The sequence below is a fragment of the Lampris incognitus genome, chromosome 11 (assembly GCF_029633865.1).
Source record: "Lampris incognitus isolate fLamInc1 chromosome 11, fLamInc1.hap2, whole genome shotgun sequence".
NCBI classification, from domain to species: Eukaryota; Metazoa; Chordata; class Actinopteri; order Lampriformes; family Lampridae; genus Lampris; species Lampris incognitus.
In genome coordinates this window covers 28,927,604-29,071,782 of record NC_079221.1, presented here as the reverse complement: position 1 = coordinate 29,071,782, position 144,179 = coordinate 28,927,604, and the positions used below count along the sequence as shown (strand labels likewise).

The 144,179-nt window shown below is 44.3% G+C and overlaps 3 protein-coding genes and 1 long non-coding RNA gene across 10 annotated transcripts in view; 3 read left to right on the top strand and 1 right to left on the bottom strand.

Annotated features, from left to right (window-relative positions):
* LOC130120757 (mitogen-activated protein kinase kinase kinase kinase 4-like) overlaps positions 1 to 28,452 on the top strand; it is a 157,328-nt gene extending 128,876 nt beyond the window's left edge. For all 3 annotated transcript variants that reach the window (XM_056289475.1, XM_056289474.1, XM_056289476.1), the window contains 14 exons: positions 124 to 293; positions 1,345 to 1,442; positions 2,313 to 2,491; positions 3,025 to 3,142; positions 3,955 to 4,320; positions 6,530 to 6,647; positions 8,570 to 8,737; positions 12,211 to 12,354; positions 18,095 to 18,229; positions 20,113 to 20,213; positions 21,373 to 21,522; positions 22,228 to 22,387; positions 24,095 to 24,234; positions 26,947 to 28,452. In XM_056289475.1, coding sequence (XP_056145450.1) covers positions 124 to 293; positions 1,345 to 1,442; positions 2,313 to 2,491; positions 3,025 to 3,142; positions 3,955 to 4,320; positions 6,530 to 6,647; positions 8,570 to 8,737; positions 12,211 to 12,354; positions 18,095 to 18,229; positions 20,113 to 20,213; positions 21,373 to 21,522; positions 22,228 to 22,387; positions 24,095 to 24,234; positions 26,947 to 27,030 — 2,131 coding nt within the window. In that variant the 3' untranslated portion in view covers positions 27,031 to 28,452. The remainder of the gene's footprint in view (positions 1 to 123; positions 294 to 1,344; positions 1,443 to 2,312; positions 2,492 to 3,024; positions 3,143 to 3,954; positions 4,321 to 6,529; positions 6,648 to 8,569; positions 8,738 to 12,210; positions 12,355 to 18,094; positions 18,230 to 20,112; positions 20,214 to 21,372; positions 21,523 to 22,227; positions 22,388 to 24,094; positions 24,235 to 26,946) is intronic.
* A 13,068-nt stretch (positions 28,453 to 41,520) lies between these two features.
* On the top strand, positions 41,521 to 51,848 carry LOC130120980 (interleukin-1 receptor type 2). 2 transcript variants are annotated; one of them, XM_056289807.1, is made up of 10 exons: positions 41,521 to 41,616; positions 44,775 to 44,865; positions 45,215 to 45,473; positions 45,988 to 46,159; positions 46,408 to 46,582; positions 47,822 to 47,914; positions 48,744 to 48,809; positions 48,931 to 49,066; positions 49,977 to 50,122; positions 50,694 to 51,848. In XM_056289807.1, exons 1-10 carry the CDS (start codon positions 41,614 to 41,616, stop codon positions 50,831 to 50,833), a joined length of 1,281 nt encoding a protein of 426 aa, XP_056145782.1. In that variant the 5' UTR covers positions 41,521 to 41,613; the 3' UTR covers positions 50,834 to 51,848. The 2 variants fall into 2 exon arrangements, with proteins under 2 accessions (XP_056145782.1, XP_056145783.1); XM_056289808.1 differs by lacking the exon at positions 44,775 to 44,865 and having other exon boundaries at positions 41,527 to 41,616.
* A 326-nt stretch (positions 51,849 to 52,174) lies between these two features.
* Positions 52,175 to 138,816, top strand: LOC130121054 (interleukin-1 receptor type 1-like). 4 transcript variants are annotated; one of them, XM_056289891.1, is made up of 13 exons: positions 52,175 to 52,397; positions 97,917 to 97,991; positions 110,218 to 110,292; positions 114,641 to 114,893; positions 115,629 to 115,821; positions 116,646 to 116,817; positions 125,786 to 125,848; positions 126,169 to 126,301; positions 128,099 to 128,253; positions 128,704 to 128,847; positions 134,351 to 134,518; positions 135,398 to 135,852; positions 137,122 to 138,816. In XM_056289891.1, the coding sequence occupies exons 3-13, from the start codon at positions 110,220 to 110,222 to the stop codon at positions 137,401 to 137,403; spliced, it is 2,091 nt and encodes a 696-aa protein (XP_056145866.1). In that variant the 5' UTR covers positions 52,175 to 52,397; positions 97,917 to 97,991; positions 110,218 to 110,219; the 3' UTR covers positions 137,404 to 138,816. The 4 variants fall into 4 exon arrangements, with proteins under 4 accessions (XP_056145866.1, XP_056145867.1, XP_056145868.1 ...); XM_056289892.1 differs by lacking the exon at positions 97,917 to 97,991; XM_056289893.1 differs by lacking the exons at positions 52,175 to 52,397; positions 97,917 to 97,991 and adding an exon at positions 109,766 to 109,784.
* On the bottom strand, positions 93,080 to 102,297 carry LOC130121055 (uncharacterized). Its single transcript, XR_008811019.1, has 3 exons — positions 102,261 to 102,297; positions 95,008 to 95,140; positions 93,080 to 93,174 (listed from the first exon to the last, which is right to left on the bottom strand). It is a non-coding gene; the product is annotated as an uncharacterized LOC130121055 (long non-coding RNA).
* Positions 138,817 to 144,179: the final 5,363 nt, after the last annotated feature.

The window sequence follows — 144,179 nt, the reverse complement described above, 5'->3', positions numbered from 1 at the left end:
CGCCATCTTGCCGTATCTGCCTTTCTTTCTCTAGCACTCCTGTGATCATTTCCCTCCTTGACTCTCGTTATTCTTCTGTTTTCTTTCCTCTCTCCCCCCCCCCCCTCCCGTTCCCCGGTGCAGTGCAGCAGAGCCTCGTCTGCTGTGGGAGCGGGTGGAGAAACTGGTTCCCAGGCCCAGTCCCGGTGGTAGCACCAGTGGGAGCGGAGGGTCCAGCTCCTCCAGCAGTTCCAGTAACTCCAGCTCCCAGCCTGGCTCCCACTGTGGCTCTGGGGAGAGGTTCAGGGCCCGCTGTGAGTCCAGGGCAGCATCATACACGTGCGCACACACACACATATATATTTATACGTACATGCATGCATACATAAACGTGGGGACAGACAAAATAATGTTCACACAAAAACCTACATACTTAGGTATACAGCCCAGGCAGATGGTGCATTAAGCCCAGGCGCGGATCTACGGGATGGCAAGGGGTGGCAGCTGTCACCTCTGGGACACAGTCTTGCCACCCCTGTTGCCACCCCATTTATAAATCAGATATGTTTTTAAAGTATATTTTATGTACATGCATGGCGAAGGTCAATGAGACCCGCACCAAACTCATCTCAAACAGAAGTCGCCGATTTAGAATCCCCCTCCCCCTCACAGGCGCGGATCTATGGGGTGGCAAAGGGTGGCAGCTGCCACCTCTGGGACACAGTCTTGTCACCCCTTTGCCACCCCAGGAAAAAATCTCTAGATCCGCCACTGATTAAGACAGACAGATATGTATACTTGTTAGCTTTTGAATGTACACACACACACAGATTAGTATAAACGTATAGGCACCAATGGTGTGTGAACCATAAAACAGATGTGAGTGCAGACACAACATGAGCTTGCACATAAATACAAACTCTCATGTATGCATAAATTGGTGCAAATAGAGACTCACTGTGCATAAATGTATACATACATACTGGAAATGACAACACAGCACATACATAAATGCGCACCCAAATTAACACACAAAGACATAGGCATACATACAACTTTCAGTGCATATGAATAACAGTAGCTAAACAAATATGCACACCCACAGGCCCATTTGACACCTGCACATAGTTAAGGCACACATTTCAGCCCAAATAATCTTCACTGACACAGCACACTTATGCTACGTGTTCATAAACATCAGTGAATGTGTGACACCAATTTACATGTACCTGTATGCATATTTTAGATAAACAGACCTGTATGCACAGACAGTCGTCTGTATTTTGATCCTGATTATTCTAAAATAATTTAGTATTACTCTTGACAGTCGTTTAACCCATTTACCACACTGTGCCCCTCCAACAGCCTCATCCAAATCTGAGGGCTCGCCCCTCCAACGGCCGGAGAATGCTGGGAAAAAAGCAGAGGAAAGGAGGGACTTGGTCAGGCCTAACAGACCGGCGGTGAGAGCTTGAGTTGATGCTGACTAGCTAGTAGTCTACTAGCTGTAGCAGAGCTAGCTCCTGTACAATAGATGGTTGACGATGTTCTGTGTGTTGTTGGGGAAATGCTGGATGGCTAACAATTACACGCTGTGTTGCTCTGCAAAACAAGTGCTGTGGGGTTCCTTTGAAATTGAAATGATTATTTCTGAGTGATGAATTTGTATGTCCTGACAAAGATTTTTCTCGGTGTGTGCGTGTGTATGTGTGTGTCTTGATAATAAATAATGGGCTTGCTTTGATGGCGTCTTGTGATCTACTCATCATGCCATCCAATAGGGCGACGTGGTAAGCCTTTGTAAAAAGATGTCTTTCTTTGGTCTGTGCTGACTGGCTGAAAGGTTCCTCACTAACAGCTTGCTTTCTTTTGACTGGTTCCTTGGCCTCTGTGGCGGCCGTCTTGACTCATGCCCTTACTAAACCCAATAAAAGATGTTTCTTTCTCTCCTAATTTTCTGTAATGCTGTGGTCATGATTCAGTATCAGCTCATTAACCCTACCTAGCGTGGAGACACATCAGTCTGAATGGTGGCAGCGACCCTCATCTCTCTCAGCACCTCATCCTATGGCTTTGCTACTGACATGCTGGCTTCTCATTGGCTGGCATACTTGTTAAATTTCACTTCCTCTCTAGCAGCTCCTGCTTCCTGTTCATGGTCTCTTGCTCTTAAAATGGATATTAACAGATATTGAATAAGTATTTTTGCTCTGTGATGTTCTCTGCTGCACAATAAAATGCCCAACTTGTGATGGACAGAAATCAAGGCTGGAAAAACAAAAGTCCAAAGCAGCCTTTGACCATTGTTTGATTTATCACCTTTTGACCTGTAGGACCTGACTGCCCTTGCAAAGGAGCTGCGTGCAGTGGAGGACGTGCGCCCCCCTCACAAGGTGACTGATTACTCCTCCTCCAGCGAGGAGTCGGGGACCACTGATGAAGATGATGATGAGGAGGTAGACCAGGAGGGAGGAGAGGAGTCCACCTCAGGTCCAGAGGACTCCAGAGCTGTGTATGATCAGATTTACCCTTTGACCTTTACATTGGCTAATCAACATTCCAATACAGATTGCTTTGTGAGGAGAGGGTACACAATTGTATGAAATTAAAAATGGAAAATTGTGAATATATATTTAATATAATATATATATATTATATATATATAATACTGTGATGGACTGGCAGCCTGTCCAGGGTGTCTCCCCGCCTGCTGCCCAATGACTGCTGGGATGGGCTCCAGCGACCCTGAGAGCAGGATAAGTAGTTTGGATAATGGATGGATATAATATATTTTATTTATATATATATATAATATTTAAACATTTACATTTTATACATGTAGATATGTCTGACCTTTCAGGATATAAATTATGCAATTATCCCAGTAAACATTTAATTTCCTTCATTATTGTACTCCTTAGTTGTTTTGTTTTTTTTCTTGGATATCCAGTAAAACTATTCGGTTAGTGCATCATTTTCTGCATCACAACCAAAATATAATTTCATGGAAAAAGAAATATTCTGTCTTTCTCCTCTCTCCCCCAGCTCTTCCAGGCTGAGTAACGGGGAGACTGAGTCAGTTAAAACCATGATAGTTCATGATGATGGGGAGAGCGATGCGGCCTCCACGCCTTGCAAAGATGGCACACTCATCGTAAGACAGGTACCGGAAAATAGAAGAAAAAAACGACACAAATAGTCATTTTCCAATCACATGCATCAGTCACATATATTATCATTTCAGTTTTCCTGTTGAAGTTAATTGTTTGTTCATACCCCTATTGTTTTATCACTTTGTCGTTTTGTGTGATTTTGTGTTTGACCATGCTCTGTTCTTGATAAGTGCTCTTTATCACCATTTGGAGTGTAGGTGGAGATAGGCTTTGGGATTTACAGTGGATGGGTGTCTATAATCAACAATGGGGTGCAGTAATCATTAGATCATATTGATATATTGTAGTTAATCCCTTTCCTGCGAGAACAAGCACCACACTAAATGGACTTGTGCAATGTCGAAATTGTGACATCAACTGCGATACATGAAAACTTGATGCTTTGGATTCACTTATATTTCATGCAGTGAAAGAGTTGTTAGTTCTTTTCACCCTTTAAGAATCACACTTCACAGCTAAAAGCTTTTTCCACTACATTAGTTTTAGCGTTTTAGACCTGTCATTTATGAGCTAACTCTCAGATATGGAAATCAAATACATATATGCAAGACGTGACACAATTTTATCATACGCTAAGAATTAGAATTATGTCAGTTATTTTCCTGCGTGGCACATTTAATGCTGAAAACCAAAACAAATGTCATCTCAATGACCTTCCTACTTGTACTAACATAGTGTTTCTTTCTACCTGTAGAGTAGCCACTGTAGTCTGCCCTTTACTCTAGTTAACACATTCCCTTCCCCTGAACTTGTAAGGAACGCATCTAGACCCAAAGTCGTCTACCCCTCTTTCTACTTCCAGAGTGCAGGTGACAACAAAAAGCGCCCCCTCCCAAGCCCGGGCCAAGGCCAGAGCCCAGTCCTGCTCACAGGCTTTGCCCCAAGCCCAGGCTCGGTCACAGGCTCAGGGCTAGGCCACCACACCCCTAGCCCCCACCATCACCACCACTTTCACAACCAACACCACCAGTCCCCACACTCCGCCGGGGGTCCGCACCAGGAGCGCAATGGCTTTGCAGGCCGCATCCACCTCCTCCCAGACCTGATCCAGCAGAGCCACCATTCCTCCCCCTCCTCCTCTGCCTCCACCTCCCCCTCCTCCAGCCTGGCCAGCCCTTCCTCCATGTCCCCCCAGAGCCCCCTGGACAAGCTCAGCATCCTCATGGAGGTACGTCCCACCCCTGCATCAGGACTCCCAACAGCTGTAAATCTCCCTTCTTAAAAGAACCAGTCTGGAAAGAAGGGGGCTACTGAGGAGAGGTCAAGTACTGACTATCATGATGGCCAGTCTGAATGTGGGGTCAAGAGATTATGATTTAATGAGGTCCAAACAAGATATTTAGTTAGAGCTATAGTTTTAATAATTCCCTTTATAATACTGGGTTGAATTCAGACCAACTGATTGATTAGTAAAGGACAAGTAGAGATTATTGAATGTTATAATTTTACAGTCACTAAACGACAACAAAAACATCTAAGATAAAAATAAAGTGGAGTGCAAACATGCTTGTAGCAATTCAGTTGAAACAAAATGCGAGTAAAATTTTGATTTATAATAAATATTACAGAATTATATAGATATTATTAAAGTAGTATACAATAAACATACTAATCTTCTCATGGAATTCCCATGCTTTGTAAATGGCCTTGTGGCTGTTTATAATGTCCGATTTAAAGACCGGATATGTGCAATTATATGTAGTACAGCTTGTAAATATCAACATGCTCACACACAAATTTGCATTTACAGCTGTTCACTTTACCTTCACTTACCTGTATACTCAACCTGTATGTTCTTCTCACTTTAACCTCTTCAGGAGTGATACCTAAACTTATCCTTTTCTCAACTCTCCCATTTGGGGACTGCATCGTAGTGCAGCAGGTGGGATTTGTTGGAGTACTAGTGGGGGGAGGAGGAATTAGTGTCATACCCACACTTCTGACTGGCCTTTTTGATAGTCTTCCTCCTGTATTCATTGTATTGACCAGGACTGGTTGGTGTGCCCTCTGCTGGTAAGCAATGGTAGCCATGGCCCCACCTCGTTTTTTTTTTTGTTCTCTACTGACAAGTTTCCTGTAGAGAAATGGTGGTGGAAAGATGTTTTTTGGGAGGCTTTTGGAAGTCCATTGGAAGGCAGTAATTTGTTGGGTTTTCTCTCATCAGTAGTCTTTCAAGTTTGTTTGATGCCTTCTGTACAACCACAGCTTTGTAGGTGCTGGCAGAGTGCAGGAGTCCAAGAAGAAGTATTTTTTCTGTACACTTAGGTCATTACTTAGTGCAGTGAAACCTGATGAGAGAAGGATGCAAAACTCGTTTCTTGCCCCAAGGGTTTTATTTGCTATAAAATAATAATAATTAAAAAGGCAATTTCAGACAAGATGGTTTAATGTACTAGTCAAAACATACTTCATGGAGCATTTCAAGTGTTTTTTATTTCATTGTTAATACAAGAATTTTTGTTTAGCAGGGATTTAAAGTGACGGTAATATACACACAGTGTAATTTGGTAATTGTCTCCTCAAATTTGTCTCAGCGATGCACACATACATACGCACTCGTCACCAGAGGGGTCAGAGGTCGGTGTGAGCCAGGAAACGTGGTTTTAGAGTCTTGCTCAGGGCCACAAGAACATCAGCTCTGTGTGGAAATTGAACCAGTGATCTTTACAGGCATGGGGAGCAGTGAAATATGTACTGCATAAATTAGCTGTTTTAAGGAAAGGAATGGCATAATCAAAAGGCTTCAGTGACTTTAGGGTCACAGTCGGACCTCTCTGGCACCGTCTTACAGGGTTTTATTTTCTAAACAGAACTTTGAGGCTTGTTGTGATTTTTGAAGCATTTTCCCCCAGGCATATAAATCTCATTTTCTCCTCACCCTGTGTTCAACTAAAGACTCGCATACACCAGACAACATTTTACAGCGAAGGGGGCAGATAGAAGCAGTGTGGCAAGTATATTTCTAATGGAAAGACACACCCGTTGACCCATTTTTGTTCATTTTTTTTCTTTCTTTTTTTTTTTTGGACAAAAACCGTTTGTCTTTCCCACCACCATGAGCCCCTTGTTTTTGCCTGTTCTACTTTACCTTCGGTGTAATCCCCCCTCCTGTCACTGAATGCCCATTATGTTTGCATGCCTCACAAATACAGTGTATACCTCAGTGCTTGAAATGAGACTTAATTGTGTTCTTGGTCATTGGTGTACACATATTGAAGAACTTGTGGGTTGTTTTGCTTTTCGATTGCATAGGTTTTTTTTAAGCATGAAACATGATCACTTGTCGTTGGATAGAAAAGAGACTGAGCATTGTGCCAAGTCTCTGTTCCCATTAATGCTCATTTTTGCCCTCTGTCCCCACCTCTGCACCCCAACAGAGCCAGTCCAGCAGTAGCACCATGCAGAAACACAAGTCTTCTTCCTCCTTCACTCCATTCATCGATCCGCGCCTCCTTCAAGTCTCTCCATCCACTGGTAGCGCCCTTAACAACGTCGGTAAGTCCTGTCCCCCCAACCCAACTCCACCTTGGTGGCCCACTGGGGAAGGGGGCTCTTTGAGGTCACGGATTGGCGAGGCCCACAGAAGAGATGGACAGTGGCTATGTTTTTAAGACTTTGATTCATGGGATCTCAGCAACATCGAGAAGGCAAAGGAGTGGGAAGAACACAAAGTAATGTTTGCCTTTTCTTGGCCTGTCTTGGGTCATACGACTTATTTCCACATGTTGACGAGCAAAAAGAGTTTCTTATCATGTTCAGGGGCCCCTTCCCCATCTCAAGCTGAAGGATTTTCAGTTCCCACCGATAACCCTGAGCTCTATCTCACCAAGCATAGGGAGGCTGGTATATACCTAAGTCATAACTTCGACTGATGCGCCTACTCTGACCACCATTATAATTAACACTGTTACTTTATCTCCCTTGTCTGCTAAATGCAGGATATAGGGATTGTATTCCACTGCTTACTGGAAAAGACCTGATGGGAATGTTTTCACAAGGTCTGAAGCCAAACCAAGCTGATAAGTACAGCCAGCCAAAGGGCTGCTGAAAGGGAGGTAGAGAGGAGTGGCACTTGCAGTGATCTCCTCGTCCTCACCGACGTCACAGAGCTCATTATTTACCTGGCTTTCCTATGTGTGTTTACAAAACAAAAGTGCACGCTTTTTTATCAGTGCTTTTTTTACGTAACCCCATCGCCCAGAGGAAGGCTAACCAGCCCCCTAGCCACAGCTTCACCTGATTAGCTTAGTAACTAAGCATAAAATACTGGAAGCCATAGCTCATAATCCTCTTCCTGTAAATGGTAATTAGTAAATGGACTGCATTTATGTCGCACTTTTCTAGTCTACCGACCGCTCAAAGTGCTTTACAGTATATGCCTCAAATTCACCCGTTCACACACACACGCTACACTGATGGTGGAGGCTGCCATGCAAGGCGCCAACCTGCTCATCAGGAGCAGTTAGGGGTTCACGGTGTTGCTCAAGGACACTTCGACATGCTCTCTGGAGGAGCCAGGGATCGAATCAGTGACCTTCTGATTACTGGACGACCCGCTGTACCTCCTGAGCCATGCCGCACTGTCCAGGCCAGACCATGTCCAGGCCATGTGAAACTATTAAATCATAGTTCTCGCTTTGGGTCCCCAGATTCTCATATGAGATGATTTTTGTTGTGGGATTTAATTCCAGAGCTGCTTTATTGTTATGGTAGGCTAAGAATGAAGATGGAAGTTTTGATCAGAATAATCAATCCAGATTTCTATACCTTTTTTATATTTCAAAAGATTTGTATTACCTTGTTGATATTTTGTACACTAATTGTTTTAGTTTCTTGAATGTAAAACAACAGTGAAATCAAAGTTATTCTTTGGAACATTCTCAACGACCCCTAGTGGTCCCTTTAGGTAACCCACTGCTCTACATTGTCCGCTATGACTTTTCTATGCCCCATATAATTTGAGAGAAAACTGTTCCAAATCCATGCCACTAAATTTATAAGAGTGCACCCTTAGCACCAGCTATCCATAGATGGTTGGTAAAACAGCCAGCCATCAAGCACAGCCCTATGTCCACTCTATTCCCTGCAGACACACACAAACACACAAAAAAACAAACCACAAACTCACATTTATTGTATCAAGTGTCAGTCATCCTCAATTGCCCTAAATTGGATTTAAAAAAAAATATTTTCAGAACGTCATTTTACTTCTTTCAAATTTTGTTCTTTTGACTTTTATTCTTTTTTTTCTGCCTTTCTGTGCTGGTCTATCTCTTACCTGCCCACGATTAACATATTTCAAAACAAGGAAACACACTCCCAACACTAACATTGATCCTTAACTTTTGACCCCTGTCCATTGAATTCTACATCCTATGCCCATGCCCCTACCTAAGCCCTGCCCTTTGACCTTTTAGGCTACAGCAATGACGCTCGGCTTGCTGAGGCGTTGAGGGCTGACCCTTCTCGGAAGGGCTCAGTGGTGAACGTCAACCCAGTCAACACACGCCCACAGAGTGACACGCCAGAGATCCGCAAGTACAAGAAGAGGTTCAACTCCGAGATCTTGTGCGCCGCCCTCTGGGGTAAGCAGAAACTTGCAATGTTTTGATGAGACGGCCCGGGACTGCTGAGTTCTGCAAATGTGCAAGTACTCTGCTCTGGAGGAAAAACAGAAAATGGCACTCAGACCTGTATTAACAACACAGTCCTGACACGCACCCATTCCAAATTTTATTTTCAGTGTAGTTCACAGTGTTTAATAATTATTTTCCTAGGATGAAAAATGGTTATAACAGATGTCACAGATAAACCTGCACACTTGCCAGATTATCGGCCTTTCCCTGGGTTTCTTTCTGTGCTTGTTAAAACATACACATTAGTGCTGGGTGATATTACAATTTACAATTTCATTTAGCAGACGCTTTTATCCAAAGCAACGTACATCTGAGAGTTAATACAACACAATGTATGAATATATATATATATAAAATATGATAATGGAAAATATTACCACGATAATCATAGGGAATTTTGCATATTATGAATATATGTCATATCTGCTTCCATATGCACAAATACCACGCTTAAGAATCACGCTGAGCAGGGCGTCCAGGTAGCATAGCGGTTTATTTCGTTGCCTACCAACATGGGGAAGGCGGTTTGAATCCCCGTGTTACCCCTGGCTTGGTCAGGCGTCCCTATAGACACAGTTGGCTGTGTCAGCGAGTGGGAAGCCGGATGTGGTTATGTGTCCTGGTCGCTGCACTAGCGCGTCCTCTGGTCGGTCGGGGCACCTGTTCGGGGGGGAGGGGGACTGGGGGGAATAGCGTGAGCCTCCCACGCGCTATGTCCCCCTGGTGAAACTCCTCACTGTCAGGTGAAAAGAAGCAGCTGGCGACGCCACATGTATTGGAGGAGGCATGTGGTAGTCTGCAGCCTTCCCCGGATCGACAGAGAGGATGGAGCAGTATGGGATGGCTGGGAAGAGGGGTAATTGGCCAAGTACAATTGGGGAGAAAAAGGGAGGGGGGGGGGGGGAATGCCAAAAAAAAAAAAAAAGAATCACTGAGGTTCATCGCATTGAATTGTGTATGATAGTGTAAAGTAACATATCAAACCAAAACTAGTTTTCAAAAAATACTCCCTCAAACATTTTGTGAGAAATTTTAATGTGTAGAGTCACGTTATCATCCGTTTAGACAGTGAAATTGTGCATCATGATAGGACAATATCTGAATTTCCGATAACACCACTGAAAGAAGATAGGTGATGATACTGAATCTTTGCCTGGCCCTAAAATACATACAGGCAGGGAAGTTAATGACACACAGGTGTTCCTTGTTCCCCAGACAGCAAACTGCTGATTCTTCCGAGTTACACCCCATCTGCCAAACAGCCTTTGTACAAAGAGTTCCCTATGTTTTTATATCTTCATAGCCCTGTTTAACCATTGTGGTGCATGCCGATCACCCGCACCTGCTAGTCTAATAATTTGCTTCAACAAGGGAAATGTAGGCTGATGATATCTTCAGCCTCATCTTATCTGCCTCGCCTCCTACTGACAGCCAATCATCTGTGAGCATTTATTACATCCTGCCGATCGCAGAGCCACCATTGGTGCTGCAGCTGCGAGCTTATATTGCCCTCTGCTTGACAGCAGTCTGAATCACAGTCACCCCTGCTGTTCACTTGTTGAGTTGCATATCAGTGACAAACAACTGTCATCCATAAGCATTCGTTCCTGTTAGCCACGCATTCAAATCATATTCGTGAAATTAACGACATCACAGCTATTCACAGTTACTCCCTGTCCATCTCTGTTTTGTACATTTTTCCTATAAAATCCCAATAGCTATTATTAACACTTTAAAGCCATTGAATACTTAACATGACTGTTGATTTATGGCATTGTAAAACTATTAGTACTTTGAATCCTCCATTACTATTGCACACTTTTTTTTATTTTTTTTTGTGTATCCCCCCCCCCCCTTTTCTCCCCAATTGTATCCGGCCAATTACCCCACTCTTCCGAGCCGCCCCGATCTCTGCTTCACCCCCTCTGCCGATCTGGGGAGGGGAGTGAGGAGTTTCACCAGGGGGACGTAGTGTGAGAGGATCATGCTATTCCCCTCAGTTACCCCTCCCCCCCCGAACAGGCGCCCTGACTGACCAGAGGGCGCTCTAGTGCAGCGACCAGGACACATACCCACATCCGGCTTCCCACCCGGTGACACAGCCAATTGTGTCTGTAGGGACACCTGACCAAGCCAGAGGTAACACGGGGATTCAAACAGGCGATGCCCATGTTGGTAGGCAACAGAATAGACCGCTATGCTACCCAGACGCGACACACAAATATATGTTAATTGCTGGCTCTCTTGTAATTCGCTTTGGTTAAAAGTTTCTATAAGATCAGAAAATCTAAAAATTGTTAAAAAAAAAAAAGCAAGAAAAGAAAAAACGGAGGGATCTGATTTGCTCTTCTGCACTGATCAAATGTAGAAAGTAGGAATGATGGGGCGTTCGGGTAGTGTAGTGGTCTATATCCTTGCCTACCACCACGGGGATCGCCAGTTCAAATCCCCATGTTACCTCTGGCTTGTTCGGGCGTCATCCCTACAGACACAATTGGCCGTGTCTGCAGGTGGGAAGCCAGATGTGGGTGTGTCCTGGTCACTGCACTAGCGCCTCCTCTCGTCGGTCAGGGGCGCCTGTTTGGGGAGGAGGGGGAACTGGAGGGAATAGAATGCCTCCCACACGCTACGTCCTCCTGGTGAAACTCCTCACTGTCAGGTGAAAAGAAGTGGCTGGTGACTCCACACGTATTGAAGGAGGCATGTGGTAGTCTCCAGCCCTCCCCGGATCGGCAGAGGGGGTGGAGCAGCAACTGGGATGGCTCGGAAGAGTGGGTGTAATTGGCCAAGTACAACTGGAAGAAAAAGGGGGGGAAAATCCCCCCCTCCCAAAAAAAGGCAGGAATGATGAAAATGAGAACATCTGTTGGAAGAGACAGATGTTGCGTTGGTTGTAGATCAAGGGTTAGACGATGAATTAATTTTCAAAAGCAGGTGACTGTATCACATAACATTGAATGCAATAGTATTTAAGAAAAAAGTTAAATGAAAGCCCGACTCAAAGATCACAATTAGAATTGGTTTTGACATGATATGACATGTTGGTATTGTTTGTTCTTAATGTTTTTATTGACTATGTACTAATGTTAAGAATGGTGTCGTTCACTGTCAGTCATGTGATATGTTCAGCGTCAGTTTGTGTCTACGACTGTCTTCACCACCTGGTGGCAACAAAGTCATTATCTGTCTTGTCAATATAATCTGCCATCATATTGTAATTTGTGGATTTGTGGGGCCCAATCATGCACAGTAGCATGATTGGGCCCCCACTCGGCCCCAAACATAAAGAATAAGATAAACATATTTATATACATTGGATTGACTTGAGTATCTTTGTGTACCTTCTGGATATGACAGATGGTTGGCAGATGAAGTGTAATAGTAATTGTATCTGTGTGTGTGTGTGTGTGTGTGTGTTATAGGGGTGAACTTGCTGGTAGGCACAGAGAGCGGTCTAATGCTGTTGGATCGGAGTGGCCAGGGAAAGGTTTACCCACTGATCAGCCGACGACGCTTCCAACAGATGGATGTTCTGGAGGGCCTTAACGTACTGGTCACCATATCAGGTACACACACATTAGAATAAACACACAAAAATACATTCATACACTGAAACCACACAGAACGTACCCCATGACATAAAAGATCACAGACATGCAAACAGCAGATTATGTGGCAATTGTCTCCTCAGTGCAGATCCTTTCATACATGCAAGAAAACACAACTTTTTTTTGAGGGGGGGGGCTGTTATGTACAATGATGCCCACAGGAAGCTGTGTTACCTCTGACTACTTAATTTCAGGCCACTTCTCTATTCTCGGTGCAGAGAAAGACAGTTTCATTTCTCTTTTTGACTGTTTATTAGTCGTGTAAAAGTGTCACTTTGCGATGTATAGAGCCGACACATTCTGTCCATAAGACAAGAAGAGGAGGAGGGGGAGACTGTGGGAATCTGCATTGCATTGTTTTTCTGTATATTACACCCACACTCTTGCAACTAAACACACAGATGTAGTATCCCACATTTTTTAAGAATTAGCGTGTGTGCGCCGGTGCTCACTTCTCTTTCACAACTACAGACAGAAACACACACACACGCACACACACACACACACACCCGGTCCTTTTCTGTTGTCATGTTGTGCCGTCATAAGTGTCCCAATAGTCTGAGTAGCAAAACGGATGTTGGGTAAATTGCCACTGAGTGACACCAGGGTACTACAGTATGTAGTATCAATGTGGAAAAAGCTTTCCATGATGGAAGTTACAGCATACGTGATTCAGCCACAAACCACATTAAGATTTATTTTTCTCATACATGGTTGTAGTGACACGTTACACACGGACGTCATGGAAAAGTTGCATAAAGGTCGGAACATTCTGCAGTGTGAATGCACGTAAATGTCTCTGCAACACTTTGCAGAGGCGTTGCAGATACAGAGCCTTGCAAAAGTATTCAAAGGTATTCCCCTCCAAAGTTTTCAGGTTTGTCTGAACTACATATGATACATTTAGATTTTGGTCTGTGTAATATATTTTTTAGGGGGGGGATTTCCCCCCCTTTTTCCCCTGAATTATACCTGGTCAACTACCCCACTCTTCCTAGCTGTCCTGGTTGCTGCTCCACCCCCTCTGCCGATCCAGGGAGGGCTGCAGACTACCACATGCTTCCTCCGATACATATGGAGTCGCCAGCCGCTTCTTTTCACCTGACAGTGAGGAGTTTCGCCAGGGGGACGTAGCACGTGGGAGGATCATGCTATTCCCCTCAGTCCCCCCTCCACCCTGAACAGGTGCCCCGACTGACCAGAGGAGGCACTAGTGCAGTGACCCGGACATATACCCGCATCCGGCTTCCCACCCACAGACACGGCCAATTGTGTCTGTAGGGATGCCCGACCAAGCCGGAGGTAACACGGGGATTCGAACTGTTGATCCCTGTGTTGGTAGGCAAGGGAATAGACCACTATGCTACCCAGATGCCCCCGTAATATTGTATATCATTGGTCAGACTATGAATCTGAAGGAAAGGGGTGAAAATTAATTCCAAAGTTTAATTACAGAAAGTTACAGAAAAAGTAATAGACATGTACAAATTAGGAAGAGGCTTCAAAATAATATCCAAGTGTTGGGCTATATCAGTGAGCACTGTTGGATCAATAGTGAGGAAATAGAAAGTGCATTATGCCAACCAGACGTTGCGTAGACAAGGCCATCCCATAAAACTCAGCATCCAAGCAAGAGGGAGACTTGTGAGGGAAACCACAGAGGCTAACAATAGCTTTGAAGGAGCTAAAGAGTTCAGTGGCTGAGGGTGGAGTGAAGGTGCATCACTCAACCGTACATCAAGAGCTCTGCATAAAACTGGCCTATATGGGAAGGGTTTGCTAGAAAGAAGCCATTACTCAAGAAAAAGAAAAAAAAATCAAAGCACATCTGGAGTTTGCCAGAAAGCATAAGAGTGACCTAGCAAAGATGTAGGACAAGGTTTTGTGGTCAGATGAGATCAAGATGGAGCTTTTTGGCAAAATTCAAAGCACTATATGTGGTGCAAACCTAACACTGTCCATGCCTCAGCAAACACCATCACTACAGTGTAGTATAGTGGTGGCAGCTTCAGGCTGTGGAGATGCTTTTCTTCAGGAGGAACTGGGCATTTGGTTGGAATTAAATGAAGGATTGATGGAGCAAAATACAGGGAGATATTGCAAGACAACATGCTTCCGTTCGCTAAAAAACTGAAGCCTGGGAGAAACTTCAACTTTCAGCAGGACAATGATCCTAAGCACGAGGCCAAAGCAACACAGGAGTGGTTAAGCAAAAAGGTGATAGTCCTACAATGGCTAAGTCAAAATCCAGATCTTAATCTTACTGAAAATCTCTGGCACCGTTTGAAAATTGCAGTCCACAAGTGTCATCCAACCAACCTGGACAACCTGGAGCAAATCTGCAAGGGAGCATGGGGGAAAAATCACTCCCAAGCAGTGCAAAACTGGTACATACATACCCCCAAAGACTCAAAGTTGTTACTGCAGCAAAATGTGGTTCTACCAAGTATTAATATGAAGGGGTTGAATACGTATACAGTGCAAGTTTGTTTTCAGTCATCATTGTTTCGATGGACTGCCGAAGAAGAAGTTTGTTTTAAATTTTCTTTAAAAGATCTGCTGAAAAATTACTTTGAAAAATTACTGTTAGAGCATATGGGTTTGCAATACAAATACTGACTGGAAAACTATGTGCAAGTATCAAAAGTAATCGAGACAAAACTGACAGCTTTCAAGGGGGTTGAATACTTTTGCAAGGCACTATATTCTGGGACTTGGGACTGTTTTATTCTTTTCTTTATTTTCATTATTTCCATTTCTTTGTTTATTCCTTTGCAATTTGGTTTTGTAAACCAACACAGCCGTCTTTGGTACACTCGAGGGCTACATGCACGTTAATTACAGATTTTTGCACATCAATATGTGTCAATATGTCGTACTTCCTCGCAAATGTGCCTAAATTTAGCTTCAGCCATTGTGCTCGAAACCAGACAATGCTGTGGATCTTGTGAAAGTTGAGAGTTATTTGCTCCAGGGAAAGTACCCAGTCATCGTTTTTATCCTGTCATTACGGTTTACAGTGGTAGTAACGGAAAGTCTTCTTTAATGCATATTTTGCTCCATCTATTCTGCATCAACACGTTGTTCTTGATGTTATACAGTCAAGTTTAATTTGTGTTAAGTTAAATTTAACTCCAACATCTCTAATCTAACAGCTTCTGAGATTGTTACTTCAGCTTCAGCTCCTAAAAAGTTCAGCAAAGACTCATCTTTTAAAAAAATTTCCTGGTCGGTGTCCGGGTAGCGTAGCGGTCTATTCCCTTGCCTACCAACACAGGGATTGCCGGTTTGAATCCCCGTGTTACCTCTGGCTTGGTCGGGCGCCCCTACAGACACAATTGGCTGTGTCTGCAGGTGGGAAGCCGGATGTGAGTATGTGTCCTGGTCGCTGCACTAGCGCCTCCTCTGGTCGGTCGGGGTTGGGGCACCTGTTCAGGGGACGAGGGGGAACTGGGGAGAATAGCGTGATCCTCCCACATGCTACGTCCCCCTGGTGAAACTCCTCGCTATCAGATGAAAAGAAGCGGCTGGTGACTCCACATGTATTGGAGGAGGTATGTGGTAGTCTACAGCCCTCGCCGGATCGGCAGGGGGGTGGAGCAATTGGCCGGGTACAGTTGGGGAGAACAAGGGGGGGGGGGATCCACACACACAAAAAAAAACAATTTTGCTGGCTGGGTAAAAGGCAAACACCATTTAGTTAGCATGCAATGAAAACTAGGATTGTCACAGTGTACATTGTGTCCATTTTGCATAGGCATTTCTGCAACGGTCGCACATGCATAAGTTACACGTTGTTCACTTTCCCTCCACATGAGTCACGTACGCAATCCTAAACTGCCCCAACCATTTTACAACATTCTCAATAGACAGGATGAAGGATTACTCCATGTATTTTTTTCTTCTTCTTTTACTGTCAAAATCACTTCTCTGGGCAATGATGGATGAGGTGAAGAGCTGAACACAGTAATTTATAATGGAAAAACTTGCCTGTTTTAATGTCTGCTTGGAGCTCCAGCGTTTCGCACATTCTTTGCAAGTGCATACACAAACTGACAATATCAAATGTTTGCAGGGAGGGGTTTGAGGCATGTGCAAGCATAAAACTTACCATAAACACAGATTGTAATTATATTGCATCTCCTGTTTACTTTGGTTTGAATTTAGCAGAAGTTGGGAGGAAATGTATGAATTAATTCCTCAAGATTTAAAGATCCAAAGAGGTTTATTTGTCATATACTTCACGTACAAGTACAGTGAGCAGTGAAATGCTCATTGGCAACTCCAAAATTGTGTAACAAAAAAAAAAAAATTTTTTTTTGAAAGTTGAAAATACAGGCATGTACAGAAGGTATACTCTGATAAATGTCTATATACAAATTGTGCAAATAATGTACTCAATATAACTCAAACTTAGACAAGAAACACACCAAACTGATTGATCCTGCTTTCTTGTTTCAGATTTTTGTCTGAGTTAAAGATTTGCTCAAAAAATATATGTTTAGTATAACCATGTGCAATAATAATGTGTAATGATGCTATTCTATAAGAGGTTCATCAGGGACTTGTCTGAGAACCAAGGGTTTCTGAATCCAAAAGTCCCCAAGGGGCTTGTAGAAAAACGTTCTCTTCTGTCCATGGGACCATCAGAAAACTTCAGGAACCCAGGGGCGCCCCAGTGTTTCACCTGGTAGAGTGGTACCACATAAGGCTGGGAGTCCTTACCACAGCGACCTGGGTTCGAATCCAGCTCAGGCCCTTTGCTGCACATCATCCCCTCTTCCCTGACTTTCCTCTATCTCTCTACTATCGCTGTCCAATAAAGGTGGAAAATGCCAAAGAGAACTTCAGAAACCTTTTTTGATGAACCCCCTAAAGGAATCTTTTGAGGTTCCCACTATGACCAAAATAATCCAAAGAACCCCTGGAGGTTCCTCAAGTCCTTACTTTAATTTCTAGAGCACGGGTGACTTTTAAAGTTGTATTGTTTGCCAATTGTGTATTTTGTACATGGGGAATTTGACCTGGTGAGATTTTCCCAAAAAAAGGAAACGGACCTCAAGGGTCATAGTGCAGCATTCTCATACTGAGAGACAAAGGGCCTCCAGTCCACATATCTAGGATGGTTAAGTGGACAAGAGAGTAAAAGCATTGAGGCAATCAGCATCTTTGTACAGAGTGCAAAAAAACCCAAACAAAACAAACCCACAGGACAGAACATTTGCACAACAAAAAATTTAAACAAGCAAATCTGAACAGTAGGTCTCTTTTATACAGTGCTCACCCACTGAGTATTGCATTTTTAAGACACTGCACTGGTATATTAACATTAACACAAAATTGAGTACTGACCATAGTGGATGGTTTAAATAAGTGCAGTATGAAATGAAGTATAGAATATACTACACTGTTGAGAATAGTATTGTTAGAGCATTTATCCACACTAATGTACACAGAATGTAGTGGGGGAGTGAACAGTTATAGTGGAGCCCCTGTACCCTGCATACTTAATTTGCACATTGTTAATAATCATATTGCACTGGTGAGAGACATTCTCTGACTTGCCCCATGCCCTGCAGCTCATTCTACATATCTAACCATATTGTTACTGTCCTTCGCACCCTCTCCCTCTTTTTACCGCCCTTTATTCTCTTTTTAACCTCCTTCCCCCCCCCGCTCTGTCACTCCACCATTGCAGGTAAAAAGAACAAGCTGCGGGTCTACTACTTGTCCTGGCTGAGGAACAAAATCCTTCACAACGACCCTGAGGTGGAGAAGAAACAGGGATGGACCACTGTAGGAGATCTGGAGGGTTGCGTTCACTACAAAGTCGGTATGTAACGTCCCCCAACGTGTGATGACACATTCTTTGTACTGTCAGAGTTACGTGGAGGGTTGTGTCTCCTATGTCATTGGTGGATATAACTGCCTCTGGACTTGTGTGATATTTACCAGGTTTATGGAAGGTAGTCCAGAAGGGTGAATAAGTGGCTTCATGATCTGTAGCTTATTGGTTCAAATGATCAATGGACTGAAAAGTTAGTGTGGAATAGGTATGTCCATTTAATTTTTTTTCTTTCATTTTGTCAAATTAACACACAATGTTTTGTGGGGCTCAACATGACTCGCAAGCCAGATGATATAAAGTCCAGGAGATTTCTGGTTTGTGAGGTTAGTGCTCAACTGCTTCATTTCAGGAGACTTAATTTGTTCCATTGATATGACATCTGTGGCAAAATAAAATGTATGTGAGTTGGCTGATGTAAGCTTAAATGAAACACTCTTAAGTCCAAATAAACTAAAGAAGCATAAAATTACGATAAATGAACAAAAGATCACATCTGTGTGTTTAGGTGTCACCATTAGCCCTGTGGCTGCGAAGCCCGACTTTGATTTTTTTTTATTTTGATTTCGAGGTACTCTGTTAATCCCACAACACTGGTATAATTTGTTTAATTGGTTAAGCTTGACGTACATATTTAGAATATGGGATGAATATGTGATTCGTGGGCATCTGTAACAGGGGGGAAAACAAATGAGAAATCCTTCCCGAGCAAGCATTGTTGGAGTGCCCTGAGCACACTTACTGTATACTTCTTCAGCAACACTCACAGCTTCTTGTTTGGTCAAGCTTCATTCAAAGTCACACCTTGAGGTGCGCGGTGGAAACCACTGACTGGGGTAATGTTAGGTCAGCAACATCCTAAAGAGACATGTAACAACAGTGTCCCTTCTATAAAACACGGTCAAATCGGTGATGGTTGTACCACTGCAAAAGACCCACATTTCCTGCTTGGAGTTTCCTGTGTTGGTCAGAGCTGTCAGTCACAAAGTCTATTTCCTGTCCAGGAATTTGATCCACGTTCATTGACTGATGAAAAGATTTTGTCTGTAAAAGTAGCAGTGTTGCCAGCTTGACAGACGTCTGTGGAAAGTACAGAAGTTTGCAAAGACTTTTTACTGCCCGTTAAGATGTATTCAAAAGTTTTGAGGGCATCGTTGGTGTCATATTTCTCCAAAATCACCCCTCTGACACTGCCCTGTTGACGCATTGGATTTTACTCAGCAAGGTCCTGTAACATTGAGTAATGTTATGTTTTTTTTCTTTTTCTTACCAAAACTACAGTAAAGACGCAATTGGCAGATATTTATAGGAGCTATGTGGATCTTCCAAACTGATCTCCTCGATAACCATCCCTTTCCATTGACCATTTACACTCATGTTACTCATTACAAGTTATGTGGACACGTCAAAGAAATCTGGATGATAATGAAAGCAGAAAAATCAATACTTTGCAGTCAGTTATGAATACTCAACTCATCATACACACATACGACAGTGTTGTCCTACTTGCGCAACCAGGATGTGGGGCCAAAATGCACAGTCCCAAATTGTACAATCTACATCGATAACCCTCTGAAAAGGGATTATGGGGTGTTTGTCAATGTATTTCGTTTACCACCATATTGGTAGGTGCGTGCCGAAATTCACCCAGCCACTTCAACCATTTTGCTCCAGCCAACTGGTTTCCTCTGATAAATAGACGTTCCAAGACTTGGTTACTTGGCCTACCAAAGTAATTGGTAGGTTTGACAAATTTGCCAGTCGCATACAGTATTTACTCACATTTTAGCTGTTTGCAATTTGCAACTCTTATGCTAATAAAGTCTTATTACGAGTTTCTCTTGTGTCCGCTTTCTCTTTCTGCTCCCTAGTGAAATATGAGAGGATCAAATTTTTGGTTTTGGCGCTGAAAAATTCAGTGGAGGTCTACGCTTGGGCACCAAAGCCCTACCATAAGTTCATGGCCTTCAAGGTGAGTACTAAAACGTAAGAGGTTAAGTCTTGATGCACGCTCAATAATCCAGGTAAGGAAATCACAGAAATTTGGATCAGTTCATCTGGACATAACGTTTATTGGGAGAAACATTTCATCACTCATCTAAGTGACCTCTTCAGTCTCAACTGACTGCAGGTATCCCCCCCCCCCCCCTTATAAACAATACAGCATAATGACCGAACATAACTATCAGTTTCATGTGCAAATTGCCGTGACCATTAACTAGAGTTACAGTGACCATGTGTACCATTCACAGAGGATTGGGGAATAGTTGCAATCACAGCATTGTAAGTTGGTGACAGATGTATTCTTAGCCCCCCCTCGGTTCAGGGATGGTCCTTCCCTCTTCACATAGATGGCCTCTTTGACTTCCTGTTCAAACCAGCGTTCCTCCCTATCAAGGATGTGCACATCCTCGTCTTTTTTAAATGCGTGGCCACTGGCCTGTAGATGGGTGTCGACTTCGGAGTCCTGGCCTGATGTGTTAGCTTTCCTGTGTTGTGCCATCGTCTTGGTCAGTGTCTGTTTGGTTTCTCCGATGTACAAGTCACGGCAATCCTCTCGGTACTTAACAGCGTACACTATATTGCTCTTGTTTGTGCCAGGGGACCCGATCCTTGACTTGAACCAATTTCTGGTGCCACGTGTTTTGGGGTTTGAAAGCAACCGAGACGCTGTGTTTGGAAAATATGCGTCTCAACTTTTCCTCATCAGAATTTGCTAGTTGGTGCACAGGGACCTAGTATCCAAAGGAGTTGAATAAGTGCAACTGGACTTGGTATAAACTTGGCCATATACCAAGTCCAGTTGCACTTGATTCAACTCCTTTGGATAACCATGACCTGGATGAATGAGAACATTCACAGACAGGGACCTAGTAGCTAACTCCAGAAAAAAGAAGACGATTTGTTTACCGTATGGGTGATTATTGAATGACTAATTCACATTTGTGAAAAGTTGAATGAGCCCCCTTGATTCACATGCTCTGAGGCATTGAGCTGTAATCCTCTGTTTTTTGTCTTTCTGTCTTATTGATAGCGTGTCCTCCTGTGTGTTTTCTTCTACAGCCTCCAAATAAATGTATATCTTTTGTCTTCATCTTTCTTCCGCTGTTGTCTTAACTAATCTGATTTAGTCGTTTGGTGACCTGGTGCACAAGCCCCTACTGGTTGACCTAACTGTGGAAGAGGGCCAGAGGTTAAAGGTCATCTATGGATCCTGTTCAGGCTTCCATGCCGTGGACGTAGACTCAGGGGCTGTCTATGACATCTACCTGCCTACGCATGTAAGAACACACACAGAAATACACTTTGTTGCTGACATGTATTTACGTCACACGAAAGAGTGGCGTCTGGATTTTTTTTTTTGTTTGTTTTGTTTTTTTTTACGTCATCTGAAATCTACTTGAAAGAACACAACTTCCATTTCCTGTGTAGCTCAGTGGCTGGATGCAGCACTAACACTGCCAGAGTTGTTATAATGATGGTAAACTAAAGAAAAGTTAAACAGTGCTTTGCAGGAAGTAATCCAATTAAATGTACCACCGACTAAATGAGTGAAGAAAATAATTGGCAAATTACATAAATATATGGCTGCCAACAAATGTAAACAAAAAAAGGAGATGTTTACTGTAAATCTTAAAAAAAGGAAGTATGTTTCTTGGTAAATTATTCTAAACAACCCTTGGCTAACAAAAGGTGAACATTTTTTATCTGGATCTATACATACAGAACTCTGTGCTGATGAGTGACTCTTGGTGACACTTGTGCATTATAACATATCATGAATTTAGGTCCTGCCATTAATACCCATCGAATTTGAGGATTTTGACACTGATAAACATTTCATTTAACCAGCAGGTTGTAAAAGATAAAAATGAATGCTCTGAATCTTTGACCATCATTTTAGCCACAATTGCTCTTTGTGATGGAAATACTATATAACATTGTGGTGGGGAAAAAAAGGCTGTCTCTTGTGAACTCTCTTTTAGATCCAGACCAGTATCCAGTCCCACGCCATCATCATCCTGCCCAACACAGACGGCATTGAGCTCCTGGTGTGCTACGAAGATGAGGGTGTGTACGTCAACACCTATGGACGCATCACCAAAGACGTGGTGCTGCAGTGGGGGGAGATGCCCACCTCAGTGGGTAAGTGTTCATTTGTGCCCACGTGTGTGTGTTTATGTAACAGTGCATATGCACATATCCTTATCTCACACATATCACATATGTGTATCTCATGATTACAGATGTATGTGAGCACAGGCACATGTGGGTGGTATCTGTACACATACTATGTCTGGGGGGAAAAATCGATTCAGTTACAAATCACAATTCTTGATGATGGCAATTCTTAGATTGCCTTGCTGATCAAAAACCGTTTTTTTTTTCTAAATGTTTTTCAAAAAAATGTAAAAAATAAATAAATAGGGGATTTTTGGTAATTTACCTTTTGGAAAAACGTTGGTAATAACAATTGAAATTTACCGAGGGCTTCCTTATAGTTTTGCATGCTATGTCCATGAACTCCCTTAGTGACACAGAGAAATAAACATGGCTGAACACGCATGTCCGCAGGTGCATGCAACACCGTCGCGTTTTAAATCCAAAGTGTGGAATCACTTAAGAGTCGACAGAGTTGACGGGAAGCTTGATCTTAATATGTCTGTATGCGAAGTCTGCCATGGAAAAGTAAAATACTGCAATAATACAACCAATATTCATGCGCATCTTGCTCGACACCACCCAGAGTTGAGCTCGAACAAAGCTGAACCTGCAGCTAAATCGAGCCAACAAACGCTGGTGGATACTCTAAACAAACTTCCCATTAATTGTGAGGGTGAAACATATCAGTAGGTCCATAGCACATTTCTTTGCAAGGACCTTCGTCCGTAGTGTTGTATACATTGTTCATATAGTTTGTTTACAGCAGAAGCTATGTCGCACATTTTCACTTCAAAGTTCATAATATTACTAAAAATGCGGCCTGTCCAGGGTGTCTCCCCGCCTGCTGCCCAATGACGGCTGGGATAGGCTCCAGCATGCCCGCGACCGCAGTTTCCATTAGCCAGTAAATACCGGTTTTTGACCAGTAAAATTTATGAAAAACCGGAAAAATAAAAACTTGCCGGTCAAAATGTCCAGTAGGCATGCACATAAAAAAACGTAGCCTAGATATAACGTTGGCTATCCCTCACCTTAACGTTTCTGTTTAGACAGTGAGACAGCCCATTAACAGCCTGCAGTGCTCTTTTCCACCATAGGGGTCCGCTCTTTAATTGCGCGATACTACCACCTTATTCCTGGCCAAACAATGGGCGTCGCGCTGTCCAGTTTTCTACTTCAGCCTGAAGCTGCTTTACACTCATGGCCTATTGTATTTCTGCTGCTCAGAGGCAACTGCACTGATAACTTGTCTGATAGCAAGCGTGTAAACAAGTCGCACATGTACAGCCACGAGACCAGATACTGTGCATAAAGTTCACGCAACACAACAAGCAAAGGCAAACACACGTAAATGCACGCACATTCACATACCCATAAAGTATGACAGTCATATGAGACCCGAGCTTCAAATGTTTTACAGCAGCAAGGCAAACGCAAAACGCATACACACAAACCCACTTTGGACATTTGGGCTGCATGTCATTCAGTCAAACTAATGAATATAGCTTGGCTAATATTAATTGGTCACTGCTCCTTCTGTCTCCATTCCTTCCATGTTTTGCTTTCTTGCTTTGTCTTACACATTATCTCTCCCTTCTCTCCTCTCATTTTGTCCTACTCATCTTTCTTCTTCTTTTTCTTTCCTTTCGTCCTCTCCCTTCCTTCTCCAACCCCCCCCCCCCCCAACAGCTTATATCCGTTCCAACCAGATCATGGGCTGGGGAGAAAAGGCCATAGAGATCCGTTCGGTAGAGACCGGCCACCTGGACGGAGTCTTCATGCACAAGAGGGCTCAGAGACTCAAATTCCTTTGTGAGAGAAACGACAAGGTGAGGCCTCTATCCGTTATTGATCCGTATCTGTGTGTGTCTACTGATGCATGTATGCAAATGCATGCAAAAAAGACGCACTCATTTGTTCCCCTTCCATTACCTAAAACACATAGTACTGCATATTACAGTGGTAAAATGCATGTGTGTGTGTGTGTGTGTGTGTGTGTGTACATACTTGGCGAACATGGTGACATATTAATATGCGCACAGTTGCAATGACACACACAGCAGTTTGGGAGGCCTGCTGATCTCATCTGCTAGTGATTCCACTACAATGAGAAATCATTGTGCCTTGCCAAGAAAACACTTAACATAGTTTTTAGATGAGAAGCAATCATCACAAGAGAGGCCATCTAAGCTACTTAGATGGCCATTCATAAGTGTTTGATGGAGACTACTACTACTTCTTTCAGCTGCTCCCGTTAGGGGTCACCACAGCGGGTCATCCGTTTCCATCTCTTTCCTGTCCTCTGCATCTTCCTATGTCATGCCAGCCACCTGCATGTCCTCCCTCACCACATCCATAAACCTCCTCTTTGGCCTTCCTCTTTTCCTCTTCCCTGGCAGCTCCATATTCAGCATCCTTCTCCCAACATACCCAGCATCTGTCCTCCACACATGTCTAAGCCATCTCAGTCTTGCCTCTCTTGCTTTGTCTCCAAACCGTCCAACCTGAGCTGTCCCTCTAATATACTCATTCCTTAGCTTGTCCTTCTTCGTCACTCCCAATGAATAATCTTAGCATCTTCAACTCTGCCACCTCCAGCCCCGCCTCCTGTCTTTTCGTCAGTGCCACTGTCTCCAAACCATATAACATAGCTGTTCTCACAACCATCTTGTAAACCTTCCCTTTAACTCTTGCTGATACCCTTCTGTCCAACCTCTCATACAACTCGCCATACACCTTTTCGTTTGCCTTACCCACCATTCTCTCTGCTTTGGTGGAGTAATCATCCAAAATGGTAATCATGTCATAAATGTGTATTATTTATATATTTTTTTCAAAAACAAAATATAAAGGAATCAACAACAAAAGCAAAACTTTTGAAAAAGATTGGTATAATAGATAAATCAGTATAAATCATGATGAATAGAGAAAATTTGAATGGATATATGACAAGGAAACAAGGATCAGAGTAATAAAAGTCAAAACTTAAAAAGCAGCTTTTGAGATGTGCTATTAAAGATCAGGCCAACTGTGCCAGCTTCAGATTCCCAGGCGAGTCATCCCTATGCCTATAATGGCAAAAGCAAGGTTGCACGCTGGTTCTTAAGGGGTGACTGCTATCTAAACCAGTTTCTTTTCCTGGGTTTTTGTGCTCCAAAGGCAATAGACGTAACATTTAGTTTGCAGAGTGGTAAATGGTGGTGGGGAACATTGACACATTATCATCATGTTCTCCCCAACATAACAGTGAGGATCAATGGTATGCTGGGTAATTCATCTTTGCCCTTTTTACAGCATAATTTAAAGGCTCAATCAGCAAAAATACATTTTCTTGGTTCTGTCAGGGATAGAAATGCGCTGCAGTCTCAAGTATTGCTGTCACTCCTTCAACATGGAGGTGCGTCTTTTGTTCTGTAACAGGATGTGCACGCATCTTTCGTTCTGTAACCGGCCAAAAATGTTCCAGCAGCTAGATCCCTATTTTCTTTCATCAAAGTGACTGTAATTTCTCTTGTCTTATGAGAGGCCAAGTGGGGTCATCTGAACTGCACTTGTCAGAAGTGATGTTGCTGGCTCTCCATCCATCCATTCATTATCCAAACCGCTTATCCTGCTCAGGGTCACGAGAATGCTGGAGCCTATCCCAGCCGTCATTGGGCGGCAGGCGGGGAGACACCCTGGAAAGGCCGCCAGTCCATCACAGGGCCGACACACACACATATTCACACCTAGGAACAATGTAGTCGATTTAGGGGCAATTTAGTAGCTCTCTCTGTAGTTCCTAAATGCTTTTACGCTGTACATTCAAGAAACAAAATGGGCATCACATGGAGTGTAACTTATGGTAATATACTTCCTTTTTGTAGTTGTTAATGGAAAAAAATACAAAAACCCCTGATTAGTTTTGAAACAGATTGCCTTTTTAATCTTTATCTGACTTTCCGTGAGACTGACATTTTCTCCTTTGCCTCAAATCGTTTCTGAGAAGAAATTTAAGAGGCAAAAGATGCCTTTATTTTTCTATGATTCATCTTCACCGCATATTAGTATAGCACTGTAAATTGGTTGAAGAAGACGTTCAAAATGGTCAGCAAATGGGATGATTTCACATTTCACTTGGTGTACATCTGTTTCTACGTGAACATGGGCCTGTTTTTTCTGTCTATACGCCTGTCTATCTGCAATGCCGTGTGGAACTGTTTGCGTGTGTGTGTGTGTGTGTGTGTGTGTGAGCGTGTGTGTGTGTGTGTGTCTGTCTGTCTCTTTGCCCATTATAATAGACATGTGTCTGTGTTTATACTTGTCACACTGGCGCAAAGGAAGACAGACAATTCCCCTAGCCATGTGGATCGGTCTCTGTGTTTCTCTCTGTCACTGTTATAATACACGTCTCTTTCTGTGTGTGCCTCTGTGCACTTATCTGTCTGCATTTCCCTCATTCTCTGTCTGTCTGTCTGTCTGTCTGTCTGTCTGTCTGTCTCTCTCTCTCTCTCTCTCTCTCTCTCTCTCTCTCTCTCTCTCTCTCTCTCTCTCTCTCTCAGGTGTTCTTTGCCTCGGTGCGGTCCGGAGGCTCAAGCCAGGTCTACTTTATGACCCTTGGGCGTACCAACCTGCTCAGCTGGTAGAGGTGGCCCCCTCACCCTTGCTCCCTCGCTAACACTGGACCCCCTACCCCCTCACTCACCGTCGACGTCTTGTCAGCGATTCAGCCCGGGGACAACCCCAACCTAAAAAATAAAAAAAGGAAAACCAACTCTCAGAGCAGCGAGGCTATGGTGACGACGACGACGACGACAACAACAGCAGACAAATACGCAGCAACTTCTGCCCCGTTGATACAACCCCCTCGTGCTAACTGGGCCGTCTTTCACACGACCTTGGCCACTTGAGTCACGTAGTAGTTACCCCTTCTGGCCATGAAATGCCAGTTCTGACGAAATGCATACATGATTAAATTTAAGATTAACTGATGATGAGAGTAAGTAAAACTAATTCTAGTGTGAAAAATAAATGTGGATAGAAGAGGGAAGGGAAAAACGGTTTGTTGTTCCCCCCTCTGTTTTTTTTTTCCCTCTCGTTTTGTTTTCTTGGTGTTTGTCGGATGGTCCTGGGGTGTGAAGGCGTAAGGCCATCGCCCTGCGGATACATTTCCCCTCGTGGACGCATCGCTTTTTTGCTCCTGGGCTGGCCAATGGGCTTGGGGTCTTCTCGCTACTACTAATACTTCTACTACGACGACGACTTTCTGCAACTCTGCATCTATTAAGAGCCCTGACCCTGACCACCTCAACACTTCCCCTTGCCCCTCTTGCTATAGTGGGCTCGTGGGCAATGGAATCCATGGTATTAACACTTACAGTAGTGTATGTGAACATCTGTTTGGTTGATTTCCTGGTTAGAGGTTGAAGCTGTCAGTCAGAGAGAAAGAGGCGGGACATTGGGGAGCATGTGAGCCAGTGGATTGGCTTTGGGCTCGGTGCTGTCATGGCGACAGTGAGTGGGAGGGGCCTTTCTAGGTTTTGCCGTAAGTCTGGTAGTTTCTTGACAGGACTCTACATGTGTGTGTGTTGTTGAGTATTGTGTTGTTGGGACAGGTGCTTTAAAAAGGAGGACTATTGTGAGTGAGAAAGAGATGTTCAACCAGATGGATTTTGAAATAGTATTTTTTGGAATTATTATTATTATTATTCCCTAAAGATAAATGTAACTATGTGGAGTTCAACATGTCTTTTACCTTGTTTTTAAAGATTTACACACATTTCACATGGTCCACAGTTTGCTTGCTTTTACTCAGAACCCACAGAACTGTGAAAGGCTTTCGAAGATACCCAGTGATGTGGGCATGGTCCAAAAATATGGTGTCTATGTACAGTGTAATAAAAATTCCATTTAATCTCATGGGTAGCGTCAGCAGTGATGTTTGTCTTCCCCCTGGTCAAACATGGCAACCTGGACCTGGTTGGGGTAAACCAACAAACTCCCTAAAGCTCAACGAACTAGTACTGCTGTGAATAGTCCAATATATTACAGAAAAAAAGAATAAGAAAATGGAGGGACAAAGTACAGGTGTGTGTGTGTGTGTGTGTGTGTGTGTGTGTGTGTGTGTGTGTGTGTGTGTGTGTGTGTGTGTGTGTGTGTGTGGTTATAAATGGGTTAAGAGACAGAAGGAAAAAAGGTGGTATGCATCAGCAATGTACGTTTTAGGGGGCAGAAAGGTTAGGCTACACATGGTCAGCAATTTTTTCGTCATTAGTCTACAGAAAGCAAAATTAAAGGTGGACCCCCCCTTCTATTTCGTTATTTTCTTTTGTTCCATAATATGAATGCAATGCACTAAGTGTCAAGAATGTAGAAAGACATATACTCTGTGGTGGTGCAAGGCATGAGGTAATTTCTTTTAGCTGTGTCTTGTCAGAAGTGATCAGTTTTAGATGTTTCAATTTCAAGTTAACGCGGCTGAAAACCTGCAACAGCGAAGCCTCAGTGCGGATGGGTTTTTTGGGATTCTCCACTTGTTTTAACAAACTCGTACACAGTCATGAGCGGGGTCCCCCCCCACCCCACAGAAAACGCCATTGTGAGAGGTTTTCGTCAGAGCCAGAGAGGAAACGTCTGTATAATCTGAGAGAGTGGATCACAGTTTGTTAGTAAACCTGATAACACATTTCCGCCTGGCGGGGAGAAACGGAACGCGTTGTGATGATGATGTTTGGCGCTTCGAAACGGAAGAGCAAAACACTGAGCAAAAACTAATTTGTTTTCACCATTTAGCTACCGGTTGTTTCCGTGAAGACGACGGAAACCCACTTTTTTTGGGAAGGAATCTTTTGGGGGTTTTTTTTTCCTTTCTTATCCTTCCGCAGTTTACGTAGTCTGAGTATGTGAACGGCTAGTAACCGTCAGCATCCCTTAGGCGTAGGCCCTCGCACACGCCTCTGAGTTCCCTGGAAGGCCGTGCTGGGGGTGATGCACTCATCTCCTCAGCAACACACAGACTGGGGGGAATCCCCCCCCCAAAAAAACACGACTTTTACGTTTTATCCCCTCCCCCAACATAACAGGTCATGTACAGGTATGTTTAGTCCCGTGAAATGGCCGCTGTCACTCATTTTTTCACAAAACTTTATTTTGATGTGAATGAAAACCCCGTCAGACAAAGTGGACCCCAATGCTTGTGGGCTTGAGGTCTTGATGCTTCAGCGCCCCGCCTTTTCTCCCTTCACTGCAAATCCAGTGTATTGCTTGTTTTTAACAAGGCCTTTTTCTGGTGATTTCACCAAAAATCACCTTGTTATTAGGATTGGGGGTGGGGGGTGGAGGGGACTTTAATTCTTGTTAAATGGTCGCTTGCTGAATTAACATTGGAGAAAGTGCCAAGAGGGCGACTGTTAGAGCGTGTAAATCTAATGACAATGAAAACCACTACTTGGATTTTTTATTTTTTTTTATTTTTTACATTTCACTTGAAGCGTTGTGTATTCCCTGAGTTGTGCTAGCTGAGAAGCTTTACATTAGTTTGTTGTTTCTGTAAGCCTGTGTACTCGTAACTATACGGCTGCAGTGGTTTAAAATTATAACGCTTCCCCTTAGGTGGAAAAAATGTTTACAGAGGCTATGTTTTTGTTACACTCGTGTGCATCACAATATTTATGTTTTGCTCCTGCATCTTGTTTTTTTTTTTAGCTCATTTTGTAATGGATGTTAACCCCCCCTCAAAATAACCTACTCACAGAACAAAGTACACACATGTCGGTTATTTCGGGTAGTTACAAAACGCTGCTTCAACATGGAAACGTTGCAGTTACGTTCCCTTCAGGCTCGGACGTCAGGCGACATGTTTTCCTCTGCTGTTTCTGCCATGCTACTCTTAACTTATGTCCTCTTCTGTGTATGACAGGAAGTCCTGTATTTTCCTGAAGGTTTTTTTTTCTTTCTTTGAATAAACTGTAAAAGTAATTTAAAGAATAAGACTGCCCTCTGTCTGTGCACCGGCTCATTCTGCTTACCTGTCCCTTCGTGACACACAACCAACTGGCTTTACTGGTTGTGTGTGGACTTTTGACCCTAAACGTGTGTTCAAAATATATCAAAAGGTGATTTACACAGGGCATACCAACGTTATGCAAGTACTGGTAGCAAATGTTACAATGTATGCAACTTTATTTGAACACGTCTCTTCATACTTTGGTTTTCAACACATTCTTACTTTGTGTTTACTGCCAACAGGACTAAGTGGGGGGGGGGGTTTGAAGTGGTACAACCTGTTGTCGAAATTCCCTTCCCAGAGCCATTTAAGTGAAAGCGTTTGTTTTCCCAAATAAATGTGGCTCTTCTGATGTTCAACTCTAGATATTATTTTTTAGAAGAAAAGAAAGGTCAAATTCCAGCTGTGCTGAGTCGATCATTCAGCTGAAATGAGTCACCTCCACACCCATCACACCCGTATACAGAAGAAGAGTGCTGCTGAATGCGGCAGAGCTTTGGCCAAACCTTCTACACAACACAGATGGGTTCTTCTCTTCCACTGCTCTCTTTCTCTGTTAAGCAATGTTTTGTTATGAAATTGCCCAGCTCTGTTTCTTGAGGTGGTCATGTGTGTGCATGCATGTGTGTGTGGGTGGATAGGGGGAGGGGGGGTCACATCCATCAGTCCTGCTGTGATTGTTTCTGGGCTCCCATATCCTAAAAAAGGAAGTTGTGAAAAATCTTAGCCATCTGTGGCACGTGGCTGATTTTTAATTTATTCTAGTGTTTGAGTTCCTCTGTGTATCTTTAGCTTGATTTGCATTACCCATCAAGGGAAATGAATCCCATCTTGCATAAACTCCACTACTGCATCTTGAGTTTTAATATCTGGTCTTACTTTTGAGAGCTCTGTCTCTCACATCCATTCCTTCATGTGTTTCTCATTTCGTTGTGGATTTAAACAGTCAAGTCGTTTTAAGCCACCAGGCTCCCATCCCACCCTGCAGGCCCTACTGTGTTCAGACGTTAAGGTAGTTCCTTCAGCACATCTCCCCTTCCTTCAATCAGTACCCATACCAAATGCCAGTATTTCAGATGCCTGATTTATCTTAGCTAGGTGGAAAGTATATACGTATATACACTACCGTTCAAAAGTTTGGGATCACCCAAACAATTTCGTGTTTTCCATGAAAAGTCACACTTATTCACCACCATATGTTGTGAAATGAATAGAAAATAGAGTCAAGACATTGACAAGGTTAGAAATAATGATTTGTATTTGAAATAAGATTTTTTTTTACATCAAACTTTGCTTTCGTCAAAGAATCCTCCATTTGCAGCAATTACAGCATTGCAGACCTTTGGCATTCTAGCTGTTAATTTGTTGAGGTAATCTGGAGAAATTGCACCCCACGCTTCCAGAAGCAGCTCCCACAAGTTGGATTGGTTGGATGGGCACTTCTTTGAGCAGATTGAGTTTCTGGAGCATCACATTTGTGGGGTCAATTAAACGCTCAAAATGGCCAGAAAAAGAGAACTTTCATCTGAAACTCGACAGTCTATTCTTGTTCTTAGAAATGAAGGCTATTCCATGCGAGAAATTGCTAAGAAATTGAAGATTTCCTACACCGATGTGTACTACTCCCTTCAGAGGACAGCACAAACAGGCTCTAACAGGTACTATTTAATGAAGATGCCAGTTGGGGACCTGTGAGGCGTCTGTTTCTCAAACTAGAGACTCTAATGTACTTATCTTCTTGCTCAGTTGTGCAACGCGGCCTCCCACTTCTTTTTCTACTCTGGTTAGAGCCTGTTTGTGCTGTCCTCTGAAGGGAGTAGTACACACCGGTGTAGGAAATCTTCAATTTCTTAGCAATTTCTCGCATGGAATAGCCTTCATTTCTAAGAACAAGAATAGACTGTCGAGTTTCAGATGAAAGTTCTCTTTTTCTGGCCATTTTGAGCGTTTAATTGACCCCACAAATGTGATGCTCCAGAAACTCAATCTGCTCAAAGAAGTGCCCATCCAACCAATCCAACTTGTGGGAGCTGCTTCTGGAAGCGTGGGGTGCAATTTCTCCAGATTACCTCAACAAATTAACAGCTAGAATGCCAAAGGTCTGCAATGCTGTAATTGCTGCAAATGGAGGATTCTTTGACGAAAGCAAAGTTTGATGTAAAAAAATCTTATTTCAAATACAAATCATTATTTCTAACCTTGTCAATGTCTTGACTCTATTTTCTATTCATTTCACAACATATGGTGGTGAATAAGTGTGACTTTTCATGGAAAACACAAAATTGTTTGGGTGATCCCAAACTTTTGAACGGTAGTGTATGTGTGAAACAATCCCGTGGATTAAAGACCTCTATTCAGAGATATTTTCTCATTGGGAGATCAGAGAGGATAAACAAACCCTATTTGGAGAATTCCCAGACCATGCAACAGTTTCATCCACTTCCTCAACAGCCAGTCGTTAGCCTGCAAATGAACTGTACATAGGCTGTCTCATATCGAAAGCACTGCAGCAGCTATTGTGATTTGCAACAACACCGTTTAGTTCACAAGCATCTTGATTATCATTTTCACTCTATTCCCTTATTTATATATATATATATATATATATAATTACATGACAGATTTTTGTAAATGTTTTGCCATGTGTTGTTGGAGGTATGTCATTTCAGGTTATTACAAATGCACTGGCCCAGTGAGGAGGCACTATTATATTACCGGCAAACCCTGGACTTGAGCTTGTTCAGTGTGAGCTCTAACAGTGATGTTTCTCATGTTCCCACCTGAATAAATGTCAGATTTCAGCAATTTTGGTTTTTTTTGTGTGTGTGTGTTTTTGTTTTTGTTTGGGGGGGGGTCTGTCTTTGGGTAAAGGTCATCTGAGAACTTTCTGGGTAAGTACATCTGAAAAGAAAAATAAACGCACTGCAAAATTACCCAGTTACTTACTCATCGAGGTATCGAGGTTTGGTTTGACCATACGTTTACATTTTGTAGGCATTTAGTTTTCGCTCCTCTCCAGGGAAACCCACAAGGAGCACAAGTGCCAAGTAGAATAGAATTGAATTCCCAGGTCACCAACATCTGAAAGGACCAATAGTATGTTGGTCAAAGGTCACGGCAACAGAGCCTTGACAAGAATTCTGGGAACCTAAAATGAGGAAGGTGCCGAGAGGGAAAATTAGTGATGAGGAGAGAGTTGGATTGGGGGATTTTGTTTCCCAGAAATAAGATTGAAAAAGTGGAAGAGGAAAACTTTTTAGAGGAACGTGATTCAGCGGTGAAAGGGTGATGAAGACTTCGTTTCCCTGACTGGGAAGGTCTGAAGGTAATTTCTCCTTTAGGTAGGAGGGAGGTAGAGGTGACGCAACCAGGCCACTGGTGGGAAGCTAGTGCCAAATGTCCGGTGGTGGCAGCAAATAGACCATCCAGTCATCTTCAAACATTGTAATAAGGTATTTTGTTTTCTTATTATCCCACATTATGCATATGGTACAGACACACTTAATTACAGGGGTTAGTGTGTAGGGCTGGTGCTTGTATTTGGTGAGGAGGTCATTGAGTACTTCAAGGAGTGCAGTTTCAGTGCTGTGGAGAGGGCGAAAACCAGGCTGGAGGGGTTCAAGTAGGTTGTTGGAGTGTAGGTAGGTTTGGAGTTGTGTGACAACAATGCGTTCCAGGGTTTTCGAGAGGAAGGGGAGTTGGAGATTGGCCGGTAGTGTTTGAGGCAGGATGGATCAAGACCGGGTTTCTTGAGAATTGGGGTGACAGCAGCAGTTTTGTAGGCAGAGGGGACAATTCCATGGGACAGTGAGGAACTGAAAAAAATCCTCACTGTCCCTCACAAACATTGAACTGTTCCTCACCAAAATTCCTCACTGTCCCTCACAAACATTGAATTGTTTGCTGAGGTCGTTTGAGTAGTTCAAAAGTAAATGGCGGTTGTTGTCAGGTCTCAGGACTTACCACAAGTCGGTTTATACGGAAGTTAGCCCGCTACAACCACATCCATGGCTACAATGGTCACAGTTCTTTGCAATAGCAGCGGTTCAAATAAAAATGGCCACCGCTCTGACCACACGGCTATGTTGATTCGAAGGAAAGAGACTATGAGAGACTAATAAATTTTCCCTTATTGGAAATGAGGAGTGCATGGATAGCAGCTATTCTTTTCAGGGTAGGCAACTATGCAGTGCAATGCTCGCTTGTTTATTCATGTACCAGCTCTGAAATGTAGAGCAGTCCAAAGGCCTCTGCAATCAACTCAAAACACACAAATATATGTGTGGCGAGAGAGAGAGATTAGTTGATTTAGCACAAATTTACCTTTTTGATGTTCCTTTTTGGCCAGATGAGCCACTCGAGCCAACTCAAACCACAACCTCTGTCCAGAAGAGGGCCTCACTGACTATTCAGGTATTTGGACCCCAAAATGTTCAGTGTTTCTCACGTATCTGGGTTACTGCTATCAGAAGGGTGTTAAATCTCATTAGGTACGTCTGTATTGGAAACTGCCTTGTCATCACACTAACACAGTGATTGTGTCATACCAGCTGACTAATACAAACTGCACAGTGGTGAATAGCGTAGTTTCTGTGAAGAGTCAGAAGACTGAAAAACTTGTCAGACTGTTACTGAATGATTTATTCTTTATTTCTCCCAAATTATGGGTAAACCAGTTACACAAGCTGTTTCTAAGAATTTCCCCAACTGGCAGTCATACGCTTTTGCCCATTTCCACCGGGCAGCTTCCCAGTAGTTCACATTCCTACAGTGTCAACCATATAGTAACTGTATTTAAGCATTTTGGGGGATTAAGGGCTCTGCGGTATAAATACAAGGATTAGTCCTTTTCGGGGGAAAGGCTTCCATCACAACAGAAATATAACAATATGAATACAATGCCAAAATAAAACACGTTTCATCATTCGAACTACCTGTCATTCAACAAAAGATGCCAGGATAGATTAATTAATTAATTTTGAATGATGACACTTCTGCAGCACTTTTCTATTCATAGGACACAATTGCTTCACAATAAAATGACAATAATATGGGTGGCCCCCAGCGGGAATCAAACCCTTAACCCCGGCGGTAAAAGTGCTGTATGCTGCCACAACACCAGGCATTTCGCCGATTGGTTAACTGTGGTCCTGTGAAGTTAAATCTATTTGGTTGGTAAAACCTCAGCAGAGAGAGGGGAAGGGCTCTGTGGCTTTGCCCAAGGACACTACAATAGCCAAAGCTGGCAAAGGGGAGAGCACCCCTCAGTTGATTCAGTCTAAAATGACTCCATGGCTGGCCGCTATGTATTGCGCTCACGTGTTTTTGGGATTAGGAAATCTCATTTAGCACACACTTATCCAAAGTGACTTATAGGAGAGTCAGCAATAAGCAGATATATTTGTGTCTCAACCTACAGACATCTTAGAGCCCTGAATACTATTCATATCATAGCCAAGCGGACATGTCCTGCCAAGTACTGCGCAGAATAGGCAGATCACAGATCCCCATCAATAACGCCAGTAATAAGAGGGTTAAATCAACTTGGCTGGACGATGCCACAGATCAATTGAAAAGAAGTCATGCTAAGAGGCTATCTATGGGGGGGGGGGGAAGCTAGCCTGGAAAGGAGTTTAGAGGCATCTCTTGTACGAAGTGAGCGTGTAGCTCTCGTGATAGGGGAGAGTCCATTCCACCTACCTTACAGCTTGTGTTTAGACGTCCTCCTTTCACAATGATGGGTCATTGCAGAGGGGTTTGTCGTGGGCCACCCACCAAGTCCAACGTTTCTGTCCTTTGGAAACTGGCGTGGCTAACATTCTTATTTCAGAGTCAATTCTAAGTCACACTTTAGTCTTGGAGGGCTTTACAGTCACATTGAATTTTATGTACTAATGTATGACACCGTCTATCCTTAAACCCCAATTTCTGAGGAAGGGAAACCCCCACGAGGGAAAAAAATGGGGAAAGCCTCAAAAGGACCTTCAAAGGGTGGATCCGTCCTCCAGGAGGTAGCTGAGGAGAGTCTCGGATATGAACTGGTAACCTTTCAATGACAAGTCTACTTTACCAATCTTTGTTCTCTGGTCACTGCACAGGCATGGTGAGTGCGTTAACCAGGTTGCCGTGACGATATATCCGGTATGTATATAGATGTCCGGTATGTGGGGAGTTCTGGGATTGTCAGTAAAAAAATGTTGAGCTGAAACATGGTGTCAGAAGCGGTTTAGCGACCAAATAAACTAATAAATCCACGCATGGCGAATAATAGCATGCAAGGGCATGCAAATGTCCGGGGATTTAGCAAAGAAATTGGGAAGTTTTTCGAGCAGAATTCGAGGATTTTTTTGCTAGCAACGGGTCCACACGAGAAGCCGGAAGACGTGCAGACAGCCTCGCCGAGACGGCTAATGGGTAACTAGTGCCGTCATATTTACATGCACAACCTCACTTTGGCCGAGGAGCAAAAGAAAGACCCAACTGCTATCTGGGATGCTCTGGGCGAGCCGGCGAAAAATATTGTAAGGGGCATGGATAAGTAGACACGTTGGTAATTGAGTGACGGGTCTGACCCTTAAGTCGAGCGGTCAGCGATGTCTCCCGCAGTGCGGGCGATACGGGTTCGCGTCCCGGCCGCGGCAGTTCCTGTGGTTTGCCTCCCGATTTCGCTACAATATGATCTGCGAGAGGTACGTGTTCGGGTGTTGCAAACAAGAAACGGATGAACAGTTTTCTAACGAGGCTAAGGGAAAGAGCGGCGTCATGCGAGTTCAGAGGGTTAAAGGACGGACTGATTCGAGACAAGCTCGTGCTAAGTGTTGCACGTCGGGCGGCGCTTGCTACGCCAACGAGACCTGACGCTAACTGCAGCAGTTGAAATCTGTCGGGTTTGCGGAACTGACAGAGAAACGCATGAAACGTATCAAGGGAAAATGGTGGGGAGAGGCCCACATTGGACCTGTAAATATCGTGGAAACAGTCACGAGCGGGGCAGAGAGCAATGTCCAGCCTATGGTAAGACATGCCGAGCATGCGGCGTTTCACATCACTTTGCTGTAGTATGTCAGGCTAGAAGCAAGTCCTACAAAATAAAATAAAGTGAATGTGCTTGAAGATGTGGAACAAGGGGAAGGGGACTCAGATACTGGTGATAGACTGTTCCTAGCCACTGAATGCATTAGCACTGTGAAATCTCAGGGGCTCAAATAGTTTGTGCACCTGCGTCTGAATAGGAAAAGGCAGGCATGTCAGATAGATACAGGCGCCATTTGCAATGTTATGAGCAGCAAGATCAGAGAGAAGCTGTCACCCGGAACAGCATTACACCCGAGCACAACCAAGCTGAAATTGTATTCTGGACAAATTATGCCATCATAGCCAACCTTCTCAAACTCGACAGTGACAAAACTGAACTCCTCTTCACTGGCTCCAAGTCCAATCTCAGCCAAATCAACAACATTGCACTCACCGTCGATCGCACTACTGTCTCCCCTTCCTCCCAGGCACGCAACCATGGTGAGATCCTTGATCGCACCCTCTCCCTTGAGCCACATATCCACCAAATGGTCAAATCCTCCTTCTACCACCTTTGCAACATTGCGAAAATAAGATCCTCTCTCACACGCCCTGCTGCTGAGATACTGATCCATGCCTTCATCTCCTCCCGCCTTGATTACTGCAACTCACTCCTCTATGGTCCAGAATGCATCCGCCTGGCTTTTAACTTTCACCAAATCCTGGCACCACATCACCCCAGTCCTAAAAGACCTTCACCGGCTACCCTTTTCCCACCGGACCAATAACAAAATCATGGTTCTTACTTATAAAGCCCTTCACAAACTGGCTCCCCCATACCTCACCAATCTCCTCTCCCCCTCCCAACCCTCTCGGTCCCTCAGATCCACCTCAGCCTCCCTTCTCTCTACCCCCAGGTCCAACCTCCGTGGCTTTGGTGACCAAGCCTTCTCCAGGGCAGCTCCCAGGCTCTGGAACTCACTCCCCCAAATCATTAGAGACTCAGAATCCCTCCCATTCTTCCAATCCGGTCTCAAGACACACCTTTTCTCCATTGCTTTCTCGTGCCTCCCCGTCCTCTCGTCCACCCCTGGTCTGGGGCAGATCTATCAACGCAAGCAACATGAACTGCTATCAGGCCTGGCTGGCATTGAACCAATAGCTGATGACATTCTGGTGGTCGGGTATGGTGACATGGACGCAGAAGCGGAACTGGACCATGATAACAGCTTGTGTGTTCTCATGGAGCGATGCAGGGCCGTGAAGCTCAGATTGAGTGAGCGCAAGCTGCAATTCAAACTCCAAGCTGTCCACTTCCATGGCCACATACTGTCCTCGGAAGGACTGAAAGTCGACCCAGAGAAAACACGGGCTGTGTTGGAGATGCCAACACCCACTGGTGTGAAGGCGGTACAATGCTTCATTGGATTTGTGATGTACCTTGCTAAATTCCTGCCAAAGCTCTCAGAGGTCTGTGAGCCACTCTGCAGACTCCTGGATAAGGACACTGAATGGCATTGGTTGCCCAAGCATGAGGATGTAGTGCGTGAAATAAAGCAGATGGTCTCTAGCACCTCTGTTCTTAAGTACTATGACGTCACAAAGCCTGTTACGATCCAGAGCGACGGTAGCATGACTGGGCTGGGGTGCTGCTTGTTGCAAGGGCGGCAGCCTGTGGCCTTTGCCTCGAGAGCGCTGACACACAGAGCAAAACTACGCTCAAATAGAGAAAGAGCGCTTGAGCATAGTTTTCGCTTGTCAGAGATTCCACCAATACTCATATGGCAGGGAAACAGTCACTGCAGAAATGAACCATAAACCACTGATTACCATCTTCAAAAAGCCCCTCCTGAGCACACCGAAACATCTCCAGGGTATATTGGTGCAGCTGTAATGTTACAACCTCGATGTTGTGTACAAGCCTGGGCCTGAAATGTACGTCAGTGATGCTTTAAGCAGGACTATACCGCTGTGCTGCGGGTCAGACACCCCATACGTGCGACATGCAGTGTGTACCATGAACAGCAGTCAGATAGAGTACTCACAGCTAGACCAAGCAGCACCTGGATGTTACTGCCTTCAGATTCCGCCAAATAGCACAGCACACAGAAACAGATGATGTATTTCAAGAGCTGAAATCGGTGATCCTTGGTGGGTGGCTTGACTTCAAGGAGGACACTCTATTGGCAGTGTGGGAATACTGGCCCTTTAGGGATGAGTTGAATGTGTACAGAGGGGTGCTGTACAGAGGGCAGTGCGTCATTATTCCAAAGGCCTTGAGAGCCGAACTGTTCAAACGCATACACACTAGCCACATTGGTGGCGAGGCCTGTTACAGACGGGCCAGGGATATGCTCTTCTGGCTGAATGTGAAAGCTGAAATAAAAGGCTTTGTGGCGAACTGCTCCGCATGCAATGAATACGCACGGACCCAGCAGAAGGAATCTATGATGTCACATGAGATACCAGCACATCCATGGCAAACAGTGAGCATGGATATCTACTCATATGCTGGCAATGACTTTCTTATCCTTGTAGACCATTACTCGGATTACTGGGAAATCGACCAGCAGCCAGATCTATCAGCCAACATGGTCATCACGCGCTGCAAAGCCCAGTTTGTGTGTTATCGACAGCCAGACAGAGTGATCACTGATAACGGCCCGCAGTTTGCTTGTGAGCAATTCCAGAGATTTGCAGCGAGCTGGGGTTTTACCTATGTCACATCCTCACCCTGACATCCAAAATCGAATGGTAAGGCTGAGTTGGCTGTGAAAATAGTAAAGTCTCTCTGCAAGCGAGCAAAAGTGGATGGTACAGATGCATGGATGACCATCCTCCACTGGATGGTCATCAATGCAGACAAATTGGTATGCAGTATTACACTCTCTTATCTCCCCCACCAGTCAGATATAATTCCTCGTGTTTTCTGACAATATAAATGTCTGCTTCCTTCTTCGGGATGGCATGCCGTAAAAAAAAAGAAGAAGAAAAAAAAAGGTGTCTCTGCATTGTGAACTCTTGGCATGAACCCTTGTGACTGTTTTTTTTTTCTGGTATTTCTGGTATTTAGTCATCATGTTTGTGTGTACATTCATGTGCTCTTGTGCTAAAACAAACATGCAGTATTGATGTGTGCTATTGACGCAAGCTGCAGGTTATGTCTGTGGGCCAGCAAAACAGATCAAGTTGCCGCCGCAGTTTCCACCACCACAGCAGCTGCTATGCTGTCGTAAGTCATTCACTCTATGTATGATCTCAATAAATGCTGTTGCTGATAGTTTGAATCCTCGCTTTTTTAATATAATTTATCTAATTGCATTGCTGCTGTGGTCACGTCTGCAATGATAGATTGACCCCCCCCCCCCGTGCCAGTGTCATGCCTTACTGGGTGTGAACATCAAGTCCCTGTTTTGAACCACGTATTTCTAAACTCTGGAATGTATTTACGTGGTGCTGCGAGTGGGGAGACCGCCCATCAGCTGGTCCTGGTTGAAATGGCTGCTATTGCAAGAATCCACCTTGTTGAAGTGTCCTTGAGCAAGTGTCCTTCAGTTGACCTGATCTCTGACCATCCTGTGGTGACAGCAAGCAAAAACAGAATTTCCCTACACAAAGAGTATCATGCATACACGCGTGCACGCACACACATACACACACACACCTCTTTTTTTTAATTGTCATTGACTTTATAGAGTGCAAAACTAAGATTATTACCTTGTCTAGTGCAGCTGGTCTGAGAGTCACCAAATGTAATTTCGTTGTGTGCGCACAATGACAAAGTATCTTATCTTATTGTAACCATTGTAAAGATGCTCACCTTCTTTATTCTTGTCGCAAAATATGGACAAGAGGTTTATGCAAGTGATCAGTGGCATGACTGCTGATTTGTGATGGATGTTTTGGTTACTGTGTCTGTGTGTTTGTGTATGTGTCTGTGTGTTTGTGTTGCCGTGTATGTCTGTAACTGCATGTGTGTGCTGGTGAGAAGTGACCTAACAGGACAAGAATCTGAGCTGGACAATTAATTGGGAAACATGAGAAATTTCCATCTGAGAGGGGTTGGAAGCTTCAAAAGCGAGTCAGGTTCCCCCTCTGTGTCAGTCACACACGGTGACAGGAAGTGATCACATGCAGAGAGGTCTCCACTGTCACTACCTCTGGCTGTCATCACCGTTATACCAACAACACCATCGTGGTCACCTGTGTCATGGTGAGGAGACTGCTGTTCTTTATTTGTGTGTTTGTGTTTATCTATCTATCTATCTATCTATCTATCTATCTGTCTGTCTGTCTGTCTGTCTGTCTGTCTGTCTGTCTGTCTGTCTAGCTATCTGTCTCTGTCTGTTTGTGTATCTATCTATCTATCTATCTATCTATCTATCTATCTATCTATCTATCTATCTATCTATCTATCTGTCTGTCTGTCTGTCTGTCTGTCTGTCTGTCTGTCTGTCTGTCTGTCTGTCTGTCTGTCTGTCTGTCTGTCTGTCTAGCTATCTGTCTCTGTCTGTTTGTGTATCTATCTATCTATCTATCTATCTATCTATCTATCTATCTATCTATCTATCTATCTATCTATCTATCTATCTATCTATCTATCTATCTATCTATCTATCTATCTTTCTAAAAGATAGAAAGAATAATTAGACAATATGGAGTTGTCAGGTAATGGGTTTTCAGTTGATGGTGAATAATTGTGTATGGCTTTTTGATTCTTTTTCATTTCTCATGTTGCTGTGAGTTATTGAGTAACTTACTGACAGACCATCTATTCTGTTGTTTATTTAGATTTGAGAAAGGGGCAGGTGAAATAAGAATTTTCTTCTCCCTGCTCCTTTTCATCATGGAATGTGTAAATTGATTTGTGTTTGATTATGAATTGCTTGTTTCTGTCTGGAGCTGTGCATTACCATGAGTGGAATAGATACATAATGAATGAATGAATCTATCTATCTATCTATCTATCTATCTATCTATCTATCTATCTATCTATCTATCTATCTATCTATCTATCTATCTATCTATCTATCTATCTATCTATCTATCTATCTATCTGTTTGTTTGCCTGTCTGTCTATCAGAATAGGCTATATAGAGTAAACCCCTACAGAAAATCAATGTCTACAGTGCTGTTGTTTTTGTTTTTCTTGCCCTTTTGTATGTGTTTAAGTCAGACAGTACTGCTGGTGTTGTGTGTGGCTGCCGCTTCTCCCTCTCGTAGCCCCCCTTCCAATCTACCCTCGTATGTTTGTGTTATGTTTATCTGTTGTCTTGTTTCACCCTGTTTATGGTAAAGCGACTTTGAGTGTTAGAAAAGCATTATATAATATTGATTTATCATTATTATTCTTATCTATCTATCTATCTATCTATCTATCTATCTATCTATCTATCTATCTATCTATCTATCTATCTATCTATCTATCTATCTATCTATCGGTCTTTCTGTCTGTCTTGTCTTGTCTGTCTGTCTGTCTGTCTGTCTGTCCATACTCCTCTTTATCGCTATGTATCTATCAATCCTATCTATCTAGACATACAGATGGATGAATGGATGGATGGATGGATATGGATGTGTTAGTATTTTTGAAATGTTAATCTTGTCTTGTTAATCTCTCATTGGATTCATATGGTAGGATGCTTTGGATTCATATGTGAGGGCTGCTGTGAGATAGTCATGTGTTTTATTACAAGGCCTTTTGACAGATACTGATTAAAAATAAACTGTAGAATATTGTATATCATTGGAAATGATCAAAAAGTTTATTAAAAACGTTTATTCAGCAAAAAAAAAAGTGGCCTCGATCAATTGATAAGACTTTGTTTGTATTAATTATTTGGAGCTGTAACAAAATATTCACTGGCTAAGATTTCATTTTAACATCAGCCATGGCATATGGCAGAAATATGGTGAGTCATGTGTATGAATATTCATTTACAGCTGTGGCATTCCCACACATGTCATGAATGGGGATAACCTCTGATGATTCATGCCTTGAGCCAACAAAAGATTTCATACGGAAAAAAATACCTCACTCATATGTGTGCACTGATGTGTGGGCAGATGGATCGTCCCTAATCAGAAGGTCCTTCCTACCACACCAGATCTCCCAACTAGAAATGAAGGAGCTGGTTGTTTCCATGAAAAATTGTACTTTTATAAGGATGCTGCAAAATTTCTCAGACATGACAGATGGATAATTGGGAAAATTTACTTGCTAGTTTTTCAAGAGGCTCGAAAGATCAGCAGTGATTTCCAGTCACATTCTTGACATCTAAAGGACCTATCCAGACAAAAATTGGATTTGAAAAAGAAATAAGAAATAAATAAGTGATAGCTCAAGGCTTAGCCAATGCCATGGGCAAACCCCAGTAACTAAATTAAGCAAAAGACTGGTGACAAACACGCTGCCTGTGGGGGCGTGGATGGGAGTGACCAACCTTTGATGCTGAAACTCAAGACATCACATGTTTGATATTCATATATATATATATATATATATATATATATATATATATATATATATATATATATATATATATATATATATATATATATATACTTAAGAGCTGCCATGACAGACTAAACAGACTAACTTCAGGTCTGAAGCTTGGAAATATTGGCCAGAGGGAGTTCTTTCTAAGGTACGACAAAAATCAGTTTTTGTTACCTGATGAATGAGGAATTGCCTGATGAATTTGTCGTTTATTGATATGTTTTGAAATATTTTATTCTGTGTATCTTACAGAGCTTTTCAATTTTATTCTATTTGTTTTTTTTGCAGTGGTATAGTGGTATTTATGGTTCTCCTTTTCCCCTTTACTTATTCTTCTTTTTAAATCTCTTCTCTCTCAAACTTTTTCTAGCTAATGCCAGCTGGAGATGGACTTTGCTCCAAATCTTAAATCTTTAGCTTATTCCGGAGTTGCATTCAAATTAATAATACTCTCTAAACCTCCTGAAAGATCTCATTTCTGCACCACACGTACTTGTGTTATTGTTTTACTTGAGTTATTTTTATTCTCCATCGGCATGAATAGCAGTGTCTTTTACTGGCTTGAATCCCAGCAAATTTTCAGCATGTCCACACAAGAGCATTTCTTGGGGGTTTTGTTTTTGTTTCCCTGTACACATTCTTTCTCTTCTTCCAGTGTAAATCAGTGGAAGAATAAAATACGTGGCTTCTTGCTCCGACACCTCGATCCTAATTCATTTGACTCCACTGACTGGTCAGACTAGCATACTCCATGGACATACCGAATTCAGGTCATATTCATGTGGGATTTAAGAAGGGTCAAGGCTGTTGGCTTCTCATCACTAGATTTTGTATTTTGGGGTATTTACTAATTCCCCCCCCCCACCCTTCAGAGTACCATGATTCCCTTGGCGTTAATGGTGGCTTTGGTTACCCTGGGCGGTGTGAAGGCAAGACCCCCGCTACCTCCTCTACCTATGAAAGGCAAGTATATTGTGTATACTGTTGGAGAAATCTGATGAGCAATCAGGCAGCGACTGATGCTGCAGTCAGCGGTATTTTGCAGCGTATGGCCTATGTGACTTGGCAGTTTGAGGACCCACATATGTGACTCTAGCCGTGTGACTACTATGGAGTCGACTGTTTGGTAATCTGTGAAATAAAGTTCCTGTCCTAAAAGCCCTAAAAGAGGATATACATACATTACCCTAATACCATCACCACCCTCATTCTATCATTCTGTGCACGTAAGGGAAAGGTATAGTGGAATGGAAAGCTTACGACACATGTTTGTTCCTGGCATTAACATTTGTGGCCCGTGTCATCCTCACAGATGGCTGTTTTCAGGTGCAGGAGGAGGTGGAGCTGTTCAGAGTGGAAGGAGAGGCAGTGATTCTCGCCTTCCCCAGCTTTCATCGAGTTCTTCAAAGACGCAGCCTCGCCTCACCGACGGCGAAGTACCTCATCGCCAAGAGCAATTGGTTGGGGGATGTGACCTATGCAGAGGAGGGGCGGGTCCAGCAGCGTGGCGAGCAGCTGTGGCTCCTCCCTGCTCAGGCCTCGGACACAGGAGAATACACCTGCTTCTTCAGGTGACCGCAAAACTTGTTTCTTTTCCTTTCGAAGCAACAAGGTTTGGAATCCTGCGATGCTGGGTAACAACTCTCGCGGCAAAGTTTTAGTTCAGGCATCCATTTATTTGCTTGGAGAGAAAAGAAAGCACTGAAGTGATTGAAAATAACTAAAATATGACATGTAAAAAGAGGAGAATAGAAAAAAAGGCATAGCTATGAGAGATGAATATAAGCTCAGGGAGTTTATAAGAACATCTAACCTCAAAACAATTAAAGTAATCATAAAAGCTGTGGAGAAATTGATAAAATGCCACTTACCACTCTCCAAAGGGTGATGGGCAGAACAAAGGGTCATGTATGCAAAAGTGCCCCCTAGACCTCATGGAGATTTAATGTCTTGCTAAAGGGCACTTGGATATTTGCTGTCGTGAGAGCTTGTGGGCTCTTTGATTTAATTACAGTCCTTTTTCTAACTGCCCCACCTCTCTCCCTCATGTTTTATCATGTCTGCTCCCCCTCTTCACTTCTCCAGAAATGACACCTACTGCATAGCAGGGAGCATAACTCTGAGAGTCTATGAGTCCGGTTCAGTGGATATGGATAAACTTTCCTATACAGTCTCCACCACACTGGGCCACAGCATGACCATCAAGTGTCCGTCACTTGGCCGCTTCAACCAGACAGACCAAATAGACTGGTATAAGGTAGGTGGAAAGAATAGAGAAGGCATTCGTAGATCACCTCAACTGGAGTGCATATTTGTGCCTATGTGTATGTGTGTGTGTGTGTGTGTGTGTGTGTGTGTGTGTGTGTGTGTGTGTGTGTGTGTGTGTGTGTGTGTGTGTGTGTGTGTGTGTGTGTGTGTGTGTGTGTGTGTGCCTACTACCATGTGTGCCCTTAGTGTTCGTAGATACTTGAGCTCTACTCATCAATATAATTTACTGTCTAACAGGAGCCCAGCCCAATGGCCCTACAACTTGGCACTGGCTCCTACTACAGAGACAGAGATGACCTGCTGATCCTGGATGTCAAGCGATCCCATCAAGGCCTCTACACCTGCCAGGTCCGAGTCCGCATCAACAACCAGCAGTACAAAGTTAAAAGGACCGTCCAACTCCACGTCCAAGGTGGGTCAGAGCACCACTATTAGTCATATTGTCTAGTGTCAATGCATACATAATTCATTAAATGAAATATATTTCTGAGCCCAGAAAGCCAGCTCAATCATGCATGCAAGTTGATCTCCTTTACCTTACCTTTGGAGCACGGTGGCCCAGTGGTTAGCACTGTTGCCTCATGGCAAGAAGGTCCAGGGTTTGAACAGCAGGCCATCCCTGGTCCTTTCTGTGAGGAGTTTGCATGTTCTCCCCATGTTTGTGCGGGGTTCCACCAGGTGCTCCAGCTTGGAGACTGATCAATCAGGGCAAAGTATTAAGTAACAGTCACAAGCAGCAATAATGACAATGGTTATGGTGAATAGTGGCATTAGTTGAGTCAGAGAAGCTATATCATAGAGAACAAAGACACACATGAGATAGGCGGTGGTGTGACAATCACTACATGTTATAGGATTTATGGCTTTATCTCTGCTGCCATTGTTGTATACACTTCTACTTTGTCACATTCCAACTGTACAGCCCACTTGGATTAGTCTCCAAAGCTGTAATTAGTCCGTACCCCTTTTTGACAAGCCCGTCTTTTTAAGATATCTGTCAGTGAGAGGTAGACCAGACCCACTCTCGAACCAGTGTGATTGACTCCTGACAATGAACTTGTTTCCAAGGTTAAAATGTTGACAGATGTGGGTGTCCGGGTAGTGTAGCAGTCTATTCCGCTGCCTACCAACAAGGGGATTGTCGGTTCAAATCCCCGTGTTACCTCCGGCTTGGTCAGGCATCCCTACAGACACAATTGGCCGTGTCTGCAGGTGGGAAGCCGGATGTGGGTATGTGTCCGGGTTGCTGCACTAGCGCCTCCTCTGGTTGGCCGGGCGCCTGTTCAGGGGGGAGGGGGAACTGGGGGGAATAGTGTCATCCTCCCACGCACTATGTCCCCCTGGCGAAACTCCTCACTATCAGGTGAAAAGAAGCGGCTGGTGACTCCACATATATCGGAGGAGGCATGTGGTAGTCTGCAGCCCTCCCCGGATCGGCAGAGGTGGTGGAGCAGCGACCGGCACGGCTCAGAAGAGTGGAGCATTGGCCGGATACAATTGGGGAAAAAAAAAAAATTAGAAAAAAAAAAAAAATATATATATATATATATATTGACAGGTGTGTGTGTGTGTGTGTGTGTGTGTGTGTGTGTGTGTGTGTGTGTGTGTGTGTGTGTGTGTGTGTGTATGTGTCATGTTCTCCCTGTTCCAGAACCTCTGAACCCGACCCCTAGGCCAGCAAGTGACCTTTCCATTACATTTGACCCCATCCTAAATGGAAGGACTAGTGGTAATGCTGCTGACAGTAAGTGAATTGTGCTCTACTATAAAAAAGTGATTGAGAATAATCTGTGAAATAACGTGATTGCAATAGTTTGAATTCCAGATTATTTTGTTTGAAGTTGTCAAAACACATTCTAAAACTCGAGTGATATGAGATAGCCCAGATTTATGAAAATGGTTTATGCTAATCAAAATAAAGCAATAGCTGACATTGAGATAAAGTTTACCCTGGATTATCATTGAGGTCACGTCAGTAATGTGAATTTTTTTTTTACAGAATTACCTTTTAGAAAACATGATCATATTTAGACACTGAGAGATTCTAATCAGGCAATATTAAATGGAAATACTTGATTTTGGATGTTCATTTGAATTAGCAACACTTACATTAGATCATCTTTCTTCTTAGCCTTTTTATTGAGTATTCGTTACTTTTTGAAAATCGTTTTATTGTTATTTAAGCTTCAGAATCCCACAGTAGAATGGAGAGTGGTCACTTCCTTCCTGGCAGATACACAGAAAATACCCCATAACAGTGCAGTGGCAGAATTTTGTCCAAATGTTATCCTGAAATGAAGATTAAGGTCATTTCATAGAGGAGTGACCTACTAAAATGATGGTTCTGTGGTTGCAACATGGTACTTTGTCCTTTCAGTAGGAATGGGTGATAACGTTGCAGTATTTGATCTTGTTTTGTTGTTTTGTCTCCCCTCCAAAATGATGAGGTATCCTCATGACCACTGCTAACCACTCTCCTAATGCTCTGTGACAAACCTCTATTTAGCACAAACACAAATGATTTAGTGAGTCCAAAATGTGTGTTGGCTAAAAACTTTTTCTTTTCTTTTTAGCTCGCACATTTCTGCCCCCTGTGATTGTCTTTCCGTTGAATGGTACCATATTTGAAAGTACTCATGGTGGGTGTCGATCTGAATTCTTGTAATGTACAATACAAAATACAATGTACAATACACATATAGCTAATTAGGCTTGTGAAGACAACCATATAACCTTCAACCTTTAACTGTCCTCATTTAGGCTCAGTCCTGAAGTTGCTTTGCAAGGTGTTCACTGAATGCCAAATGGCCAACTCCACGGCTATCATGTGGCTGGTGAACGGCCAATCAGTGGAGTCCTCTTACCTAATTGGGCGGGCCTTACAGGGTCGAAAAAGGTACGTCAATAATTTACCGATGAATATTCCCCTCCACGTTTTAGTCGTCCTTTGAAAACAGTTTGTTGGGGCGTCTGGGTAGTGTAGTACCATTGCCTAACAACACAGGGCTCGCCGGTTTGAATCCCCATGTTACCTCCGGCTTGGTCAGGCGTCCCTACAGACACAATTGGCCGTGTCTGTGGGTGGGTGGGAAGCTGGATGTGGGTGTGTGTCCTGGTCGCTGCACTAGCGCCTCCTCTGGTTCGTTGGAGCGCTTGTTCAGGGGGGAGGGGGAACTGGGGGGAATAGCGTGATCCTCCCATGTGCTACGTCCCCCTGGCGAAACTCCTCACTGTCAGGTGAAAAGAAGCGGCTGGCGACTCCACATGTATCGGAGGAGGCATGTGGTAGTCTGCAGCCCTCCCCAGATTGGCAGAGGGGTGGGAGCAGCGACCGAGACGGCATGGAAGAGTGGGGTCATTGGCCAAGTACAATTGGGGAGAAAAAAGGGGGGGGGGTCTCCCAAAAAAAGAGAGTTTACTAGTTTTTATGGTAGAGAGGTAGGGAGAAAGAGCTGGGGGAAAATCAAGGCCAACAATTTGAGCAATGCATTTAGCCCCTAAATGTTGGGAACGGGCAGCCTCTGGTAATTCTGTGGAGTGATGTAAAACTGATAATGCAAAAGACAGCATAAAGTATTACAGGTTCTATCACTCCAACGCCAGTTGCTAACTTATCAAACAGTCTTTACTATCTCATTGTGACAGCTTTCACAGAGCCATCCTGAGATGATGCTGTGGTTCTGTTTTTGTTTTTTTTTGTTTTGTCCCCTTGTATTTGTCATGGCTAGTCTGATGCTAATGTTTTTTGGTGGACTTATCTCAATCACCCCGTCTCATCAAACTATCTCGGTTGTCTCTGTTGTCAGGGTAACTAGGACGCCAGGAAGCTGCCAAGTTGAGTTGATGCTGGTTGTTATGGAGCTGAGTGAGGTGGACTCCAGAGCGGAGTGGAAATGTGTCACCCAGAACCAGGGAGGCGAACAGGATGTTCTTGGACAGCTTAGACTAGAGGGTGAGTTGTCACTATAGGCTGCACCTCTGAATGTGTGTGTGTGTGTGTGTGTGTGTGTGTGTGTGTTTCCCTGTGTTTTTACATTTGCACACATGAGCAAACACACACATATATACAGTTTCTTAGTGAGTGTAAATGCAATGTGATAAGTGTGTGTTTGCATTTGTACATGTGTGTATATGTGTGCCTATGAACATGTTTACACAGGTGGTGTACATGTGAATGTGTGTGAGCGTATGTATATAGATATGTATGCTTGTTTCTGTGTATACACATTTGTGTGTGTGTGTGTGTGTTTGTACAGATACATATGTGTATCATACATAGTGCACTCACACATGAGTGTATACATGTGCATGCATGCTTATACGTGTGTACACGTGACAGTGAGAGACAGCATTAGAACAATACACTATAGCCATTCAGGATATCAGTGATGAGGACATCATAGTCAGAATCAGTGTTTATTAATGACAGAGATTGGAGTAATCTTTAATCAGAATGAGTTTGAAATAATATGAGTACATCATATGTCCTTTGAACTAACATCACTGCCATTGTCTCTCCTTAGACTCAACGTTTATATGGTTAGTGGCAGCCATCATGGTCTTGTCCTGTGTCCTGAGTGTGCTGTCTGTCTGCCTCTACGTCCTCCTCAAACCCAGAAGAAAAACTGACTATTTCCTCACTAAACAGAATAGTATTTGCTGACCCTCTGCTTGATTTGGTGAATGGCATTTTTCATCACTCAAGTAAGTTTTGTCACTGATGATGTATTGATGGCAGGATGGCACCTAGAGTAGCCACTGTGGAAGCCCACCTTCATGTAACAATCCAGTGTGACAACTCCAGACTATGGTCGCCATTCTGGAAGTACCACTTTAGCATTCATCCTGCATCTTTCCTGCATTAGTACTGCAGACAGTTCTTTAGGTGTTATTCCCACAAAACAAATAAGTATAAGCCGAAATTGCTTTGTCTTGCAACTGACTGGTTACGAGACCGGTTTTTGAACCTTCTGATTGTTGAAACGCATGCAAACTGTTCAATATGTTGTGATCATATAGCAAAACGGCACTCGGTGTGAATTATGAGGAGTCTGGGGCGCGAGGGACTCCCCGATGACCTTGGAGCCCCCCCCCCCAAAAGAGCAATGATTGGTCATAAGGGGCGCTCTAAAGTTGAATTGAACCATATATATATATATATATATATATATATATATATATATATATATATATATATATAAAACGTTTTTTTCCCCCGGAAACCGTCAATGGTGTTGATAAAAGTGCTCAACAAATGAGGAGCGGAATATTAAGATAAATGTAGGAAAAAAACTTTAATTCATAGCAGTACAAGCCTGTTTCGTGCATCACGCACTCATCAAGTTGGCAAGTTGGCAGCTGATGAGTGCATATATATATATATATATATATATATATGTGTGTGTGTGTGTGTGTGTGTGTGTGTGTGTGTGTGTGTGTATGTGTGGATTTGGGTTTTTGGTTATTGTCTCAGTTCAGTATGTCAACAATAAGAAATGGGACTTCCCTGTCATTGTCTCCTCCATCTGACCATATTGTGCATTTTAAATACACATTTTATCATTGTATCAAAATTAAGTGAAACACTCCATAAGATAACCGAAATGTATGAAATGTGCATCATTTTTGATACAATAAATTTTGGGGAGGAAATCATTGTGTCAAAACGGCCTGATTTCTTCCAAGACATTTTTTGAATCTTTCACGTCTGAGACCTGAAATAAACTGGTCTTGTTGTTATACCATTTATCCACAGGGGGGAGCTATATTACAACGTAAACGCCACGTCTCGCTGCCGACAATAATGGAGTAATGGGGGCAATAGCGCAATAACAGCCACATAATGTAGCTTTACATCGAGAAATGGGTAAAATAACAAGTACCCTTTTTCAAAGAGGGTGTGGGCTCAGGGCATGTGTGATTTTATTGGTGCTTAGAAAGACAAATAAACACAACACCAGGCGCTGAGAGAAGTTCTCCATGAGCAAACTGAAGTACCACAATCCAAGTCATTGCTCAATGGATGTGAAACACGCGGAGCTTTCTCAAGATCCCAGAAGGAAGTTGCAACATCTGCTCCACAAAAGAGGAAGTGGAGGTTGGGAAGAGCTGTTTCTGCGGTTTGAAGCTGAAAAAGGACTTAAACATGTTTTCCCATAATGTTAGACTTACACGTAAGGAGGGCTGAACGCCTACTGCGGGGCTACAACACGCACAGCATCAGGCTGGTAGGTGTTTAACGCTTTACGTACCGAGTTAAAAAGAGCTTTATAATCAAATGCACAAACATCGGGACAAGAAGTAAACAATCTACGGTCTGTTTCTAGGAGCCGTTTCTGCCGGTCCTGCCCAACGTCATCAACGCTCAGCCATCCACCGTCCTTATGCTTATCAGGTGGAGATAACGGAGTTCTGTTTACCTTAACTGTAACCAGGCTTGTCCACTCCTCCTCAAATAACACACGTGTAACAGAGCGTTTGGCTGAGTTGCACTGTAAAAGCAGGCAGAGTCCAGTTTTAAAATGTCTCCTGGGTCTTCTAAGGAACATTTTCTCTTGTGATTCCCCATGAGGTCCAAATTAGTGGGAAAGCTAATCATAATCATCTTAATCTTCAAACCTAGAGTTGTCCCTTTACTTTGTGGGCCTTTACCTTTCAGGGGCCCCACTGGATTTTGTGTAGCTGTGATGCTGTGTGTGTGTGTGTGTGTGTGTGTGTGTGTGTGTGTGTGTGTGTGTGTGTGTGTGTGTGTGTGTGTGTGTGGTGGTGGTGGGGGGGGACCCCCCCTTGGGGCTCTGGGGTCTTCCCCAGGAGAGAAAAAAATTCAGTTTCTACAGGTAAATGCAAACAAGTGTGTGTGTGTGTGTGTGTGTGTGTGTGTGTGTGTGTGTGTGTGTGTGTGTGTGTGTGTGCATTATACCAGGGAGGCTGGGACAGCACCTGATGTGCCTATTGGACAGGCCAGCTTTGATTTTGAGAAACAATTTTAGTGTGATGAGTAATGTCAGCCATTTTTGACAGCCTGCTAACCCCCAGCAACTTATATTTGTTTGATTTTTTTTAATTGTAAAGCAACACACGCATATTTCCAAGATCTGTGAAACAAGGTTTGTGGTGAATACCTCTTAGCATTTCTCAGGTAGCATTTCTCAGATTGAGTGGGTAGGTGCTCTTCTGAGCAATGCACTCGACCAGTGTGTGGTTAGCCCTTGCTTCACATGTTGTGGAGTGCTATGAAGAAATAGATGTCTTCAGCTTCTACCTCTCCAAGACTCAACCATGTCTCTACCTCTGTGATTTTCTAAATGGTGTTCTTCCATCACAAGAACTGATAGTTTTGCATTCCGTCATGTAGTTAATTACCTTCACCTGTTATCATATCATACAATCAGGGAGGTTTTAGACCTGGAACAGCCTGGATGGCACGGTAGCTCAGCAGTCAACACTGTTACCTTACAGTAGGAAGGTCTTGGGTTCAAATCCACTCGGGCCTATCTGTACACAGTTTGCATGTTATGGTTGTGTGGGTTATCTCTGGTTTCCTCCCACACCAGAATACGTTCATGTTAGTGGCATACTCCTGCCATGGTTGATGACCAAGGCACTGGAGAAATGACTGCCTGCTGCTGCTCCTAGTAGCTGGAACTGGGTTAAATGCAGAGGTCGAATTCTGGGTTTGTGTAAAAAGCGTTGGCTAAAAAATTGTTTCTACCTATATGGTGACATCATTGGGCTTTTAAGTGATGGGATATGGTGACACCATTGAGCTTAGGTGATGGGATATTATCCAATCAACTTGTCATTTTGCCGAGGCTAAATTAGTGTATAACTATCAAACGCGACCTTTGGCATCTCAACAGACTTTATTGCAACTTGTACATGAAGCCCAGAGTATCATGCCACTGCTCGTCTGTTGTCGGCTAGATTTACTGTTTTCTTTTTTTGTCTTCCTCGTCTTTTGTATGTCTGTTTGTTGTTTAAGTCGGAGAGTATTGCAGGCGTCGTGTGTGGTTGCCGCTTCTCCCACCGTCGTCTTTCCCCTCACTGTCCCCGTTATTGTTTTTTTTTTTCCGGCTCTCCGTTCTAGCCGCCTAACTAGCTAACTGGCTAACCACCACTCGGTTAACGTTAGCTTTACGTGAGCTCTGACCTCCTGGCTCTGCACGCTAGCTTGCGGATCTGGCTCCGCCCCCCAATCCCCGCTGAATTATTTATTTTAATTTCTATCGGCAGTGGACACTATCCCTCTTTGGACCATCATCAATTGGGACTAGCATAATCTGGACATCACCATCCCTGGCGGCACTCCCCTTCATATCGTGAGTAGCTAGCCCCATCCCATCCGTGCTCTGTACTATCCCTCCTACGCTTCCAATGTTAATAACCTACCCGCCTCATGGAACCAATACTCTGCCCTCCTCGGTTTTTACTTACGTTACCCCCCTTATTACAACTACATAGAATACCCTGGTTTCCCTTTTTATTTTCTCCCCTGATTAGCTTCCCTCTTCCTCTCCCCTTACACTACTCTCCCGATGAACTCTTGTCCCTCAACAAAAACTACCGGCTATCCTCTATTGCACACACCTTCGCTCTGTCTGCTTGCATCCTCCGCTGCCGCTGTTATCTTCTTCGCGGCCCCAGACACTCCCGCCATCTACATCCTTCCACTAATCCCAATACGGTATCCCACATCCAAACCCTATGTTCCCACCGCCTCCCCCCCTCCACTGCACCTCCCCGCACTGCTAACCTGGACAACTTCAGACCTCTCCAGCATGACCCCACTATGTTGCCCTCTCATTCGATAAACCATGCCCTCCTTAACACCCGATCACTAAATAACAAAGCCCTTATCCTACATGAAATAATCATTGATAATTCATTTGACTTTCTCCTGCTCACTGAAACCTGGCAACAACCTGGCGACTTTTTCTCCCTCAACGAAGCACCCCCCCCCCCGGTTTTGGCTACATCTGCAGACCCCGTCCCTCCCATCGTGGAGGTGGTCTTGCTGTTTTATTTAATCGGAATTTCAGGACCACTGAGCTCTCACTCCCCACTGTAATGTCCGTAGACGCCTTGTCTTACTGACATAAGAATAATTCAAGAACGAGCCGACTTCGTAGGTTCTTAACTGTGTAGCTTTTACTAGCGTTCATCCGACATACAACCTTCATAACATGCGCTTCCTGTATACGTCACACGCACTGCACGTACACCCGTGAGTAGGTCAAGTTAAACACGTGACCTTTCATTCATTACATCTCCCCCTCTAAGATGATTTTCTAACCTGTATATCACCCCCCTTTTCACAAAAAAAATAAAAAATCCCCCACAGTACACAAGTCCATATGCCTCACAAATCCATCCGGATTGCTGGCTTGCTCACCCTGCCAGAGCGAGTAACATATGGTGTGGAAGTTGGCATTTCTGCTGCTCGGGACTCATCCGTGTTTCCATTCTCCCCTGGAGTGACATGGTCAGGATCCCTGCTGACAAAGGTGAGTGTTTTGGGTGTGGCCAACAGGTGGCGCCTGTTCCTTCTGTAATGTTCACCTTGAGCTGTCTCCACTATGTAGGATCTGGGAGTGGAGCTCTGACTGTGAACAACTGCTGGCATTGTCCATGTTTTCTGTCCATCAAGTTTGGTGAGTACTGCGTCACCCGAGTTCAGTGGGCGCAGTGTCCGCACGCCGTTCCTGCGGTTGTAGTAGAAAGCCTGCCTCGATTTGGCTGCGGCGTCAGCGGTTTTGATCAGTTCCTCTTTAGGCCAGGCCGGTTTCAGGTTATGCTGCAATGTGGGTAAGGTGGTTCTGAGTCTCCTACCCATGAGCAATTCCGCTGGACTGGCTCCAGTGGAAGAAGAGGGTGTAGCTCTGTATGTCAACAGGGCGAGGAGAGGGTCTTCCTGCCTTAATATGCTTTTGGCTATCTGAACAGCCCTCTCTGCCTGTCCATTACTCTGGGGGTAGTGTGGGCTTGAAGTCACATGGATGAAATCATAATCCTCACTGAACCTCCTCATCTCTTCTGAAACTAGCTGTGGCCCATTATCACTAACTACAATTTCAGGGATACCAAAACGTGCAAATGTAGCCTTCAGCCTAGCTACAACCTGACTGCTAGTAGTTGTTGGTAGATTTAGGATCTCCAAAACCCTGGAATAATAGTCAGACACTATCAAGTAGTTTTGCTTTTTGTACTCACACAGGTCTATGCCAACTTTCTGCCATGGTCTGGATGGGAGCTCACTTGACATTAAAGGCTCTTTTCTCTGTGTGTTCTTGTGTTCTCTGCAGAATTGACATTGCTGTATCTTTGTTGTAATGTGCTCTGTCATTTTGGGCCACCACACTGACTGGCTAGCTCTCTCTCTGCACTTAACTATCCCCTGGTGCCCGTCGTGTATTCTGTCTAAGATCACCTCCCTCATCTCTGTGGGAATGACGATACGACTGCCTCTGATGACTAAACCATCTACCGCAGATAACTCCCCTCTCACCTGATAAAAGTCTCTGACTGTCTCTGGCACTTTATCGACATACTCAGGCCAGCCGTGTCTGATGAAGCCCAACACTGTCTGGAGCTGCAGATCCACATCCGTGCTCTGTTTTATCTCCTGCATCCTTTGAGGTGTGGCAGGCACCTGGCACACGATGGCATCAATGTGCGCTGCAACATCATCATGAGAAGCACCATCTCCGTAGCACTGCTCTGGGCCTCTGGAGAGTGCATCAGCCACAGCTAAAGTTTTGCCTGGTGCGTATTCAGCCACTGCATTGAAACGCATCAGCCTCATTAACAGTCTCTGGCACCTAATGGGCACATTATCCAAGTCTTTGCTGTTCATGAGAGGCACTAGTGGTTTATGATCGGTGACAAGTCTGAAATTGTCAAGCCCAAACAAGTACTTCTCGAACCTTTCACATGCCCAGACGCTGGCTAAGCACTCTTTCTCGATCTGTGCGTACCTTGTCTCTGCGTCACTCAGCCGTCGGGAGCAGTAGGCCACGGGCTTCCAGTGTTCCCCGTGCTGCTGGAGCAGAACGCCTCCCAGCCCGTAGCTGCTGGCATCTGCTGACACCACCGTAGCCTTAGTGACGTCATAAAAGGTGAGTACCGGGGCGGTGGCGAGTGCTGCTTTAAGGTCTTGGAATGCTGTGTTCTGTGCAGGTCCCCACAGCCACTCTGTCGTTGCTTTAAGCAGTCCATAAAGCGGCTGACCTACAGTGGACAGCTCTGGGACGTATTTTGCCAAATAGTTCACCATCCCGAGGAACCTCTTGAGTTCCGTCACGTTCTGGGGCTGAGGAAAGTTCTCTATTCCGGCCACTTTGTCCGGGTCAGGTCTGATGCCTGCCTCGTCGATGATGTGACCAAGGAAGCGGACTTGTTTCTGTTTGAACTTGCATTTCGCTTGGTTCAGTTTGAGACCTGCTGTTTCAATGACCCCCAGCGCCTCTGCTAGGCGCCGGTCATGGATTTCCTCAGTCTCTCCATGTATAAGGATGTCATCCATGTACACCTCTGTGCCCTCTAGCCCGGTCAGAGTTTCCGCCATCTTTCTCTGGAAAATCTCTGGAGCACTCGTTATACCAAATGGAAGGCGGCAGAAAGCATACCTCCCAAATGGGGTGATGAAAGTGGTGAGCCCCCTGCTGTCTTCATGCAAGGGGATCTGGTAAAACCCACTTGCTGCATCCAACGTTGTGAAGAACTTTGACCCTGCGAGCCTTGGCATTATTTCCTCCATAGTGGGCAGCACGTATTTCTCACGTTTCACCACTCGATTCAGCCTCCTGAGGTCAGCGCAGCAGCGAACCTCTTTCTTGTTCGGTTTCAGCACCGGCACCATAGCGGCGCACCATTCTGTGGGCTGAGTCACTTTTTCAATAATGCCCTCATTTTCCATGCGCTGCAGTTCTTTCTTAACCAGTGGTACAAGTGGCAGTGGTATCCGTCTGGCTGTATGCACCGCGTATGGCTGGGCACCCTCCACCAGAGCTATTTTCACTGGGTCTGTTTTCAGCAGTCCACTTGAACCGAAAACTCCACTGACCTCATTCATCCGCTTCACTAGACCCATCTCCACTGCCTCTGGACGACTCAGCAGACAGCTGCCTCTCCCCTTGATCACATACACTGGAAAGGAGTATTGTTTCTCCTTGTAGTTGGTTGTGGCTTGAAACTGTCCTATGCAGCTGATGTTTCCACCTGGGCTTATGAAGCATGTGTCAGGAGGTCCCAGTTTTATGTTTGGCTTCAGCTTTTTAAATGTCCCTTGGTTGATAACAGTAGCGTCAGCCCCCGTGTCAATTTTAAAGGTTATTGGTACATCACTTATTGTTAAACTAACAGTCCAATCTTCCTGACTGCTCTCTTTGCCAACTTCTCCCAGAAAGTACAGCTGTTTAACCTCTTCAGTGACTTCTCTCACCGCTTTAGAGTGACACACGCTCCCAATGTCCCTTTTTATGACACTTGTTGCACTTACTGTTCGTTGCAGGACACTTCCGCTCATCGGTGTGTTGCGTCTTGCCGCACCTCCCGCATTCATCTACTTTGTTGGTTGCAGGTCTGCTGCCACCATGACGCTGTCCGCCCTTTTTGTTTTGGCGTCCGTCCCGCCGTCGGACAACATTGACGTTAGCCAGCTGGGCCTCTGGTTGGTTAGCTTGGAGGCTGAGCTGCTTTGTTATTGCTTCCGCCTGGCGCACTTGTTCAATGACTTTCACCAGAGTAAGGTCCGCTGTGAGCTGGAACTGACGGGAGAGCACCTTATCTTTTATGCCCACTACCAGACGATCTCTGATATGTTCATCCCTCTTGTCCCCAAACTCACAGTGTTCAGACAGCTCATACAATGTCCGGATGTACATCTCCGCTGTCTCTCCTGGCTGCTGGCTACGTTGATAGAAGCACGCCCTCTCATGTATGATGTTACGGCGGGGAATAAAGTAGTCATCGAACTTTTCCAGTACGATATCATAGTCCACTTTATCACCCTCCGCCGCGAAGTCAAACGAGCTGAATATCTTTTCAGCCTCGCTGCCCATTGCATAAATCAGCGAACTCACTTGAATCTCCCCGTCGTCTTTATCCAGCTTTGTCGCGAGCCTGAAGCGCGAAAACCGTTGTTTCCACTCCGGCCATTCAACGGGGCAGTCAAACTTGAATTCACTCGGCGGATTAAACTTCGGCATGACCGCTCGTGTTCCGATACACAGACTATTCTGACACCATGTAATGTCCGTAGACGCCTTGTCTTACTGACATAAGAATAATTCAAGAACGAGCCGACTTCGTAGGTTCTTAACTGTGTAGCTTTTACTAGCGTTCATCCGACATACAACCTTCATAACATGCGCTTCCAACTTCCTGTATACGTCACACGCACTGCACGTACACCCGTGAGTAGGTCAAGTTAAACACGTGACCTTTCATTCATTACACCCACCGTCTCATCATTTGAATTCCTTGCCTTTAAAACCTGCTCAATGGCCGTCATTCTCATCTACCGTCCACCCACACCAAATCCAGCTTTCCTGTCTGACCTCTCTGAACTCCTCACAATAGCCTCATCTCTTTCCTCACGCTTACTACTGCTTGGTGATTTTAACATCCACATTGATTTACCCACCTGTAAGTTTGCATAAGAATTCATCACTCCGTTGGACAAGTTCAACCTCACCCAGCACGTCACTTTCCACACCCATGTCAAAGGCCATATCCTTGACCTGGTCTGCTCTGTCAATCTACCGGTACACAACATTCATTCATCCCCATTTCCTCTGTCAGACCATAATCTCATCCAGTTCACTATTCCATCCCCAACTCCTCGACCACACCTCCTCAGAGAAATAACATTCCGCAATACTAAATCTATCGACCCCCTCCAACTCTCTGATCTGCTCTCCATTGCTCTCCCCCTGGAACCAGCCTCTTCCTCACCTGATGATCTCACCAATCACGTCAACGCCACTCTGTCTGCCTCCCTCAACACACTGGCCCCTCTCAAAACAAAAACAGTCTCCTTTAACACCTCTGCACCCTGGTTCACACCTGAGCTCCGCACAATGAAACAGACTGCCCGCCAACTGGAACGACTCGTCAAGAAAATATCTCTCACTGTACATCAAGAAGCTCACAACCTCCACCTCTCCGCCTACAAAGATGCCCTCACCGCCGCCAAGTCTGCCTATTTTTCCACCATTATTAATGATTCCAACCTCACTTCACAACCACTCCTCTGTTCCATCCACAGTCACACAAGGTGTTCCTCAAGGTTCTGTACTCAACCCACTCTTTTTCATCATCTACATCCTCCCTCTTGGTCAGATTCTCCGCCATTTCAACCTGGACTTCCACTGTTATGCTGATGACACCCAGATATACACTACCGTTCAAAAGTTTGGGATCACCCAAACAATTTTGTGTTTTCCATGAAAAGTCACACTTATTCACCACCATATGTTGTGAAATGAATAGAAAATAGAGTCAAGACATTGACAAGGTTAGAAATAATGATTTGTATTTGAAATAAGATTTTTTTTACATCAAACTTTGCTTTCGTCAAAGAATCCTCCATTTGCAGCAATTACAGCATTGCAGACCTTTGGCATTCTAGCTGTTAATTTGTTGAGGTAATCTGGAGAAATTGCACCCCACGCTTCCAGAAGCAGCTCCCACAAGTTGGATTGGTTGGATGGGCACTTCTTTGAGCAGATTGAGTTTCTGGAGCATCACATTTGTGGGGTCAATTAAACGCTCAAAATGGCCAGAAAAAGAGAACTTTCATCTGAAACTCGACAGTCTATTCTTGTTCTTAGAAATGAAGGCTATTCCATGCGAGAAATTGCTAAGAAATTGAAGATTTCCTACACCGGTGTGTACTACTCCCTTCAGAGGACAGCACAAACAGGCTCTAACAGGTACTATTTAATGAAGATGCCAGTTGGGGACCTGTGAGGCGTCTGTTTCTCAAACTAGAGACTCTAATGTACTTATCTTCTTGCTCAGTTGTGCAACGCGGCCTCCCACTTCTTTTTCTACTCTGGTTAGAGCCTGTTTGTGCTGTCCTCTGAAGGGAGTAGTACACACCGGTGTAGGAAATCTTCAATTTCTTAGCAATTTCTCGCATGGAATAGCCTTCATTTCTAAGAACAAGAATAGACTGTCGAGTTTCAGATGAAAGTTCTCTTTTTCTGGCCATTTTGAGCGTTTAATTGACCCCACAAATGTGATGCTCCAGAAACTCAATCTGCTCAAAGAAGTGCCCATCCAACCAATCCAACTTGTGGGAGCTGCTTCTGGAAGCGTGGGGTGCAATTTCTCCAGATTACCTCAACAAATTAACAGCTAGAATGCCAAAGGTCTGCAATGCTGTAATTGCTGCAAATGGAGGATTCTTTGACGAAAGCAAAGTTTGATGTAAAAAAAATCTTATTTCAAATACAAATCATTATTTCTAACCTTGTCAATGTCTTGACTCTATTTTCTATTCATTTCACAACATATGGTGGTGAATAAGTGTGACTTTTCATGGAAAACACAAAATTGTTTGGGTGATCCCAAACTTTTGAACGGTAGTGTACCTCAGCTCCAAATCCCCTCACAATCCACCCCTCTCTCACATCGACTCCTGTGTCTGCAATTAAAGTCTGGATGCAGCAAAACTTCCTCAAACTCAACAGTGACAAATCTGAACTCCTCTTCATTGGCTCCAAGTCCACTCTCAGCCAAATCAACAACCTCACACTCACCATCGATCGCACTACTGTCTCCCCTTCCTCCCAGGCACGCAACCTTGGTGTGATCCTTGATCTCACCCTCTGCCTTGAGCCACATATTCGCCAAATGGTCAAATCCTCCTTCTACCACCTTTGCAACACTGCGAAAATAAGACCCTCTCACACGCCCTGCTGCTGAGATACTGATCCATGCCTTCATCTCCTCCCGCCTTGATTACTGCAACTCACTCCTCTATGGCACCAGTGCTAGCTCTATCAAGACTCCAATTGGTCCAGAACACTTCCGCCTGACTTTTAACTTTCACCAAATCCTGGCACCACATCACCCCAGTCCTAAAATACCTCCACTGGCTACCCTTCTCCCACCAGATCAATTACAAAATCATAGTTTTTACTTATAAAGCCCTTCACAAACTGGCTCCTCTATACCTCACCGTCCTCTCTCCCTACCAACCCTCTCGGTCCCTCAGATCCACCTCAGCCTCCCTTCTCTCTACCCCCAGGTCCAACCTCCGTGGCTTTGGTGACCGATCCTTCTCCAGGGCAGCTCCCTGGCTCTGGAACTCACTCCCCCAAATCATTAGAGACTCAGAATCCCTCCCACTCTTCCAATACCGTCTCAAGACACACCTCTTCTCCACTGCCTTCTCGTGCCCCCCCCCGTCCTCTCATCCACCCCTAATCTTAGACAGACTAAGGACCGAGCACTCGACTTGCTCCCCCCCTCAACTCCCTCCCCAAGCACATCAGACACTGCTGCGATCTGCCCACATTTAAGTCATTAATCAGGACTCACCTCTTCAGACTTCATCTGTGATTTATGTGATTTATGATGTTTGTTTTTCTTTCCCTTTTGTATCCGTCCAAGTCGGAGAGTGCTGCTGGCGTCGTTTGTGGCTGCCGCTTCTTCCTCTCGTAGCCCCCCTTCCCATCCACCCCTGTATGTCTGTGTTATGTTTATCTGTTGTCTTGTTTCACCCCGTTTATTGTAAAGCGATTTTGAGTATTAGAAAAGCGCTATATAAGTTTCATTTATTATTATTGCTATTATTATTATTATTATTATATCACCCTGGTCACTAATTCTCTCTCTGTCAGACCAATCTGATCGACTTCCTTAACATTGCAGGCTAAGACAACCACAGGCTTAATCAAACAATTTAACTGTAGTGGGCAGTGTCTCCAACATAACTCCCCAATTATGCCACCGAATGTCATTTGTATTGTTGTAGTTTTATTGTCCTTTATGTATCTGTATCTATATGTATCTTATAACGTTGTATTTTCTTGTGAGCGTGTAATAGATTGCTTCCTTTGCTGCAGGATCCCCCCCCCCCATTATTGACAATGATGTATTCAACCTGCTATTAGTATCAGTCTTTTGCCAATACCACGAAAACAACTACTGAAACTAAATGTGAGCGTCCCTGCTGTTGTACGGCTTCAGTCCGTTTTTATTTTCCCCTTTGCAAAGTGGCACTATTGAAAAGAAATGCGGTTTAAATAAAAGAGCTATTAAGTTGCTAATGAGCAGTTTATAAGAGAAACAAAATCATTTTTGCAGGTAATACAAAAAAGGGGAAAAAAGAAAAGAAAGAAAAATCAACAAAAATGGCTACCAAAATGTGTCCGGATGACGTCATCGCAATCGCGACAGCTCGCATTCCTGACATTCCTCTCTCGCTGTAGTTAGCAGAGTGTAATATTGCAGGCAAAATCAGGTTTAATAGAGTACTCTTTTTAGCTACATCGTACAATACATGCGCAGGGTCACCTTTTATATTCGACTTGCAATTGTTTATATCAGGATATGTTTTTCGAAAAGCACAAAAGCATACTTTTAGGCGGAAGTTCATCTACTGGTTGATCACCGTGTTACGTTATGTAGTGTGGACGAGATTTTCCATAAAGATGTTCAATAAACCTATTTTCCATTAAAATGAAACGTCCAATATTTGCTATTATATGTTTGTTATATGATGTTATATGTATGCTGGGACATAAAGATAGCAGATAGGTGCAAAGCCATATTCCCATGCAATGGGTATTTACATAGTGTAAACTACTAATAAGACACGTTAGCCCCTAGCTAACGGATCTGACCCTTTAGCCGAGCGGTTAGTGATGTCGCCTTGTGGTGCAGTACACCCCGTATCGAATCCCGCACCGGACAAGAAAATAACCGGTTACATTGGTGGCAGCGGTGGGATCCGGAAGTGTGCAGATCTTCAGAAGTCTCTTCGGAGCGCGGGAATAACAAAGCGCGAGGGCGCGCTTCCGGGAGAGGCTGACGACTGTAAACTACTAATAAGACACGTTAGCCTCTAGCTAACGGGTCTGACCGTTTAGCCGAGCGGTTAGTGATGTCGCCTTGTGGTGCAGTACACCCCGTATCGAATCCCTCGGCTAAAGGGTCAGACCCGTTAGCTAGGGGCTACCGTGTCTTATTAGTAGTTTTGTAGAGCCGAAGGAACGGAGAAGACCGTAGGTTCACACTTTAGCCGTGTAGGCAACTTTCTTTAATCCACGGTAAATCAGCGAGACAAACAAAACCCACAGCTCGACTGAGCGGAGGTGGCCAGAATAATCAGAAAACTGGCTGGACAACCATAACTTAACCCTGCGTTAACCTGCCAGGGCAACCATGACTTAACCCTTAGTTCCTGGGTTGAATTCTGTCCCCAATACGTGTCCACCACATGAGCCCCCCCAGAATTCGCCCTAGTAATCGAAGTCAGGCAGGCGCGGGGGGACAACAGGCCGTCCGCGGCGGCTCCGGATAACAGGGGCCGGAGTGTCTCTGGGAGGCATTGACGCGGGCCTGTGGAGGTCGGCCTGAGGAGCAGAAGAGGCAGCTCGGGCCTCCACGGGGGGAGGAGGCGGAGCCGGGGGACGACCGCGACGAGGAGGTTGGGCTAACTCCAACGGCTGCGTCAAGTCCAGGTGTGCGGGTTTAACTCGGTCCACTGAAACATGCTCGGCCGTGCCCCCAAAATCCACCACCAGGTGCTTAGTTCCCCGTTCCAGGACGCGGAAGGGGCCGTCATAAGGGGGTTGCAGAGGGGGGCGGTGTGCGTCGTGACGGATGAACACGTAGTCCGCTGACTGCAGACCTGGGGGCACCTGGGACACCGGCGCGCCGTGTTGGGCGGTAGGGACGGGTGTGAAAGCTCTGACCCCGTCCAGCAAGGAGGCTCGTTGGTCCACAGCTGACCAGGGACGCGTTGCATTGGGCATGAAATCGCCTGGGACTCGCAGCGGCGTGCCGTACACCAGCTCCGCAGAGGAGGCTTGTAGGTCTTCCTTCGGGGCGGTCCGCAGGCCCAGCATGACCCATGGGAGCTTGTCGACCCAGTTGCAGTCCTTGAGAGTAGCCCGAAGCGCAGCCTTCATGGACCGGTGGAAGCGCTCACATAGGCCGTTCGCCTGAGGGTGGTAGGCGGTAGTGCGATGAAGCTTGACGCCCAGAGCCTCACCCACAGCACTCCATAGCTCTGAGGTAAACTGTGGCCCGCGGTCAGATGAAAGGTCGGAAGGCGTACCGAAACGTGAGACCCACGACCCAATAAAAGCCCGGGCCACATCAGCAGACGTCGTGGATGCCAGGGGAACAGCTTCAGGCCAGCGCGTAGTCCTGTCCACCACAGTGAAGAGGTAGGTGAACCCATGGGAGGGGGGTAGGGGACCAACCAGGTCGACGTGGACATGGTCAAATCGTCTCTCCGGCACTGCGAAGCGTTCCAGGGGCGCCTTAATGTGGCGGTGTATCTTAGCCCGCTGACAGGCAACACACGAGTCGGCCCACGCTTTCACGTCTCTCTTAAGTCCCTCCCACACAAACTTAGCAGAGGTCAGGCGCACGGATGGCTTACCGCCTGGATGAGAGAGGCCGTGTACAGCTTCAAATACGGGGCGTCTCCAGCTGTGCGGGACGATGGGCCTGGGCTGTCCTGTGGAGACGTCACACAGGAGGGTGACACCTGTGTCGCTGAAAGGAACGTCCTGCAGGCGGAGCCCCGTGTCGGAGGCCCGGAGACGGAGGATGCTCGGGTCCGTGGCCTGGTCAACGGCCATCTGTGCATAGTCAAGGCCTAGGTGGACCGCTCCAATCACTGCCCTAGAGAGGCAGTCAGCTACCTGGTTAGACTTACCAGCGACGTGCTGGATGTCGGTAGTGAATTCCGAAATGTAGGAGAGTTGTCGCTGCTGGCGAGCGGACCATGGCTCGGCCGTCTTGGACATGGCAAACGTGAGGGGCTTGTGGTCCACGTACGCAGTAAACTCGCGGCCCTCTAGCAGGAAACGGAAATGCCGGACAGCGAGCCAGAGACCGAGGAGTTCCCTGTCAAAAGTACTATACTTGCGCTCTCGGGGTGTAAGCTGGCGACTGAAAAAGGCCAAAGGCTGCCAAGCCCCCCCCACCCACTGTTCGTGAACCGCACCAACAGCATAGTCCGATGCATCCGTGGTTATGGAAATAGGCGCTGTAGGTGAAGGATGCGCTAGCAGGGTAGCCTGGGTGAGCGCAGCTTTAGTCTCGGTGAACGCACGGTCCCGCTCTGCTGTCCAGTCGACCGCCTGGTTGGGGGACATGCCTTTCAGCGCCTCGTACAGTGGCCGGATGATAAAGGCGGCTCGGGGAATGAAGCGGTGGTAGAATGTCACCATCCCGATGAACTCCCTGAGCGCACGAGCTGTTTGGGGGCGCGGAAAGGCCGCCACCGCTTCCACCTTTGAGGGCAGGGGGACTGCCCCGTCCCCAGTGATGCGATGCCCGAGGAAATCAATGGCTGTCAGCCCGAACCGGCACTTCGCCGGGTTGACGATCAGCCCATGCTGGCTGAGGCGTGTGAAGAGGGCATGAAGATGGGACAGGTGTTCTTCCTTGGAGGCGCTGGCGATGAGTATGTCGTCCAAATAGACGAAGAGGAAAGGAAGGCCACGGAGCACTGAATCCATCAGCCGCTGAAAGGACTGGGCCGCGTTTTTGAGTCCAAATGGCATTCGTAGGAATTCAAATAGGCCGAATGGGGTAGTCACCGCTGTCTTGGGGATGTCTGAGGGGTGCACGGGAACTTGATGATAACCACGGACCAGGTCGACTTTTGAGAAGACGCATTTGCCAGACAGGTTTGCAGAAAAGTCCTGGATATGCGGGACAGGATAGCGGTCGGGCGTGGTGGCGTCATTTAGTCGGCGGTAGTCCCCGCATGGGCGCCAACCTCCATCAGGCTTAGCGACGATGTGGAGTGGGGACGCCCACGGGCTGTCAGAGCGGCGGATGATCCCCATGCGTTCCAGGTGCTCGAACTCAGACTTGGCAATGGCGAGTTTGGCAGGGTCGAGACGCCTGGCTCTGGCGTAGACCGGGGGCCCCTTCGTAGCAATGTGATGCTCCACCCCATGCTTAGCGGTGGGTGCAGAGAAGGTAGGCTGGGTGAGGTCAGGGAACTCAGCGAGGAGGCGGGTGAACTTGTCTGCCTCTGAGAGAGAGTTGGCTAGACCTGCATAGGCCGCTTCCCTCCGCGTACATGCGAAGGAGGAGAAGGTTAAGGCATCGACCAGACGGCTGTTCTGAATGTCCACTAGCAAACCGTAAGCGCACAAAAAATCAGCTCCGAGGAGGGGAAGCGTTACATTGGCCATGACGAACTCCCACGTGAAACGTTGTCCACCAAAACACAGTTCTACAGACCGCACGCCGTAGGTGTGGATAGGGCTGCCGTCAGCCGTCGCCAACTGGGGGCCCCGCTCCCCGCCCATGATGTCGACGTCAGTAGCAGGGAGCACGCTTCTCTGTGCGCCCGTGTCACAGAGAAATCGCCGACCGGAGATGGTGTCGAGGATGAAGAGTAGCCTGCTCGTATCGCCAACACTCATGGCCACTACTGAGTGTTGGCCCTCTCGTTTCCCGTCGGCCTGTAGTTGCAGGGGGAACGGCACCGTTTAGCTTTCGCACCAAATCGAGCGTGGTACATACAGAGTCCAGAGGGCTTGTAGCGGTCTGATGCTGTGGCGCCACCGTCGGGCCACGCCCGCGATGTCGGCGGGGGGCCAGTGAAGGTAGGAGCCAGCACCCCGGCATGGGAGGAACGTTGTGTAGCGACGAAGAATCGGTCAGCCTCCTTTGCCAGCTCACGGGGATCAGTGATGGTGGAGTTAGCGAGCGCAGTCTGGACGTGGGGCGGCATGTTGCGCAGAAACAGCTCCATAAACAGGAAACATGGCTTTTCTTGACCCAGTAGGTTTAACATCCTGCTCATTAGCTCCGATGGTTTGCCATCTCCCAAGCCCTGAATTGCGAAGAGGCGACGTGCTCTCTCCGTTGTTGACAGTTCAAAAGTTTCAAGGAGGAGATGTTTAAGTGCGGCGTATTTACCATCGGCCGGTGGGTTGGTTATGAAACCGCTTATCCTGGAAGCCGTAGCGCACCCCAGCGCTGCCAATACGTAGTAGTACCTGGTCTCGTCTGCTGTTATGTCTCTGAGCGCGAACTGTGCCTCAGCCTGCGCGAACCATGTAGCCGCGGAAGACTCCCAAAACTCCGGCAGTTTAATTGCAACGGCGTTCGTAGCCATAATGTGTGGTTTCAGAAAACTTATCCGAAAACCGACGTCGGGGTCACCAGTGTAGAGCCGAAGGAACGGAGAAGACCGTAGGTTCACACTTTAGCCGTGTAGGCAACTTTCTTTAATCCACGGTAAATCAGCGAGACAAACAAAACCCACAGCTCGACTGAGCGGAGGTGGCCAGAATAATCAGAAAACTGGCTGGACAACCATAACTTAACCCTGCGTTAACCTGCCAGGGCAACCATGACTTAACCCTTAGTTCCTGGGTTGAATTCTGTCCCCAATACGTGTCCACCACAGTTTACAGTATGCTTTTCGAAAAACATATCCTAATATAAACAATTGCAAGTCGAATATAAAAGGTGACCCTGCGCATGTATTGTACGAAGTAGCTAAAAAGAGTACTCTATTAAACCTGCTTTTGCCTGCAATATTACTACTCTGCTAACTACAGCGAGAGAGGAATGTCGGGAATGCGAGCTGTCACAATTGCATTGCGATGACGTCACCCGGACACATTTTGGCAGCCGGACACAATTTGACTTGGCAGCCGGACACGATTTGACCTGACAGTGGCACGGTCGCCAAGTGGTTAGTGCTGTTGCCTCGCAGCAAGAAGGTCCTGGGTTCGAACCCCGGGTTGTCCAACCTTGGGGGTCATCCCAGGTCGTCCTCTGTGTGGAGTTTGCATGTTCTCCCCGTGTCTGCGGTGGGTTTTCTCCGGGTGCTCCGGTTTCCCCCACCACCAAAAAGACACACATGTTGGTGTTAGTAATAGTACTCCTGTCTGTGTTCCTGACCAAGGCAATGGAAAGAACAACTGGAGTTAGTCCCCGGGCGCAGCATGGTGGCTGCCCACTGCTCCTAGCTACACAGCTAGGATGGGTAAAATGCAGAGAAAGAATTGCACCACGGGGATTTACACTCACTGGCCACTTTATTAGGTACACCTTGCTAGTACCGGGTTGGACCCCCTTTTGCCTTCAGAACTGCCTTAATCCTTCGTGGCATAGATTCAACAAGGTACTGGAAACATTCCTCAGAGAGTTTGGTCCATATTGACATGATAGCATCACGCAGTTGCTGCAGATTTGTCGGCTGCACATTCATGATGCGAATCTCCCGGTCCACCACATCCTAAAGGTGCTCTATTGGATTGAGATCTGGTGACTGTGGAGGCCATTTGAGTACAGTGAACTCATTGTCATGTTCAAGAAACCAGTCTGAGATGATTCGAGCTTTATGACATGGCGCGTTATCCTGCTGGAAGTAGCCATCACAAGATGGGATCACTGTGGTCATAAAGGGATGGACATGGTCAGCAACAATACTCAGGTAGGCTGTGGCGTTGACACGATGCTCAATTGGTACTAAGGGGCCCAAAGTGTGCCAAGAAAATATCCCCCACACCATTACACCACCACCCTGAACCGTTGATACAAGGCAGGATGGATCCATGCTTTCATGTTGTTGACGCCAAATTCTGACCCTACCATCCGAATGTCGCAGCAGAAATCGAGACTCATCAGACCAGGCAACGTTTTTCCAATCTTATATTGTTCAATTTTGGTGAGCCTGTGCGAATTGTAGCCTCAGTTTCCTGTTCTTAGCTGACAGGAGTGGCACCCGGTGTGGTCTTCTGCTGCTGTAGCCCATCTGCCTCAAGGTTCGACGTGTTGTGCGTTCAGAGATGCTCTTCTGCATACCTCGGTTGTAATGAGTGGTTATTTGAGTTACTGTTGCCTTTCTATCAGCTCGAACCAGTCTGGCCATTCTCCTCTTACCTCTGGCATCAACAAGGCATTTTCGCCCACAGAACTGCCGCTCACTGGATATTTTCTCTTTTTCGGACCATTCTCTGTAAACCCTAGAGATGGTTGTGCGTGAAAATCCCAGTAGATCAGCAGTTTCTGAAATACTCAGACCAGCCCGTCTTGCACCAACAACCATGCCACGTTCAAAGTCACTTAAATCACCTTTCTTCCCCATTCTGATGCTCGGTTTGAACTGCAGCAGATCGTCTTGACCATGTCTACATGCCTAAATGCATTGAGTTGCTGCCATGTGATTGGCTGATTAGAAATTTGCGTTAACGAGCAGTTAGACCGGTGTGCCTAATAAAGTGGCCGGTGACTGTATATATATATATAAGTGACATTAAATGCCTGACATCATTTGTTGTCACTTTCAAAAAACTGGAGGAACTTTTTATTCTTAAATGACCAGCAAAAGTAAAGTTTAAATCCCTTTTATCGTTGGAAAGCTTTCAAACGCTTTCAAGTCGGAATCTGTGTCAAACACCACGACTAAACAGTACTGCAGTACAGGTAGTCCCCGGGTTACGAACGCCGTACTTACGAACTGGTCTCCGCAAAGCATATTAAAGTTTTACGCACGGACTACTTTGCGCGACGCTCAAAACACTGCGCGTTTTAGGCGGTTCATCGGCCCGAGGGAGGTGAACAACGCCATGCCGCCGTTGTCGTTGGATCGCGTAAACGTTGTATGCGTTGTGTTTTGACTTAAAAATTTCGTGTTTACCCTCGTAATCATGGCTTCAAATCGTACTTGTTATGCAAGTGACGGTGATGCATCGAAGAAAAGGAAAAACGATCACGATTGAAACGAATGTGGAAATAATAAAGCGTTCAGAGAGAGATGAAACGCTCATCGTTTTTTTCACTAACCTGGTGAGACGGGGAGGCGAGCCCCGAGCGGGCTCGGGTTTCTGGCGTTAAACGGCCGGCCTCCGCCGGTCGGGACCTGCTTCGGGGACAGTGGCAGGTGGGGAGTTTGAAATGTAAGAAATGTTTCTTTAATGTTTTTTATACCCAGAAAGGAGATGGGGTCTCCAGAGAATCTGGTGGTTAGAGTTGGCTCAAGTTACAGATGTGTGTCCCGATTAGAGAACACGGAAACAGACTTTCCCAGTTATGTTGCTACAGTGGCTTGCAAAAGTATTCATACCCCTTGAACTTTTCCTCATTTTGTCCCGTTTTGACCACAAACATAAATAGATTTTATTGGAATTTTATGTGAAAGGCCGACACAAAGTGGCACACAATTGTGAAGTACAAAGAAAATTATACATGATTTTAAAACATTTTTACAAATAAAAAACGGAAATGTGCGGTGCGCAAAAGTATGCAGCCCCCTGAGTCAATACTTTGTGGAACCGCCTTTTGCCGCAATTACAGCTGCAAGTCTTTTGGGGTGTGTCTCTACCAGCTTTGCACATCCAGAGACTGAAATTTTTGCCCATTCTTCTTTGCAAAACAGCTCAAGCTCAGTCAGATTAGATGGAGAGCGTTTGTGAACGGCAGTTTTCAGATCTTGCCACAGATTCTCGGTTGGATTTAGGTCTGGACTTTGACTGGGCCATTCTAACACATGAATATGTTTTGTTTTAAACCATTCCTTTGTAGCCCTGGCTTTATGTTTAGGGTCGTTGTCCTGCTGGAAGGTGAACCTCCGCCCCAGTCTCAAGTCTTTTGCAGACTCCAACAGGTTTTCTTCCAAGATTGCCCCTGTATTTGGCTCCATCCATCTTCCCATCAACTCTGACCATTTTCCCTGTCCCTGCTGAAGAGAAGCACCCCCAGAGCATGATGCTGCCACCACCATGTTTGACAGTGGGGATGGTGTGTTCAGAGTGATGTGCAGTGTTAGTTTTCCACCACACATAGCGTTTTGCATTTAGGCCAAAAAGTTCAATTTTGGTCTCATCTGACCAGAGCACCTTCTTCCACATGTTTGCTGTGTCCCCCACATGGCTTTTGGCAAACTGCAAACGGGACTTCTTATGGTTTTCTTTTAACAATGGCTTTCTTCTTGCCACTCATCCATAAAGGCCAGATTTGTGCAGTGCACGACCAATAGTTGTCCTGTGGACAGATTCCCCCAGCTGAGCTGTGGATCTCTGCAGTTCGTCCAGAGTCACCATGGGCCTCTTGGCTGCATCCCCGATCAGTGCTCTCCTTGTTCGGCCTGTAATTTTAGGTGGACGGCCGTGTCTTGGTAGGTTTGCAGTTGTGCCATACTCTTTCCATTTCCGGATGATGGATTGAACAGTGCTCCGTGAGATGTTCAAAGCTTGGGAAATCTTTTTATAGCCTAACCCTGCTTTAAACTTCTCCACAACTTTATCCCTGACCTGTCTGGTGTGTTCCTTTGACTTCATGATGCTGTTTGCTCCCCAATATTCTCTTAACAAACCTCTGAGGCCGTCACAGAACAGCTGTATTTGTACTGAGATTAGATTACACACAGGTTGACTCTATTTAGTCATTAGGTCAACATTCGATCATTCAGCAATCATAAGGCAACTTCTGAGGGCAATTGGTTGCACTCAGAGAAAAGGGGGCTGAATACTTTTGCACACCGCACTTTTCAGTTTTTTATTTGTTTTTGTTTTTTAAATCATGTATCATTTTCTTTGTACTTCACAATTGTGTGCCACTTTGTGTTGGTCTTTCACATAAAATTCCAATAAAATATATTTATGTTTGTGGTCGTAATGTGACAAAATGTGGTAAAGTTCAAGGGGTATGAATACTTTTGCAAGCCACTGTATATTGTAGGCTGTGGTCTGTAACAGTGATACAAACAAGGGAACGTTATCAGTATAACAGACAATACAATTGGGAACACAATCATATGCAGATAAGGACTGTAATTATTAATCAAGTTTATCAACAACATTCACAGCTAGCATACTGCCCCCCACGAGGTTTATAAACTGGTGAAATTACAGCCAGATATATATGTGCAGTTATCGAATAATCGCGCCAATATCCATCCATTATCTGAACTGGTTATCCTGCTCTCAGGGTCGTTAATATCTGGTGTGCAATTATAAATATGAGCACATACCTTTGAGCATTTACGCACAGCAATAAACAGAGGTTGTATAGGTGGATAGCGAAAACAGGAGAGGAAAAATATCGCCATCTCAACATCAACACTTACGAAAACTGAACTAGACTTCACGACACCGGATCGTAACACGGCAGCCGGTGCGTTCAGGGACAGTCTGTAAATAACAGCTCCGGTGAGTTCACTTAGATTGGACGGAGTAAATTGCTATCACAACGAAGTAAACTAAATCTATAAGTGTAAAAAAGGCTCCTACATTTATAGGTGCCCGCCCCTTTAAGACTGCCTGCCCCTTTAAGACTCTGGCCAGATTCTCCTGCTGTGAGTGACGCAGCCTAGGTTTAGTTGTAGTTTTGCTAGATGCTTTGCCTAGCACACGTTGAGACTGTGTTCGTGTTATAAGTACACAGTACATGTAGTTTCCCCCTGCAATTCTCGTATACGTGTATGATGAATTTGTCCTCGTTTGTCCTTTGTTGCGATCCAGCTTGTCTTTGAGTCACTGACGAAAAAACTCGATATAATTTATGCTGGATTTCAATACAGTTCACACAAACGAAGTACAAGTCTCCTCTTCATTCCTGTGTTCTGACCGACACACCATCCTGTTTACTCTCTACCTAAGACAAACTAGCCAATCCAAATTATCCCACTAACAATAAGGCAGTGGGCAGGCAAACTTATTACACAACTACGTAAGCTTTTTAACACAGCTGCCCCCGAGTGTCTGCATGGAAAGTCGAATCGAAGGTATAAAGGCTACTCGGGTAGGTGGATCCCTGGCTTTGTCGTCTTCGAGCCTAGGGAGCTAGACCAAGAGAGTTACTGGTCGGATGTAGGTCCGATCTCTGACCTGAATGGCAGCAGTCCGGATGCGTCCGTCCACTCCAGGGTAAGTACGTGTTACCTTACCAGCTGGTCAGAGAGCCCGCGGGAGCTGAGGACCAACAATGAGCACCACTTGCTTCGCATTGAGGTATTTCCCATCTGTCCGCCACTTCTGTCTCTCCTGCAAACTTGGCAGGTAGTGGCTCACGAACCTGGACCAGAAATGGTCGATGAGGACTTGGCTATGCCTCCACCAGCGATTTCCTAGAATGTTACTGGAGTCATAAACGAACTGAGGGAGTGATGCGCCATGGTGTCCCATCAGTAGGATGCTAGGTGTGATGGGATCTGGATCTGCTGCGTCCGAAGACATGTAGCTGAGGGGCTTTGCATTCAGGATACCTTCCACTTCCATAAGGACAGTCAGCAGCACAGTTTCAGTCACCGTCTGCTCCTTAAATATGACCTTGAGAGCAGTCTTCACAGCCTTCAATTCTCTCTCCCACACACCTCCAAAGTGGGGAACGTTCGGTGGATTGAAACAAAACTTGATCTGCTGTTCTGCCAATTGCTCTTTCAGGCGAGGAACCATGGCCTCGAAGGCCTCACGTAGCTCTTGGGCTCCTCCAACGAAGTTTGTCCCGTTGTCAGAGAGAAGCTCAAAGGGTTTGCCTCTTCTGGTGATGAAGCCTCGCAGAGACATCAAAAAGGCATCAGTACCCAGACTCTCTAGGAGGTCTAGGTGCATACATCGAGGCGTCATGCATTTATAAATGATCCCCCGTTGCTTCTTCGTTTGACGTCCACTCTTCACAGTAAAGGGCCCGAAACAATCCACACCGGTTGAGTAAAAGGGTGGCTTATACAGGCGCAGATGAGCTGGTGGTAAATCTGCCATCTTAGGAACAGAAGGATTGGCGCGCCACTCTAGGCACTGCATGCAGGTGCTCTGATACCCCTTTGTTGCTTCCCTCCCCCGCAGGATCAAAACTGGTGGTGCAGTTCAGCTAGCACTCTGTCTGGTCCAGGATGAAGGATAGTCTCATCGAAGTCCTGGATGATTAGCTTAGTCAGAGGATGTTTGGGATCTAGCACGATCAGGTGTATAGAATCTAACTTTAGCTGCTCAGCTCTTCGCAGTCTCCCTCCAACTCTTAGGAGTCCTGTCTCCCTCTTGTACACAGGCGATAAGGAGCCCAAACGACTGTTGGCTGGTAGGGATCGATCAGACATGAGCGCTTTGACCTCACTTGGGAATGACTCCGACTGCACCTGCTTTAGAAAAAGGTTCTCTGCTTTGATGTAGTCAGCTGGTGAACTAGAGCTTAGATTGGCCACCCCATGTAGGGATCGTGTTGTTGCCTGCATGAGGTCCTTCCATGTGGAGAACGTGTTAACATCAGGGAGTTGAGGGCAGGGATTGACAGTCACATGTCCACAGAAAGCTGATTTCTTGAAGAGCTCAACAGTCGGCGAGACTGTTGTTGTGAAAAGGCACTGCTTCTCGGGTGCTGGAATTTAGTCAGTGCTGGTGGGGCCTTGAAGAGACCAGCCAAGCTTGGTGTGGACTGTAATGGGTCCGCCTTGCAGGCCCAGACGCACCGGCTCTATAGGTGTCAGGTGAGGAAACATGTCGGACCCGATAAGCAGCAGAGGTTGGGCGTGGTCTACAGAAGGTAAAGGTAAGTTACAGAGGTGTTTGTATCATCGTTGGAGGTTCGTCACTGGATAGGAGTATCCGGAGAGACCCAGGTTATTGGACGTGAATGCCTGATGTATATGATACTTCTTGCTAGGTTTCAGCAGGAAAGACACCTGAAAGATAACTGAAGCACCTTGGAATTGCACTACATCTTGGTGAACAGTCCGGAGGGTGAGCGTTTCCGGCTCTGAGGTGAGGTTCAGGTGTTGCACAGCTTGTGGCAGGATGATGCTTCGCTCTGAGCCGTCATCAAGTACAGCATGCGTCTCCAGTACTCGGTCTCCATTGTGAAGCAAGACTTTCACAACCTTCAACATCACCTTTGGGGACCTGTTCGGTCTGTCTGAGTATACCCTTGTAGTGGGGGCGGTCACCATGAGCACACTCTTCTGGGTTTGCTGGACTGCGCCATGCAGTACCGTCAGGTGTTGCTCTTTGCAGGTGTTGCAGGGTCGTTTGAGTGTACAAGTGTCAGGCTTGTGAGATCGTCCACACTTCCAACACCGTTTTCCATCCGTTATCCATTTTGCAATCTGTCCTGTGTTCAGTTTCTTGAACTCTGGGCAAGTGTTCAGAAAGTGGTCTTTATTGTCGCAGTGAGGACAGTATGGTTTAGGTTTGTGTGAGGACATGGGTTGTGGAGACCAGCCTTTGGCGCTTTGGTTGTCAGTAGCAGTGAGGAAAAATGCAGTAGGTTTCTCCTTTGCTTTATGGAAGGCATGTTGGTCTTTCTTTATTGGCTTGGGAGCTTCATGGTTGTAAAGAGCTGCAGCTCTGCCTGCTATGCGCTTCGCCTGGGATTTCATCTGTAGCCAGGACCCCAAGTCAGGTAAGGTGTAGGTTTGGTCTGTGCTTGTACGAAGGATACCTTTATTCAGGCAGTGCTCCACAAATCCCTCGTGATAGCTTGGAGGCATCATGCTTAATAGTTGGTCGACATGGGATCCACATCTTAATTCATAGCTGTTTTGTCCCTTCAGAGTCCTAAGCATGCCTACTAGCGATTGGATAGACAAAGCGAAGGCATCAAATGCTTCGGCGTCTCCGAACAGAATGGCGCCTAGTTCACTTTGGGCAAGCTGTCGGGGTTGGCTGTACTTGTCCTGTAGCGGTTGCATGGCCATGGAATATGGCTTTGGCTCACTCATGCATATAGGCTTTGGCAAGCTGGAGAGCACTAGGTAGTTTCAGGTGTCCAAGGAGCACTTGATACTTGTATTGTTCGTTCAGGTGCCGATGACTATTTAACAGGTTATTGAGGGCCATCTTAAGTAATGTAAAGTCACTCTCTGCTGCTGTCAAGAAGGGGAACCATCAGCTTTGGAAGGTCATAGGATGAGGCGATGAACAGATCCATACCAGCTGCCTGTGTTTGATCTGTGTTGGACTGCGTCCAGGCTGGAGTGGTGTATAATGCTGCTTGATTGGGGTAGACAAAGGCTGCATCAGGTTGGTGATGCTGCGGTGGATGAACTGGATAGGGTGCAGCAGGCATAGGAGCAGGGTGGTAGCTCACAGGTGCTATATTAGCAGACAGGGAGTTGCATGTAGTACTGGAGGCGGGGCTAGGGACGCTAGAAGAGGAGCTACATGTAGTGTTGGAGGTGGGGCCAGGGATGCTGGAGGAGGGGCTACATGTAGCACTGGAGGTGGGCCCAGGGACGCCGGAGGAGGAGCCGCACCAATGTCTCTGTGTGGCATCGGTGGTAGAGGTCTGCCGTTGTCAGGTAATGATAACCAGGGGGATAATGGCATCGGGTCTGCCTTTCCGTCAGCTGATGGGGATGGTGAGGCTCTGGCGCCATCAGGGTCCTGTATTTTCTCTTTAAGCAGAGAAGTGACAAGCTTAGGTATTTCTAGCTCATCTCTCTTCTTTAGCTGTCGCCGTCATTCCAATTGTCTGGTTAGGGACTCTCGGGCTCTATGGGCCTTGTCTTGCAACTGTTGCGCCTCTCTTGCTTGAGTGTGGAGTCGTTCACATTGAATATCGGCTTGTTGGTCCTCTTCCTGTTGCCGTTGTAACTCCTTGAGCTTCATCTGCTTCACTCGCTCTTCAAGAAGGGCCGTTTGTACCTCTGAGACAGAAGTGTAAAAACCAGGTCCAGAAAGTAAAAGTCCAAACTATGTATTTGTTCCACTCATGCACTACACCAGCAGATTCTAGTCAACAGCACTCCTCAACTAGGTAGGGAAAACTAGTTAATGAAAGCAGCTGGTTTAGTAACATAGTTGGAGCAAATACATGGTTTGGATGTTTACTTTCTGGACCTGGTTTTTACACATTTGCTCGGAGAGAACGTTAGAGGGGACTCTGCCAAGCAATGAGTGTGTTGACCTGGAACTGGCGCTCCTCTGGGATGAGCTCCGCGTTCGCTCGCTGCGTGAACCTTGGGAGGGGAGAGCCAGTTGTGTGGTTTGGGTTTGTCCCTTATGAGGGAGAGTCGCAACCACATCGTCATTCAGGTATGCTGGAAGGCATTGTTCTCTCTGTGAAGCACGGTGGTGTGCAGATTGGGTCTGGGCGTCTGTGTGTGTATATTCCATACATTGGCTGGTACTCTAATCCAGCTCGGAGGGACCATAAAAAGGAGATGAGGTTTCCAGAGAATCTGGTGTTTAAGAGTTGGCTCACAGATGTGTGTCCCAATTCGAGAACATGGAAACAGACTTTTCCAGTTATGCTGCTATAATGTAGGCTGCGGTCTGTAACAGTGATACAAACAAGGGAACGCTATCAGAATAACAAACAATACAATTGGGAACACAATCATATGCAGATAAGGACTGTAATTATTAATCAAGTTTATCAACAACATTCACCGCTAGGCTTATAAAGTGGTGAAATTATGGGCAGATATGTGCAGTTACCGAATAATCACGCTAATATCTGGTGTACAATTATAAATATGAGCACATACCTTTGAACATTTACGCACAGCAATAAACAGAGGCTGTATAGGTGGATAGCGAAAACAGGAGAGGAAAAATATCGCCGTCTTAACATCAACAACACATACGAAAACTGAACTAGACTTCACGACACCGGTTGTAACATGGCAGCCGGTGCGTTCAGGAACAGTCTGTAAATAACAGCTCCGGTGAGTTCACTTAGATGGGACGGAGTAAATTGCTATCACAATGAAACAAACTAAATCTATAAGGCAGTGGGCAGGCAAACTTATTACACAACTACGTAGGCTTTCTAACAATATCTATACACACATTCTCTCTCAATAATAAATACTGTACTGTACATTTATTGTTGCTGCATTATTATATTTATGTGTTAGGTAAAATACATACTATATACTAAGACAAACATTTGACTAATTGACGCTAGATATGAACTGTACATAACCGTTCTGACTTGCATACAAATTCGATATAAGAACAGACTCAAAAATGGAACTCGTTCATAACCCAGGATTACCTGTAGTTACATAAACAACAATACAGCAACAGGGTAAACAACTAGCTTGACGCAAGTCAACATTTCTGCATTGCCACACGGCAAAGGTGGTGAAATTTGTTTCGTTTACCCACAGATTACAAAACACAACAGATTTATTTGCAACTATGAGTATTATCCCAACAAGTGTACAACACGAAGTGCATAGTGTATAGAGACTGTATGATGCATTCAACTTCATACAGTAACACCCATATATATGCCACCATAAAGGAGTGTTTAGTGTGATGGGAAGAGGTCCAGTGAATCAGAATCATTCAAAGAATTCAACTTGATAAGTAAACTCAAAACACGCAACACAACACTGAAAAAGTAGTATAACCAAGTGATGGTAAGGGAAGCAAAATGGTTTTAGATAATAATTGGTCACTCCTACATACTACAAATACCAACTAGGAAGTTCGCAAATAGTGCACAATTGAAAATGTTGGGTCTCTTATGGACAGGATTCACCCTAGAGTATGTTATTGTAAAGGTCCGAGTTGAGGATTGCGATTCAAATTGCTCTCCAGCTTTCCCCACGTCTGTTTCCTGCTGTTTCATCTGAAGTGTTGTTTTGCATGGGAGATGTAGTCATAGCTATTGTTTTATAAGCTAAGAGCTGCAGTCGCTAACCCATCTGCGAGTCTGCTATGGCCAGAGGTCAGGCTTCCTCTGTTACCTCAGTTGTGTTGTGTAAACTCTCATCCTTCCTTGCTCTTGTACTCAACTGCCACCCTTGTAGTCCCATCACTGCCTTTTTTGAGGTAGGTCTCCTCATTTTCCACCCTCTCTGCAGGTCTTTTTTCATATATATATATATATATATATATATATATATATATATATATATATATATATATATATATATAAAACTATCTTTTGTTAAATGTTGCTAAACGTAACCAATTTAACAACCTGTGGGTGACTCTGACCTAATTTGCAAACTATACTTTAATCTGATTGTCTGATTGTTTTTGATGCATATTCGAATTTCGAGGAATGGTTGTATTGATTTTAACAGCTTAGAGATGTGTGTTGAAATTCTCACCACAAAAATACATACTTCCTGTTATTTTCCAAGGGCGTCCCTTGTATATGTCATGGATGCTTCCCTTCACTAATTCCTTTGTGACAATTAACGTAAATGTGCATTGCTTGGTGGATCAGATTCTATCATGAATGAGAGCAAATAAATCTGTGAAGGGCTGGAGACATTATTGTCTTTTCTTTTGTTGTCTGTCTTCCAATATTGAGAAATATCCCTCATGTCTGGTAATTGCTCTCCAGACATTCTATGACAAGTCTATTGAAACATCAGTAGTTCAGTTTGTATGGTCATTGGCCAGTATTGGCTGTACAGCAGGGGTGAGCAGCATGATCCAGAAAGGGCCAGTGTGGGTGCAGGTCTTTGTTCCAACCAAGCAGTTACACAGCTGATTCTATTAGTCAACCAATAGTCTTTGCTAAGTACCTTGATTTGTAGACACAGATGTGTAACTGCTTGGTTGGAGCAAAGACCTGCACCCACACCGGCCCTTTCTGGATCATGGTGCCCATCCCTGCTGTACAGTATAGATAGTTTGGCTTTGTACGATCACATTACACAACCAATAATGCACAACTTATTAATAATCATCAATCAAAAGTCTGCATTGGAATTGTGTATTTTGAAGCTATGTGATAGTTTGTTGGCATGTCTGCATAAATGGCTTTGTTATTATTTAAATCTAAGACTTTTTATTTTGCTATGGCCATGTTATTTTTCTGGGTTTATTTTGTAGATTTTTTTTTACTGTGGCTGTGATTTCAAAAGTGATGGAAAGGTAAGAGATGCAGCTGATAACAGTACTCATTGTCGTGATCTACCAGGTGGACCCAAACGCAGACACAGACGGAAGGTAAAAGAATGAGATGGGTTTATTAGAGCAAGGGGAAGCATGGAGTGGGGGGTTTGGAGCTCTGTCAAGGGAGCAGGCAGGCCAGCAGGTGGGGAAAGGGGGAGTGTGGAGTGGAGGTTTGAGCGCCGTTGAGCAAGCAGGGAGGAAGGCAAGCCGGAAAGAGGCGATCCTAGGCGCAGGAGAGGAAACAGCAGCTAGCAAGGCAGGATAAGACAAAGTAAACAATTTAGTCAAGACATGAATAGTTTCTAAATAATCAAAGAGACCTCAAGTGTTTCACTATCAACTGTAGTGGGGACAACGATCTGGTGATGAGTGGGTGAAGAGCCAAGGTAGATATACTGCAGGGGTTGATGAGCAGGGGGGGACAACAGGGAAGGAGTGCCATGGTCATGCCAATCAGGAATACAGTAGACGTGACAGAGCACCCCTGTAGCGGACCCAGCCGGACAATGGTGAAGCATAGTGATGTTTCCAGAAGCCTTTATTTATGTTCAGCCTTTATCCTTATATTTTGAACATAAATTAGTGTCTCTTCCCTTGCACGTTTCTTCTTGAAACACTGAAAGCTACAGAACAGATAAGTTCAACAAATTGAGCTTTACAAACAAAATACCATCCGCATGTCATACCAACAAATGTGTTAACATGGAAACACCTCAACCAATATAGAATGACATGGCATTTTCAATCAATACATGAGCATACAGAAATTATGCTAACAGTAAACTTTTAGCGACAAAGCTAATGTTGGCATTAATGTTAGCATGCCCATATATCAGAACACTTAGCTGCCATTCAATGGAACAAATTATATATTTCTAATACATAAACAACTCAAATTGCGTAATACCTTACTCCCGTTCCAGCTACGTGCTTAATTTTCAATTAATGGAAACATTTTCATGCAGAGTAATAATGGACAGGTGTCCCTTTGTTACTCACTCGTGTGAAAATAACAACATTTAGATGTGAGATTGATGCCATGTAGGTGGCTGGTGTGACAGAGGAAGATGCAGAAGACAGGAAGAAATGGAAACGTATGATCCGCTGTGGCGACCCCTAATGGGAGCAGCCGAAAGTAGCAGTAGTAGATGCGAGATTTTTTAGATCCACCAAAAGACCTTCAAAATAAAACATCCGTAATATTCAAAAGAGGAACCTAACAAAATAAAAGCTTTGAAGAAGTGACTATCCTTTACACTCCCACCAATCATGAGTGAATAATGAAACAATATACAGTTTGCATTAAGAACGAATTATTTTTGACTGAAAATTACCCTACCTACATAAGAACACAAATACAGTAGCCTATGCCACAAGTAGAAAGCCCTTACAAGCTAAGTAAGACTATTTACTACGAGGAGGGGGTATTATGAACGATAGAGGGAGGGAGTATATTTAGCTGGCCTCCAGCAGCAGGACTAGCTTCTGGACTGGGTGCCCAACTTCAGACATCTTGTGGAGACGTTCCCCTTTCTTGCCAAGCTTCCTGTCACTAAGGCAAGGCAGACCTTAACTCTTCTTACTAGTCCGTCCTTGTCAGTAATGGTTCCTGAAACTCTGCCCAATCTCTACTCATTCCTGTGCACATCATCTCCTTTCACAATTACAATATCTCCAACTTGCAGATTTCTTTGGGGGGGGGGTATGCCAACACTGTCTGAGAGCAATGTTGGCAAGGTATTCTTTTCACCAGCGACTCCAGAACTGTTCTGCTAGGTATTGAACATGTCGCCACCTTTTCTTCCCATACATATCTTCTCTGACGAATTCTCCTGGGGGAGGCAAGGCTCTGGCAGATTTCATAGTCAGAAGATGGTTGGGGGTAAGAGGCTCGAGGCTCTGGTGATCAGTGAGGTCGTTAACGATTAGTGGGTGACTGTTGATAATTGCCATAGCACAGAGAAAGCGTGGACCTTAGGATGCTTCTCACTGTTCTAATCTGTCTCTCCCACACCCCTCCAACATGGCTTGAATAAGGTGCATTCATGCAAAAGTCGCATTGTTTCTCAGCAAGAAATGCAGCCATTTATTAACTTCCTTTAGAGCTTCCTTGAGTTAATTTTGCGCTCCAACAAAGTTGCTGACTTGATCTGACGAACTGTGCCACATATGGCAATGAAACATCTAAGGCCATTGATGAGGGCGTCTGTAGACATGCTGTCAAGCATCTCAGTATGGATGGCGCGGGAGCTAAGGCAAGTGAAGAGAAGACCATACCTCTTGTTTTCTTTTCTCCTTTGCTTTGTAAGAAATGGGCCAAAGCCGTCCATGCCACAGAAGGTGAAGGGGGACGATGGTTCTACACGTTCAGGAGGTAGATCAGCCATCCTTTGCTCTTCTGTTGGTCTCCATTGCAGTCTACATGTGATGCACTGACGAATGTAGTATAATACTGCCCAGTTGATTCCTGCAATCCAGTAGCCGTTGGACCTGACTTCATTTATGGTGAGACCTTTCATCATCCTTGTAATGTGATGATCTTTCATGATGATTACAGGGTGCTTGATGGAGTTGGGAAGAGGATTTGCACAGTCCTCCTCCCACCCTGAGGACACCATCCTTGTCAAGGAAAGCATCAAGAGAGTGCAGTGGATTCTGAGATGGTAGGGAGGTCCCTTTGCTCAGCAGTTTCAACTCTTCATGATGTACATTTTTCTGCAGGTCTTTGATATGCGACGTTCTGCGTCTTCCTTCTCAATGACCTCTTCCATGAACCTAACATAATGCTCCTTATATCTTTCGTCCCGTTGCAATTTTCTTTTGAGGTGCTTGAGGCATGTCATAGCCACATCCTTGTTGTCAGGCAAGCCTGGTCTGGTTTTGAAGGGCAGAGGTATTTAGTAATGGCCATGTATGTTTTTCTGTATGCCTTCATCTAGCTTATTGAGGAATGTGATGTCACATTGTGGCACTTTTTTGCTGTCTTCACTGCCATCCTTGAAGTCGGATTCTAGGATGCGGATAAGATCAGCAAGGGTTGCTGGAGGCAACTCTTTAACGGTGACTCTGTGACACAAACGACTTGTGCTCAGCAAATCATGTCTTTGTGATGAGCGCCCCACAATGCTCCATCCTAAGTCCCTCCATATAGCGTAGGGTTCCTCGTCACCTCCTAGAATGACTTGCCTAGGTGCCATTGCTCTAGAGCAGTTATAGCCTATGAGAAGACCTACCTCACAGTCCTTAAGTGGTTGGATCTCATCCACTATTTCTGTGAGATTACTCAATTATTTGGCCATCTTGCAGGTAGGACTGTGAGCACAGTTTACCAGTATGCAGTCCTTCATGTGGGCCACTGGAAGATCGACTTGAACGGCGGATCTGTATCCTCTTACATGAAGACCAGAAACACTCTCACTTGTGAGAACTGTATCTTTTCCACTCATCGTAGTCAACTTTAGCTTCACCGGATATTTGTCAGCATCTAGACCATCGCTCACCTCTTGGTCAATGAATGTAGTATCGCTTTGAGTGTCAAATAAAGCATAGACAAGTTTCTCTGCAGTTGGGTTATTTTTGGAAGGATGTGCTGTTGGATGAATCCATGTGGATGGTGTGTGATGTAATAGTGGGAGCAGCAGCCCCGCCGTGAACAACCTCCGTCATGGCCCGTCACAGGGGCAGCATGTTGTCAGGATCGATGAGGGACAAGCTTTTACTGTAGCAGACCCCAGCCGGACAATGGTGAAGCATACTGATGTTTCCAGAAGCCTTTATTTATGTTCAGTCTTACCCTTATTTTGAACATAAATTAGTGTCTCTTCCCTTACACGTTTCCTCTTGAAACACCGTAAAAGCTACAGAACAGATAAGTTCAACAAAATGAGCTTTACAAACAAAATACCATCTGCATGTGATACCAACAAATATGTGTTAACATGGAAACACCTCAACCAATATAGAATGACAAGACATGACATTTTCAATACATACATGAGAAGACAGAAATTATGCTAACAGTAAACTTTTAGCGACAAAGCTAATATTAGCATTAATGTTAGCATGCTGATATATATACAAATTATATACACTGCTCAAAAAAATAAAGGGAACACCTAAAAACACAATATAGACCTCGATGAATGAAATATTTCAGCTGAAAATCTTTATTTATTAGACAGAGGAATTTGTTTAGAGCAAAATAACCTAAGAATGATCAATGGAAATCAAAATCATTAGCCCATTAAGGTCTGGATTCAGAATCATACTCAAAATCAAAGTGGAAAGTGAGAACATAGGCTGATCCAACTTCTGTGGAAATTCTTCAAGACGATTCAAAATGAGGCTCAGTAGTGTGTGTGGCCTCCACGTGCCTGTATGCACTCCCTACAATGTCTGGGCATGCTCCTGATGAGACGACGGATGGTCTCCTGAGGGATCTCCTCCAAGACCTGGATCAGGGCATCGGTCAACTCCTGGACAGTCTGTGGTGCGACATCGCGTTGGCGGATGGTATGAGACATGATGTCCCAGAGGTGCTCGATTGGATTCAGGTCTGGGGAACATGCAGGCCAGTCCATAGCATCAATGCCCTCGACATACAGGAACTGCTGACACACTCTGGCCACATGAGGACGAGCATTGTCATGCATGAGCAGGAACCCAGGGCCCACTGCACCAGCATATGGTCTGACAATGGGTCTGAGGATCTCATCCCGGTACCTAATGGCAGTCATGGTACCTCTGGCTAGCACGTAGAGGTCTGTGCGGCCTTCCAAGGATATGCCTCCCCAGACCATCACTGACCCACCGCCAAACCGGTCATGCTGGAGGATGTTGCAGGCAGCAGAACGTTCTCCACAGCGTCTCCAGACTCTCTCACGTCTGTCACGTGTTCAGTGTGAACCTGCTCTCATCTGTGAAGAGCACAGGGCGCCAATGGCGAATCTGCCAACCAAGATGTTCTCTGGCAAAGGTCAATTGGGCTGCACGGTGTTGGGCTGTGAGCACAGGCCCCAATTGTGGACGTCGGGCCCTCATACCATCCTCATGCATTCTGTTTCTCACTGTTTGAGCAGAAACCTGCACATTAGTGGCCTGTTGAAGGTCGTTTTGTAGGGCTCCGGCAGTGCTCCTCCTGTTCCTCCTTGCACAAAGGACCAGATCGCGGTCCTGCTGCGGGGTTGTTGTCCTCCTGCGGCCCCCTCCACGTCTCCTGGTGTACTGGCCTGTCTCCTGGTACCTCCTCCATGCTCTGGACACTGTGCTGGGAGACACATCAAATCTTCTTGCCACAGCACGCATTGATGTGCCATCCTGGATGAGCTGCACTACCTGAGCAACTTCTGTAGGTTGCAGATACCGCCTCATGCCACCTCTAGTGGTGAGGGCACTAGCAAAATTAAAAACTAACCAAAGATTGGCCAGAAAAGATGAGGACAGGCAAATGGTCTGTGGCCACCACCTGCAAATCCATTCCTTTTATAGGGGTTGTCTTGCAAATTGTCTAATTTCCACCTGGTGGAAATTAGACAATTTACCAACAGGTGAAATTGATTCACAAATCAGTGTTGCTTCCTAACTGGACAGGTTGATATCTCAAAAGTGTGATTGACTTGGAGCTACATTGCATTGCTTATGTGTTCCCTTTATTTTTTTGAGCAGTGTATTTCTATACATAAACAACTCAAATTGCATAATACCTTGTTCCCGTTCCAGCTAGGTTTTTCATTTTCAATTAATGGAAACATTTTCATGCAGCGTAATAACAAACAGGTGTCCTTTTATCTGTCGCTCGCTTGTGTAAACATGTAGATACGAGATTTTTTAGATCCGCTGAAAGACCTTCAAAATAAAACACCCATAATGTTCAAAAGAGGAAACTATCAAAATAAAAGCTTTCAGGAAGTGATTATCCTATTAATACAACATTTTTAAGAGTCCTTTCAACCCCCTCAACGGGCACCTCTAGGTGACCTGCCAGGCTTGTCAGGGTGCTCCTAGTGGAAGTTACGGATGAAGGAGGGGTCTAAGATGAGCCGGCGGGATATCCAGCTACACTCTTCTGGACGGTACCCTTCTCAGTCGACCAGGTATTGGTAGCCCCGCCATCAGCGACACACATCCAGCAGCCACTTGAAGGTAAAGGCTGGGTGATTGTTGATAATGCGGGGGGATAGAGGGCTGGTGGAGACAGACTTAATTTGGGAAGCGTGAATGGTGGGATGGATTCTCATGGACCGGGGCAACTTGAGTCTAACAACGGAGGGATTGATAAGGCTGTCGATTTGAAATGGGCAAATATAATGGGGGGATCCCTAGATTCAGTCCTCAAAGTGGTGTCTTTACAGCAAAGCCAGACCCTCTTACCCTGGCTGGGAGCTGAGTGCTGGGATCCGGTGACGATCGGTGAAGCACCGGTTGCGGTCCACTGAATGGAGCAGGGCAGAGCAGGTGTCCCTCCAAATCTTAATGGCAGTGGGACAGTGATTTTCTCTCCCTGGGCTGGGAACAGAGGTGGTAAGTAACCTAAGGAGCCTTCAGATGAGGACATCTGTGTGGCAGTGCATGATAAGAAGTTTTGCGTGTACTAAATCTACGGGAGGTGGGTGCTCCTGGAAGAGGGATTCTGGGCGGCAACACTATGGTGCGCTGCCTCCAGGACTTGATTGGCCTGTTCCATCTGCCTGTTAGTCTTGGGGTGGTACCCGGAGGTCAAGTTCACTGAGTCTCCGAGGGCCTCACAGAAGGCCTTCCAGACTTGGGAGATGAATTGGGGGCCTCTGTCCGAAACAATGTCTGAAGTGATGCCATGAAGGCAGAACATATGGCATACCAGGAGGTCAGCAGTCTCCAAAGGAAGTTTGGGCAGAGCCATGAAGTGCACAGCCTTAGAGAACCTGTCAACGATGCTAAATATTGCAGCGTTCCCTTGGGAAGATGGTAGTCTGGTAACGAAGTCTTTGGCGATGTGAGACCACAGCCGACATGGAATGGGCACAGGTATGGAGCAGGCTGGCAGGTGGCTTTTCCTCAGGCGATCACAGTGCAAGCAGACACAAAGGCACGGGTGTCTGTAGTCATTGTAGGCCAGTAGAAGTACAGCTAAAGGAAGATAAAGTGACAGGCAAATCGAGAAGTGTGCACCCACACTTGGACTTGGGACCAGACAGATTTGGGTATAAGGGCCCAGACACACCAAACCGACATCAGAGAACTAGCGGCGATGAAGGCTGATTGTTGCATCACCTCACGTCGCCTGCGTCTGGGCCAAAAAGTAGCACCTGAACACGCCTTAAAGACTGCAGCCAACGGCCAACTAACATGTACGTTCTGCGCCTGCATGAGAGGAAATAACTCTCCATACCAGCAGGTGGCGGTAGTCTGTATTCGTCATTCAAAATTTGAAACCAGAAGACCCAGGACTGTGTATATATATACCGTAAACAAAGCAGCGTTTGCTTACAATTTTCACTCAACTCTCGCTCACTACAGACAGTGTCACAATAAAGCTTCTTCTAATCAAGAATACGTCTGATAAAAAGTTGTAAATGGTACTGGCGTTGTCAGCCCTTGGTCTTTTGGTTGTGGAAGAAGAAAGGAAGAGGCGGAGGTGAAAAATAAGGAGAAATTGCGCTAAATGGGTGAAACCATTGATATTACAGCGACAGGCTCAAGGGGCTTTCCCGAACCTGTGTCGAGAGCTGGAGATAAATGAAACCTCCGATTTTAAAAATTTCGCTCGGCTCTTTCCTGTTCAGAGCCTTCTGTGTGTGGCCTCTTGACTTCGTCGTTTGCTTGCTTTCGTAAGCTGCCGACAGGGGTCTGACTAGTGCCAATGGTGCGAGACACATCGCAAAAACTAGGGCCACAGACACTCACCAATGGCCCGACATCGGCCATCGGCCTGGTGTGTCACGGCCTTAAAGAGACATTGAGGAGGGCCAGTGCCTGGGTGGGTTTGCTGAGCCTGTTTTACAAGGGACTGTATCTCCCAAGTAACCACGGCCACCACACATGATGAGGTAAGGATGGTGTCTGGGTTGGTAGGAGCTTCATCGGGGAAATATTGGCAGAAGAGGGCGTCAGGTTGGAGGTTTCTGGAGCTTGGGTGGTATATAAGGGGAAAATGTAACCGCCCAAAGAACAGCGCTCACCGGGCTTGATGGGAGTTTAGGCGTTTGGCAGCCTGGATGTAAGACAGGTTTTCATAGTCGATCCAGATGATAAAAGGATGTTCAGCCCCCTCCAGCCAGTGTCTCAATTCCTCCAAAGCAAGTTTCACTGTGAGCAGCTCATGGTTTCATACATCATAATTGTGATGGGCGGGGGATGGCCGACGGGTAAAACAATGCACAAAGATGGAGTTTTTGATCTGATGTCGCCCGCTGAGAGTGAATGGCTAAGAACCCAGTGTTTGAGGCATTAACCTCTACAATGAACTGCCTAGAGAGGTTCAGCTTATGAGGACTGGTGCTGACACGAAGCGTCTATTGAGCTCAGAGAAGGCTTTAAGCGCCTCAGCGGTCCAGGAAAAGGAGAATGCAGATCAGGGAAGCTTGGTGAGAGGGGCAGCAACACGACTATAGTCTTGGATGAATCTCTGGTAAAAGTTGGCAAACCCAAGGAACCGTTGGAGCTGTTTGAGGGACGAAGTTTTGGGCCACACTGCCACATCCAGGATCTTTTCTGGGTCTGTTTTAACGTGCCCACACTCAAGAATTTAGCCCAGGAAGGCTACTGAAGTGACATGAAATTCATGTTTTTCCGACTTAACAAATGATTTATTGTCTCAGTCTTTGCAGCACCTGCCTGTTATGCTGGGTGTGCTCCTCCAAGTTATGGGGAAAAAAAGAGGATGTCATCGAGATAAACAAACGTGGCATGATTACGAAAGTCTCTAAGAACATCATTTACCAGGGTGTGGAAGGCAGTGGGGCGTTGGTGAGTCCAAAGGGCATTCAAGAGGGGTGTTGAAAGCCGTCTTCTGTCCGCCTTCTCTAATCCTGACCAGATGGTAAGCATATCTGAGGTCTAGTGTAATAAAGATGGTAGCCCCTTGAACAGGCTCGAAGGTTGAACTGATCAGAGATAAGGGATACTTGTTTTTTCCGATTCCATTCCATTATCCAAACCGCTTATCCTTACTCAGGGTCACGGGGATGCTGGAGCCTATCCCAGCAATCATTGGGTGGCAGGCGAGGAGACACCCTGGACAGGCCGCCAGGCCATCACAGGGCCAAGGGCCAATACTTTTTTTTGGTAATTAAGTTAATAAGCCTATTGCAACCAATGCATGGATGAAGGGTCTTGTCTTTCTTTGAGAAAAAGAAAAAACCAGCACAGACAGGAGAAGATGGTCGAATGTATTTCTCCATGGTTTCTTTCTGGATGGGACAGGTTGTACAGATGACTGGAAGGCAGAGGAGTGCCGGGAAGGAGGTCAATGGTGCAGTCATAAGGGCAATGAGGTGGCAGGGACAAGGGATACTGTTTACTGAACACTTCTCCAAGGTCATGGTACAAGGAAGGGATGGATTACAGATTGGGGAGGTCGGGTGTTGGCGAGGAGATAGCGGCTTCAGCTGGGGTAAAGGCAGACCGAAGTGTAGCGAATTCAGGGGGCAGCCAGGAACCACTGCAGCCGGGACGCGAACCCAGGTCTTCCGCACCACGGGCGACTACGTTAACCAGTTGACTAAAGGGTCTGACTTGTTAGCCAAGGGCTAGCGAGTCTAGTCATCTGTGGTCATTACACTACTACCCTGCTTCAGGAAGCGTGTCCCCGCACGGTCTCACCATCCCACGTCTAACACCAGTGTAGTGAATTCGGGGGGCAGCTGGGAACCCACCGCAGCCGGGACGTGACCCTTGTTCGCCCACACCACGGGTGACTGCGCTAATCAGTCAACTAAAAGGGTCCGATCCTTTAGTCGGTAGTAGCTCGAAGAGCCTGAAGGAGCTAAAGTCCTTTTTGGGGTTCTGAGGACACTACCGGCGGTTGATTCACAATTACTCCCAATATTGCCAAGCCATTAACTGCCTTCACTGTTAGCTACCCGCCCTTTAATGACTGCTGGACTCCTGCATGCCAGTATGCTTGTGATACAGTCACTGACAAGCTTACCACTGCCCAAGTATTGAGTTTCGCTAACCCCACACTACCTTACATCTTGCACACAGACGTGGTCCAAGCGGTCTGTGAATGTCATCTACTTTGTCATGATCCAGAGAACAAATCCCGTGACCCTCGCGTCACACTAGTCGAATCCCTTGCTATGCACGCAGACGCCATTGCTGCTATCTTCGAGCAAGAAGATGCTAAGGGAACACCCTCTAACCGGCACCTGTTCAGGGCGGAGTTTAAAGAAAAGCAGAGAGCTGACCCTAGCATCAAGGAGGTCATATTACAACTAGAGACTGTACAGAAACCCCCGCCAACAGTGCGACAAGAACTCCCTGAACTTCCATTGCTATTAAGACAATGGCCTCGTTTGGAGGTAAAAGAGAGAATTCTCTATCGAAATAGGAAAGAAGGAGGACATACTACCATCCAACTACCTGGAGAATAGTTCTACCCGGAGAACTGAGGGCAACGGCCATGAAGCGTTTACACCAGGGGTCCCCAATTACTTTTCATAGCGGGCCACTTTTAGGGCCACTTTTAAAACCACGGGCCACTCAACCTCCAGCAGCATGTTGTTCGTTAGTTTGTTTTGGTGTCGATACGTTGCAGGTATTATAATTTAAACAGAGATTTTTCATCTATTTTTTGATATATTACTAGTCTTACTTTTACTAAGAAATTAATTATTATTATTATTATTTTGGTAGGGAAATAAAAAAAAATCTTCCTTCTGGCATTTCTCCAAAAATTCTCGCGGACCCATAAATCAACCCGTCACGGGCCGGACGTGGCCCGCGGGCCGCTTATTGGGGACCCCTGGTTTACGCGATGACATGGGTCATTAAGGGATAGAGCGCACTACTGATCTCTTGCGATCCCGGTTTTACCGGCCTAAGATGGCTGCTGAAGTGGAAGCGAAGGTGAAGACATGCAACAGCTGCATACGGAAGAAGGCCCCACCTCAAAAGGCTGCACAGCTTGCCAACATTCAAGTTACTTGTCCGTTAGAATTGGTCTGTATGGAATTTCTCTCAATCGAACCTCACAGACGCAATATAACCAACATCCTCGTGATCACAGACCATTACACTAAAGAAAACAGTAGCGGTACCCAAACCCAACCAGAAGGCTCGTACCGTGGCCAAGTCATCCACTGCGCGGTATCCCACAGCGCTTACACAGTGATTACAGAGCCACGTATTCACCGACCCCAAAAAGACCTGTTGTAGTTACAATCTTGCTGCTATTTGCCGAAGGAAAAGCCTTGGTGAGATTGACTTAGGTGCTAGTGTGGCAATTTCAGTTGTAATTTTAAGAAATTGTAATGTAATTTAATAATAGTAATCGTAACTGTAATTGTAATGTAAGTAATGTGAAAACGTCAGCGTTAGCCAAGTTAGCATTAGCCATCTCAATTGTTAATGTGTTTGAAGCACGCCAGTTGTGATGCAGCGTTGGGTAAAGGCAATGTGTGTTTATAGAAGCTAATATTTAATGTGAGCTAACGCTAAGATATTTTATTAGCCATACTGTGATTAAAGTTACTTGTTGCTAGTTCGAGCTAAAGCTAAGCTTATGCAGTGTGTTGTGTGGACTTGCCATAGATTGCATTGTTGATTTTGAATGAAAACAAAAAAACAAAAAAACATGACAAGTTGATAAAGGTGGAGTGGCAATTTTATTTGCAATTGATCTATGTAGTGATTATTTTCTGGCTTTGTGGGCACAAGGCCAGGTCTTTTGCTTTCTTCTGTTAAGTGTGGGATTCTACAAGATCCTTGCGCTCTTCAGCCCGGCTTGCTTCTGCTGGAGAGAAATGCAGTTGGCCCTGGAGTAGTGAGCCAAACCCATGAGCTGGGTCAAAAGAAAGGGAGAGATGCTTGAATTACTCACGTTCAACTAACAGTGGTAGGACAATCGCGTTGCCCCATGTCTGAACATAAGGAGTTTTAACCAAGTGAGGAGGCATTATTGCATTGCACTTGAACGGTCAATGGATACAACACAGTTTGAGTTGAACTGAGAGCCATGACAGACTATTTACAGAATAACTAATTGAACAGTTCAACGAGTTCTCTGATCCACTGCCTTATTGACACATTCAGCATACATTGAATTGTTCTTGAATGTATGTTTATTTGACTTGAGTTGAGTTATAAAAAAAAAAAAACAGAAAAGAAATATATTTTTATCTTTTGGATGTAGGGAGTTGTTCCTTTTCTGATGCAAGAGTTTAAGGACAGGATGTTGTGTTGCTGTAAAGCCCCTTGAGGCAAATTTGTGATATTGGGCTATACAAATAAAATTGACTTGCCCCTAGGTATGAATATGTGTGTGTGTGTGTGTGTGTGTGTGTGTGTGTGTGTGTGTGTGTGTGTGTGTGTGTGTGTGTGTGTGTGTGTGTGTGTGTGTGTGTGTGTATGTCGGCCCTGTGTGGTGGCCTGGCAGCCTGTCCAGGGTGTCTCCCCGCCTGCTGCCCAATGACTGCTGGGATAGGCTCCAGCATCCTCGCGACCCTGAAAGCAGGATAAGCGGTTCGGATAATAGATGGATGGATGGATGAATTGACTGCTGAGTTGGTGTCTTGTTTCACCTTGCTGCCAGTACCCATTTTCTCTCGAGTGACGTAGAACTTATGAGACTCTGGTCCACATTTAAACAGGTTATGCTTCTCTTATTTGTATTAGAGAGAGGATTGATAAGAACTAGTTGTTACCCATACATCTGTGCTCAGTACCATAGCTAGGGGTGCTGGTTGTTACAGAAGACAGGAGGAATGACAGAAAGGACTCCCACCCACCACTTTTCTAGCAGACTAGTCAATATGGGGATTGTGTTTCTTCAGCCAGGGCTGGCCAAGAACCATAAGGGCATGGGAGGAGAGGATTACATGATATTGAATGGTTTCACGATGGTTACCAGAGAGCAGGAGGTGCACAAGTTTGGTGTGATGGGTGAGAATTGGAGTGGCGAGGAGAGAACAAAGATCGCTCCCGACTGGCTTGCTCACGGCAGCATTCCAGCAAACGATTGTCTAATTTAATTGATAGGGAAATTAACTCTTGTAGGCTGGCAGACTCATCACTGCAGCTAACTCATCTTTAACCGAGTTGTTAAGTCTGTTCAGGAAAACTCCCTGGAGCGATTCATTATCCCAACTGGACTCTGCCGCTAAAGTCCTGAACTCGACTGAGTACTCTGCTACACTTTAGGGTCTCTGATGAAGTATCAAGAGGTGCTTGCTTGCACCTCTGCCCCGGACTGGATGGTCAAAAACCTTCATTTCTGTAACAGTGTTGGTATACGAGGAATTTATGGAGCATGTGCTTTCCCGACTGCTGACTCTGAAGATCTAGCTTTCCTTGTTAGGAACCGCATTTTATAAGCAATCTTGGACCTATCTGTGGCGTATTTTTGTGGCTGTTGCTCCAAAACAAAGGAGCACTGATTTAAAAGGGACCTGCATGTCCCAAGCTCTTCATCATAACATTCTGGTGCTGGAATGTGAGGCTCTCTGGGCAGTTAAGCTGAAGAGGCAGGTGATTGAGCAAGGGCAGGGATGCCGGGGGTAGACTGGAGTTGTTGAGAAAGAGCCGAGGGGAGCTGGCTCTTGAGCCGGGACACCCTGGCGGAGAGGCTGCTTAATGTGTCCGCCACTTCGAGGAAAACTCTGTCGTACCAACTCACATGGGTTCCCTGTAAGGCCAGGGCTTTGTGGTGTTCGTCTGTGGCTTGGCAGAGGTCATCTGAACCTGCTGGGTCCATGGCAGCCAGATCGTTCTGTCGTGATCTACCGAGTGTACCAAAATGCAGACACAGACTGAAAATAAAAGAACAAGATTGGTTTATTAAAGCAAGGAGACGCATGGAGTGGGGGGTTTGGAGCACCGTCGAGTTTGGGAGTAGAACTGGATTCTCTGGCGGCAGTTTCTGAGAGGAGTACGCTGTAGAAATTATGTGCCATCATGGACAATGTCTCCCACCCACTCCATGACGTGCTGGTCGGGCAAGGAGTACTTTTAGTAATAGACTCATTCTGCCGAAATGCACTACAGAGCGCCACAGGAGGTCATTCCTGCCTGTGGCCATCAAACTTTACAACTCCTTCCTCGGAATTAATGGTCATTGGACTGGCCGTTTTATCCTGTCGGGTTTTGTTTGTGCTGTTTGTTTTTTGCTGCAGTAGTGCTGTATAGATAGGGTGTTATGTGCACCATGCTCGTTTATATATTTTGTTCTTATTTCTATTATTTTATCTTTTATTTCTGTTTGTTTCTATTTGTCTTGTTTCTATTTTCTTATCTTGTGTCTTGTTAGTTTTTAGTTTTTTCATACTAGAGTGTGAGTGTCTGTTATAGAACCCAGTTTCCCCTTGGGGATGAATAAGGTATTCTGATTCTGAGAAAGCCAGGAGGCAGGCAGGCAGGCAGGCCAGGCCAGCAGATGTGGGAAGAGGGAGCGTGGAGTGGGGGTTTGAAGCACTGCTAAGCAAGCAGGGAGGCAGGCAGCCACGCAGGCGAGAGGCGATCCTGGGCACAGGAGAGGAAACAGGTTAGCAAGGCAGGATAAGGCAAAGTAAACACTTAAGTCAAGACATGAGGAATAGTCTCTAGATTATCAAGGAGACCTGAAGCCTTTCACTACCAACTGTAGCTGGGACAATGATCTGAAGATGAGTGGATGAAGAGCCGGGGTAGATATAATGCAGGGGTTGATGAACTTGATGGAAGACAGGTGTGTATGAGCAGGGGGGAGAAGACAGGGAAGGCGTGCCACACCCACACCAAGCAGGAATATAGGGAGACTTATACCCCTTTCACACTGGCCAAAAACCCGCTAACATCCGCCTTTGTTCAATGTAAGATTGACCACCAAAGGCGGATGTTAGCGAGTTTTTTTGGCCAGTGTGAAAGGGGTAATAGGTAAAACTGGCGGCACGGATCCAGTAGCCATGACACTCAGTCATCATATAACATTAAAAAAAACACATCCTGATGGGGTATTATAGGCTTTGCTATGTAAAGACTACCAGTACACAGGTAGTTGTCAGGTTGGAATCCATATTTTTTCTGTTTTTTAATTTATTTCTGATTTTTCCCTTTTTTCTCCCAATTTAGTGGCCAATCGATCCCTATTTTAGTTCAAACACCCACCCTCGTACTGCATGTGTTCGCCAACTGCATCTCTCGGGCCGACAGTCTCGAAGGAGACGCCTCGCCACTTTCGTGACAAGGCGAATCCAGGCCAAACCACTGGTTTTTCCAACACACCCAGAGACGCATTCATGTGACGAACACAAGCCAACTCCGCCCCCCTCCCGAAGACAGCGTTGCCAATTATTGCTGCTTCATCAAATCCGGCCATAGTCGGATCTGACGAGACCGCGAACCCCGGTCCCCAGTGGGCAACTGCATCGACACAAAGCCAATGCTTAAACCGCTATACCACCGTGGACCTGTAATCCATATTTGACCACAGAGATTGACTTGTTTGAACTACTTGTCGTTAAGAGTACATTTTACAACCGATGATTTGCTGAACGTCTGCATTCAAGCTCTTTATGAAGCAATGCAGTGGCTCTCTGTACGTCACTGTTGTACATTTAATTAACCCTGTTGTTTTGAATTGGAATTCAAAAGTTGTGTTGGTCATGTGCTGCAGTATCCTACATGTGTAACGAAGCATGTGTAAAAAGAAATTTGGAGTGGAGCTAGACAAGTATATCTGGCTGAAGCCTGCTGAATGAGGCAGGGTTCAACGTCACAGGTTTAATCCCACCCACCATTTGATTTGACTGGTTTAAATGTCGATTTTGGGCAGGATTAAATGTCAATTTGGCCAGGGTTAAAGGTTGATTTCATTGGTTTGGACTTGGATTTGGTCAGGGTTAAACGGGGTTGGTTTGGGTTAATGTTAGGGATTGGTGGGTGGGATTAAACATTTGATGTTGGAACCCCCCCCCCCCAATCTGCAGGCTTCAGCTAGGTACTCCTTGTGCTGTTGGCTGCTGAGGTTCCCTGTGCCATATGGTCTAATTTACGAACTGAAAGTTGTTCAGGCCCAGGTAATTTGTGTATTCTCAGTTCCAGTGTGCATAAAATTCCACGCCCGCTCATTCTCCTGGGTACTCTGTAATCTGTCAAAACAGTGTGAAAGCTTCTTTTGGGGGAATTACCACAGCCTTCACATTATTGCTTAATGCATCACCATGCTATATTTATACAGTATTGTGCACAAACTTGTTTCTCCTTTTAGTTTATTTAACAAACAAAATGCTAAAACACAGAGATGGAAGGATTAAAACCATTTCGGCAAAAATATGTTTATGTGATAAAAAGAGAAGCTTTGATAAATTGCAAATGACTTAAACAAAAAAAAAAGGAGTTCTCAGCATACAAACAACAGCAACCATGAGCTATTAGAAAAAAGTGGCACTCAAACATCTACAGTACATGCACCGGAAACATTGCTGGTTTAGGTTTCTGCTGTCTTGCACATTTGACAGTTATTGCTTGTAATGGGAAAGGTCTTATTCAGCCACATAGGTCATACTCTCATGGTTTGTTGTGGATTTGATTCCCTGTTTTCACTTTCAGAGCTGAGAGACAGCTGGCAGTTTGACAAGCTCCCACAGCTAGCATTGGTTTATGTGCCTGCTTCACTGTTTCTACGTAAGTGCTTACTTCCTTCCTACCACCCATCTCAGTTCAGAAATGGTCTTAATGACAATCTGCGGTTAAGTATCCTTAGTAAACCACTTGTAAATATAATTAGTTTCCAAGAGCGTGTCACTGCGAGATTGAATTCCACCATCTAGATGTGACCCTTCCCACATTAATATTTTCCTCTATGAAAATGGCTAGTGCAGTGCTGGTACTGTTCACATCTTCTTCCCATTGCCTAAATCTGTGTCACTCTTTATTCTCATGAAGCTGATTATTGTATTCCTATCCAATGACTTTGTTAAAAGGAGAAAAACGAAGATTGAATGTAACTCTCTGACCCATGCCCCAATTCAACTGCTTTTCGTCAACCACTGCCTTGATTTCAACTGTGAATTAAACTCCAACTTCTTAGTTGATCAAGTGAGTCTGTGCAAACTGCTTCACGGCTTACTTCCTATATACAAAACAGTGAATTAGTAAAAGCCAATTGAAATACTTCATTGATAACAATACTTTGTTTGGAAAAAGTCCAAGGTACCATTGCTGAATTGCACCAATAGGAAGATTTGGGTACATAGAAATACAGATGTTTTAATTGACAACAGGTACTGATGAAACAGTAAGCTATCAGTATGGCACACACATTTATTTGTACCCTGACTGAGCATGTGTCATAAAGCCTGAACAAGCTGTTGCTGATATTTGCGTGTCACGATGTGGATGATTCGTGTTTCATTCAATACTCAGCATTCATTCAGTCTCATACCCCGACCTCTAAAGAAGTCCCCAACTTTTTCTTAAGAGCTTTAATTTTTTTCGATTTAGCACTTCTGTTCACCCTATGGAAAAAGGAAGGACAATAATATTAATCATAAACGATATTTGAATTGAACTTTTAAAAAACAAACGTAAAAAAGCTGTCTGGATCAAAAACAGAATTTTGCAAATAGAAGCCCTGGATAATTATAATAACAGTGGTAAAACAACAAGTGCACTAGGTTGAGGTTAGCATATTGCTACAAAGCTTCTCGTTTATCAGTCATGTCTGCCTTGTCAGTAAATCAAATTAAGTATTTGGCTTTTTTAGGAAGACTAATAACAGGACAGTTTGCACACTGTGTTAAAATCAGTGTAGAAACTCTCAGACCAAATCAATGCTACTGTACCGCTCCTTCAAAACAAACTCTTCTCTTAAATTTGGTTAAAGTGGAAATGTTCTCAATACAATTGTAGACTAATTTTTCAGTTTTAACCTAGCTGTAGGAATTTTACATGAGTTTTTTTTCCCAGCACCACCTCCCTTTATATTCATCCAATTCCATTACATTTACTCCATATTCATTCAGTGTCATTAAAAAGATAAACTGGTACATTAGTATCCAATCACATTTCCATTTAACACATTAACCAGATGCTCTCATCAGAGCAACTCATAATAACAGTGGAATAAGCTTAATTTCCTTGATCTCCAGTTATAACCACCTATGATTTCTAATAATTATCAGCCATTATAGGTGGTATCATGAAGAGACTGAGCAAAAGAAAGCTAGAAATGTTTGAAGATAGACACATACATACACTGCTCAAAAAAATAAAGGGAACACCTAAAAACACAATATAGACCTTGATGAATGAAATATTTCAGCTGAAAATCTTTATTTATTAGACAGAGGAATGTGTTTAGAGCAAAATAACCTAAGAATGATCAATGGAAATCAAAATCATTAGCCCATTAAGGTCTGGATTCAGAATCATACTCAAAATCAAAGTGGAAAATGAGAACATAGGCTGATCCAACTTCTGTGGAAATTCTTCAAGACGATTCAAAATGAGGCTCAGTAGTGTGTGTGGCCTCCACGTGCCTGTATGCACTCCCTACAACGTCTGGGCATGCTCCTGATGAGACGACGGATGGTCTCCTGAGGGATCTCCTCCCAGACCTGGATCAGGGCATCGGTCAACTCCTGGACAGTCTGTGGTGCGACATCGCGTTGGCGGATGGTATGAGACATGATGTCCCAGAGGTGCTCGATTGGATTCAGGTCTGGGGAACGTGCAGGCCAGTCCATAGCATCAATGCCCTCGACATACAGGAACTGCTGACACACTCTGGCCACATGAGGACGAGCATTGTCATGCATGAGCAGGAACCCAGGGCCCACTGCACCAGCATATGGTCTGACAATGGGTCTGAGGATCTCATCCCGGTACCTAATGGCAGTCATGGTACCTCTGGCTAGCACGTAGAGGTCTGTGCGGCCCTCCAAGGATATGCCTCCCCAGACCATCACTGACCCACCGCCAAACCGGTCATGCTGGAGGATGTTGCAGGCAGCAGAACGTTCTCCACAGCGTCTCCAGACTCTCTCACGTCTGTCACGTGTTCAATGTGAACCTGCTCTCATCTGTGAAGAGCACAGGGCGCCAATGGCGAATCTGCCAACCAAGATGTTCTCTGGCAAAGGTCAATCGGGCTGCACGGTGTTGGGCTGTGAGCACAGGCCCCAATTGTGGACGTCAGGCCCTCATACCATCCTCATGCATTCTGTTTCTCACTGTTTGAGCAGAAACCTGCACATTAGTGGCCTGTTGAAGGTCGTTTTGTAGGGCTCCGGCAGTGCTCCTCCTGTTCCTCCTTGCACAAAGGACCAGATAGCGGTCCTGCTGCGGGGTTGTTGTCCTCGTGCGGCCCCCTCCACGTCTCCTGGTGTACTGGCCTGTCTCCTGGTACCTCCTCCATGCTCTGGACACTGTGCTGGGAGACACATCAAATCTTCTTGCCACAGCACGCATTGATGTGCCATCCTGGATGAGCTGCACTACCTGAGCAACTTCTGTAGGTTGCAGATACCGCCTCATGCCACCTCTAGTGGTGAGGGCACTAGCAAAATGAAAAACTAACCAAAGATCGGCCAGAAAAGATGAGGACAGGCAAATGGTCTGTGGCCACCACCTGCAAATCCATTCCTTTTATAGGGGTTGTCTTGCAAATTGTCTAATTTCCACCTGGTGGAAATTAGACAATTTACCAACAGGTGAAATTGATTCACAAATCAGTGTTGCTTCCTAACTGGACAGGTTGATATCTCAAAAGTGTGATTGACTTGGAGCTACATTGCATTGGTTATGTGTTCCCTTTATTTTTTTGAGCAGTGTACATACATACATAAGCCGAACTGATAAACATATAGACGTTAACTTGCTAGGTTAATCAACAGTAGTGTGTGTCGTATGTTATTCTGTCATTTAGATATTGTTTTGCAACCACGTTCCACAATGTTGGACCAGTAATCTCTCACCATTACACAATTTCACAACCTCATCCCCACAAGCAGATGGACAAGGTTCATCTGACTGAACAGATTTTTAGACAAACACACCCACTTACCGTATGCTGAATACAAACAGAAGTAAACATACGCTTTCCCTCATCGAGCAGTTTGCAGTAGTGAAATCAAACATTGCACAAATGTGTTCCTCCAAAACGGGCTATTTCCCAACAGTTGCTGTCTATTTTCCGTCACATAAGCATTTTCAACTTAACGTTCACATCCATATTGATCTATGACAAGTTCAAGACCCTGCAGAGTAAATCTAGGCAGAGTGCAAACCTGACAATATTTACCGAGGTGCTTTTGAACTAGATAAATAACCACAAACTAGTGGTTGTCAAATTCTGTTGTTGTCACCTCTCTGTCCAATGTGAGGGTGAAGGTGAAATCAAGTGAAGTGTCATGAAGATATTGGAGCTGGTTGATAAAGAGGCTTAAAAGTAGTACACAGTAGTTGTGTATCTATCAGCCTATTTTCATGCGAATCTTAAAGTGAATTAAAAGTGAATTAAAGTGAAGTAAAAGTGAATAAGAAAAGCTGAATGGAAACACCAAGATGTGAAGGAAAAAAAAAAGCCCTTCTGAATATCGTCCGAAAGGTTTCACGTTTTACAAGTAACAGTCAATGCTTCTCAATTTTTCTCTTCAATGGTTTTTGATGACACAGATCTGTGCAGGACAGGAACGTGCAGAGGATGTTAGAGAGGCAGGGGCCCAAATTCGTAAAAGGCGATTTTTGCAAATAATTCAATAATTATATGCCTGGAATGACTTCTTTCGTGACACAGTTAAAGGGATATTAAAATGTACTATGTATTTAAAACAAACCCATGATGGAGGTTGGTTCAAACACTGCTACATGACAGTTAATTACTGATATATGTAAAGAAACAAAATGTATTTCAGTAAATTCTCCTCACATGTTAACTAGCCCAACTCTTACCTAGTCCTCTGACTGACATCCTCAGTTGCAGAAGCAATACTAATATTTAATACTGCTGACAAAGATTCACTTCCTCTGGCTGTATGTCTGCCTCTCTCGCCTCCATATTCATCTCTTACCACCTCTCCATAGAAGGCACAGTTGCTTCAGTAATGATGGGCAATAAGAAGATGCTGATATTGTATGGCTAGGATACTATTACTATGTGCCAACAAATTAGTTTGATATAGTTCACATATCATATCATATACTATCACTGATGAAGATCTATGAGTATACCCTACAACAGTCCAGTCGAGTGAATGGTTATTCAGTTAGAAGCATACAATCAAAGTCATGCGATTGCTGTTTAAGGCCATCAGCCTGTATGCCTATCAGAAGACCCCCGTCAACATGTGTGATCTTAATGATCATTTATTTTCTTGACTTTGTGTGTGTGTGTGTGTGTGTGTGTGTGTGTGTGAGAGAGAGAGAGAGAGAGAGAGAGAGAGAGAGAGAGAGAGAGAGAGAGAGAGAGAGAGAGAGAGAGAGAGAGAGAGAGAGAGAGAGAGAGAGAGAGAGAGAAAGTTAGCTAGCCAAGATTATTACATTAGCTAACAAGCTATCGAGACAATGAGGCATTAAAACTGCTGTAGTGCTATGGGACCGTTCTTGTAAGTTCAGAGGATGGGACATGAGAACTCAACCATATTCCACTGATTTCCACATTACTAGCAAGAGGGATCAATGCTAACCATAGCTAGTTGCCACATTTCGAGCTGCTAAACAGTTAAAGCATATAGACCCTACTTGCCAGTGTCTAGTAATTGCTGAAGTGCATCAATGTCAATATAAAACGAAAATGAACAGTATATTTGTACTTTGTTTGGCCACATACCTGATGTCTGCCTCAAAGTAACTCATCACACTGACTGACTCATGCTGTCGAATGCCTATGCATGCCCATGTGTGCAATCTCGCATTCATAGTTCTTTCACCATAGAGGCTCGGTGCCCATACAGTGCTCACTGCTGCGGCAGGAAACCAGGAGTGAGGGAGGGTAGCGCCAGTATCCTGACCTGATATTTTGATCAATCAGTATCTGTTCAGCAGGGCAGGCTGTGCACAAACAGGAATTTATTTTATATATAACACCCCAGAAAAAGGGCACTTCCCCTCTAGAAGGTCAAACGGCAGCCCCTTTGAGGTCTATCTATGCATGTGCCTGGCGCAGGAGATTGGATCTTTGTTTAAAAACCAGCAAATAGTAACCCACCTGATTTGTATTTTTTTCTTGTATATCTTTTCAAATTTTGCTTGATGTACCATAAATATTTGGCAAGAAACATGGTTTGTTGCTGTGCTTGGCAGCTCGCTCAGCTGTGAAATATGTGCAACAGAATGAGCATCAAGATGTGCATGACTGGAAAACCAGCATCTGTCAACATCTCTAAACAAACCAGCCGCGGTGCAATTGCATGAATCACTGCAGAAGATGTCAAAGCTGAGTCCCAGATGAACAGAGGAAGACACCCACATTCACTTTCTCCCTGCGTTCACTACCCCCACTCCCTGCTGCCACCGCCGGTGACTCACCCAACTCCATTCACTTCCAGTTCCATTCACCTACATATCCCACATGTTAACGCCCATATAATCTCTGCTCCTACCATGGCCTTCCAAACTGGGTCACATCTTCTCACGCTCCTGTCTGCCTGGACCTGTCCCAGAGGAGTTCTACGCCGCCAAGCTTTGGCTCGCTGAGCACCATTCAGACTTTGGAGTGTAAATCTGCCACTTTGTTAGTTTAAGCTGTGGACTATCATTGCACATTAATGTGTTGTTTTCTTTTTCTTTCAACTGACTTTGGAAGTGCTTTTGATTCATTTGCTCTGAATTAAAGAAGAGCCTTTTTTTTAGTTTCAAAGGATCATCCCATTCTATCATTTTCCAGCCTCCTATCTTTCTTCTCAGTCTTCCCGATTTTGAATTGTTCACAGATCTGTGTGGAGATACCTTGAGAGGATTTATTCTGCAAACTCTGGTCTCAGAGTCATTTCAGGTGAATCCTGCAATTCTCTTTTACCTCATTGTTGAGGAAGAGGCTTCTGTAATACAGTGCTGATTACAGAGTAGAGCTTTACTTGAGTCTCATAGTGGAGAGGTGCTGAGCTTATGACGGCCTGTTGCTGTGATCAGCTTGTTCCAGTGCGCTAGTGTCTACAAGTTGTGTTATTGACTGGATCTGTTGCTGCATTTGCATACAATGCACACACACACACACACACACACACATGCACACACATGCACACACATAGACACACACACACAGTATGCCATTATTGGATATATCTCACATATTCATTTAACTTAGCTCCCCTGCAGTGTAACTATGTTGGAGTATGACACACATACATACATAACCTGGGCTGTATCCTGTTATCTGTTACTGTGATGAGTTAATTTCCTGCAGGGCTATGGAAATTAGGACCAGAGAAACTTCCAGTGTAATGTAATCTAATTTCATGAGACAATTGGGACCTGGTTTGGGCTCAAAAGAATCAAAATTATTTCATTAAATGTCTGTGAATGTTCTCATTCATCCAGGTCATGGTTATCCAAAGGAATTGAGTCGAGTGCAACTGGACTAGTCAGAAAGGCACGAACTGATGAAGCCTCTTGGATGAGAGGCGAAACGTCTTGACAGATATATGTATACCAAGTCCAGTTGCACTGGATTCAATTCCTTTGGATATTTCATTAAATAACTACACAGTGAATATAGCGAAAATACATAGGTGACATTGGAGCAACACTGTATTGACAGCTGACATAGCAGAGCTAGTAGGGCTTCAGTTACAATGCATGGTGACATATTGTCATGACTGTGAACTTTGACCTGTCACGTTTGTGTTAGTCATTTACATTTGCCCCCTTGTTGTGTTTGTCAGTGGTTGTGGTTTTGCTTATACTCATGAGTTTCTTTGGTTTAGCTAACTCATTACGGCACATTCCTGTCAATCCACTTTTCAGTTTGTCACTTCAAAATGTAAATATGAGGCTGCAGTTCCTTAATGAATTTTTGTATAATTAATGTAGAATGTCCATTCTCATTCATTATCAACAGGTTGGATTGAATCATCTTCCTAGAGTAAAAAAAAAGGTTTACTTGCACACGAACAATAGTCATAAACTGCCAAACATATTATTCCGACTTAATAAACACTCATGTAAACTTCTTCATCTGATAAATTTAAAGGGAATTTGAAGTAACCGATAACTGCAGTCCCTGTATGCGTCCAACGATCCATTATTATTTTTTTCTTTTTGGATTTCCCCCCCCCCCTTTTTCTCCCCAATTGTACCCAGCCAATTACCCCACTTTTCCGAGCCGTCCTGGTTGCTGCTGCACCCCTTCTGCCGATCCTGAGAAGGCTGCACACTACCACATGCCTCCTCCGATACATGTGGCGTTGCCAGTTGCTTGTTTTCACTTGACAGTGAGGAGTTTCACCAGGGGGGATGTAGCACGTGGGATCATTATGCTATTCCCCCCCCCCCCCAGTTCCCCCTCCCCCCTGAACAGGCACCTCGACCGACCGACCAAGGGAGGTGCTAGTGCAGTGACCAGGACACATACCCACATCTGGCTTCCCACCCGCAGACATGGCCATTTGTGTCTGTAGGGATGCCCGACCAAGCCGGAGGTAACACGGGGATTCGAACCAGCGATCCCCATGTTGGTAGGTAACGGAATAGACTGCTACACCACCCAGATGCCCCCCCCCCCAATGATTGATTTAGATGTTTTCTCAGAAAACAAATTCATCTAGCTTGGTTATTTTTTTGTCAAATTGTGTCTCTCCCTATTCTAGTTGTGTTTTAAAAAAAAACCCCAAAACAAAACCAACTAGAAAACACAACTGGAAAGGTGAGCAGTAAACCCACAATCTCTCAAGCGCATCTGAATTTGTCTCGGTGTGCTGAAACGCAGGAGGCCGACCTCCATTTAAACCACAAATGTAATCAGCCTCTATCTCGCTTTATCTTGTGGGTTGGAAAGATACAGATATTGTGGCTTCTTCCTTTTGTGTAGAAGTTCTGAGATCACCTCGCCTTAGCCTCCCCATGTGGCTAGATATGTGTCAGTGTGTGGGCGTTGTAGGCTGAACTGCTGCATTCTTGTAAAAGTGCTCCCATTATTGGGGCCCGGATGTTGGAAAATATGTCTGAGGTCAGCGAGCTTCTTCACCCACAGACATGAGCATAGGTCATGAAAGTTCTCCTATCACTAGAGTGTAAATATAATTTAATATCATAATATTGTATTGCCATTTTAGCAATGGCATGTTTGGCGAAAAAGGCCCTGTGATGGCCTGGCAGCCTGTCCAGGGTGTCTCCCTGCCTGCCACCCAATGTCTGCTGGGATAGGCTCCAACATGCCCGCGACCTTGAGAGCAGGATAAGCGGTTTGGATAATGAATGAATGACTATTGCATTGCATTGTGTCATATTGCTGTTGTATTCAATCCAGGCTAATCTGTATGGAGTTGCATGGTCCTCACTGTCTTTATGGGAGTTTTTCATACTGCGGCTCAAAGGCATGCATGTGAGGTGAATTGGCTCCAGCCTCCCATCACCTTGAATTGGATTAAGGGAGCTAAGACAATGAATGAATAGATGAAAAATATTATATCATGGGGCATCTGGATGGTGTGGCAGTCTATTCCGTTGCCTACCAACGTGAGGATTGCTGGTTCAAATCCCCGTGTTACCTCCAGCTTGGTCGGGTGTCCCTACAGACACAATTGGCTGTGTCTGTGGGTGGGAAGCCGGATGTGGGTATGTGCCCTGGTCGCTAGACTAGCGCCTCCTCTGGTTGGTCGGGGTGCCTGTTTGCGGGGGAGGGGGAAGTGGGGGGAATAGCATGATCCTCCCACGCGCTACATCCCTCTGGTGAAACTCCTGACTGTCAGGTGAAAAGAAGCGGCTGGCGACTCCACATGTATCGGAGGAGGCATATGGTAGTCTGCAGCCCTCCCCGGATTGGCAGAGGGGGTGGAGCAGAGATCGGGGTGGCTCGGAAGAGTGGGATAATGGGCCGGATACATCCATCCATTATCCAAACCGCTTATCCTGCTCTCAGGGTCGCCAGGATGCTGGAGCCTATCCCAGCTGTCATTGGGCAGCAGACGGGGAGACACCCTGGACAGGCCGCCAGGCCATCACAGGGCTGACAAATTGTGTACACTATCTTGTGGTCAAATGGTCAAAAAGAGAATTGACAACAATCTGACTGATGTAGTCAACACTCCCTGGCTTGGATGCTAAGGATTTGGAAGGGGGTAACAGAGGATGACCGTCCAACTTGACGAATACCACACATCCTCCATCACCCCAGCCTTTCTGTTCTGCTGCAGCTTTTGACTGGGCCCCTCTGTCTAAGTCCACAAGCTTTTGGCTGTTATTGCCCCTCCTTGTGTCCCCCAAGGATTCTCTGGAAATGCCACGGCCACATGCCGTAGCTGTGGGCAACAGGGTATGGATCTGTGTCACCTTCCGGTGGGAGGCCACAGGGGCAATATTCCTGGTAATACTGGAGAGGTATTTTTTCTGGGGAGGGGGATTGGGGATTGACTTTACTCTGTCTTTTTAGCATTCTCTATCACCTACCACCCATTCTGCTAGCCAAACCATAGTGTAGTTTTATATCCAGTGAGGGACATGGTGTTTTTATTTTTTGAGTTTGGAAAATAAATCCACCCTGTTCCTTGGTTTGACTCTGATTTCCTTTAAACACTGGATACAATTGGGGAGAAAAAAGGGGGGGAACCCCCCCCAAACCCCCCCCCCCAAAAAACCCCATTATGATAGCATGAAAACACATGTAATGCTGAAACTTGTACATCATCCATCTCACAAATAATGCTGCCACGATCCGGTCTGCTGGCCCCAGATCTAACGTGAACAAATCCAAACTCCTAGCTGCCGGTGTAAAGTGGTTTCAGCAAAATATTATATTAGTTGGCACCATGCATTATCTACCATACGGTACAGTCTTGTTTCTACTATGGTTCTGATGTGCAAGGGAATCTGGTTATATTTTATCATTCAGTTGTATAACTGTCTGATTGTGGTCAAACACGGCTCTAATGATATTGCCTCAGTCGCTTTGTTTTGCCTTTAGGAAGGATTTGGCCTTGTCAATTTCATCTACTTTCACCTAGATCCCGGGAGAGATTGAGAGCACAAACAAAAATGGGCTTTTCACACCTTTGTAATCGACCGTGACACAGAATAGACATCTTTTGTTTTTTTGATTTTTAGAAACATTTCTTACACAGCGTAACCTTTTACTGCTTCAAAATACATGCAAAACCGGTGATTACATGACACATACAGTCAAAGAAGAAATGCACTGACAAGTCAGCAAACCTTTATGATAAGGAATTAGGTCAACCTATCCATTTACTTGTTCATCTGTTTGCTGTACTGAGGAGTGGAAAAGTCCAGGAATTGATGTAACCTATGACTCAACCCACATCCAAAAACACATCCACCTCACTTCCAGTTTTCAACCTCAACTGGTTATATTGGTTATATCATTATAAGTGTTTTTCATTAGGTAGGCTTTCGCAAGAATATGACTCAACGTGTTACAGGGCACCGAGACGTTAACATTTTTATTACATTTTATCGTGGTCCTTCTGCATGTCTGCATATCTGTTCTTCTTATATGCCTGTATGTGACTGATAAACAATTGAAAAATGATTTCACATTTGCTGCAATTATTCTTAATGTTATCACACATTTATCTGTTGCTCTCGTCTTGAGTCACAGTAAGAACATCAGTGGCATAAACTTTGAATCAAATATCACCGACAATACAAAAACTGCTATTTACAGTAAGTGGGACAAAGGTCATAGACATTGATTCCCTGATAATAGAGATATACCTTAACATGACAGTATGTAATAAAACAGAGCCATACAAAGAAAAGAGATTAGAGGAGAAGGTACAACTTTTCATATTATCATTGTATGTGCTTTATTAATAATGATATTATACTATGAAATGGTATTGCGCTGTCCTGCTTTCACACTAAAACCACACCATTCATAACAGAAAATGCAGCACATCACCTTTTCACAATTACCTATCATATTCAGTGACAGTTAAGTACAAGTTAAGGAGAACTTTTTTTAAGGGACGTTTTTATTGGAAAGTTGATAGGAGATTAATTGTACAGGTAAAGTTAGAGATAAAGTATTGTTTTTAAAACTTTAGAGAGGATTCAAAAGTAATTCCCTTACTTATTCCTCCCCGGAACCACATCATCCAGTTTTAGTTATTAGCAGCGAGGCTTATTCATAGTGCCCTATGACTTATGGCTGAGTGGTTCCTCAGGCAGCATTCAGGAATGCCAGGCCCCTTTCCAGTTTTCAGGCGTTACGCAGCATTTTTTTTTTGTGCTATTCACTGTGACGGCTTAAGAGGCTGAGTTTTTGTCATTCCTCTGAATGGGAGCAATGAGAGTTTGAAGGTATGCGTTTGTGTATGTGTGCGAGTGTGCATATGTGTGTGTGTGTGCGTGCATGCACGTGTTTGTGTGTGTCACACTTGTTTTTGACAAGTTTGAGGGAGACAGAGAGGAAAATTGGAAGGACAAAGAGAGAGAGAGAGCGTGAGAGAGAGAAACTGGGACAAGAGAGAACGGAGGGAGAGAAAAAAAGTAAAAGTTGGTTTGGTATAAAAGAGAGACTGAAAGAGAAGAAGACTAGTGTGGGTGAAAGTATAGCAGAATGGTGGATTTAGAATTTGTGATCTTTGCATTTTATTTTATTTTGGCCTATTGATTTAACTGGGGAGTTGTACTTCAGTATTTTGCCAGTTACTTGTAATAAATTCCAATTTTTTGTCAGAAAGATATTTAAATTCATTCATACTGAGAATCTGTTTCCATGCTTGTTTTTCAGCCATGGGCCTCAGGCAATCTCAGTGGACTGTCCTGTCTTTACTATGGCTCTTTGGATGCTCCTCAGAAGCCGAGGGTGAGTACCTCAATCTTTAATGACATATCGGACAAGCAAATGGGAACAGTGCCTTGAACAGTGAAAGAAAATGACAGCAATAATTCAATGAATTTTTAAAAAAAGTGTAGGTTTAAAGCAAGGTTGTCTTTGGACCTCGTGGCTGTTGAGCGGTCCACAGCCTTTTAAGTATCTACATGCTGACCTCTTGTGTCCTCTAATATAACCACTTGCATTTTGTGTATGTGTATGAACCTATTTCTCAGGTCTGGTGGATAGGAATTATTATGTCACTGGGTGTTTTCTGACTGATTTCTGTGATCTATTTGTGAACGAAAGCCTTTATAAGATGATACTGTAAGATGAGAACTTCAGTGACTACTTGTATGGCTATCTATTGTATAGGCACTCCCATAGCCAGCTGTGAGGTCACTGAGGTCTGGACCTAAGTAATTGTTTTCCCTCTCAGGCTGATGTTTTGCATTATGTGTGTGTGTGTGTGTTTGTGTGTGTGTGTGTGAACATGATTTTATTTCGTGAACAAAAGTGTTTTATCATTATAAATCCCTCTCCTGATGTATCTATTAGGCTAATGTTTGAGGATAGCCTAGGCAGAACAGTCATAAAATCTGAACAAATTCACTGTAGGCCCTATGGTCACATTGATCTGCCAAATAAGACTTGTCAGCCGATTAGAACTTATTCCTCAATGATAAGCAACCGTGTTTCTGTCACATCTGACAGTCGGAGGGATAAGAACAAAGAGAGCCTACCAGGATTGAGTAATATTTTAGTATCTACTAACTAGTGTCCTCTTTTTTGAAAACAAAAATATGGTCACCCTAGGTAAATATTAACGTTACATATTTACCATGTTCACAAATCTGTTGAACTGGTCCATATGGGCTACCAACTACATGCTCTTTCTCTCATCTGAATTTTCACATATTTCCCAACTATTCAGCCTTAAATATTTATTCAGGCTTTCTCTTCCATATCCGCCCTCTTTTGAGTCTCAGTCAATGAGCTTTTAGATAATTTCAATTCTAAAATTACAAATGTTATTGATGCCATTGCACCCACTAAGTTGAGAGACTGCACATTTATAATTTGGAACTGAGAAATGTAAGGCTGTCTTGCTTCCCTGACATTGCCAAAAACAATGATAATGCACATTCCTTATTTACTACTGGCAACTGGCTAACAAAGCCTCCTGTGGCAGTAACCTCTGAATATCTATCTACCAGGGCCTGCAATGAATTTGCCTCCTTTATTAATAACAAAATTCAGAAAATCAGACATGTAGTCAGTCTCTGTACTAGGTACAGGGTATGTGTTGTCCCTGTGTCCACCTAAATCAATTCAAATAGCATGACACAATTTGATCCCATCAACCATAAAAAATTGAAGGACATTATACAACATCTGAAATCCTCCCCTGCTGCCCTGATAATCTGCCAACAGGATTTTTCAAAAATGTTTCTAATTGCATGGGCTCAAATCTTCTACAAATTGTCAACACATCTCTTCTCTCAGTTTTCTTCCCACAGACCCTGAAAACTGCAGTCATCAAGCCACTCTTAAAAAAGAATAATCTCGACATGTCACTAATGAACAGTTATAGGCCCATATCAAACCTTCTGTTTCTAATAATTGGAAAAAGCCATTTTCCAGCAGCTGAACAACTTCTTGGCACTAAAAAACTGTTTTGATGTCTTCCACTCAGGATTTCAACCACACCACCGCACTGAGACTGCTCTTGTTAAGGTCTTTAATGACATCTGCTTAAACACAGACAGTAGCAGAATCTCAGTCCTGGTATTATTGGATCTCAGTGCTGCATTTGACACAGTCGACCCCAACATATTACTAGACCACTGGAAAACTGAGTCGGACTTTCTGGCACAGCACTGAACTTGTTTCAAGCCTACTTATATGACAGGGATTACTTTTTTGTAATCCTTAATTACATATCCCTAATTACTTTGGGTAACTACAAATCTGAGTGGACAAAAATGACCCATGGAGTTCCCCAAGGCTCCATTCTGGGGCCTATTCATCTATACGCTCCCACTAGGTCAGATTGTGGAAACAGCAAAATATGTTACCGTAATTATGCAGATGACACAGATTTACATAACCATATCACCAGGGAAATATAATCCCAACCAAATCAAAGATTGGATGTCTTAGAATTTTCTTCAATTAAACAAAGATAAAACTGAAATAATTGTCTTTGAGCCAAGGAAGAATGATTAAAAGTCAGCATTCAGCTACAAGTGGAATGTTAAAAACCACAAACCATACCAGAAATGTTGGTGCCATCATGGACTGAACTGAATTTAGGTAGCCACATTTACAAAGTCAGCCTACTAGCACCTGAAGAATATATCAAGAATTAAAGGATTTATGTCTCAGCAGGATTTGGAATAAGTTGTCCGTGCATTTATCTTTAGTCGACTTGTCTACTGTAACAGCATCTTTACAGGTCTCTCTAAAAAAACAATCAGCTGCAGCTAGTTCAGAATGCTGCTGCTCGAGTTCTTACTAAGACCAAAAAATTGATTACATCACTCCAGTTCTGAGGTCTTCATGCTGGCTTCCTGTCCATCATAGAATTGATTTTAAAATACTGCTCTTGGTTTATAAAGTACTGAATGGTTTTGGGCTAAAATACATTTCTGATCTTCTGCTACACTGTAAACCATCCAGACCTCTCAGATCCTCTGGGACAGGGCTGCTTTGAGTCCCCAAAATCAAACTAAACATGGAGAGGCAGCTTCCGGTTTTTATGCACCACATCTGGAACAAATTCCCAGAAAACTGCAGGTCTGCTGCACCTCTCAGTTCTTTTAAATCAGGGCAGAAGACTTTCCTGTTTGCCAGTGCCTTTTATTAAATCAAATTTTACGTTTTTCATTATTATCTTACACTGAACTGTAACGTTTACTCTATTTTTTAATTTCCTTTTAAATGTCTTTTTATTGCCTTGTGTTGCTTTTACATTGTCTTAATTCCTTTTGTTTTATGTAAAGCACTTTGAATTGCCTTGTTGCTGAAATGTGCTATACGAATAAATTTGCCTTGCCTTGCCTTGCCTTGCCTATAATGCACTACACATTTATCTACAAATAAGGTAACAATCTGATTAATGAGCACACTTGCCTCAAGTTATGTGTGTGATGGAAATAATGATAATGATGTAGATGAATTATCATAGGCAGTCAGATTATGTCGTAGTTACTTAGTTTATTTACTAATTTAAGTCGGAAAATAGTTAAGATAAACTTTTTTCCAGAATATTTTCAACTATTTATCCTAAAAGTTGATTTGCTGTTCATAGGTTACATTGTGATTCACATCCATTGAAATTCTCCAGAATGCAGGAAATTCCATATCTGAAAAAAAGTAAAAAAATTTTAAAATGTGTACAGTTATAAAATAAACCTGCTCTATTTATGCTTCTGGACCTCAGTTAAAATTTTGCCCTGGCTATGGCCCAGTGATTAGGTTATTATTAGAATACTCCATTTTTATCTACCATACCAAGAAGCCAAAGGAAATATAGATTTAAATCAGTGCTATGGCAGTTTACGGAATCAGCTGGGGATACTGTAAAGTGATTCTTTTCCCTTCTCTATACAAGTTTGTCACATCATCGCAACCTAAAGGTGCACAATGAATGTTGATGGTGAGAATGTTTGGATAACCTGAAATCAGTATGAAGTGATACAACCTCTTAAAATAAGACGCTTGAAAGCAAAACTTAGGGTTTGCAATTTTATCTGTCTGTTTCAGAATTTACCGTTCGAAATTAATGGATCAGTATTAAGTTAAAATTTCAGACAATTTTTTAATTTAGAAATTGGCCTTTTTTGCTTTGTTTGAAAGGCAAGAACACAAAGAAACAAAACAACTGCATGCATGTTCAGGGCTGTTCTGATCTTTCAATGGGACATAAGGAGTCAGCTTTTTAGATCACAAGGCTCTTTGATAAGGGTGGAGATTCAGGAAAGCATGATTCATAGATCTGGCTGCAGAGATGTGCGCCACCATTTCCTATTTTTGTTGCTTGTCATTGCTGACAAGCAACAAACAGGCTCATGCAAGTACAAGGTTAACTGAAATTCGTTGAGATTGACATTTACATTTTTACTTTTTTTCCTTTATCCAAAGTGACTTACAAGGGAGTTGCCTATTTGCAGATATATTTGTATGTTGACCTACAGACGTCTTAAGGCACTAATGATATAGGACAGGTGGATGAGTGTGTCCCCAAAACTTATTCCACTTCATTTCTCCAAACGGTAAATTCAGCCCCTAACTTGTTCAGTGATGGCTGAACAATGACTTGTATGTATCTCCTCAGAGAAATGCATCACCCACAGGCTGAAGGTTGAGGAGGTGTTCTCTGTTCCCGGGGATGTGGCCATGCTGAATAGCACCCTGGTGTCTTCACATATCTTCAACTTCACTTCCATCCCCTATAACATCTCTTGGTACAAACAGCAGACTGGCAGAGAGATGAGCAGCGAGGCTGGACGGATTCTAGTACGGGCAGAGACTCTGTGGTTCCTGAAAGTAGAGCTGGAGGATGCTGGAGAATATGTGTGCATTGTGAGGTATGGCACCATGTTTGTAAAAGCAGAGTTGTTGCTTGTTTTTGTGTGTGCTTGTGCGTCTGTGTAAGAGGTATTACTGACATATGAGATGGCAGAATGACATTTCAACTGTGTGAAAAATAGAGAAATTTATTTTTCTGAAACTGACTGATGGAATAGTTGGCTGACAAAATGCATTTGATAAGCTTGGTGGATCATTAATGATTGCTTTTCATAGTGTTTTTAAATATATCTTAAGTCATGTGCATGGATGTAGCTTTGTGCTGAGATGATTTGGGGCTCAGACTAAATTAGAAGTGTCTATTTTATGCACTAGTGTAGATACAGTGTTTTAACAGGAACTGCATCCCACCTCATTTCTTTTTGGCCAATGAACCTACAAGACATTAGTTTATTTACCACTTATCTATTAATTTATTTACTTAATAACTCACTTGTGGCCAAATGAATTCATGTGCTTATATAAGAATTTGATTGACCAATCAACCTCCTCTCTGGTCTCATAAACTGTCACTTTGTTGACGTTTGTAGAATAAATTTCCCTGACATCACATTATAGTTTTGGTTTGAACTTCACTGAATATTGCCCCAGTTGTTAGCTAGCTCTGGCACCTTTTCTAGTTTGTTCATGTTTGGTTTTGCAATTAAAAAATGTGTATTTTTTATTTAATTTTGACAGAATATAGCATTTATTAACAAAAACAGAACTGATGATTCCCCTGCCTATTTTCACAGGACTCCCTCTCAGTGCTACAGGCAGGTCACCATGCTGGTGGTGGACCCGTTGGTTCTTGGAGACTGTGGAAGGCCAAGGAAAGCCCAACAGACTCTTAGTTCCAGAGCTGATGACGCCCTGTCCTGCCCGCTGATGCATTACATCAAGAAACTGCAAAGTTACTCTGTCATATACTCCATCAAGTGGTACAAGGTGAGATACACTAATCCCCCCAACACACACACACACACACACACACATTCTTGTACTTTTTGTGTTTCTATGTCTTTCTATCTTTGTGAGGGCCTCTCATTGACTACTTTCATTCTCTAGCCTTTAATCCTAACCTTAACCGTCAGAACTACATGCCTAACCTAAACATTTACCCTAACTTTAACCTAATTCTAACCCTAAACCTAAATCCTAACCCTAAAATAGACCCATAAAGAAGTGAGAACCAGGACCAGGCAAAATGTCCTCACTCCAATGGTTAAAAGCTCAAATTGGTCCTCAAGATAGAAGTACAAGAACACACACACGCATGCACGCACGCACGCACGCACACACACACACACACACACACCTTTGTCCTTTCTAAACATTAATGTTTGCCGTTTGCTAGCCACTCACTTTTAACTTTTCTTGCTCTTGCATTTCATTTTTACTTATGAAACGGGCTTTAGAAATGAAGTTTGATTTGACTGATTGATTGATCACAGTTTACTCAACTGAGAAACATGGGACGACACACTGCGGTCCTCATGCATAAAAAGAAGCTTTGTTGTCATGAGTGAGGAACAATATTCCTGAAATGTATCATTAATTACAATCCTCACAACAAACCGATGTGTTTGCTAACCTTTATTGATACATAGTATGTTGAGTTTTTGGTGGGGGCATGAGTCATTTACTTTGCTTCAGTCAGTGCCATTCAGCAGCTAATATTGCTAGTATTATCAAAACACACTATGCTTTTGGAAAGCATAAATGTTACACATAGCACATCTAACTTGAAATAATTTCCTCCTGCTCCCCAGGGATGTACACCCATAGAAGACGGGCATGATAAGTTTACTTATCAGGGCATCAACAAACTTAAGTTTGAAGGGGTGGAGCCCAAGGACAGTGGCTTATACACCTGCACTCTGACCTTTACCCTTGGAGCGGTCACTGGCTCCATCTCAGAGACCATCAACGCAACAGTCAAAGGTTAGCACAGGATCATACAGATATTCGCTGCAGTGGGGTCATTGTGCACAATTGCGCTGAAAATGCGCATGCAGACACACAGCCTAAATTTCTGAGAGGACAGACAATTTGCATTTCAAACAGCAGGTATTCAGCTAAGGCCCCTCATCCAGACAGATGTATAGTTAGTTTGTGTGTGGCAAAACGGAAGTCAGCTAACATTGCAGGTAGCCTGTAGTGCAAGGGTCATAGCAGTGCCCAGACAAAAGTAAACACAAATTAATCCTATGATTTTCCAAACTGTTGAACAAGATATAATAGTGCAAGGAAAGAGAAGGTTTGGCTTTTTTTTACAATAAAGACAAGATTGTTTTTATGTAGACAGAGTAAAAAGAATAGGAGGAGAGGCATGTGACTTAGGGGCCAGATTTTCTTATATATATTTCCTAAAACAGAACAATGGGCCTCCTTCGTCAGTCATTCATACATACAAATTTGTTCTTACACACCCATGGAATTGTTTTGTCTCAAGAGGCCAGTGTAGAACCTGGCTAACCCCTGAATTTAGACACCAATTGGTTAATACTGATGTCTTTGCAGGCCTGGGTGATTGCTCGTTGCAAGAGGTAGACAATACATGTTAGGGGGAAGGAATTACAAATAACCATCAGGCTTTGCCTATACCTGTCAGACATACTTGAGGGCTAACAAAATTCAATGGGTGTTTAGGAACAAATTTGTATGTATGAACAATTGATGAATTAATGTCATCCTTTTTTAAAACTTATATTTATTGGCTTTTACATTTTACAAATCATAGAATCAACATGAAATAAATCCAGTATAATTCCCATCCCTCCCCTGTTCCCTAACATGTCTCCAACCCCCCCTCCCCAACATCCTCTGAAATGACATCAAGTACAAATAAATGTATGACAAATATACAGTGACTTCATTCATATAAACACAGACAAGGCAGAAAAAAAAATTAATAATAATAAAAAATTATGCTCATTTTCTTTTTAAACTAATTCTTAATTAGACTGCTACAGTTCTGCTCCAACCAAGAAATGATTAGGTTATGAACTATCCCAGTCTGTTATTTGGGTTAGGTTATCATAGTAGGTAAGAAAAGGCCGCCAGACTCTTACAAATTTATTTACATTTCCCTTCCATGTAAATTTGATTTTTTCAAGCTTCAGATAAAACATAATCTCTTTAAGCTATCTGGTATGGGATGGTGGCACCGCTCTTTTCCAACTGAGGAGGATGAGACGTCGAGCTAACAGAGCAGTAAAGGCAACCATATTGCACATTTCAGTCGACCACACTGCATCCTCTGGCCTTTATCCAAACAGGGCAATAATGGGCTGAGGTACAATTGTCATATTATACATGTCACTAAAGGATTCAAAGACCTTTTCCCAAAAAGTCTGAAGGCTTGAGCATGACCAAAACATGTGCAACCAGTTTGCAGTGGTAGTCTTACATCAATCACAGGTGGGATCAATGTTTGGGTATATCCTTGGCAGTTTCTCCTTAGTGAGATGAAGACGATGAACAATCTTGAATTATATTGGACCGTGTCTACCACAAGGAGATGAGGAGTGTACTACGTCATGAATTGAAGTCCACTGGTCCTCTGCAAAAGACAGGCCGAGGTCTTGTTCCCAAATTGTCCTTAGGTTGTTCAGAGATTGTGGGTTGATAGTGTTAATTACATCATATATCCAGGAGATGGCCCCTTTGAGACTAGTATTAAATCCTAAAAGAGCATCTAAGGGGGTGCTCGGAGGTTGCTCTGGGAAAGGGTGATAGCCTTTTTGTACAAAGTGCCTAACCAGAAGGTATCAGAAAAAAAAATCAAACGTATATAGCGCTTTTGTAACACTCAAAGTCACTTTACAATAAATGAGGTGAAACAAGGCAACAGATAAACATAACACAGACATACAGGGGTGGATGGGAAGGGGGGGGGGTACGAGAGGGAGAAGCAGCAGCCACACACGACTCCAGCAGTACTCTCCCACTTAAACAGATACAAACTCTAATGCCGTTCCCATGCCAGGCCCGAAAAGTCAGGTCTGACATAGAGGGAGTGAAAAGATGATTTGCAAAAATAGGAGTCCAAAGTGAAGCTTTCTGCACCCCAAATTGTTTGTGAAACTGTACCCAGATCTTTAATGTAGGAGTAACTACAGGATTTTCAAAGGAGCCAGCGCTAAGTGGTAAAGGGGCTGAGATTAAGGACGGGAGTTTCAATTTAAAAGATTCCAATTTTACCCTGACTGGAGCTTTTGCACCATCCCTGACCCACATTATAATGTTTTTGATATTGCTAGCCCATTAATAGTGAAAAAAGTGAGGCATGACCATACCTCCTAACCTTTTCCGCCTTTGTAGAAATTACTTACGAATACGTGGGGTTTTGCTATCCAGTATAAATCCAGCGAGGATTTGGTCCAGTGATAAAAAATGTTTTTTAGGGATAAAAATCGGAATACTTTGGAACAAATAGAGAAATGTAGGAAAAATATTCATCTTAATTAGGTTAATCCGGCCAGCTAGTGATAGTGGTAAGGTGCGCCAGTGGTGTATGTCCTGCTTGCACTGCTCGATCAGAGGTGTGAAATTTAATTTAAATAGCATATGAAAGGAGTGAGGTACCACCACCCTGAGATATTTAAAGTGGGATGTCACTCTCTTAAATGGAAATGCTGTAGCTGGGATATTGAGGGCCACTGGGTTTACAGGATAAAGTTCACTTTTTTCTAAGTTCAACTTGAAACCTGAGAACCTCCCAAATTGTTCTAAAATAGACAGGGCATGTGGTAGCGAAGATGATGGGTTGGCAATATATAAAAGGAGGTCATCGGCATAAAGAGATAATTTATGCGTGATATCTCCTCGGGTTATCCCTTCTAAGGCCTGGCACTGACGTTAAGACGCAGCAAGTGGTTCGATGGCAAGCACGAAGAGCCGGGAACTGATAGGGCAACCCTGTCTGGTGGATCTATGTAATGGGAAATGTCTTGAATGTAAGTCATTCATATGGACAGAAGCTAAGGGGGTGCGTATAATAGTTTAACCCATGATATATACTCATTATCAAATCCAACATTTCTCATAGTCCTAAATAAATGTTCCCACTCCACCCGATCATAAGCCTTCTCTGCGTCTAAGCATATCACAAGCTCAGGAATATTCGACCAAGTGTGAGTGTAGATAATATCAAAGAGCCTACGAATATTAAAGTAGGAATGCCTGTTTCTAATAAAGCCAGTTTGGCCAGGCAGTACCAGATCAGGAAGAACATTCTCGAGCCGCCTAGCAAGGAATTTAGCAAGGACTTTATAATCCACATTTAGAAGAGAAATTGGTCTATATGTTTCACACAGCAAAGGGTCCTTGCCCTTTTTATGCAGCAGACAAATAGAGGCCTGATTCAGAGTTTCGGGGAGATTCCCATTTGAAAAGGATTCAGTAAACCTAGACAATAATAATGGCAATAACTCCTTTGTGAATTTCTTGAAAAATTCCACTGGGAATCCATCTGGTCCTGAGGATTTACCAGATTGCATACTTTTGATGGCTTTCAAGATCAGCTTTCTGAGAGTAATTAAGGGTTGGTAAAACTGAATTCTCAAAAAAAGACTGATTTAGAAACGTCATTGTCATATTCAGATGAGTATAAATGATCATATAATGCCGCAAAGGCATCATTAATCCCCTTGTGATCTGTGGTCACAGAGCCCGAGGCGGTCTTAATTTAGGATATTTGGCGTGAAGCTGCCATGTGGTGGGCTTGGTGAGCAACAAACTTGCCTGCTTTGTCACCGAATTCGTAAAGTGTATGCTTAGATTTTAATAGCAATTGTTCAGCTGTTGAGGTAGAGGCCTAATCAAATTCTGTCTGCAGACAAATTCTCTTTTGGTATAATTCTGGGGAAGGAGTCAAGGCGTATTGGCTGTCTAGTTGCAAAATTTCAGCTGTGAGCCTTTTCAATTTGGCCACTTTTTTTTTTGGTATTTGACACATAGCCAATAATTTGTCCACGTAAGTATGCTTTTAGCGCCTCCCATCTGGTGCTATGGGATATTTCCAGAGATGCATTGATCTCCTTAAAAGGCGATATTTGTGTTTGGATGTATTTCACAAAAGTACCACCAGAGGGTTCAGGTGCCATATTTTGTATGGGGCAGGTACATCAGGAAAGTCTAATTCAAAGGACAGAAGGCTTTGATCAGAAATCACTATGCTATGATAGGTGGGAGGACTAGAAGAAGGCAGAAGTTTTGCATCTAAAATAAAGTAGTCAATTCTAGAGAAAGTATGGTGAACAGGGGAAAAGAAGGAAAAAGCCCGATCTGTAGGGAAATGTAATCGCCACGGCTCTACCATTCCATATTGTTTAATGAAATTATTAATAGCTGTAGCCATTTTAGTTAGGGGTGCAGGTTTGGATTAAGATCTATCAAGTTTGGGGCAGAGGACACAGTTGAAGTCACCCCCAATAACTAGGTGATGATTATTGATATCAGGAATAGAAGAAGGAAAAAAAGGAATTAATAAAAGCACAGTCATCATAGTTGGGAGCATATACACTGGCAAGGACAACCCGGTTATTGAAAAGCTGGCCTGTGACTGTGAATAACAAATCTGCCATTTGGGTCTGCAATTATTTTGTCACTTTCAAAAGAAATGCTTTTGTGTACAAGAATAGCTGTGCCTCTGGCCTTAGAATCAAACTTGGAATGAAATACTTTCCCTACCCAGCTCCTCTGGATTCTTAAAACATCTCCCCTACGTAAGTGTGTCTTTTGAAGGAAGGCTACTCCTGCCCTCAGTTGATCCAGATGTGCCAGCACTTTATTCCTCTTCACAGACTGATTTAAAGAGTTCACATTCCAAGAAATAAAGTTGACCTTTCTGCGACTATTCCTAACCATGCTCATGATTTCCTAGGTTGCATTGTAAAATACAGAACATTATACCAGGGTAAAGAATACTATTAAGTACAAGGAAAGTGTTACAGTAAAAAGAATGAGTGTAATTGACAGCGATAAAATGACAAAAGGGGAACTTGGAAGAAATGAGATACAAACAATGCAGAGAGACAAAAAAAACAAAACAAAACGAGAGATTGAAAGGATGCCCCCCACCGCCCTCCTAGCCCCAATCCCGCACTTACCCCAACCGAGGAAATGTGAGGCAGATAACCGATCCTACTTAGCAATAATATCATCAACCGGTTTTATACGGCATACCATCTTCTTCAGTCCTTTCCCAGAATGTTTTTTCCACCTCGGATAGAATCTTGGTCTTAACAAGAGCAGCCACCTCCGTCGGTGTTTCAAATATGTGCTTTGTCCCATTGAAAATGAGCCACAGTTTTGCTGGATGTAGAAGGGAATAATTCACTCCTGCCTCCCAAAGTTGTTTTTTCACCGGGAGGAATGCAGCTCTCCTGTGTAATAAATCAGCACTGAGATCGGGGTAAAAACTGTTCTTTTTTCCTCAATAAGTTAGCTGTCCTCTCTCCCATGACATCCACAGGCTCTGCTCCTTAGCCTGTTAATAATGCATACAAACCACCATAGCCTGCGGAGGACCTGTCGACAGTGGTGGTCTCAGGGTCCGGTGAGCGCAGTCGAGTAAAGCTGTCCTCCCCGAAAACTTCGGTCAGGAACTTTTCCATGAGGGCAGAGGGGTGGTTTCCTTCTATTTTCTCCTCTAGTCCAATCACCCTAATGTTGTTCCTCCTTGAGAAGTTTTCTAGAATGTCCAGCTTAGTATGTACTTTGGCGTGCTCTGCCCTCAGAGCCGTATGCGACTTTTCAAGCTCTGTGACTCTCCCGTCCACGTTTGTCAGAGAAGATTTCAATGTCAGTAATTTTTTCGACATAAGCAGAGACAGTAGTTTGGAGGACTGTTACAGAAGAACATAACTCTGCTAATATATCCTCCTTCACTACCGCCACGTCAGCTCTGATCTACTACTACTGCTACTTTTGGCTGCTCCCGTTAGGGGTCGCCACAGCAGATCATCCGTTTCCATTTCTTCCTGTCTTCTGCATCTTCTTCTGTCACACCAGCCACCTGCATTTCTTCCCTCACCACTTCCATTAACCTCTTCTCTCCAGTGCATACCTCCACCTCTCCAGGCTCTCCTCAACCTGCACCCTACTCTCGCTACAGATCACAATGTCATCCGCGAACATTATCGTCCATGGAGACTCCTGCCTGATCTTGTTCGTCAACCTGTCCATCACCATTGCAAACAAGAAAGGGCTCAGAGATTATCCTTGATGTAATCCCACCTCCACCTTGAACCCATCTGACATCCCAACACTTCACCATTGTCACACTTCCCTCATACATATCCTGCACCACTCCTACATACTTCTCTGCAACTCCCGACTTCCTCATACAATACCACACCTCCTCTCTGGGCACCCTGTCGTATGCTTTCTCTAAATCTACAAAGACACACTGTAACTCCTTCTGACCTTCTCTATACTTCTCGATCAACATTCTCAAAGCAAACATCACATCTGTAGTGCTCTTTTGTGGCATGAAACCATACTGCTGCTTGCTAATCATCATCTCTCCTCTTAACCTAGCTTCTATTACTCTTTCCCATGTCTTCATGCTGTGGCTGTTCAACTTTATATCTGTAGTTGCTACAGTTCTGCACATCACCCTTATTCTTGAAAATCGGTACCAGTATGCTTCTTCTCCACTCCTCAGGCATCCTCTCACTTTCCAAGATTGTGTTAAACAATCTAGTTAAAAACCCCACTGCCATCTCTCCTAAACACATCTCCATGCCTCCACAGGTATGTTATCAGGACCAACTGCCTTTCCACTCCTCATCCTCTTCATAGCTGCCCTCACTTCCTCCTTGCTAATCCACTACACTTCCTGATTCACTATCCCTACATCATCCAACCTTCTCTCGCTCTCATTTTCTTCATTCATCAGCCCCTCAAAGTACTCTTTACGCCTTCTCAGCACACTCTCCTCGCTTGTCAGCACATTTCCATCTCTATCCTTGATCGCCCTAACTTGCTGCACATCCTTCGCAGCTCGGTCCCTCTGTCTAGGCAATCGGTACAAGTCCTTTTCTCCTCCCTTAGTGTCTAACCTGTCATACAACTCACCATACGCCTTTTCCTTTACCATTGCCACCTCTCTCTTCACTTTACGTTGTGTCTCCTTGTACTCCTGTCTACTTTCTTCATCTCTCTGATTATCCATCCCACTTCTTCTTTGCCAACCTCTACCTCTGTATAATTTGCTGTACTTCCTCATTCGAACACCAAGTCTCCTTGTCTTCCTTCCTCTGTCTTGATGACACACCAAGTACCTTCCTAGCTGTCTCCCTCACTATTTCTGCAGTGCTTGCCCAGCCATCCGGCAACTCTTCACTGCCACCCAGTGCCTGTCTTAACTCCTGCCTGAACTCCACACAACAGTCTTCCTTCTTCAACTTCCACCATTTGATCTTCAGCTCTGCCTTCACTCGCTTCCTCTTCTTGGTCTCCAAAGTAATCCTACAGACCACCATCCGATGCTGCCTAGCTATGTTCTCTCCTGTCACCACCTTGCAGTCTCCAATCTCTTTTAGAGCGCGCCTTCTACATAAGATATAGTCCACCTGTGTGAGCTTTGATACCCTCTCTCAATTCCTTCAGTATCTGTGTCAGATCTAAGCTAGCTGTGTCAGCCATTAGCCCGCTTGCACATGACTTAGTGGCGAGGTCTTGTTGGTGTTTTTAACCCTGCCGCTTTTGGTAGACATTGTTACAAATCAAACAATGATCGTAACGATAATAATACTGGTAGTCATAAAATGGCACGGGTTTAAGTAAAAAAAAGAAAGAAAAAAAAGCGGATTTTAAAGGAATGAATTATACAGAGGATGAGGAGAGCTTTGGAAAGATGTCCTCACTCCGCCATGACGCGGAAGTCCTCCAATGTCATTTTTATTAAACATTCTCATGTTATATTTGTACATCTGTACATATGTATTGTGAGCACTCATGTAATAGTTATAGCAAAAGTCACCATCCAAGAGGCAAATTTCATTGAAATAAACAAAGGTAAATATTTAAGATATGTAAAAATCCCGTCAACAGGGGATTTAAGAGCAAGTTAGTTCATGTACGAAGCCCTTCCTCTTGAATCTTATTAATCCCCAGAGTTCTCTCCAAGCTGTATTTTCAAAATCAAGGTTCAAGGTTTGATAAGACAGCAAGATCAGGTTTTATTGACAAAAAATGAGTTTGCATATATCAAGATGTGATTTTTCAATGCAAGAACCTCATAAAGACAAGGACATAAACACATCTTTTAGTAGCGAAAATTTTATTATCTACCAATAGCTCTGGAAGACAATCGAGGTTTAGAAGAAAATTAAAATGTCCATATAGTTTTGTAATATGAATGGTGTGTCCAGCATAAGTCTTGAAATCATCACCAAAAAATGGGGAAAAAATGCTGATAGATGTTCTGCCCTGGTTAGAGCATTTGTCTATCCTACCAGCCAAATTGGCAGGTCACTAACGATTTTTTTGAGGTCCTATTTTATCTTTTCTAAAAATATTTTGACATAAACTACCTGTTGAGTTTTGGTATTTTATCAAAGACTTTCACAGTTTAACAAAACTGGGTTGTTTTTCCTGTGAAAATGAGATGTGTGTAAACAGTGGAGAGATTTAACAGGCCAAAGAAAGAAACAATATAAAAAGAAGAAATATTTGTGCAAATGTTAATGTTGACAGCTACACTGTTCTGATGTTTGTTTGCACACGTTCACTTTCTATGGGCAGAAATATGTGCCACTTACTAAAGTTGAATTGCATTGGTGAAATTCAAATTCATTAATTTGTTGGCACAATAGTAAATACCCATTAGCTTCTTTGACTTTTTTTTTCTTACCTGGATTATTGAGCATGTATCAAGATATTACTTTCTTCCTTTCAGAGGAGTATTTTCTGCATCCAGAAGTTCATGAGCCTACCCTTGAAGTTATTAGAGCAGCAAGAGGTGGGCAAAAAGAACAACCGAACATCATCAAACCCTTGATCTTATTATGGGACAACAACACTTTACATTACATTACATTACCACTTACCCGCTCTCTCTTGCTCCCTGTCTTTCTCTCTTTCATTTACCTTTTGTTTATGTGTGAGTGTGTGTGAACACGTGTCCACACAATCACCTGTTTGTGCAACTGTATTTATGTATATATTCTGCATGTGTGTGTGTGTGTGTGTGTGTGTGTGTGTGTGTGTGTGTGTGTGTGTGTGTGTGTGTGTGTGTGTTTAAACACATCTCCCTGTGAATGCCAACGTGTGATTGTACAGGTTCCTATTTCAATCAGAGTTGCCGGGTGTTTGTGCCTTGTGTTGGGTCACCTTTGGTGGATATCATTTGGATAGCTGGAGAGGAATGGATCTACGATATACCCTCTGACCGTGTCTACGCTGAACTGCAGCAGTCAGTACTGTTACACCACCAATTTTTTTCAGTTTTTTCCTATTTGTGGGGTAAAAAATGTACTATAATAATGAAAAAAACGTTTTTAATGTCCCAAGTTAGTTTTGAACTCAGGACACTGATCTGGCCTGATGCCATATGATGCCTACCAGGGCTTGACATTACATAACTTTTTTGTTCACCAGCCACTGTGGCTAGTAGTTTTCCAAAGTTACTAGCCACTCAGCAGTTTCACTAGTCACAATTTCGTTGTTGGGAAAATACGTTTTATGTGATTAAAGTCGACTATGGTACACATGCTGACCTTTCTTGCCTATTGCATGTATGTTGTGATACAGCATTACCTTTATTTGGCGCAGCTTGACTGGAAAGCATAGGGCAGCTGGATAGGTGGTGTCTGTCTTGGCCAGGCTTTTGAATAGTATGGCTCGCCGAATTTGTTTATTTATTGCTTCCAGTATGACTGAATTGACCAATAGAATGAGCAAACACTGTGTGCAGCTAGTGCTCATGGGCGTTGTAGGATCGTACTGTCACATTACAATGAGTTTATTATTTAAGATGCCTTTTGAGAAGGCTAGTAAGAGTGACTGTTACATGCCACTGCCAAATTCTACCCAAATTTGGCAGGTGGGCGGATGCTAATGTCAAGCCCTGTCAAGCCCTGATGCCTACTCATGTGGTTGAGCCCTAGTGTGAAAAAAAAGTTTTAATCTAACAAGGAAAATATCATCCAAGTTTAACATGGCTTACAACTGATACCAATGTGTTAAAGGGCTATGGACTATGGACTAGTAAAATATAGGGGGGGACTAACATACTGTCACGCAAGGTGCATTTCTTCATTATGCTACATCATAATCACTTATTTTTCACATCAGATAAAAGGATGGCTTCTTATGCACATATGTAGAGAGTGTCCTTGTGACAGTTCACCCCATTGGTGGATGTTAAGGCTTCATGCAGACAAAGCAGAAGCAACTGTGATGATTCAGGGATTTTATTTTTTTTGGCACTCGCTTGTACTTAGTGGACTTAATTCATGAAGGGAAACCCCTTGCTTTATTTCTTCTTTTGTGTAGTTCTATCCATTTTTTTTCCTGTTTCCAGCGCTTCCTTCAGTGAGATCGCCAGTTTTATGTGCTGTCTTCTTTCTTTTAGAGCTGCTTCTCATAGGCCAGCATGTGTAGATATTCTCTTGGGACTGGTAGTCCTTAAACAGCATTGGCATCATGAGGCAAGACTGAACGGGTGCCAGTGCTGCGATAGGAACTGGGCTGGGCTGGGCTGTTGTTGGTACAGTACCCGGGTTCAATCCCCCATTTGGCCATGCCTTTGAATAAATGAGAAATAACCTCAATCTGCTATCTGACTGACCCTGTTAGATAGTAGATTTCCCTTTGAGAGATGTATGGAAGGAATATAATTAAATGAAACACACCAGTGTTTATGGCTAAAACAATACTCCAACAGTTCCTTCAAATCCCGGCACTCGGTCAGTTCAGATTCACTTTCAGGGGCTGTCCACTGTCTTTAATATCCCCATTTGGCGAAAGCTTAAGAGAAAAAGTCCTCACTAACAGGCATGCACACCATCCAGTGTGTCAGTATATCTGGGTTTCTGCTCCCTGTCTGCTAAGACAGGCACATTCATATAGCCAGAGAAGTTAATTTCTAACAGGTGTTTCTCATTGTCCTCCCTGCCTACAAACCACTACACAAACCATACTTTACCTGCCACATCATGGGGAATAAAGGTAAAATCTCATCCCTTTCTCCTCCATTCCTGTGTGCCAGCAAGTGGAGGCAGGACAGCCCGAGGGAGGGCATGTGGTTTGAGCACGTACTGAAGATCTCTGAGCTGAGGGAGGAGGACTTCAACGTCAGGTACATCTGCCGGGCATACGGCGACCGGGGCATTTCCGAAAGACAGTTCATCCTGCTGCCCGAAGGTACACACAAACAATCGTCAACATCCTGGACTCACTCCTTGTGTGTGTGTGTGTGTGTGTGTGTGTGTGTGTGTGCGTGCGTGCGTGCGTGCGTGCGTGCGTGCGTGCGTGCGTGCATGCGTGCAACATGTGTTGGAAAGGAGGGCAGAACTAAATAGTGAATCCAGCTGATGAAGCGCTAAGCAAGAATGAATATTTCTCAACACACATTCGTCTCGATGGCACATTATGGGAAATTGGCTGAAATATCCTTTTCCAGAAACTTGCTTAGTGCTAAAAACTAGCAAAGCTCTCAGTACTGTTGCTTATACACAGCAGTATGATTTTTTTTCATGTGTTTTGATCCAAAATAAGATGAGGGAGAAACCTCCGCTATGAGGCACCTGGTGGATATATGATCATAAACTTAATGGGTATGTTTGATGTTTTTTTTTTTTTAAACTTCTGCAGATCCCAACATCCTGCTTCCCACAGGGTTAGTGATGGGCCTCGTGGCAATCCTTTTTATCAACAGTGTGGTCCTCTACTATCTTTTCAAGATCGACATTGTGCTGTGGTTCAGGAGGGCTTTCCCTGTCTTCTATACAAATACAGGTAATATTACACTCCAGTAATTAATTACTGTGCATAGGTGGAAACGAAATCCTGATCATGTTCACTTATTGCACTGCAGTGATTTGGTAACAAAAATAAGTTGAGTCTTTCTTACAAAGTTGAAGTGAAAAACGACGGTGGGCAGCATGCTGGTTTTGATTTTACTCGACACCTCCTTGTTTGTGATGGAGTTTTTGCCATAACTCCTATCTTTCCTCAACCAAAGCTTGTATGTATATGAAATTGGCCTAAAAAAATGGTGATACACCTCATGACTTCATTATGTATGATGTATTTCTGCTAAATAACTTTTGGGTGACTATAATTCAAGTGCTGTCTTGTTGAACAGCAGTAAAAGTCCTGTCAGCTTTTGCTGTCAGCGGCAGCAGCAGCAGTGGATGATGACCTGGTCAGACCTGGCTGAACTGATTTCATAGTTACAACACTGTGTCATCTCTCCTTACCTTCAATGAGGGCATCTCACTTCCCCTCCCGCCTTCCAAGTGGCAGCAGTGTGTAGTCCGTTTGCAAAGTGGAACAAACATTTTTGTATTTATTCCATGTAAAATTGGCCTCAATCAACCTTCTGGGGGGTCCACTCTTTACTAACATACTTAAACCAGTTGTGATGTAGATGCAGTAGAATCACTCCCTTATCTTTGGTCGGGCGTGCCTACAGACACAGTTGGTCGTGTCTGCGGTGGAAAGCTGGATGTGGGTATGTGTCCTGGTCGCCGCACTAGCGCCTCCTCTGGTCGGTCGGGGCACCTGTTCAGGGGGGAAGGGGGAACCGGGGGGAATAGTGTGATCCTCCCACACACTACGTCCCCCTGGCAAAACTCCTCACTGTCAGGTGTAAAGAAGCAGCTGGCGACTCCACACGTATCGGAGGAGACATGTGGTAGTCTGCAGCCTTCCCCGGATCGGCAGAGGGGGTGGAGCAGCGACCGGAACGGCTCAGAAAATAGGATAATTGGCCAAGTACAACTGGGGTGAAAAAGAGGGGAAAACCAAAAAAAAAAAAAAAATTACTCTCTTATCTATTACATTCAATTAATTTTCTTTCTTTTTTATTTTGCATCTCGATACAAAATGTGCTGTTATGCAGTAGTCTGTAGATCTCACTCCAAACTTTCCCTAATGTTCAAATTTTCAGTTTCCGAATTGAATCCTTGCAAATGTATTACTACAAGTTTTCTAATGGACAAAAACCAGCCTCTCTTTTTTTGTTAAAAAGGTATTTGTGAATCGATAACCATACGGAAACTGAGATCAATTCCTAAAACCACCTGTATCTGAGAGCCATGCAGGTTGCTACTCCAACTCAGCACTACACCAACTGAATTTGATAATTGGCACACACAACCAGTCATAAATGGGAGGATTAATTGGTGAAATCAGCTGGTGTAGTGTTAGGTTGGGAAAAAAAATCGAATACACATTGCTATCCACAACAGATTGTCATTGTATTGGTTTGTGTGGTTAGTATGATCACCGCACAGCAAAAAGGTCCTGGGTTCAGGCCCCCGGGGTAGTCCAACCTTGGGGGTCATCCCGGGTCGTCCTCTGTGTGGAGTTTGCATGTCTCCCCATGTCTGTGTGGGTTTCCTCTGGGTGCTCCAGTTTCCTCCTACAGTCCAAAGACATGTAGGTCAGGTGAATCGGCTGTGCTAGGTGTGAATGTGTGTGTGTGTGGGGGGGGTGGCGGTGGGGGCCTGTGATGGCCTAGTGGCCTGTCCAGGGTATCTCCCCCGCCTGCCGCCCAATGACTGCTGGGATAGGCTCCAGCCTCGGTATAGATAATGGATGGAATGGATGGATGGTTTACGTCTCAGTGAGCATGATTAACAGTTGGTCACATACCTCCCCCTGCTGGGCATTTATGCTAACACAGACTTTTGACCCAAGTGGTAACCACGCAGACCACACAGCTCCCTTGTTGCATAGTTGAAAAGGATATAATGTCATCCGTCCTGTTTGTCTTATTCCACGGACACATAAAATTTCTGTCTTAACTCCATGTGTTGATGAAGTGTGACATATGATGTGACACTTGTATTTGACATTTTACTTGTAAAGTATTTCTCAATTTACCAGTCAAACTTCGTTCCAACCTTCACCTATGGTCATGAACTTTGGGTAGTGACCGAAAGGGTGAGATTGCGGATACAAGCGGCTGAAATGAGTTTCCTCTGTAGGGTGTCTGGGCTCAGCCTTAGAGATAGGGTGAGGAGCTCTGACATCTGGAGGGAGCTTGGAGTAGAGTTGCTGCTCCTTTGCGTCGAAAGGAGCCAGTTGAGGTGGTTCGGGCATCTTTTCCGGGCACATCCAACTGGGAGGAGACCTCGGGGTAGACCCAGAACTCGCTGGAGGGACTACATGTCCAACCTGGCCTGGGAACACATTGGGACTCCCCAGGAGTAGCTGGAGGGCATTGCTGGGGAGAGGGACATCTGGAGTGCCCTACTTAGCTAGCTGCCACCATGACCCAACCCCAGAGAAGTGGCTGATAATGAGATGAGATGAACTGTAGATCTCTATGCACACAAGAGTCTATCGCACATTCTCAAAATTCGACTATACAACCAGGATTTGCGAGACATTTGCAGAAATTGGGTCAAAATTTGGGGATTTCCAGCACAAGTAGGCGGCATGGTGGTGCAGTGGTTTGCACTGTCGACTCACAGCAAGAAGGTCCTGGTTTCGAACCCTGGGGTTGTCCAACCTGAGGGGTCATTCCAGGTTGTCCTCTGTGTGGAGTTTGCATGTTTGCCCCGTGTCTGCGGTGGGTTTTCTTCGGGTGCTCCGGTTTCCCCCACCATCAAAAAGACATGCATGTTAGGGTTTATACTCCAGTCTGTGCCCCTGACCAAGTCATGGAAAGACAAACTGGAGTTGGTCCCTGGGTGCTGCACGGAGGCTGCCTACTGCTCCTAGCTACACAGCTAAAATGGGTTAAATGTAGAGCATAATTTCCCCACAGGGATCAAAAGTATCTAAAAAAAAAAAAGTCTTGAAAACGTTTTGGGCAAGTTTTCAGACATTTTATCTCCATATACATTTACATGAATATGCAGAGCTAAGCACATGCTGGCTTTACTGTATCATCTCTCTCTCACACACATACATATCCTTGAACACACAGAGAATCTGTGGGCAAGCTGTGAAATTACACACACTGAATCAGCCATTGTGAAACCTCTTACCTGATCTCAAGTGTCATCAGTGAACAAACAATGCAAACAACGGAAGCAGGTAAACCACAGTGTTGCCTCATTGTTCCAAAAGCGTCATTTTTCAAGAACGAGGACATACTCTTCATTTCAACGTGACAATGAACACGCCATTATACCAGGAAGCATCAAGCTGTGGATCTGGCCTCAAACTGTTAAGCCTCCAAACCTGAATCAGAAGTAGTCAACTTTTATTCAGCATTATTCAATATCCTGAGTGGAACCCCTAACCTAGGTGGTCTTGGTTTCCAGAAATCTTTATAACCTTTTATTTGTTTTACATGTACTTTTCCAAGTAGCATTAATTCACATTTGAAGCAAGAAAGATGCCTTGTGAGCTAGAGCAGTCTCATTAACATTGATCACGTTGATCTTTCTTGAGACTGTCATGAGACTCTGATAGGGATTTCCAAAAGGTGGTTTCATCCAAAATTTGAATAGTCTAATCACAGCTTTGGAGACTGATGCTGCACAGCTGATGCACAATGGAGCAGAATTGTAAATGACAGTGGCAGCTGGACTGAATGGTCAGGTTAAATGTGTGCAAGAAGCCATATCATACAACACAAGTCATATGATAGTGCAGAACTTGTAGGTATGTGTCAGCTGGTGTCATTGAAATCACTCTGTATTGTAAGATTTATGACTTTGTCTCGGCCACTATTTTGTTTACAATTCTGCTGCATTGCATCCCCTCTACAAATAGTGCCCTGGGGCACTCTCCAAAGCTGTGGTTAGACCATGTACCTCCAAGAGACCAGTCAATGAGAAAGATAAAGGTGATGAAGGAGCCATGGATAGATGGATGGATAGACAGATTTCTATTTTGTGTACCCAAACCAACAACTAACACTGCATCCTTCACACAACGCAATAGACAAATAAGATACAGTACATACACATTCAGAGACTGAGCGTTATTGCTACACAGTTTATTCAGTATTGCTATACTAGCAGGCACAAATGGTATGGAGGAAATGCACTCTAGAAACAGTCTGATAACATCAGTGCATATACACTAAACAAGGGGTGTGTCGCAGTGTGGCTACGTTGGCCCAGTGGTTAGTACTGTTGCCTCACAACAAGAAGGTCCTGGGTTCAAACCCCAGGCCATCCCAGGTCCTTTCTGTGTGGAGTTGCATGTTCTTCCCGTGTCTGTGTGGGTTTGCTCCGGGTGCTCTGGTTTCCTCCCATCATCAGAAAGACATGCATGTCTGTGGGTGGGAAACCGGATGTGGGTATGTGTCCTGGTCGCTGCACTAGTGCCTCCTCTGGTCGGTCTGGGCGCCTGTTTGGGGAGGAGGGGGAACTGGGGGGAATAGTGTGATTGTCCCACATGCTATGTCCCCCTGGTGAAACTCCTCACTGTCAGGTGAAGAGAAGCGGCTGGCGACTCCACATGTGTCGGAGGAGGCATGTCAGCCCTCCCCGGATCGGCAGAGGGGGTGGAGCAGTGACTGGGATGGCTCGGAAGAGTGGGGTAATTGGCTGGATACAATTTAGGAGAAAAAAAAAGGGGGGGGCATGCATGTTAGGGTTAATGCACCTGTACCCCTGACCAAGGCAATGAAAAGAAGAACTGGAAGTTGGTCCCTGCACCACAGTTGCCCACTGTTCCTATAGAATAGGATTGGTTGAATGCAGAAGACAAATTTCACTGTAACCAAACAATTGTACAATGACAAAATAAAGTGGCTTTCTTCTTCTCTTAATAATTACCTACCTATATACTGAGCAATCTTGCTGCATATGTGGACACTCTTACTGGACTCTATGCTATGTAACTTGTTATTATTGCTCAGTTTTATATATATATATATATATGTGTGTGTGTGTGTGTATATATATATATAATGAGATATATGCCATGCAATAAACGATGCATCACATAGAGAGTAACATGACCCCTCACACCCACTCCTATCCCCAAGATAAATTTTGCTCTGCCCCTTTCTCATTTTTGAATGGAGATCTGTGCTCCTAGCACAGATAAGTCAGAGGGAGCGGTTGGTTGGGATTGGATTGTCTCTCAGATAAGGGGGAAAGATGGGGGGCAGTAACATTGATTCACATTTTGCATGTGTAGTGTGTCTGTGGATAAAATGATGTGAAGCTGATGTCTTTCATTGAAATAAGCCAAATATCCAAGTGTTTCACTCAAAAAGAAACTTTAAGTGTGTAGTTACTGAGGGGAGAAACTTATATAAATAATGTACCCAGCTATCTTAATCTCACTGGCTCTGAACAACTTATTCTCTCTCTATGTCAAGAGTCGGACGGGAAGCTGTACGACGCTTACGTGGCTTACCCGCAGCACTTTGGGAGCGGAGGCAGTGATAGCGTGGCGATGTTCGCCCTCCACACCCTACCCCAAGTGCTAGAAAAGACCTGTGGCTACAAACTCTTTATACCTGGCCGTGACTGCCTGGCAGGACAAGGTAAATCTTCCTCAAGGTGATGATAGTACTGTAATACAAACTAAACTAACTAGGAAGATTTGAATCCATTACGATAGTCCCACTTCACATTCTTGCAGCGATACTGCTGTGGTATGAAGAGGAATTATTTGAGAAGTCCTTACGCATAATCGATCTGAAGTTGGTGGTTGACATAATTGTCTCAAAGCAAAAGGGTCCCGGGTTCAAGTGTGCGGAGTTTGTGTCTTCTTGATGTGTTTACATGGGTTTCTTCTTGGTGCTCCAGTTTCCTCAAACGGTCTGAATACACGCATTTAATGGTGAATTGGAGATTCTTAATTGCCAGTAGATATTAACGGGAGTATGAATGTGTTCATGACGAAAATACAAATAGTGTAACTTTACATGGGGACAAAGAATGTTTTAAAAGCAACAAAAAAACAAACAAAAAACAAACATGAAAATACATGTACATGCATACATAATATATACATACAGGGTACATGATTTCGAACAATTGTCTGACAAATTTCACAAGCTTGGAGTTCAGTTTTGTAATCAGGTTAGCTTCACAGGATGATATACAAAGAGTGCTTTTGTACAAATTTCATTTTATGAATGACGTTGTTTGGTGAAAGATATGGTCGATAGACAGGAGTGGATGCTCAAAATTTAACATAGCAGTTATTTATGGATTTATGTCTTCACTCAATCTTTTTCTCATGTCCGTTTTAAAACATTGCCTCCCTTTGGCTTGGTAAAGCAGAGTGTAAAACAGGTGTTTCATATATCTTTTGGAGTTACACAACCGTTATGACCAGTGTTTATTTTGTATGCTCATATTGTCCTGCTCTAACCCCCCTCCTCTTTCTCTGTCTCTACCTCTCCCACCACCTGTAGCCATCGTGGACTCAGTGGAGGAGAACATGCAGGCCAGCCGACGTCTCCTCTTGCTCTACACCGCCTCCACATTTGCCTACAACAGTCGCAACAGCGGCAGTTGTAACAACAACAACAACAACAGCCCCAATGGCAGTCGCAAGAACAACGAGCACTCCATTTGTAACAACAACAATAACGACGACGACACGACCCAGAGTGGAATCAAGACAAGTGATACCAGTAATTGTACCAACGTTAACCCCAGCAGTAGTAGTGAAACCAGTAACGGCCAGCTTCATGGCTACGAGAAAAGCAATAACAGCAATGACCACAAAATGCCCGACAGCAATGGAAGTGACGAAGACAGCAGCGAGACCTTAGGCTGTGGCAGTGATGGGGACACAAATGAGGCAATGCAGCGGTTTTTGTGTGATACCGCCATGCACAGAGCATTACTAGAGAAATCTCTAAAGGTAAAAAAATTATCTTTTTGGATGTAACCCTTTTCATGTGATTTCTGTTTGTATTTTGGCCTTTCATTATCTTACACAAGGGCTCATAGACTTAAACACATGGAAACATGTTTCGATGGGGCGTTCGGGTAGCGTAGTGGTCTATTCTGTTGACTACCAACATGGAAATTGTCGGATCGAATCCCCGTGTTGCCTCCGGCTTGGTCAGGCATCCCTACAGACACAATTGGCTGTGTCTGCAGGTGGGAAGCGGGATGTGGATATGTGTCCTGGTCGCTGCACTAGCGCCTCCTCTGGTCAGCCGGGGTACCGGCTCGGGGGAGGGGAAACTGGGGGGAATAGTGTGATCCTCCTTAGTCCCACGCGCTATGGCCTCCCTGGCAAAACTTCTCACCGTCAGGTGAAAAGAAGCAGCTGGCCACTCCACATGTATCGGAGGAGGCATGTGGTAGTCTGCAGCCCTCCCCGGATTGGCAGAATGGTTGGAGCAGCGACCGGGATGGCTCAGAAGAGTGGGGTAATTGGCCGGATACAATTGGGGAGAAAAAGGGGGGGAGAGAAACAGATCAACATTATGTATGGACCAAAACCACTGCTGGTATTGGATATTGGGGCGATACAAGGCTAAAATTGAGCATCGGTATCAGAGACTTTACCCAAGACTAAAATCTGATAGCAAAATCTATGAGAAATATATTATAAATAAAAGCATAATGGCTTGATTTACTGCATTTTTGGCACGTGAAAGCCTGTATTTCTTTAATGGTGAAAAAAAATCTGATTCTATCTCAATTATTTTGCCCATTGATGCCAAACTAATTGTCTAAGTCTGCACTGTTTAACCAAAGTAATGGTTTGGATCGGTACTCGGTATCAGCCACTTCCTAAAGATTCGGTATCAGCAGTGAAAAATAGATGATGGTATCCCCATATCCCCAATCGATATACAGAAGACGAATGTGGAGTGATTCATCCTAATATGTAGCATTAGCTCAACATGTCTCTAGACAAATTAATAGCTTCAGTGATATCTCATGGTGACTTCGTTTCAGTAGAATTGAAGAGTGGTTCAAATTCAGTTCAAAACAATGTAATGCAGTAGGTGCACCTCACTTCCATGGGTTACGCATCTTTGCCTGGGAGCTCATTGTCTCATCCCCCTATGCTCAGTTCATGTCCATTCATTTCTATTCTAATAAATCTTCCTCTGTAAGAATTACGATGTGTTGTACATTGTTGACAGTTTTCTTTGAACCGCTACTGTTCCAGGTGGTGTTGGTGGAGATGGAGGAGGTCACCCCAGAGCAGCTTGCTCTCTTCCCAGAGTCGGTGCACCACCTACGCAGGAAGCAGGGAGCCGTGTGCTGGTGGAGGAACCAGGGAACCAGGAAAGGATGCAGTACATGTGTGGGGAGGGATGAGGAGAAAGGAGGACAGGAGTCTTCCTCTCTCTCCCCTTCCTCCAGGTTTTGGAAGCAGATAAGGTACTATATGCCAATAAGGGGCAAGAGGGTCTCATACCCAGAGAAAACTGCCCTGTTAAACCTATGACACTTCGTGATGGTATGGTACGCTACCTATTGTACCAGGAAATAGCGGGTTTTGTGATGGATCGAGAAGTTGATTCGGGAGTTACAAATGCTCAAACAAACAACCACTGATAAAGAGCCCTTTAACCCCAAGGGCCTGCGTAGCACGGCACCAAGGAGAAAGATAAACACTGGCTCTTTGCTCCAGAGCACAACGAAAGTAGAGGGGCAGGATTTGGCAGCAAGATTCCACCCATGTAGAGATGTGAACGAAAAATGGATATCACTTGTTATGTGGTTGACTGATGTAAGAATGAGGAAAAACCGAATGGTCAGTGAAACTGAATGCCTGAAATGTAAATTTGTAAAAGTAAAGCATGCACAATTACATGTAAATGTGTACTATATTTGTCCAGTGTCTATAGGCCAACATATGTTAAATAAATGTATGTAATGAAGTATCATTTCAAACTGCAATCTTGATCACAAAGTACTTGTAATGTTGGTATTTATTTTGCTATACAACATAAAGTACTGCTTGAAATTGACTTCAGCCGCTCATTGTTGTTCTGTTAAAGACGATGCACAGAGAGAGAGAAACAGAGACTCATCTTCATTACCAGATCAGAAATTGGTGCATTTATGCTTTGATTTTCATAACCAGTTTGATGTGAAATCGTTTATGTAAAATCCATTGGGTGCACTTAGTTTTATACGGCAGCGCTGTATGAACCAAAGTAAATAAAATGGGCACTGTTTGGTCTCTCAACACCAACTGCATCCTGAAGAAGGCACAGCAGAGATTGTATTTTCTGAGGCCTGTCAAGAGTTTTGGTGCTCACACCAAAACTCTTATGAACTTTTATGGAAGTACAATGGAGAGTGTCTTGACAGGCTGTATCACAGTGTGGTTTGGCAGCCTGACTGCTCAGGACTGCAGACTGCTGCGAAGGACTGTAAAGACAGCAGCAGAACTCATTGCAATGGAACTACCACAGCTTCATGATGAAAGGAAAGCCCAAAACATACTTAAGGACACAAGCCACCCCACTCACGTTCTGTTGTCACTCCTTCCATCTAAAAAACGTTAGCGGAGCATCAAATCACATTTCACCCACCTCAGCAATAGTTTCTTTCCACAGGAAGTCACTTTGCTGAACAGCTGATGCACCCATGTGCAACTTACATTGCTGTGTTATCCTGTACTTTTCTATATTGTGTATATAATGTATGAATCCATGTGTACATAGTCTGTGTGTGTGTGTGTGTGTGTGTGTGTGTGTGTGTGTGTGTGTGTGTGTGTGTGTGTGTGTGTGTGTGAGTGAGTGGAGGGGGGGGCGTCCTTGTGTCCTTTGTGTTAAGGCAGAGAGAGCGAGAGCCCAATAATGTCATTGTATTCCAACACACATGATAATAAAGTTGAGGTTGAACTTGAAAATGGCCAACAAGCTTCTCCATACCCGCTCTCGGCACAGTGCATCTTGTTATGTGTCATCGTCACAAGCGAAACAAATGTGGTTTTTCGTGGTGTGATGTACTTTTTTTTGCCACGCCGAGCCGAACGTTTGTATATGGGTTTGTGGCACAGCGGTGTAAAGAGGAGGGCAGGAAAACCCGGGGAGTGGCTCAGGAGTGGGGAAAGTCCGCAGTTATAACAAGAAGCTTTATCGGTAGCCTAACGGTAAGGTCGCAGCTTTGGTTGTGAGAAGTTTTTTTTTCCTTTTGCATTTTAGAAAAAATGGACTTGGAATTTTTTTTTTAACGTGCGGGTGTCGATTGTCGCTATAAATTAAGTTGTTTTAAAGTCTGTTACATTTGGAAAACGGGGGGGGGGGGGTACTTTGAGCAGGTGCACGTCCGGAGAAGGGGAAAGGTAAGCATGAATTTCCATTGTAAAAACAAAAAACACATGCAAGACGGCCGATACGCGAACTCGCATCTTCCGCACCCCGGTTGACAACATTAACCAGTCGACTAAATACTCCGACGATTAACAAGGGCCAACGTGTCTACTTATGTGTGCACGTTACAATCAATCAATCAATCAATCAATCAATCAATCAATCAATCAATCAATCAATATATATATATATATATATATATATAATCGCTTGCAAAACTGCAAAAAGTAATTGTCGAATATTTTATCTTCGTCAAAACGCATTGAGGTTTCATGTTCTTCAGTATGAATGCCTGGTGTCCGGAACGCTTCCCATGTACCGCACACTGCTTTAATAGACGTGGTTCGGTGCTTCGGGTTGTCCGCCTTTTCAGCTTTCTGTTAAGTGCTCAAGGTGCAATGGTGAGAGAATAAGTCCCGGTTGAAAATGTCCTCGCCTTTGCTTCGTGAGAGATAAAATAGGGCTAACTAAGCCGCAACTCGCTGGTCAAACCAGCCGCCCCTGAAGCGCACGCGTATTCTCACCTTCATGGCAGGTGCGGGGAGAGTTAGCGATAAAAAAAGATGTTGAGATCAGGAAAACTAACTCACTAACTCAAAATCAACAATTTTCATCCGGTCAATTTAGAGAATTTCAAATTTAAAGTCTCAGATTTGTACTACGGGAAATAAAAAAACGTCTGGAAAAAACATGTCTGGAAAAAAAGATGCTCAAGCGTAGATGAAAAAAAACATGTGTCGGGTGCTCTTAGAAAACGGGGGGGGGGGGGCAGAGTACTTATATGAAGACGATCCAGGCACTCCAAATACAAGAACAATACCGGCGAGGGAGGAAAATATAAAAAGCCTTTATTGTAGTGGCCGTATCGCTAGAAAAACCAACATGTTTCGGTCACTGTAGGTCTTCGTCAGGACTTCAAAAACTTCACATTTGTTCGTTTAAATAACTTCATGTATGAAACTTGGGGTGCTGTGAAAACAAATTGCTCCATAATTTCTGACAGTGGCTGATATATTTGTGTTCAGGGCAACTGTGACTATGTTGTACCCTTGAGCAGGGGAAATAGTAAGGGGGCAGCACGTCTCTCGCTTTCACTCGAGGAGTGCGAATATTGCCCTGCCGGAGCCTTGAGGCATTACCTGCATTTATTAGTTATTATTGTTATTATTATTATTATTATTATTATTATTGTTGTTATTATTATTGTATTATTATTATTATTATTATTATTATCCATCCATCCAGTCATCCATCCATTATTCAAAGCGCTTATCCTGCTCTCAGGGTCATGGGGACGCTGGAGCCTGTTATTATTATTATTATTATTATTATTATTATTATCGGGCTCTGAGCCCTTTCTTGTTTGCAATGGTGATGGAAAGGTTGACGGACAAGATCAGGCAGGAGTCTCCATGGACTATGATGTTCGCGGATGACATTGTGATCTGTAGCGAGAGTAGGGTGCAGGTGGAGGAGAGCCTGGAGAGGTGGAGGTATGCACTGGAGAGAAGAGGAATGAAAGTCAGTAGGAGCAAGACGGAATACCTATGCGTGAATGAGAGGGAGGACAGTGGAATGATGAGGATGCAAGGAGTGGAGGTGATGAAGTTTTATGACTTTAAATACTTGGGGTCAACTGTCCAAAGTAACGGGGAGTGCAGGAGAGAGGTGAAGAAGAGAGTGCAGGCAGGGTGGAGTGGGTGGAGAAGAGTGTCAGGGGTGATTTGCAACAGAAAGGTACCAGCAAGAGTTAAAGGGAAGGTTTACAAGACGGTTGTGAGACCAGCTATGTTATATGGTTTGGAGACGGTGGCACTGATGAAAACACAGGAGGCGGAGCTGGAGGTGGCAGAGTTGAAGATGCTAAAATTTTCATTGGGAGTGACGAAGGAGGACAGGATTAGGAACGATTATATTAAAAGGACAGCTCAGGTTGGACGGTTTGGAGACAAAGCAAGAGAAAAGATTTGTACACTGCTACCTGCAGGTAGCAGTGTACGAAAAGAGAAGATAAAGGAGCTGAAAACTACGCTTCAAATACAACAGTCTCTGCTCACAAGACCAACGAAGAAGGCCAAAGCAGCAACAGAGGCTTCGTTTAAAGTGGCGCACGTCTTAACCAAGCACAAAAAGCCCTTCACCGATGGCGGGATTGTAAAGGAGGCTATGACTGCGGTGGCTTACACGTTATTATGGGACCATAAAAGTAAGACAGAAATGTTGTCTGCTATTGCCGATGTACGACTTGGTGCTAATACTGTGGCAAGGAGAGTGTCTGCGCTGTCCGTGGATGCGGTAAAACAGCTGGACTCGGACACGAACAGGTGCAAATGGTTTTCAATTCAGTGTGATGAGTCTGTCGACTCCAGCGATACAGCCCAGCTAGCTGTTTTCATTCGGATGGTGTTTGATGACTTTTCCACCAACGAAGAGTTTTTGACCTTACTTCCACTGAAAACCACAACCAGGGGAGTTGATAGTTACAATGCAGTGAAGGACTACTTTGTAGAACAAAAGATCCCTATTGAAAAGCTGGTGTCTGTAACAACTGATGGAGCCCCTGCTGTGACAGGTCGTCACTCGGGATTTATTGCGCACTGCAAAGCGGACCCGGACTTTCCAAAGTTTCTGAACTATCACTGCATCATTCACCAGCAGGCTATATGCGCAAAAGTTATGGAATGTGACCGTGTGATGGCGCCTGTTGTTAAGATCATCAACTCCATTCGAGCAAAAGCTAAGCAACACCGGAGCTTCAAGCTGTTGCTGGAGGAATGCTCTGTGGAGTATGGGGATCTCCTCCTTCACACTGAAGTCAGATGGCTAAGCCGGGGTAAGATACTACAGCGCTTTCTTTCCTTGCTGGGTGAAATCAAGGCATTTATGGAAACGAGGGAGGAGGATACCACCCTATTATCTGATGCAGAGTGGCTACTTGATCTTGCTTTCCTGACAGATGTAACTGAGAAAATGAATGAGCTGAACCTACAGTTACAAAGCAAAGATAAAAACATATCTGATATGATCAGTGCTGTATCATTGAGCACGCACACACTTGGTCGCCATTTCTATAACTGAACTTTATTTGCAGGTCTCTGCACATACATAGAGGCAGTAGCTGTATAGCGCTCCTACAGGCCACGATCGGTACATCTCCCTTTTTCTAAAGATTAAGATAAAGTTGATCTTAAAGAATAACATTTGATTATCTTCAATCTGTAACAGTACAATTATTACACTTCTCTTTACCTCCCCCTTTTTTTCCCACAAAATTAAACACTGCTTTGGAACCATACAGCATACATTTACAAATAACATGAGTCCAGAACCCAACATGACCCCAAGAACAGAACTCCAAGGCTGCAATAAAACACAAAATAAAAAATAAAAAACCCCCTCTGTGTGTGTTATTAGCACTCCTCTACAAGTCTCCTAGGTCGGACAATGGTTCTACTTGGCCTTTGAACCCGCTCCACCCCCGGGGATGGTGGCTGAACCCGCTCCCCCCCAGGTGAGGGTGACTCGATGACAGGAGGGCTGTCTGTGTCTGATTGAGTATGCCCCCCTTCTATTTGCTCTCCCGGAGCCTCCCTGTCATTGCCATTCTCTACAGGCTGTAGTTCAGAGCGTGGAATCTTCAGCAGGTGTCTCCGGTTCCTGCGGATCGTGTTGCTGCTCTTGGTAAGTACCTCATATGATCTTGGAGCAGTCTCTTTGAGGACTTGTGCGACTGGTCCCCATCTTCCATCGCATCTGACTCTCACTAGGTCCTCTCGTTCTAGAGGTCTCAAGGGCCGTGCTCTTTTGTCATAGGCATGTTTGGACCTGTGCTCTCTCTGTGTGCGGTGGTCAGCGCGCTGGAGCAGGTGCTCCGCCGACGGCAGCTTTGTCTTGAGCTTCCTGTTCATCAGCAACTCTGCTGGTGAGTGGCCACATTCCAGTGGTGAAGCTCTGTAGTTGAGGACGGCCAGGTACGGGTCCTTACCCGCTTCCGCTGCTTTCTTTAGCAGCCGTTTGACGATTTGCACTCCCTTTTCCGCTAGACCATTTGACTGCGGTTACAGTGGGCTTGAGGTTACATGCTTGAATCCATACTGTTTAGCGAAGTCTGCGAACTCCTGACAACTAAACTGCGGCCTGTTATCACTTACTAAGGTTTCTGGAATACCATGCCTTGCGAAAATGGACTTAGAATGAGTGATCACTTGCTTTGCTGTAGTATCAGACAACAGCGCATATTCCGGATAGTTTGAATGGTAGTCAACTATGATTAAATAGTCTCTCCCTTTCAGCTGAAATAGGTCTGCACCTACTTTTCTCCATGGCTCGGTCGGTTTGCTATGAGGCAGAAGCGGCTCTCTAGGCTGCATATACCTATGCTGTTGGCATATCTCACATCGTTGTACTAGAGTCTCAATATCTCTGTTCATGTATGGCCAAAACAGTACATCACGAGCCCGCCTCTTGCTTTTCTCGATTCCTAAATGGCCCTCATGTGCTAACTTAGCCATCTCTGATCTCATGGAGCTGGGAACTACTATTTTTTTACCTTTTAGGAGTAACCCGTCGATCACTGACAGCTCATCTCTGGTGTGGCGATACGGACTTGGCAGTATCCTGGCCTCATCTCCGGGTGAGAGGATGGCTGCTATGACATCCTGCAACTCTCTGTCGCTTGCCATTTCCTGCGCAAGCTGGGCCCATTTCCCGTTTGATGCAGGCAGCTGGCCTTTCACGCAGTCCACGTGGATTTGCACCTCCTGCTCGGTGCTGCTCGGGGCCGTGCCCCTCAAACTCGCTCTGCTGAGAGCGTCTGCCACTACTAAGTACTTTCCCGGAGTAAACTCGAATGTCATGTGGTACTTCTGTAGATGTAACATAAGACGCTGGATGCGCG

Coding starts and splice junctions, on each gene's coding strand:
- LOC130121054 (XM_056289892.1), top strand. CDS start 110,220: ATGGGCCTCAGGCAATCTCAGTGGACTGTCCTGTCTTTACTATGGCTC. Junction 110,293..114,640: donor ATGCTCCTCAGAAGCCGAGG/GTGAGTACCTCA, acceptor GTATCTCCTCAG/AGAAATGCATCACCCACAGG. Junction 134,519..135,397: donor TGACTGCCTGGCAGGACAAG/GTAAATCTTCCT, acceptor CACCACCTGTAG/CCATCGTGGACTCAGTGGAG.
- LOC130120980 (XM_056289807.1), top strand. Junction 46,160..46,407: donor ACCAAATAGACTGGTATAAG/GTAGGTGGAAAG, acceptor ACTGTCTAACAG/GAGCCCAGCCCAATGGCCCT. Junction 49,067..49,976: donor GCCTTACAGGGTCGAAAAAG/GTACGTCAATAA, acceptor CTCTGTTGTCAG/GGTAACTAGGACGCCAGGAA.